The sequence below is a fragment of the Pristis pectinata genome, chromosome 8 (assembly GCF_009764475.1).
Source record: "Pristis pectinata isolate sPriPec2 chromosome 8, sPriPec2.1.pri, whole genome shotgun sequence".
In the NCBI taxonomy this organism is placed as follows: Eukaryota; Metazoa; Chordata; class Chondrichthyes; order Rhinopristiformes; family Pristidae; genus Pristis; species Pristis pectinata.
Window position 1 is genome coordinate 63951086 of NC_067412.1, and position 144179 is coordinate 64095264.

Genomic DNA, 144179 nt, shown 5'->3' on the forward strand with positions numbered 1-144179 from the left:
CTCTATGACTCTATAACTTTTTTTTAAATTGTTTGAATCTATTTGAATATTTTTAAGGGTATCTACCAGTTCACAAACCTTTGGCAGACAGCAAAGGTTGGTAGGGTATTCTGGGAGAGTGGCCTCAGGACGTGCTACCTCAGGCTTAGCCACCACTCAGAACCTGGTCGACCTTGCTGAGTACCTCTCAGGGACAGGCATCATTAACTTGATCAGCCCTCCACATCCAGAAAGAATAAGTGCAATTGGAGACTATGGGCAGTATGTCTGCGCACTGGACTGGGTCTAGGACAATCCAACTTTTTTGATGAATAAGTTAGTGCATTCTGACATCAGACAGACTATCAGAATCAGAATCAGGTTTATTATCACTGACATATGGCGTGAAATTTGTTGTTTTACGGCAACAGTACGGTGCAAGACATAAAGACATAAAAAATTACTATGTTCCAAAAAATAAATATTTCAAAAGAGGAATAATGAGGTAGTATTCATGGGTTCATGGACTGTTCAGAAATCTGATGTCAGAGGGGAAGAAGCTGTTCCTGAAATGTTGAGTGTGGGTCTTCAGGTTCCTGTACCTCCTCCCCAATGGTAGTAACGCGAAGAGAGCACGCCCCGGGTGGTGAGGGTCCATAATGATGGATGCCACTTTTATGAGGCACCGCCTCTTGAAGATGTCCTCTGTGGTGGGGAGGATTGTGTCTGTGATGGAGCTGGCTGAGTCTACAACCCTCTGCAGCCTATTTCAATCCTGTACATTGGAGCTTCCATACCAGGTGGTGATGCAACCAGTCAGAATGCTCTCCACTGTACATATTATGTGATTTCCCTTGGCAAGGTACATGCCTTTTGGGAAATGGCTATCAATCAGCCTTTCCTGGCTTTCCCATCTCACATGCATCAAAGGACAAAATTAAATTTGTCCGTGATAAAAGCAGAAATCATTGGAACATCCAGCAAGTTTCCAACGTGGACATAACAGGTTGGATTCTTTGATTCTTTTAACTAAACCTGAGCTTTTCACAGACTTGCTGAGTGTTTCCAGAATTTCCTGCTTCTGTTTCTGTTTCACCTCACCTGTAAGAGGATATACTTGCCACAGTGGAATGCAATTAAGATTCGTTAGAATTCCAGAGATGGCAGGTTTGGGAGATGAGTACAGTTCAAGTAGAATGGGATTGTATTTTCTGGAATTTGGAGGAGTGAGAGGAAATCTCATATAAAATTGTGTTTCCTCAACTAATTCTATGCTAAATAGGTCTGCCCCATATATCTAAAGGGACTACAATAAAATCCCTTTTATCTATGAACAACAATGTGGACATACAACTGAGCACAATGTAAAACATTGATTGCTTTCCATTGCCACACCCAGATACTGGGCATGCTGAGTCTTAAAGAGGAAATACGGTGCTCTTAAAAAAGATGTATGAGCAAAATCACAATAACATTACAATGCTATGTCCATCTCCATGTTAATTTAAAAAAGCACAGATTTTCTTAGTCTTTGTATCACTTGTTGAAATTTTTTTCAGATATAAAGGAGGTTTCTGTTCGTGCAGTGGAAAACATTAAATAATTTCTGGATGTGAAGATGTTGCTGTTGAATCAACTGGCATTGCTCAGTTTTTTTCTTCAATCTCAAGCCTTTTATGTTCACCCAGGGTGGATGGTGTTTTGAGTGCTTTGAGGAATGGCATGTTACTTGTCACCACGGATCTTGTCGTGGTGATCACTTCAAAAGGCTGCAAGTCATATGGATTTGTGTTACTTGGCTGTAAAGTTGTAGATCTGAATTTCACGAGTTTCCCTGCATTTGCTTTCATGCTTTCTTTCTTGGCTTTTCACCCTCCCATTGTTGTTGATCATCTATCTCACAAGATATTTCTTGAAGCTATGTGTGAATCCTTTGAGAGAAAAAAGCAATATACTTGATGTAGTGTCCAATAGGTGCAATCCTGAGTTCATTATGAACTTTGCCCAATCTTGCAGTGCAGATACAATATCAAGGCAAAAGCTTCCATAACATATTTTCATTTTTATGACTAAATTACTGTCATACACAGTGATAGACAGTGATAAGCTGTAGATTACAGTTTTCATTTTGCTCATCAATTACATCCTGTATTCATACTCACATTACTGGGAAGCTGTTCTGTGATCTTTCCTTCATGACTAGTGGGGTCGATTGCTGGCATGGGATGATGCAAAGGTTAATCTGCAGTACTCACCAGCTCTGCAGGCAGATCACCTAATACATGATAAGGAAAAACAATTTTAGGTAATCCTCCCCTCCGGTGGGTTCTTTCCCCTTTTCTGCACCCCCTTTCTGATCCTCCTCCGGTCCTCCCATTTTGTCCCCTTTCCCACAATGTCCCCCTCCCCTCCAGCCCCCCCTTATCCATCATCCCCCTCTCCCTCCTGGTTCCATCCACCCACTACACACACAGGTCTCCCCCATCTCCCCTATCTGGTTCTGGTACTATCTGCTATTCACCCCTCCCCTAATGGTTCCCATTATCACCTCCTTTATTTATCAGATTCCATCGCTGGTATCCCTTTGTGTTCCTGCTTATCTCCCTCCAGCCACTGTCTCCAACCTTCACACTCCCCTCCCCCCACCTTGTATCTGTCTCTTTTTTTTCTCTTTCTGCCTGCCTCCATCTTTCATTCACCTGCCACTGTCTCCCATGTCCGCCCCCTCCCCTCCTCTACCTGGCACAACCTGCCTGTCATCCTTTACCCCTCTTCAGTCCACCAACCACCTCTGACTCCTGTCTCACCACTCCCACTTTTTATGCTGGCCATTTCCCCCCTCGGTCCTGATGCAGGGTTTTGACCCGAAACGTCAACAATTCCTTTCCTCCCACAGATGCTGCTCGACCTGCTGAGTTCCTCCAGCAGATTGTTTGTACCTCGTAATACACGACATCTAATGTGCAAAAATATTAAAATAAAATGGAGCATAATTGTATCAATGCATATGAAAGCACTAAAGTGAAATACTGTGGATACTTGGAATCAAAAATACTAGTAGAAAATACATCAAGTGTTCATAAACCTGCTGAAAGGTAAACAACAGAAACATTAACTCTGTTTCTATCTTGATGTATACTGCTTGATGTGCCGAGCATTTGTGGCATTCACTTTTACAGAAAAGTTCAATGCCAGTTATGAGGGTATATATGACTGTCCAGAAGTTCAATTGTTGTTTCTTGCAGTGGTGTGCATTTGAAAATTAGTTGTATTTTTCCAAAGTGAAATGCAATAATGATTATTTCTGGGTTGTTTTGCATCAATCCTGTAATTGAAGCAGGAGTAAGTCAGCCTTGTACCCCTGACTAGGACACTGCAGGTAATTTGGGACTTCTTTGTCCTGGGGCAACCATGGTTGGGCACTTGCAGAAAAGCACAAGGACTGAGATATATGTCAGATAGCTCCATAACCAAAATTCTGATGCACAACCCTTAGCTGTGCTCCACAGTCTTTCCCCTCCCCTTCCCTTCCCTCTCCTTCCCCCCAACCCGCCCCCCCCCCCCACACTCCTTCCACCTCCCAAACCTGGTCTCACTCAGAATTGAGTAGTTATGGCACATCGGTTGCAAAGTCAAAATGGTTGCTACTGTTCCATCCATTACAGTGCACTAGATTTTCTAGACATATTTATGCTGATCTAGTAGTGCCTTATTATATAATCCTGCAAATTAATATCAATTTTTGGTGGTTTTCCCTGTTGCATCATCTAATAATTTAATGAGATTTGCAGTTACTGATTACTGAAGAATTTCTTTTCAATGGAGAGTGATAAAGAGAATACAGACTGTCTGCTCTAGCGATTGTTGTCTTCAATTTGGCAAAACAAATGTATAACTAAGTGTCTGAAGATTCATTCGCTGGGAATAATAAATCATTCCTGTAAAATTGATTGCATTTCCCATTCATCTTGCTTAGTTGGATATAACGTTGCTTGAAATAATCCTTACTTAATGTGGATTATGTTTGAATTGAAGTACCATATTCATCTTGAGTTATAGTGGCGTCAAAGCCATTGAATATAAATAACAGTGCAATTAACCTGTAAAATAGAGAATTGTTTTGAACAACATCAACAGAAATTGCACTTATATAGTGCTTTCAATCAAGGCAATTCACAGAAGCAGAAGGGACAATGATGGAACTTTTTAACAGTGGTGACTTCTAAAGTTTGTTGTCCTTGAAAGCTCCTGGGTAAAACACCTGGTCAAAGTGGTGAGTTATAAAAGGGCTTAATGGGAAGAGGAGGAGGATTTGGAAAGTGAAAATGTTGGAGACGGAATTTACAAGCTCAAGTTTGCTCCACGCTAGGCATGCTTGCGGAGGAGGGTTGGGAGACACAGTTCTTGTAGAGTTACTTGTGTGGACATGTTGTAATGTTCAAATAATGCAGTATCAAAAATCCATTTCACTGTTTGAGTGTTGTTGTCTTTCTTTCATTCAAGTGCAGTAATGTTGGCTGGATTTAGTTAAAATTTGTTTCTAAATATATTTCCTGAGGTCGAAGTGGTCTTTAAACACCAGAAGTATTATCATTCTTTCTTTAAATATGCATTCCTATACAAAAAATACTTTCATATATAAAAATCCTTTGATTTCAGTAGTCTAAGATCAGTCATGTAATTAGTTAAGAAAATGGACAGCTTTTTTCATGATGACCAATTTAATGGAGTAGCTGATGAAACCTTCAGTATTTACACCAGGGAGCAGATTCAGTGTGAATCTCAACTTTTATACCTTCCATTTAGTGGTAATCTATTACTTTGAAATAATGGATATTCATGAGTATTAGTATTTGCTGTTGATCTTAACAGTTTCTATTTTTTTTCTCAGGCAATAAATTTAAGGTGAGAGGGGAAATAATTAAAAGGGACCTGAGGGGCAACTTATTCCACACAGAAGGTGGTGGATTTATGGAACAAGTTGCCAGAAGAAGCTGTAGAGGTGGGTACAAGTACAATGTTCAGAAGACATTTGGATAGGTATATGGATAGAAAAGGTTTAGAGAGATATGGGCCAACTGTAGGCAAATGGACTAGCTTAGACAGACATCTTGGTCAGTATTGATGGGTCGGGCCGAAGGGCCAGTTTCTGTGCTGTATAACTCTATGAACTATGCGTTTCTTTTTTCCAGTTAATATGACTTCTGAGGTTTATAATTTCACTGATTTAAAGCCATTAATTTTAATTTATTACATAAGCCTCAGATTTGAATGCCCAGTAATGCAAAATTACTTTATTCTTACAGAGCAGAATGAAGATATTGCAACAATTATTACTTTACTGGCCTAACATCAAAAGCTAGTCTTCCACAATATTGGACAAGTTCTGGGTCATCAAGTACTGGATGACATTTCCATACTCAGGAGATTTCAAATACAATTAACTTCAGCTTGATTCGTCAACTACCGCTATGCTTTTTACCCCCACTCACCCACACCTCATTAAGTTAGCCTTCATCTACACTTAACATAAATTTGGGTTACCCTATATTTTGGATGGTAACCATATTTTACTCTAGAGCACACAGACACTAACTTCCCAGAAGTAGCTCATTTATAGGGTTTGTAATCATGGTAACCCTGATCTATGCATGCACGTATGTTCTGTTATCTCTCAATGACATTGAACTGTAATGTATACATCTCAAATGGGTCATCAGTATAAGATCTAGTGTTCTTATTGTTTTGCTAATTACTATCAGATCTACAGACTATGACATTGGCTCTGGAGTAATCATGATTTGGGATTGCCCCCAGGGTATTGTGCACTACTGCTAAGAACAAAAGAAATGTATAAGTCTTTTAAAAATACAAAAATGAAAGTAGGGTTAAAAATAATTAGGCAGAGAGAGATTCAATAATGAAACATCATTGCCCTGTATTGTTTCTCTCTCCACCCTTTCTGTCCAACCTACTAAGTATTTCCAGTACTTTCCGTTGTTATTTCAGGTTTCTGGCACCTGCAGTATTTTGCTTTTATAATATTGTTTCATTTAGAATCTCCTTTTTAAATCATAGCAAAGTAATTGAATAAAGATGTACTGTACCCTACAGCTTCCCTGCACCTAATTTTTTGGTGCAGAGTAGGGTGAGAGTACAATTTACAAAGAGACAGACTTCAAATTAGAGGTAAAATTAAAACCTTACCTAGGCTTTCACAGACATTAATACAGACAACCTATACTCATAATGTACAGCTTATTACCCTGCTTATCAATGGAGGGCAGCCCTACAACAATTCTTATTGGGACATGACTGCGAAGGTTTCAGAATCTTGGTGGAATGTTCATGTTGGTGGGATAGGGTGGAGGGTGGAGGAGAAGGCGTTTGATGATGGTTATGGTGAGGAATCTGCTTGAGCATCTGTGTGAGAACAAATAACTCTCAGAGTTATTTAGAAGCTCTACTTAAATATCTCATGGAGTATAGCTACAACATTAAAAAGCAGAATATAAAATGCAGCCATCTTGTATTGAATAAAATGACAGCATTAACATGCTTTTTCCCACAATACTGATACTTCTTTTGAAAAGTTGAAAGGCTCATATGGTTGTCATATTTCCACCAATGATGTTCTTTCATGATGTAATACAAACTGTCTATTAGTACTGATGTCTACCAATGTTATAAATGCCAGACACGGCTGTTGCATACCTACTGCCAAGGGACTACCACAGTACTGAGAGCTTTATTGCTCCTTTACTTGACCTGTTAATGGTCTAAACAAGAACATCTTCATTCACTGGAGGTATACAGAAAACTATCATGCCTCTCAATTTCCAGATGAAAATCTTAGAACTTTTCATCCTGGGTTATTCACATTTCTCTTTCAGATAGCGTGCAAGTAACTTTAACCCTCAAACATACTGAGGTTTGCTTGGGCTGGGCTGTCTAAATTATAAGGTATGAAAACATAACCCAGCTTGAACCTGCCTACTTCCAGCTACATGAGGTAGAAATAAGAGCAGGTGTCCAACCACTGTGAAGTTAAATCATGGCCATTATTATTTTTAAAGAGGCTGAATGATTCCATTTATCCAGGTGTTCTCTTCTTAACCCATATTGTATGGGTATAGATAAAAAAAGACATAAAGGCCTGAATCCATAAGGTAAAGGATTTTAAGAAGCTGTCTATGCCCAGAGAGAATTTTCCTTTATTTTTTCACTTTATTTGTTAATTTTTTGGGATTCAGGTGCTGTTGGAAATAAAAGAACAACAGTTATGCCCATCCCAAATTGCCCTTGGGAAGGTGATGATGAGCTCTCTACTTGAACGACTCCAGTGCTTCAGATGCAGGTTCTTCCACACTTCCTAGATTTTAACTCCAACAAAATTAAGCAATGGTGATAAGTTTTCAAATCAGGTGTGGAATTTTGAAGAAAATTTGCAGGTTGTTGTGTTTCCATGTGCCTTTGTCCTTCTTGGAGGTAAAAGGTCTGAGAAATGTTGTCAGAGTAGCCCAAGCAAGTAATGGAGTGAATTTTGTTGATGGAATACACTGCAGCCATAGTGTGCCAGAAGTAGAGTGAATGAACATTTAATGAGTTGGAGGAGGTGCCTAGCAAGTGGATTTGCCAATCAAATTGCTTCATCCTGGAGAGTGTCAAGCTTCTTGTGTGTCATCAGAACATCCAGGTAATTGGAGAGTGTTCCATCTCACACATGAATTGTGCCTTATAGATGGCAGAAAAAGCTTTGGGGTAACAAGAGATTCACTTGTTGCAGGATACCCAACCTCAGCCCTATTCTTACAGCCACAGTGTTTATGTCATTGATCCAGTCGATTTTCAGGTCAATGGTGACCCTTAGGACATTGATATGGGGGGGACACAGCAATGTTACTGCCATTGCATGCCAAGGGTAACTGGTTCCTATTAAAATATCTATCATTATGATCCCACCTTCATTTCATTATTTCAGCATCCAGAATATTAAAAAAAATCCATCAGAGAACAGCAGTTCTTTCTAGAATCACTTAATTTTCTGTTCCTTCTAGCTTGAAGATTAATATTAAGATCAATTTTAAAGTGTCAAAGCTCCAGTATGTTAAAGATACTAATTCAGTAAATTGCAGAAGAATTATTATTAGATTGATGGCCCTTCTAACCATACTGAACTGCTTCTGCTACATTGGCACATAACACCTAATGATTGATAACACAGCCAACTGTACATAAGTCCATTGTAGCCTGCAGGAATGTAAATGCAGCTAAATTGACAGGACTAGTAATTATACAAATTACCCGAACAGACATCACATTACCTATCACTATAGGGGAAAGAAACACCTCAAAGAACTGTCATTTGTTCAGAGTTCCAGTGCTGACAAAGGTTTGGAGGTTTGTCATTTATTTTAGGTTTTGCTGTATGAGAGATTTATTGTAGCCCATATTTAATGATGCAAGATCAGCTCTTTACAAGGGAGTCAGACATGTGCCATAAAATGTTAGTACATCGCAGTGGAACTATTGTACTCTAGATATTTCACAATGAGCTGCTCCAAAGAACAGCGGAAGAGCTTTGCTTCTCTTGATAGCTTAAAAACAGGCCTATTAAATAAGTCAAAGTGTGAAACCATGAAGGTGTAACTTTGCAGGGTCTCCAAAATACTTAGCTCTCAACAGGAGAAAGCACTGAGTTAGAAATTCAGACATTTGAACTAATAATCTAGTGCATTTGAGTTCAGATGATCTCAAAGCAGATGAGAATTTGAATTGTATTTTTCAAAAAATGTGTAAATAACAAAAATAACAAGCATCTGTAAAAGTGGCTATAATGCTAGTGAATTGTTATTAAAAACCCGAATGATTCACTGAACCTACACATTTCACAAGCATAACCTTAAAGTAGAGGCTAACTTATATCCTCATCCTTGTTCAGTTACCCCCTGCCATGTAACTGTCTTACCTAAAGGCTGTGCTTGGTTTAGCTCCCTGTGTAAAGACTGAATTGTAATCTATTATATAATAGTCTTGGGACATGGTGCACGTCTATCATCGTAAGTGCATTACTGATATTTCCAGCATGTGTTACTTGTGTACATGGTGACATAAAATGCCCTTACAGTGTTAAAGGTGTCACAGTGACATACAATAGATTCTATTTTATGGTTAGAGTATATTATATGCAATGTTACACCATCTGACCATTCTTTATGATTCACTTTTCTCACTGCATTTTTCTGTCAGATGTTGTCATTCTGCTGAAAGTAAAACTAACACAAATTAGCACCAAAAATATTTGGAACAAACAAATCAAAAGTGGCTAGAGAAGGACTAATGAGAACATATAAACACTTGTACATGGCAAAATTGTACAACGCTGGAAAATTTTACTGGGATCATGCTGTGAGACTGATTGCCTCTCAAAGATATGCACGCAGGGCACAAGCCAAATGTGTGCTCCTATCTTTCTCATTATTTCAGCATTCAGACAGTGCTGTGCTAGATATTGTCAGCAAAGCAATTAGGAAAGCAAATGACATACTGGTCTTTATTTCAAGGGTGTTGGAGTACAAGGGTAAAGAAGTCTTGCACTGAATGGTCATTCTTAATTGTTTTGGGTGGTGGGGAGCTGTCTTCTTTAACCATTGCATTGGATGTACATACTCTCACAGTACTTAGGGAGTTCCTGCATTTTGACAGAGCAACAATAGAAATATAAGCATACAGGAATAGTGGTAGACCATTCTCTTTCCCGTTCCATCAAACATGGCTGAACAACAACCAAACTCCACATCCATTTCCTTATTTCTATAAATACCTTAAATTAACAAACAAACTTGTCATTAATAGATAAAAAATTAACAATAGATCTAACATCATTTGCTGTTTGCAGGAGTCCAAAACCTCTACCACCTTTTGCATGTGGAAATGTTTTATAACTTTAGTCCAAAATAGCCCATCTATAGTTTTCAAATTCACCAGCCAGCAGATGCAGTTTCGCTCTATCCAGCATGAAATTTCCCTTTAATCTCTCTCAAACTTCAATTAAATCACCCCTTAATGTTCTAAATTCCAGGCAATGCAGCCATAATTTGTAACAATTTCTCCTTGTACTTAAACCTTTGGGCATCACATGCAGATATTTGACCTCAGTCCCTTGGGCAGGCAGACCATACATTGAGACCTGTTCATTGCACTCCACTTCTGAAATTTGGCCCATTGACTTTTAGCTCTTTTGCTGGGGACTGTTATTGACTAAAGTTTGTATGGTGCAAATGTTATTTCCTACTTAAAGCTGATGCCTGATTATTGACCAGGTCTTACGTCACATGACCATTGACTGCTCCTCTCTGAGTGTGTAAGTCAGCTGAGGATTGACATCACTTAAATTGTACGTGTATCAGTCACTGACTTCAGGAAGTTCACCTGTGCCAACTTCTCCCTTCTTTCTTCTCCTCATCCTCTTCCTCATCACCCTCCTCTCCTTCACCTTCCCACTTCTGCTCTCCACCTCATGCCTACGTAATCGCAGGAGCCTTCAGTGTGGAGATCCTCACACCCATGGTCGACTCAATAAAATTACAGGGAGTACTCTGTCTCAGATTATAAGAATGCTGCTCTTCTGAAGTCAGAACCTGGCACACAAAAGATAGCCAATATCCTCATAAAACTCTTTTGGTCTGGCCTGGTATGTAAAAGGTAGAAAGCACAAAGTCAAAGTCATAAGTTCCTTTATGTTTGATTGCAGACCAGTTGAAAAATGAGGTTTCAAACCTTCTTCTGGCTATGGTACATTTCTACATTTTGAGTTGAAGCCTTTAAGGCAGGGAAAGTGCAATCAATTGTACCTAACACAACTGGAAAGCCTGCAATGGTGGCAGACCTCTCTGGACATGCTGACCATGAAGGAGAAGGAGATGATTTCACCTCTTCTGATGTCACTTCCTTTTCTCTGCATAGAAAGACATGGAATTAGCATCATAACCATCACATTAGCTAAAGCATCACAACCAAATTTGGCAGGCCTGGAGTCAAGTCGATGTTGCATGAGATTGGCATCAACAACCACCTACCATGTACACATCAGTTGTAAACAATCATCACACTGACCAATCTTCAGCACAGCATCATCCAAACTTAAAATGCAAGTTTGTGAATTGTGAACACTCTTAGAGGCTTATCAGCACCAAGAAATTGTGTTAAACAGCCAATGTTGCCAAATATCCAGGATTATTGTGGAATCTCCAGGAAGGCAACATTATCTCCTGGCCAATGCTGCAAGTAATCTGGGGGAAAGACATTGACAGTGGCACTTGTGTAATCTGATCAAATGCTATTTCCCAACAATGTCTCTGTTTATTGCTCTAGATTGTCAAATATACATTTTATCACTTCATTCTTTGAAAGTACCTTCATTGTTTATGTTTTAAACTGACTTGAAAGGCACTTGGAGAATTCTTAAACACCAAATTCAAGTAATCATTCACATTTACACCATGAAAAGAGTTTGTTTTTTTCTCCCTGAGAGGCAGCATGTCAAAGATCTAGAGCAGAAAAAAAAGAGGTGGAAAGAAATAAAAAGTGAATGGTAGCTATTGAAATAATTCAGCACAGATTTCATCATGTCATTGCGATTTGTTAAAAGAAATGTTATCTTAGCAAGCTTATGACTGAGGGAATTTGTTTCTCAAGTAAATAAATTGAATCTTTCAAACTTTTCAGTTAAGTAGAATGGGTTCATTATTTCATTTCTGTACTCTTTACAGGAGCATGAAAGCTTTTGAATGTTAAGCACCACTACTGTATATGGCAGCCAACTATAAAGTCATAATTCAGACAGGTTACCAATTTCAATTTACATCTGTCAATTATCACTTCTGGGGTGGTGAAACTGTCACTCATTCCTATTGAATAAATATAGAATAATGATAGCTGCCAGTGAGTTGCAAAACTGTAATTTAATGCTGCGTTTATGATGACTTTAGCCCGCCAGATTGTCAGCAGGATACCATGATTGAATTATACCCTTAAACTCACTGTTGGTTATTTATTATGTGTAATATATACTGTACAGTTTATTAGAGAGAAAGGCACAATGTTCTGTTTATTGCAGGTTTTCTGATATTCTCAGCATGGGGTTGTGTGGAAGAGCCATTCCAACATATGAAAGGATAGCAAAGCCATTCTATAAATTTATAACTTTTTCTGTTCTGTTTCTTCTCCTTGCAACGTACCTTTCCATAGCCAAGAAGGGGCATGTGAACAACCTATTCACAATCTTTTCAACATTTCTATTGAGCGGGGTATTGGAGGCAGCCAAAAATGATTAATGTATCTAAATTTGCCCATCCCCTTGTGAACTGGCACTCATTTATTGGTTCGTACCTGCCCCTGCATCCATTCTGCCAGATGGAATTTCTTCATCAGTCACGCGCGCGTGCGCGCGCACACCCACACCCACACCCACACCCACACACACACACCCACCCACACCCACACCCACACACACCCCCACAAACACACACACACACACACACACACACACACACACACACACACACACACACACACACACAGATTCACTCCTTTGAGACACTGCAAGAGCCAGCACTCCAGAGGTCATCAGTGCTACATTAAAGGGATAATTTTAATTTTATAAATTTGTCCTTTGGGTAAGGAGCTGAATCTTTCATCAGTGCACATCAGATATCTGTGCACATGTCTACTGCTGTTTTCCAACCTTTAAATTTAAATCATGCAGAGTTTTAAATTTTTAAATTTTATTTACAGCATGGTAACAGGCCCTTCTGGCCCAATGAGTCCACGCTGCCCATTTTAAACCCATATTAACTTACCCCTACGTCTTTGGAATGTGGGAGGAAACCGGAGCACCTGGAGGAAATCCACGCAGACACGGGAGAACGTACAAACTCCTTACAGACAGTGACAGGAATCAAACCCCAATCACTGGCGCTGTAATAGCGTCACGCTAACCGCTACGCTACCGTACCGTTTGCTCTGAGTTAATTGGTTCCAGAGATGCACAGCATCCACTTGCTGATAATATCACACCTGATTAAGCAGATCAAGGCAAACCTACATTCATTATCACAGAAGCAGTATTTACAGATCATGTCTTTCCAGTTCTGTGCTTCTAAGAGTGGAAGATTTCTGCAGATCTGCAAAGGCAACCATTAAAAAGTAATGCTGCCACTTGAGCTTCTGTTTCAGATCTGTAGCTAATTTACATGTTTCTTCTTCTCGAACAACTGCACATCTTTGAAAATCAGTAATATCTTTCAGATCACTCTTCTTCACTCCCATGTATTGCATGCTGGGAGAAAATACATGAACTTCTCTGAACTGCTCTCCTGTCTTTTTGAGAGAATTCTCAAATAAATCTCCACTACTGCCCCAATATCCATCTTTTCATCTTCAGCTTACAGGCAGGAGTCAGGTTATGACAGGGTTCCATTCCTGACAACTGTTTGTAAGTCAGAAATGAACAAAAACAGTGTGTGGGACAGGACTGCAGAAACAGCTGTGATGGGAGAGTAAGCAAGAGCAAGAGGATCGGCCATCAGACGGCCTCGCTGACTCAGTGAGTGAGCGAGTGAGTCTGCTCAGAGCTCCCAGCTCTTCTTGGTTTGACCCAACCTCCAACTGTTGCAGCTCGGTAGGGAGGAAGAATATGCACGTGGAAGTCCCCCACTCCCACCTGCCAGAAGGTGCCTGCAGCCCCACAGCTGCTATATCCAACCCCATACATCCTGCTGGACTCCCAAATGCTCCTTCGAATGTATGAGTGTCCATAGGTTGGTCACTTGTAACCCAGGAAGGACCTAGAACACAGAACATAGAACACCACAGCACAGTACAGGTCCTTCGGCCCACAATGTTGTGCCCACATTTTATCCTGCTCTAAGATCCATCTAATCCTTCCCTCCCACATAGCCCTCCATTTCTCTATCATGCATGTGTCTATTTAAGAGTCTCTTAAATGTCCCCAGTGCACCTGCCCCCACAACCTCTGCTGGCAGTGCGTTCCACTCACCCACCACTCTCTGTGTAAAAAACTTACCCCGACATCCCCCTTATATCTTCCTCCAATCACCTTAAAATTATGCCCCCTCATGTTAGCCATTGTCACCCTGGGAAAAAATCTCTGACTGTCCACTTGATCTATGCCTCTTCTCATCTTGTACACCTCTATCAAGTCACCTCTCATCCTCCTTCTCCCCAAAGAGAAAAGCCCTAGCTCACTCAACCAATCCTCATAAGACATACTCTCCAATCCAGGCATCATCCTGGTAAATCTCCTCTGCACCCTCTCTAAAGCTTCCACATTCTTCCAATAATGAGACGACCAGAACTGAACATAATACTCCAAGTGTGGTCTAACCAGAGTTCTATAGAGCTGCAACACCACCTTGCGGTTCTTGGACTCAGTACCCCGACTAATGAAGCCAACACACCATACACCTTCTTAACAACCCTATCGACCTGCGTGGCAACCTTGAGGGATCTATGGACGTGGACCCCAAGATCCCTCTGTTCCTCCACACTGCTAAGAGTCCTGCCATTAACCTTGTATTCTGCCTTCAGATTCGATCTCCCGAAGTGTGTCACTTCACACTTTTCCAGGTTGACCTGTATTGGGAGATTTCTGCACAAACTCTAACAAGAGGACTGAACCCTTCCTCCACTCTGCATTCCAAATTGGACTGAATGAGACTTAACCACACTCTGGGTCTCCTGTGTATCCACATTCCTGCAAGTGTGTATTAGGTCCTGGAGTGTGGCTTTCCTTTAGAGTTTAGAAGAAGTACTGCAAATCTAAGTTTAAATGTGATGTTTAATTGATCATCTGTGACTTGTTTCTTCAAGGCCTCTTGCACAATATGAACTGACCTTCCCACTTCCCTTTCTGAAGCTGGGTGGGAAGATATAAAACTTGTGCTCAATTATTTCAATTACAGCACCAGCATGGATTCCTGCCAGATCTGTTTCCCATGCCACTCGTGCTCATGTGAGCTGGTCGAATGTTGAAGCTCCCAGTACCGTACCTGTCATTAGTAGTCCCTCTCCACCCACCTCCTGGGTCCATCTTCCTCTTTTTTTTGTCTGCCTCCATTTATCATGTTTCTCAACTCCACTCCTCTCCCTCCCTCCCCTGCCTGGCTTGATCTGCCTGTCATCCTTCTACACCCCCTGCCATCATCAGTCCACCTATCACCTCTAGCCTCTGTCACACCACTCTTTATACTGGCCATCTCCCCTCTCCAGTCTCAGTCCCGATGCAAGGTTTTGACCCTAAACATCAACAATTCCTTTCCCCCACAGATGCTGCTCAACCCACTGAATTCCTCCAGTGGATTGTTTGTTGAAGGAGAAATGGGGTCTACATTGTGACACCCTTGGACTCCACTGCTCATGCTCAGGAACCTGTGCATTGAACAGCAGAGACACAAAGGAACATAGAATGAAAATCTTAGACATCCAAAACCATGCCAAGTCCTCAAATTTACTTCACAATCTATTTTACAAAGAAAAAACATGGACTACTGTGATCTAATGTCTTCATTGTTTATGACATGTCAGCAGTGAGTTACCCCAACACCAGTATCAATTGATACCCTAGTACCAAAAGTGACTGATGCTGTTTTACTGACAATTGTTCATTTGGTTTCATTGAATCAAATGTAGAGACAAGTAAAGTGCAGATACACTATTGTGAACAATGTGAACAAAGTGAATTTCTCCCTCATGCAGTCCAAATGTAATTTAGTTAGTACTCTTCATATTTTCTGTGAATGAACTTAATTCTTTACCATTCTAACTCCATCCATCTTTGTGTTGAGAACAGACCAGACTCATTCTTAAATGAAAAGTGCTGCTGATCTTCACTGATTTTGATGAAACAAATGGATTTGACTGCTTTATTCGTAGTTGCTGCTAGAGCATAAAGTTTGCTTGGATTAAATGGTCAATTTGTCTGTATCATGAGCGTTTTGCAGAGTTTGATTGATGTTGATGTCATTGTTTATGATGTATTGGGCAACAGACTGACTTACTGAGTAATGATGATACCCACCAACCCAGCTCCAGTAGTTGCATGTTGGAAGCCTCAAACGACATAAATCTTGAAATGTAAACACTTAGGACACATGTTGTAACTTTGTGGAAAGACCTGACTGATGAGTTATGTCGCCAGCTTTGGTCCTAATAATAATATCAATCTTCTGGCACAAAGCAATCTATATACCAGCCCAGAATCTGCAGTCACTTGCTGTCGCCAATGACCTCTATAAAAAGGGAGGACTTGCATTGCGTGGTTTTCCCCTAGTGGAAACTTATGGTTGGGATATGGCTTGATTCCTCATGTTGAGGGTCTTTGCAGAAACAAGGCCTTATACATAATGATAGAATTACATTGGTGTGTGAGGGAAGGAATGGAGGAAGCCCTGCTACCAAACAGCAGAATTAATTTTAACTGCTAGTTGAATCAGGCTCTCTGGTTTCACTGACCAACAGAGTTATTCAATCGCTCTGGTACTCAGAAACATACAAAATGTTACAAGACTATTCAAATTATTAAGATTTTAAAATTATTTTAAACATTTTAAAATAATCAATAAGATATTTCACATAGACACAATCAAATTAAAATATTACAATTTTTAAAAAATAGGTTTAGTGAAGATGGTGGAGTGAACCAGAGTACTGGGATGAAATGATGGCTTTGGTACACTGAAAGGAGAGAGTAAGAAAATACATGTTGGATGGTGGTATGCAAGCAAAGTGTCAGAAATGATAGAGGATGATCCATCAAATACAGAGGCTGGTGGGGTGAAAAGGAAATCAAATTTCAATGTAATTTTGCTTTAGTTTTTGCTGATAATTTGTGTGAAATCTGAATTAATTGAATGAGTAACAAGATGGCAGTTTAATTATTTCTGATAATGTTATGACTACTGAATAGAGATTAAGAGTCTCATGGATACAATAAGCCATTAAAATAAATCAAATGGTTCGACATCCTGTTAGGTTTTCTTTTCAGTAACACATGTACATTGAACTGCTTTTAAAGATCTACAACTTTACAGTGATCTTCTTGGGAAGGCTGCTCTGGGACATGTTAGTGCAGGAGAAATTGTTATGACCTAATTACCACAGAATAATATTGTAGTTCAAAGTCATGGTAGAATTAGCACCTAAATACATGTGATGTTTCAAGACTGAATAGTTCTATCAGAGAATTTAATAGTTAAAAACAGAAGATGTCTTAACTACTATCAAAGTCCTTTCTCCACAATTATATGAATAAACTTCAATGCTGTGCTTTCCAAATGATTTTGAAGCATTATTACTTCAAGCAGAGTAATGCACAAGGAAACACCATTAGTTGCAACTTTTAGGATCACTGTTTGCTGTTTGTTTCATTTCCAGTCATTTAGCTGCCATTGTAGTAGACCTCAATCTTTAGTACCACATGCATCATTTATGGACCTCTCATTAATAATGAAACAATATAAAACATGATTTGTATAGCACTGCCCTTGCTATAAGATACTCATAGTAATACATCCAAAAATAAATTTTAAAATATGCCTTTGTGTTTACAGAATTTTATAGTTCCAGCAGAAAATTGCAGGTGAAATAACACTGACTTAGAATATGAATTGTTCATATTTTCAGTTTAATTTTTGATGTAGCTGTAGTAAGTCACCATAAAGGCAAATAGTAATCACTCAGCAAAAAATATTTTCATCTTCCTGAGCTTTTTGACTGTAATTTAACTGTTTAGAAAAAAATATTACGCTCCGTTCTCAAAACAAAAAAAACATTAGTGCATTCTGGTGCTGATGCACATTTTGTACGAGGATTACAGAACATCTTAATTTTATATTCAAATCCTCTCTCGTTGAAACCATTCTCAATGTCCATTTCAGAGATGCTTCTAATAGCATTGTGTTACGGTGTTTAAGAAACACCATAATGACAGGTTTTGTGAAATATTTTCCAGTATGTTTTTGTGTCCAAGTTTCAATAATATTTGTATTGCTGACACTTAAATAACTGTTTATCATCTCTAATTTTAAGTAATCACAGAAGAAAAAAAGACAACTATGACAGTGCTCCTGGTTTACTTCTTGAATCCTTGTTCTGGCACTCCTTCCCTTCTTTTCTCTATCTTTTGGTCTTAATGCAATGGTTTTGAATTTGCAAGAACTTACCGACTGTTGAGTTATCTATATTGAAATACAAGATTTTATTCCTATCGCTTCCATTTTTTAATGAATATTATTTGTAATGCATGAAAAGCATGAATAAAAATGTCAGTATAATGTGTTATATGAAATACAGCACTTATGTTGGTTTCTTTAATACTGTTTTGACAGTAAATATGGTGTTAATGTGTAAATTTTGCCATTTGGCAAAATACATATTTTCTTTGCAAGCCTTGTACAGGGATGCAATGACACAAATTTGGTTTTCAGTTGGGGCATTTTTACACATTGGCCACAAATGTTATTTAAGAGGGAACTGGAGAATCTTTCTGGTACAGGCTAAGAGCAAGAAATCAGAAAGTTTCACATGGGAGATAAATAAATCAGGAGAAGTCTGTGGTACAGAAAACAAAATGGAAAAACTATGAGGAATCAAAGGTAAGTAACAGAAAGCAAAGGACATCAACAGTAGCTGCAGCTTACACAGATAAAGAACATAAGAAAAAGGAAGAGGATAGAATGAGCCTGCTCTGTCATTCAAATAAGATCATGGCTGATCTGATCTTAGCCTCAGTGTCACTTTCCAGCCTGTTCTCCATAGGTCTCAACTCCCCCACAGATGAGATTAATTAATGGTTCAATTCCAAAGGTTCATAACCCTTTAAGGCAAAGAAAATCCTTGTCATCTCCATCTTAAGTGAGTGACCCTTTATTCTGAAACTATTCCCCCATGTTTTAAATTCCTTAAAAAGGGGAAAAGTCCTCTCCTCTCAGCATCTAGCCTATCAAGCCCACTCAGGATCTTATACGTTTCAATAAATATGCCCCAACCTACTCAACCTTATTTCATAAGTCAACACCTTCATCCCAGGAATGAACCTGGTGGGCCTTTTCTGAACATCCTCTAATTTAATTATATCCCTTCTTAAATAAGGAAAACAAAACTGTCTGCAATATTTCAAGGTGTGGTCTTACCAAGTGCAATTTTACAAAGCCGTCTCTACTCTAATACTCCATCCCCTTTGCCATAAAGTGACTAATTTCAGCTGAACCCCTCAGATGAACAGCAACATTTGAAGCAGTAAAAGTGATCAATGCTCAGTTACCCCGTTGATCAAGCCATAGAGCACCACAGCACAGAAACAGACCCTTTGGCCCACCTCGTCCATGCCGGCCTGGTTTTCTGCCTCGTCCCATCTACCTGCACCCGGATCATAGTCCCCTATACCTCTCTCATCCATGCACCTATTTAAACTCTTGAATTTTACAATTGAACCTGCATCTACCACTTCCGCAGGCAGCTTGTTCCACACTCGCACCACCCTCTGAGTGAAGTAGTTCCCCCTCAGGATCCCCTTAAATATTTCACCTTTCATCCTAAACTTATGACCTCTAGTCCTAGTCTCACCCAACCTGAGGGGAAAAAGCCTACATGCATTCATCCTATCTATACCCTTCATAATGTTGTATACTTCTATAAGATCTCCTCTCATTCTTCTGTGCTTCAGGGAATAAAGTCCTAACCTATTCAACCTTTCCCTATAACTCGTGTCCTCAAGTCCCGGCAAAATCTGTGTAAATTTTCTCTGCATTCTTTCAAGCTTATGATATGTTTCCTGTAGATAAGTGACCAGAATTGCACACAATACTCTAAATTTGGCCTCATCAATACAACTTCAACATAACATCCCAATTCCTGTACTCAATGCCCAGATTTATGAAGACCTATGTGCCAAAAGCTATCTTTACGACCCTATCTACCTGTGATGCCACTTTCAAGGAATTATAGATATGTATTCCCAGGTCCCTTTGTTCTACCACACACCTCAGTTCTCTACCATTCACTGTGTAAGTCTTATCCTGGTTTGTCCTCTCAAAGTGCGTCACCTCACACTTGTCTGCATTAAATTCCATCTGCATTTTTCAGCCCATTTTCCCAGCTGGTCCAGATCACTTTGCAAGCTTTGATAGCCTTCCTTCCTGTCCAGTACACTCCCAATCTTGATGTCATCTGCAAATTTGCTGATCCAGTTTACCACATTATCATATAAATCATTAATATAGATGATGAACAACAATGGGTCCAACACCAATCCCTGCGGCACACCACTCCAGTCAGAGAGACAACCATCAACTACCACTATGGCTTCTCCCGCTAAGCCAACGTTGAATCCAATTTACTACTTCATCCTGAATGCCAAGTGACTTAACGTTCTGGACCAGCCTCCTATGCGGGATTTTGTCAAAAGCCTTGCTAAACTCCACGTAGACAATGTCCACTGCCTTCCCTTCATCAACCGTCCTGGTAACCTCCTCGAAAAACTCTATTAGATTGGTTAGACGTGACTTGCCACACACAAAGCCAAGTTGACTATCCCTAATCAGGCCCTGTCTATCCAAATACTTATATATCCTGTCACTCAGAATACCTTCCAATAATTTACTCACGACTGACATCAGGCTCACGGGCCTATAATTTTCCCACTTATTCTTAGAGCCTTTCTTAAACAATGGAACAACATTAGCTATCCTCCAGTCCTCCGGTACCTCACCCATGGCTAAGGACTTTCTAAATTTCTCTGCCAGGACCCCTGCAATTCCTGCACTAGCCTCCCACAAGATCCAAGGGGACATCTCATCAGGCCCTGGTGATTTATCCACCCTAATTTACCTTAAGACAGTAAGCAACTCTTCTTCCGTAATCCAGATATGGTCTATGCCCTTACTATTCTTTCTCCTTAGTTCTATAGACTCTGTGCCTGTCTCTCAAGTAAATGCAGATGCAAAAAATTCACTTAAAATCTCCCCCATTTCTTTCAGCTCCACACATAGATGTCCATGCTGATCTTCAAGGGGACCAATTTTGTCCCTTGCTATCTATTTGTTCTTAATATAGCTAGAGAACCCATTGAGATGCTCTTTCACCTTGTCTGCCACAGTTATCTCATGTCCTCATTTAGCCCTCCTGATTTCTCTCTTGCATTTCTTATACTCCTCAAGTACCTCATTGATCCTAACTGCCCATACCTGATATGCACCTCTTTCTTTTTCTTTACCAGGGCCTCAATATCCCTCGATAACCAAGGTTCCCTAAACCTGTTAGCCTTGCCTTTAATTCTAACAAGAACATACAAATTCTGTACTCACAATATTTCACTTCTGAAGGCCTCCCACTTACCAAGCATCTCTTTGCTGGAAACCAACTTATCCCAATGTACGCCTGCCAGATCTCTTCTGATGCCATCAAAATTGGCCTTCTTCCAGTTTATAATTTTAACCTTAGGACTTGTCCTATCTTTCTCCATAATTATCTTGAAACTAAGGGAATTATGATCACTAGATCCAAAGTGTTCCCCTACACACACTTCTGTCACCTGCTCTGTCTCATTCCCTAATAGGAGATCCAGTATTGCGCTCTCTCTAGTTGGGACCTCTACATATTGATGAAAGAAACTTTCCTGACCACATTTGACAAACTCTATCCCATCAAGTCCTTTTACAGTATGGGAGTCCCAGTCAATATGTGGAAAGTTAAAATTACCTACTATCACAACTTTATATTTCCTACAACTGTCTGCAATCTGTCTACAAATTCACTCCTCCAAATCCCGCTGACTATTGGTAGGTCTATAATATAGTCCCATTAATGTGGTCATCCCTTTTTTATTCCTCAGTTCCACACAAATTGCCTCGGTAGTCGAGCCCTCCAGTATGTCCTCTCTGAGCACTGCTGTGACATTTTCCCTGATGAGTAATGCAGTGATGTTGCTTCTTTTTCAACAATTCCTCATGTTAACCTGTTCTTCTGAGAAGGCAAGCAGAATGCCCTCAGCAAAGGTGTTGAAAATACAGATCAAGTCCGATGATACCATCATGTTACCAATTTACAATATTGAGCAGTGGCCACCATGGAAGGGAGTCAAGAGGTAAAGTTGACACCACCATTAGGCAACATTTCTCAATAACGACATGGGCGAGCAGAAGTTGAACAGTTAAGTTTAAGAACTGGAAGAAAGAAAACCCCAACCAATCCTTTCTGCCTGGTTCACCATTCAAAAGATCAACATAGAGTTCCTGCTTCATAATATCTGCGTGGTCACAAGCCAAAACTTAAAACTCACCACAAAACAAACATTCCAAACCAAGTTTATAAATGAAATCATACAACAATGCATAAGGAAGACAACTAATATAGCAGGAAGTGTTTTAGGATCATGTTTTAATAATACTTACATTGCTGACATTCAAATCAGAATCTAATCATTTCTAAGATCAATATTAGTGACCACTCAGGAAAGGAAGGGCTAGTGTGAGTCTGTTCCCCATTACTCTCATTGTCCTGATTCTTTTTTCTTTCCCCTCTCCATCTTTTAGTTTTGATACAATAGCTTTGGATTAGTGATAGTTTGCTGATTTCACTTTCACTTCATGCCTGCCTTCCGTATGTTTTTGCTTGCCCTTCGCAATGCTCACCCTATGGCTTCAACCTGCTGAGTTTTTATGGAAGAGACTGTAGTTGGGTTTCAAGAAAAATATAAAGCAGCTGCTGGCTTCGAAAGCTGCAAAACTGGGCACCAGAGGATGAAGCACAGTTTTGTCCCAAATGTGCAAATAGGGCTGGTCTCAAATTCCATAATGAAAAGTATATGCTTGCAGCCAATCCTTGAACAGAGTTAGTGCTAGGCTCCAGGACACTGAACACTTGCCATTTGAATGGCGTTCCAATGGTACAGTCATCGTGCATTCATCAAAGTTGTCATCTGGGTGCCCTACAGCAGAGCTCATTTGCAAACCTGCCCTCTGATAAGCTGGCATCTGAATTCTCCTTACTCCCCATCCTGACTACAAGGTGATGCCACACCACATGAAGAATGTATCCTGATGCTAACACCTAAATTATGCACTGTCTCTGTGCTGGGCTGGTGACTGTGAGTGTGAAATTGAATGATGGTGTGTCTTTCTCATCAATGGCTGCCCACTAATTTGCAATTCTTGGATGTTCAAAAGGCACAGAGACAAGTTTGTGGTGAAGGGAGGAAAGGGAAGAAAAAGATACAACCAGAAGAATGTGTAGGCTGAAGTGGACAAGACATGTCAGATGGAGGATTAGATTTGAACACAGTATCCAGCATCCAGTCCTGCCACTGACTATTGTCTCAAAAAGATTATTCCAACAATGACCAAAGCTGGGGGAAGGGTGGACAAGGGTTTATGGCATCTAGCATGAATTAACCAGGAAGAGAGAGTAAACGCCATGCAATCTAGTTGGGTGAGATGCAAGATGTGGGGTTTGTAGCAGTCTCTGAGGATGAATGTTAGTTATGAATGTTAGATATGAGTGTTCATAGACATTCTTTGGAAATAAAGGCAGAGGTGCAGTGAAGTGAGTAATGTCTGAGTGTGGTAGTGTTGTTAGTAGGATATGACATTGGAGTATGCATTCACTGACCTTGATCATTGAGCTACCTGCAATACTGCATCCAGGTCTGATGAACCTTAATGCCTGATATTGAGCTCCATTGCTTTTGATCATAAGTCTTGAATCCTTCTGACTCCTGTAGATACAAGTTACCTCTTTCATATTGTACCTCCACCACCAAAGCCTTCAATATAATGTCTACAAAACATGGAACCCATTCTCCCCCTGTTGCCCATTCTTTCCAGATTACATTCTTTTCCAACATAACTGCCAGCATTTGTTCCAACCATAACACAACCCTTCAAGATGAACAGACAAGCTTTAAGCAGTGCAGGTCAGCTTTAACAGATATTAGCTACACATGTGGTCAGTGCTGACTAGATGAAGATATCATTAAAATAAGCTGGCTTCACAAAGTCGCTATGTTTCTGCATTGCAACAATGGATGTGTGTCAATCACATATCCCTAAGGTTATGTTCAAGGATGCTCTGCTTTTGATGGTAGATCCAGGAACTTTACCAGAACTGATGTTAAATTTACAAGTTTGCACTTTTCTTCTATGCATTTCACTGATTATTTTTAATTATGGAATTGACTTTTGCAATTTTACAATCTTCAAACATAGTTCTTGAATCTAGAGAATTTTGGAAAATTATGACCAAAGCTTCTGCATTTCACCCAATATTTATTTTAAAATCCTGGAGTGGAAAGCAAAGCAATTTTCTTGATGAAATTAGATCCACTATGTTCCTTGATTTACTTTTAGCTTGCTCATGCCAATAGTATTTTGTCCTCTTTCTCCACTGTGAAAATAGAAACAGGGTATTAATTGAAAAAAAATATACAATTTTCTTAATACAAAAGCAAAACACTGCAGATGCTAGGAAACTGAAATAAAAACAGTAAAAACGAAATGCTCAGCAACCAGACAGGATCCAGGGGAGAAAGAATAAAGAAAAAGAAGGTAATTGACCTGAAACATCAAGTCTATTTCTTTCCACAGATGCTACTGATCTGCTAAATGTTTGTAGCATTTTCTGCTCTTAATATCCTTATTGCCCAGCACACTTTTGCTTACATCTGCCTTTAAAATACAGAGTTTTCCTTGATATTTTTAACAGCTTTTGAGTTTTGCTTTGTTATCACTTTTTTTCATCTATTTTTTGGATTTCTTTAATGCTTTCTTAGCTCCCCATAACTTCTGGATTTACATTGTCTCTTTGACATGTGTAAATTCTTTAGCATGAAGGTCGGAATGCTATACCATTAGCAGAAAAGTTGGTATGGATTTGTGAGAACAATTCAGTAGAACGTCTAATAATGTTATAATGTATGCCTATGGATGAGAATACAAATTTGGAATAGGTTTATTATTGTCACATGTACCGAGATACAGTGAAAAACTTAGTTTTGCATGCCATCCATACTGAACATTTCAAAACCTAAATACATCAAGGCAGTACAAGGGAAAAGCAATATCAAAATGCAGAATATAGTGTTACAGTTACAGTTTCAGAGAAAATGCAGTGCGGGTAGACAATAAGGTGCAAGGGCCATGACAAGGTAGATTGTGAGGTCAAAACTTCATCTTTAATGTACAAGAGGTCTGTTCAAGAGTCTTATAACGGTGGGATAGAAGCTGTCCTTGAGCCTGGTGGGGTGTGTTTTCAAGCTTTTGTATCTTTTGCCCAACAGAAGGGGGGAGAAGAGGGAATGTCCGGGGTGGGAGGGGTCTTTATGTTGGCTGCTTTTCCAAGGCGGCGAGAAGTGCAGACAGAGTGCATGGAGGTGAAGCTCGTTTTCGTGATGGACTTTTAGATTTTAATTTAGATTTATTTAAATTTGATTTTAATTTAAATTTAGATTTTAATAAACAGTCGCAAAGAAAATCGGTTTGCAAAATTAATTAACATGCTATTAGCTCTGCTGTACTGATATAAGTTTCAGCTGGGCAATGCGAACAGAACCAGAATGAACCTTAGGGGTGAGGTTGGAGTTTTCATGAAAGATCTGGAAAAGACCATTTCTAAAATGCAGTTAAAAGTCAGTAACTTACCCACTCCAGCTCGAACTTTTCCTGTTGTTTCCAATGTTAACCTACTTGAGGCATCTCCCTGAAGAAAATGAGAGCCTTATGAATTTATATAAATTGAGGACTTATTACATCAATTGTACCAAACTGGCATTTTGCATGGCTTAAGGTGGGAAATCAGCAAGTCAAGAAAGGTTAGAAACTGGATGAAGGTAAGGAAAATACTTCCTTCTGGAGCGGGTGTGTTTCTCTGAGCCCCTCAAGTAATGTTAGTTTCCCTTCCACTGGAATTCACCCTCACCTTACCTCCTCCCATCCCCGATGTACTCAAAATACTTCCAGAACTTCTCTAGTCACCACTTACATGAACACTGCCAAACAGCCCGAAGATACACTTTTATCCCTTCCTGCATCATTCCTTTTAAGTCAGGCTGGACAGTTCAACATATGGGAAATTAACTCAGCTGAGCTGTTGCTCACTGAAATGCCAATCAAAGTGATAATCCACCTACTACCTTTCCCTACATGATCTTTAGGAAAACTTTATGCCTGCTCTTTGTAAGAATCCTTATGATTTTGCAATGCAAAGTACACAGATGATATTTTTCTCCTGCTGGTGTAGTTATTCGTGATTCAGAGACACAATTTTCAATCCTGTCACGATAACTGTAGAGTTCAAATTCTGTTAATTAAGCAAGTCTAGGCTGAAGTACTGCTGCCACTCTCAGTGATCATGAAACTGTTGGATTATTGTAAGAATCCATCAGGTTCACTCACATCCTTGAGGGAAGGAAATTTACTCTCCTGGTTTGACCTCTAAATGACTCCAAGCTTACGGCAATGTGGTTGACTCTGAACTGCATTCCCTCACTCTGGTAAACCACACAGTTCATGGATAATTAGGAGTAGACAATGAATGCTGGCCTTGTCAGCAACATTCACTTCCTATCAATGAATAAAGATACACAAAGAACTCAGGAGATATGGTATTTCAATACCTTTCAGTCACAATGCATTTAGGATTCATGTCTCAACCTGGATGGAAGTCATTTTAAAATACCTCTTTGAAAAAAGCCTACAACATTCCCAAGTAAGCTCAACAAGTGCAATTTCTCCTTAAAAGGATAAAATTAGGCACCAGGTAAGTGGAATTGTTGTCAGCGATAAGGTCTTGAGGGAAACAATGTGAAAAGCTATAATGGGACAAGTCACTTCCCCTCTTACCATTGACAATAGCAAAAGATGCAGCAGAATCTAAAATAGGAAAAGGGAATTGCATGATTAACATAAGTATTCTTCTTATTTTTCTGCACTCTCAAGTATGTACTGCTCCCAGACTACCTGAGACAAAATGTTTTTGACTTTTGGTATATATAAGATAGTTGTCCTCTGTGATCTGAAATGCCTCAGCAAACATAATAATATGCTGCTATTTTTAAATTTGAAATTAGATTTTTGTTTACCCAGTTAGTACCCTGTCACAGTAAAATAGTTAGACTAATTCTATATCACTGCTCTTGCGAAAAACTGAAACAAAACACTTCAGCAAATTCGTTCCCTGGGGTATAAAGGCTTTTGTAACTTCCCTCGAATGTTATAATTGATCCTGGCACATAAACTGTAACAAGTGACAAAAGATGATGGAAGGCTCAACCGATCTGTAAAGGAGATAAGCTGAATGTTAAAGAAAGTCAAGCATCAAAATCAAGAAGAGAGAGAATTGCAGCTTTGCAGCCATTCTTCAAAGAATATGTCAGAGGTTCCTGAAGCTCTGGCCATTTTTGGCTCTCCATTGGTCATTGTGGAGCCTCTATTTATCACAAACAAGTCCAGGGAGTGAAACAGGGACCACTACAGGCAGGGTTATGTAAGGGTTCCATTCCTGTCCATAAACCAATTTCCCAGCAAGTCAGAAACATCCATTTTCTGTAGCGACCCATATCATATTGCTCTACAAACACTTGCAATATCACTCTACAAACACTTTTCTATAGTTACTCCATATCACATTGCTCTATGAATACGAATTCTTTCATTTCATCAAATATTCACCCTAACACTACCCATTATGTATACTGTATCCAGTCATTAATGAACACCACAAAGAATTTTATTATTATTATCAATGCTTTATTTTTTTATTAATGCTTTAAAAATCTATCAGAGAATTTGCATAAAGTCAGTTTTATGTAAGTCAGTTCATCCATAATCTGGGGACCTCCTGTGATTTTTGGCCTAGAAGTTTCTGCCAACCTTCTCATAAAGGAGTCATGTAAAATACATACAATACCCTCATATTTCTCATATTTTCTCATAACACAGGAGGCCATTCAGTCCATTGAGGTTATGCCAGTTGTTGGAGTAATCCTATCCCCGCCAAATTATTTCCAGGTAGCCCATTCTCTCTCACATCCCCTTCATCTCCATCTCATCTTCCTACCACACATGTACATTCTATGTACTTTACAGCAGCCAATTAACTCAATAACCAGTATGTCTTTGAGATGTGGGAGGAAACTGCATCACCTGGGGCAAACTCAGGGAGAACGCCACACAGGTGGAACCACAGATCAGGATCAAACTCAGTTCAGTGGAGCTGTGAGACATCGGCACTTCCTGCTGAGACACTTGACCACCTTGTTTATCATCATAGGCTTAAAATGGCCCAGACCTGAGCCCTCACCAACACTATTCCCTAAACCATATCCTCCCACAACCTCCAGGGGAGCAGTAATAGAGATTTCTTGCTTGAAATTTCCAAGGCAGGGGCCAGAGATGCAAGCTCTCATGGCAAAGGTTTCTATCTCAGACAAACAACTGAAGAGAAATCCTGTAAAAGCACATACTCAGGTTTCATTTTGGGAACCACCACACAGAATTTTTGGTATTTGGGTATTTAATAATGGAACTATATTTGAACAATTTGCATCAACTGCACCTCTGTGGCATTACAACTTTAAAAATCATCTCATGTGCAGCTGTGGCCTGAAAATCAATAAATGTTGTATTGTTGAAAATTATAATTGCATAAATTAAGTATTTAGTTAAGACTGAGATAGACTCTATTAATCATATGTTAATATACCAGCCAAATTGATCAAATAAAATAAGCCAAAGTCTCAATGAGGAATGAGTCACCAACAAACAGCAAGCAAGTAAATGACCTCCAATTTCAAAAATGTGCAGCTATTTCTCAAGACTCCTACCAAATGTTCAGAAGGGTTTTTCCAGAATGCCTTGTGTTTACTCAGGCTTGTTTTGTGTCAGGTCCTGGTCATGAAGCAGAATTTTCTACATGGCCTTGTGGAAGCAAAATCTCCACCCACCTCTGAGAGGACAAAATGTTCAGGAGGTTCAAGTTCTGGTGGGTGAGTTGACATACTTCATGATTGAGCTTTGATGAGGTGAAAGGCATTTTTGTCCTTGACTAATGAAGAAATTAAGAAATATTGAACTCACTTTGAAAGAAAAAAATATTGAGGCATTGTGGGCCTCATTTGTAAGATCCATATACAAAGAATTAGGTCAGTACTGCTCCCCTGAACTTTCCTACACACACCTGGGTGACCTCCAGTATTTGTCAATTCCACCCTGGGGAAAAAAGATGTTGGCTGTCCACTCTGTCTATGCCTATCATAATCCTATATACCTCTATCAAGTCTCTTCTCATCCTCTGTCTCTCCAAGGAGAAAAGCTCTAACTTGCTCAGCCTCTCCTCATAAGAGATGCTCTCCAATCCAGGCAGCATTCTGGTAAATCTCCTCTGCACCCTCTCCAAAGCTTCCATATCCTTCCTATCATGTGGTGACCAGAACTGAACACAATATTCCAGATGTGGTCTAACCAGGGTCTTGTAGAGTTGCAACATTACCTCCCTGCTCTTGAACTCAATCCCCCGGCTAATGAAGGCCAGCACACCATACTATTTTTAACCACTCTATCAACTTGCATGGCAGCTTTAAGGAATCTATGTACTAGAACCCCAAGATCTCTCTTTTCCTCCACACTGCTAAGAATCCTGTCATTAACCATGTACTCTGCCTTCAAGTTAGATCTTCCAAAGTGTATCACTTCACACTTCTCGGGATTGAACTCCATCTGCCACTTCTCTGCCCAGCTCTGCATCCTGTCAATATCCTCTTGCAACCTATGACAACCTTCTGCACTACCTACTGCACCACCAACCTTTGTATCATCTGCAAACTTACCAACCTACCCTTCCACTTCTTCATCCAAGTCAGTTATAAAAATCACAAAGAGCAGTGGTCCCAGAACAGATCCCTGTGGAACACCACTAGTCACTGACCTCCAGGTCAATTACTCCCCTTCCATAACCACCCTCTGCCTTCTGTGGACATGCCATTTCTGAATCCAATCGGGTTATGTTAATTGGCCTACAGCAAGTCAAGCAACTATGGCTAAGTTATTTTGCACCATTGTGTCCGAGCTCAAAAAAGCCTGCAGATCAGACTGATGTTGTCACTACGCACATCAAACATGGTCACAGGCATATTTGATCGATCAATGGTTGGGATATTTGTGTAGTCAGGGAGTCAGCCCTCACAACAGTAGTATTGGGCGTCTGGGATCTCTGTCCTCAGAAGCTGTTCGACCATCCGTGTGAATTACTTTGTCCCAGCAAAGGTGTTTGAACATTCAGAGGTGTCTCCCATTGCAGATAAGTAACTCGGTGGAAGCATTGTCAGACTCAAAGTATTGAAGAAGGTGTCATTGTAACTATTGAAATTGTATTAAATCACCTGCAATTATCTTTGACCTTAAGGGTATAAAAATGTGAGGTGCTTTGAGTTTGGGAGACTCTACTGAGAGGGTCTCCAGGAGAATGCCTGCTTGTTGTGATGAATAAAGACCTTCATATCACCAGCTTCAGTGTCTCTCCAGTGACTAAGGTCTCAGTCACAACAAAAGTAACCTGCTACCTTTACATAATCTGCGAAGTACATGATTCTAGAGTGACTGGATATGGTTGATTTCTGATGTCCTCTGAAGCTACCCAGTTTGTAAACAATTTTTGTGATTGGTTTAAAACTGAGTGCCTTGTTTAACTGGATCAAATTATTGGCAATAGTTGACATATTGAACCACAACAAGATGAAGGCCATGTCTGCCTACTTGACCATTAGAATCTACCCTGATAAGAAATGGGGGCAAATACCTAACTGATAAAGCTATTCCATTCATCATCAAATATTCTCAGAGAGCAATATTTATTAATTAATATTCTGCATTCTTTCATCACTCAATGTGCCTTGTCCCATCAATAGGACAGGTCCACCAGAAATGAAGTGTTGCTCCTGCTGAGTTTGTTATCCAGACCCAGAAGGCATGATTCAGAAATTGTGACCTGAAGAATTTTGTGTCTACATACAGCATAAAATATTAAACAAAATGTATGTGTACGTTTTAGAGTGCCTTGAAATTTAGTCTCAGTGGACATTTATTTTGAAGCCACTGTGGGATGCCTGACAAAAGAAGTATTTCATTAACAGATTGTGTGAAACAATGAAAAGTTACTTCAAATGGCACTAATGTTCCATCAGAATGCCTTCCTATCCGCACAGTTTGAATGTGATGGATGATTATAAGGCATAACCGCCCTGCAGTTTTAATGATGAATGCACCAATAAGGCCCACAACATCTGAAAGCTTTTGGCACCAAAAAATCAATATCATCAGATGTTGTTTGTTGTAGCTCTGCATTCTTTTGAAATCCTTGTCACACCCTTTTCATCTGTTGTCTAATTGCTGTTTCATAAACATTTGAAAATTGCTGAATAAATATTGCCAGATGCTATTGTGCTTCCCTCTCTAGGCATTTCTGAACAGCTTTCCCCTACATTTTCCAGTGGAAATTTAAAAAAAGGCATTTTTACTGCATGACAATATTCCTGCTGCCAACCACAGTACTGTTTTCTTTAACCCTTGTGAAGCAACAAAGTATGCTTCGATCACTGGTGCCTAATAATTAGATTGGGAGCAGATAACAAAAAACAAAATAACTAATAATTGACCGATGGTTGTCAGAATCAATATCCTGAATTTACCTAATGTTAGAGAGAAATTAACCCATATTTCTTGCTCTGATGAGCTACAGTTTGGAGAAATATTTGTCTCAGTTTCTGTGTGTGTACTACTCCTGTATCTGGAGAGTTTTACTATAGAAATATGACAACGTCCCTATATCCAACATCCTTCCTACATCTACCCAAGTTAAGTGGTGGTTGATACTATCATTCAGATAAATAACCTGAATCCGGTTCTCAGTTGACTCAACTAAATTGTTCAACATTGATGAGATGGAAAGATTTTGCTGATATGGCTTATCCTAAGTAATGCACTCAAGGAGCAAACTGGCCTAGTCTGAAATGAACACCTAATCTCTGCAGGACTATTTTTTAGATGTACTGTATCTTGCCAATAACTTAAACAATGGTAAAATACTCCTGAGATAAGTTCTTTGATGTTCTGATCTTTATGTGCTCCCTGCCAATATAAAACCTTAAAAATATCCTTTCTACATTGCAATTGAGACCTTAAAATTTGGTCTGCTGGTGATACAGTTCGTGAGAGCAGAATGTGGCATCCACTGGAAGGCAAAGTCAGAAACTGCCTTTGGTCTCATAACGATACAAAACAATTCCAATCTGAATTTATTTCTCAGACTTCAAGCCTAATTGGCAGGACTTAACATCTGGAAATGACAGATGAATTGTAAAATTTGATTAATACTGTAACTGACAGATCAGATTCTCATCAATATTTTTATTGTCATCCATCATTTTTGTCCTCACCTTGATTTTCCATCCTTGTGCCTCTCTCTCATGTTCAAATGGAGCCCACTATGGTTGCCATAAAAATGGAGCAGATGTGGACATGCCAAAATACATTCAGCTTCATTGCTGAGCTAAATACCACACTGATGAGATCTACCAGTTTTTCTCATACAAACCATTTTTTTTTGTAAAGATTGACATTGTGCTCCTGGGAGAAGTGAACCATTGATTTCAGCTGATTTGGTCTTAACAATTGTAATGCTTGGTTTGCGTTGTGATTTCTTGAGATGCCTTACGCATGACCTCTTTTTTCTTTACAAGCTTCTGATGGGTTCTTAATTATTTGCTGCGGAATTTTATTTGTTTATATTTTTGTGCTCCGTGCAGTGTGAAAATAACAGGAACTGAGATGATCTAAACGGTGTACCTATGCAAAAATTTCAAACACTGTAAGCTCTCATGCAGATTTTTCATGCTGTGCACAGCGAGAAAAGTCAACATCTAACATTAAGCTTTCATTTAATGATACTGATTGTTGAGTTTTCTTTCTTGCATCTTTTCTCCAGTTTGCTTTTTTTCTGATACTTTTTCTGAAATGCTGTGCTTAAATTGATAGGCTCAATTTAAATTAGAATACCATGCAATTCAGAGCAGTAAAATGAGTTCATAAATGCTACCAGAACCAAATTACCGCTGAAAGCCTGCACCTGAATTTTCTTCTAAAAATAATCACTGGATTCTTTTAAGGTCTATTGAGAATCTAAGTCTGTGCCTATAAATAGCTTTAAGAGGCTGTGATTAAACCTTCTGATGTGTTTTCCCCAACTGCCCAGTAATGTATCCCGGAAGGAGAAACAACAATGAAGAGTCTGCCTGGTACTGATGAGACTTTGCACATTGATTGTCAGATGTGTGGCTATGAGCTTCACACACCTCTCCTCAAAATATGGTTGACTGTATGTATGGGTCCTTATTCCAAATGCATACTGTGCAAGGAATATAATAATGAATGTCTGTTAAAACACATTCACCTTGCTTTTCCATTCTCTCCAACTGCACTGTGCTTGAAAATCTTTCATACATATCATTCCTTTCCCCTTTCCCCTTTCTCCTTTCTGAAAAGATTCATTCACACATTCACAATGTCACAATTTTAACCACTCCACCAATTTGCTGACCCTGTTTAATTTTCTCAAAGGATTTTCATCATCGACATTGTGTTCACTCCTTGATCTGAGGAGGATGCCATTGCTTGACTGAAGTCGGTAGAATTTTGTGTCATTTCTTCCTCAGTTTCCACTTAATCAACTCCTACAATATACTCATGATCACAAAACTCTTCAATATTCTCTTGTATATTTCTTAAAGGAATCAAATGATTTATGTCTACACTTATGATCTTATCTTCTATTTTCACAAAGTATCTCTTTGTACTGCATACTTCAACTATCATTCTAATATCCCATTTCTAAATGTCAGATTTTTTAAGTGGTGTTTACACACTAACTCTTTCATGTTGTTTAAAATGTCTCTCGTTGACTTGAGTCAAGGTTTCATTTCTGTCTCAACTGCTCCTCCTCCACTGAGTTCACTGGAACTCCATTTCATTTTAAATCATTTTCCCATCTAGTTCCTCAATGCATATGACATAGTTGAGGCTTACAATATGTTGCTTTTGCACATTGCTGCATATGTATATGGGTATTATAATGTCTGATACTGGTTTATTTACCCTGGAATATTTCTGCATACTTTCTCAATAGTATGGTCAGTATTTAGTTTTGAAGCATGTATGCTGATCACTCCTTTCCAATCTAGCTTCAATTCTCTGAAATAATCATTGCCCCTCAAGATTTGTCAAGCTACTATTTGCTAACCATTGTGACTCACTAAGCATTTCATCTGGCCTAAAGTCTTCAATATTTTGTCTAAGTTATTTTCAAGTTTATCATGCTCTTCATTTGTGGAACTTGGCTGGATTTACTGAGGATTCACTTCCATGATTAGCCAATCTGCTGCTGTGTTGATGCACCTACCACTTAATATACCTTCACTTTTAAGTCATCCTGCTTTCCAACATTGTTACTAGTGATGTAACTGCTACAAAAATCCCAATTCTCCGTTGTTCTTTCTAGCTTCAGTATTACATATGCTTGCTCTCTGTGGTTTTTACGATGAAGACTTCCCTTTTGTGAAGAAATCACATCATTGGAATTCTTTTGGTTACCTTGGTGTTAGACAAAGTCAATGGGGATATGTGCCCTTTTTTGATATATTGAATTGATATAACTTATGATGGATGGCTCCTGTTACATCTATAATAACAATTTATGCCAGTCTCACCCATGTGCTTTGGACTTTGCTTTGAAACACTAGCTTTTGCTTTTGCATTTTTACTGAAAACTGCATTCATGTTTGTACCTTGCACTGGATGAAATCCTTTGTCAATCCATGATGCCATTTTCATGGATGTTGTAATTTTTATGCTAAATCAAATGTGAGATCCTGTGTGTAATTTCTTGTCAAGAAAACTGCAATCGAAACTTTTCATACAATACACAGTATAAAAAAGTGCCACGACTGCAGAGCACAGAGAGGAACTACAATGAAGCAATGTCCTCACAGACAGCCTCAGATGACTTTTGGTTCCTAGATCCAAATTTGTTGCTCTCCATAATTTCTCAAGGATTTTGACTAAAGTGATCCTATAACCTGTGCGCTACTTCACTAGAAAGACATTAACATAGTTTTTTCTGAACCTGAACTTGTTTCAGTAAACAAAATAACATTATTGTATACCCGTGAGGCACCATTGTCTGCGGATGCATTCTCATCATTACCATCAATTTTCACTATATTATTTGCTCTGAAACAGTTCTGTATTTTGATGTGTATGAGCTGAGAGTCTCAAGCACCCGATCACACACACACCAATGTTGCAATGTAACTATTTTTTGTCAGAGCAGCCATTTTGTCCTATTTTCTTCAGATGACGTCACACCCAGAGAGGATGAAATTTCCCAGCATTTCACAGAGTCACAGAGTCATGGAGTCAAACAACATGGAAATAGGCCCTTTGGTCTACTGAGTCTCTGCTGACCATCAAGCACACAGTTATACTAATCCTGCACTAACCCTGTTTGTTCTTCTCACAATCCCTTCAACTCTCAGAGTTAGTCCTGTACTGATTTAATTTTAAGGATGCACATCCTGATTTGTTAAATTAATTGCAATGCCCTTCTTAATGCAATTCATGCACTGTTGGATCTGTCAGTACCCACAAACACACACACACACTTAGAGACACACACATATTCACACCCACACATTCCTGAGTGTGCAGACATACACAAACATGCATGCATGTAGGCGCACACACACATGTAAGGTATTTTGACTGGTAATCCCCCTTTTGCCCACACTTGATGGCACTCACTAAGGATTAGCTGATATCGTGTTCAATAATGCTGTTAGTGTTGTGGTCACCGATGTAGTTGGCTTTCATGCAATTGTTCTTAATTGACACGAGTTTATTTTCTTTCTGTGAAAGTTCCTATATTTTTACTTCACCTATTCCATTCTTTCCATTCTCATTGCCAAAGTTTTAATGTGAGTTCTTGCTCTACCCAAATGCAGTGCCAGGAATACAATGAATTACAATGAGGCACAATGCTGTTTACTCTTTTTCTCTCATAAATCTTTGCTTTTATTGCCATGCTATCTCAAGCTTTAATTTTACCTTTTGAATCATCTTTAGACTCTCAGTTATTATTCTGACAATGTGGAGTTCAGCTTCATAGAGGTTATTTCTCTTCTATTTGTTGAACTTATATTTCGTTTAAAGGAAACAAAGAAGGATAGACCAGTTAGCCTGACATTTGCAGTAGGAATGAACAATTAGTGAGCTTCATTCTTCCTATCTGTCTCTCTGTGTGTATACAGTGAAAGCATAAAAAAGACTTAAGAGTATAAAGTAAATATTCTTTTAAGCTTTCTGTTCCTGAGTCACTTCAAATTGTCGGTGCTATTTTTTTAATATTTTATTTTCCATTGACATGTTTTATATTTTTCTAAATTTTAGATACCAGTATTTGCTTTTTTTCAAATGTACATACTGCTGGGGGAACAAGGGGGTATAACAATCCTATAAGGAGATTTTACTAAATGCTGGAACTTGAGAGGTTTAAAAGTCAGAAGCAGAGAGGTTGTCAAGGTAGTAGATAGAGACTAAAGTATACAAGAATGATGATTAGAGATAAGGAGCTCAGGAACTGCAAGTGCAAAGACAATTTACAATCACATAAAAAGGGGCACTTTATTGCAGATTATCCAAAAATATAGCACAACATTTTCATAAAAATTGATTCTCTAAGTCTATTTAATTATGGGAATTATATTTCTTCATATAATCTGAAATATTTTTGAAGTAAACAGCTTTTAAAAAATATCAACACAGGATTACTGACAATGGTTTAAATTTCCACCAGGACTGGGTGCAGATTCAATTGAATGACTCACCTTCAGACAATGATATGTTACGGAGACAGTAGGAGACATTGCAGATGGTAAATGTCAAAACAAAGGCAATATGAGCCAAATTTCAGAAAATAAGCAGAATGCACAATTGTATTTGAATCATAGAGTCATACAGCATGGAACCAGGGCATTCAGCCCATCACGTCCATGCTAACCAGTGAGGACCTATCTGTATTAATCCCATCTTCAAGCACTTTGCACATAGTCTTCTATGCCTAAGAAATTCAAGTGTTCATCTAAACACTTCTTAAACGCTGTCAGCAACCCTGCTTCCACCACTCTCTCAGGCAGTGTATTCCAGATACTCACCACTCTCACTTTCATATGTTTTATGCAAAATTAGACTCCTTCAATATTTACTCACCTTTGACCCATAATAAATACTTGAGTACCACTTATTTGGACACTTTCCATCACAAGCTGGCACCACTCAAGTTGTTTCCATTAAGATTTAACCTGATTTAATTTTGCTTCCTCAGTTTTACTTTCTTAAATTCAGCTTGATGGAAAAGGGCTGCCTTGAAATATTATTAATATTTCTCATTTAAAGTGAAGCATTTTGGATTGATTGCAGCCTAGTAAATTGGGCATTACCAGCCCTCAGGATTAAACTGACCTACCGAACTTAGAATGACTGAGAAACTGGGGTCCTTCGTGCTGTATTTTTTTCTCTGGATGGCAACAAATTCCAAATTAAAGTTCAAGTAAACAATTTTGTCATGACTCATGACATTTAGTACATTATATAGAAACATAGACAATGTGTTGAAGTAAATACTGGGCAGTTGGTAACATTAACCCTCATGGGATGGTGGTTTGTCATCGCCAGGTAGCCTTCACTCCCAACTAGCTAGCCCCAAGGCTGCTAAGGTCAAGGAAAAATAAATAGCCTGAAGAAGAAGAGGAGTAGAAGGTTTTGCAATAATTTCAGTATAAAGTCTTAGAGTCCTCTAAATCCACTACAGGTACATTCACTCAGTACCTCATCATGAGTCCAAAAACAAAAAAAAATCACATCAGACCAGCAGCTTTTGAGACTGTTTTAAACTTCTATCTGTCAAAACAAGAATCAAAAATCAGTGCAATGTCCTTGTGCTTTCCCCATGTGCTTGTTTTCTGGACACACTTGCTTCTCCTGGGGTTATTTGGTTGTCCTCCAGAGCCTAGAGTATGGTTGGTGATAGACTGATAACCTGGATTGATGGAAGCTGAAGTTGGTCATGAAGATGACCCCAAGCAGCTCAGTGACATGACTTCCCTCTTGCCATTAATGGCACCCATCAGTGCTGACTGACTGGCAGTCAAAACTAAGGATACTGACAGAATGATGAGACTAATAAGTGAATGCTCCCTTTTTGAGAGAGGACTGCAGTCTATGATCACTGAATCTGCTGCCAGTGCTGCAGGACAGCACATCAGAAATCTGTCTGAAGACAGATTTCCAGTCTGAAGTCAAATGCTCAAAGCTCTGTCAATGTTGGTGCTTGAATCCGTGACACTACCAGACTACGTTCTTTGCTAAACTCACGTTTTGGGTAAACAAGAAACTAAAAGCTGCAGATGCTGGAAATCTGAAATAAACACAGAAAATGCTAGAATTCCTTGAAATGTTAAGTCTCTTTTTCTCTCCAAAGATGCTGTCTGATCCATTGAGTATTTCCAATATTTCCTGTTTTAATTTCAGATATTAGGTGCACTAAAGAAAAGCAGGTCTCACTTTCACAGCCATTCTATTTCAAGTGGGTCAGTTTAACTGTGAGAGCTGGTATTGATTAGCTGGAGTGTTGAGCAGAGCAATGGCAGATGGAACTTAATCCTGACAAGGGTGAGGAGATTGGTTTTGGGAGGATAAACCAGGGTAGGATATACACAGCGGCCCTAGGGAGTGTTGATGAACAGAGGAACCACGGGGTACATGTCTATATATTTCTGAAATATCCCAAGCATCCCATATGCCTTCTTCACCACCCTCTCCACAGGGTGCTTGCCTTCATTGGCTGTGACAGAGAATATGAGAGCTGGGACATCATGTTACAACTTTGTTTAACATTGGTTAGGCCACACTAGGAATATTGTGAACACTTCTGGTCGTGACACTCCAGGAAGGATGTGGTTGCACTGGAAAAGCTAGAGAGGAGATTCACCAGGATATTGCCTGGATTGGAGCATTTTAGTTACAGGAGAGATTGGAAAGTCTGGGTAGTCTGATAGTCTTTTTTTCCTGGCATGGAGGAAACTGAAGGGTGCCCTATAGAACTATACAAACCTATGAGAGGGATAGATAGGCGAGATCGTAAGAATCTTTTTCCCATGGTGGGAGTACCTAAGACAAAAGTTTTAAGGTGAGACGTAAGAAGTTTAGAGGAAATTTGAGGGGGAATGTTTTCTCACGTTAGCTCTCCTGGTTACTGAGTTAAATGAAGTCTATTTGAGCCCTGTCAATTTAATGTTGTCCTGAAAGGGAGGAGAATGTGTGAAATTTAAGCAGCCATTCATTTCATGGATAGGAACGGCTGCAAGACAAAGAAATACACTTCAGGCAATATACATTTTCTTTGAGTTGGCTGATGCGTAGGTGGACAGTAAATTGCTCCAAGGATATTCTAGATCATTATTTTCTTTTGTAATGTAAATAATTTTACAGTCAGTTATCTGTTCCTTAGCTGATCCACAAATTAATCCAAATGTTTCTTAATGATCTGATGAATGAACATTGACCTGAAACCTTAATTATTTCTCTATTTAATGCTACTTTATTTACAGCATATGTCCAGCATATCTATTTTTATTTCAGATTTCTGGCAGCTGCAGCACTACATATTTTGCATTTCTGAATATTATTATTACTGTATAATTACTTGTCCAGAGTTCATGCATCATGAAAAATGATCCTATTTTAATAGAATTTCATAGAACTTTCATATAATTTATCAAAAGTGTGGAAACAAAATGCAATGAAGTGTTCTGTAGTTATACAACCTCAGACTTCACACAGTTTCATTTTTACCATCAAATGTCTTCTGTCTTGCAGGGCTTTGTCCCTTTCAATAAGATTCCTTTCATAATGTTTCCTGAAGTTGTCAACAGTTTCTGATTCTGATGCTTTTCAAGGTAAACTGAATTTCACATCAAATGACTTTCTTCTGAAACTTTTCTTAGTTAACTCAAATTCACATCTTGTCCTTGACTTCTCCTGTACGTTTCTCCCACATGGTCCTCTCCACTGTGGTTTTTCAGGAACAAACACTGATTCTTGCTAATGTTATCTTTTGCAACCCCTGTTACATTGCAGTAAGGAAATTCTCTTAACACAAAAACTGGATGTGCAAGTGAAGTCCAAAACTAGGTTCAAGTTTATTACATTATGATTAATTCCTGCCATATATATTTTTGTAAATTGCCCACTTATAAATTCATAGTGATCTCAGTTTTGCTCTTCGACATTAACCCTAATTTGTGAAAGGCAACCTATTTTTCATTTGGTGACATTTCCATTCCCTGCATTTGCAAACCACTTCCTTTGGAACTAAAAATAAGAGACAGTTTTTGCTAAGGACTAGACAGAGATGAATTAGATAATTTTCCACTAATGAGCCACCAGTGTTTGCGCCCAATGGAGCATATTTCTGCAAATATTTCTTTTGTCTATGAAATAAACTAGTCTAACTTCAACTTAAGGCTTGGAGACTCCATAAAGTTCATATTTCTTCTAATACAAATATAAATATTATTTTAATCTTGTCTCCTGATGACCTCGTCGGTACACTATCATAACATCAACAATACAACAGCAATATTTTGTCAGTGCTGAAAAGAAGAATGACCCACCTCCATTTTTCACTTGTGTTGTCAAACGACTATCAATAAAAAGATTTTTTTTTATCATTCATCTCTGTCTGACATGGATGTCAAGATCGTTTGATTGCAACTTCTGTAAGTGAACAGTAATGGACCCTATCCCTCCAAGTACGAGGTTCATGCAACAAAGGTGATATTTGCCTAACACAATTTACTGCTTCCATTATTGACCCACTCTTAAAATGACATTTTCAATACAAATATACTATGAACCCCCTTTGTAGAACTGTAGATCTATTTATAATATTTGCACTTTATTTATGATTGTTTTAATTCCCGGCACTGTCTGTAAGGAGTTTGTACGTTCTCCCGTGTCTGCATGGGATTCCGCCGGGTGCTCCAGTTTCCTCCCACATTCTAACAACGTACGGGTAGGTTAATTTGAGGTTTAAAATGGGCGGCGCAGACTCGTTGGGCCGGAAGGGCCTGTTACCACGCTGTAAATAAAATTTAAAAAATTTAAAAAAAATTTAAGTGCAGAACATAAGAAATGGTTGCAAGTCATATATTGCATGAAGCCTGTTGCACTACTCAGTTAGTTCTTACCAATCCTTTACCTCATCCATTTTTCTAACTAGTCTCCAAAACCATTGATTCCCTCAGTGTACACAGTATTATGATTGAATGTATTGGTGGGGCAATCATTATGGATAATCTCAATGATTAATAGGGTAATGGAAAGCTGTTTTTTGCACATTTTAGTTCATATATATATATATATATATATATATATATATATATATATATATATATATATATATATGTGTGTGTGTGTGTGTGTGTGTAAAATCTTTACCAAGTAATGGTAATTTCTAATGCTAAAAAACATATAAAGTGCTTTAAAAATACTTAAGTTATTACAGAGAGCAAAGATGTTCATACAGTAGCACCGATGATATTGATTTTTTGTCACCTATAATAACATCACTTATATTCTTTACGATAATCATTGGTGATCAGAACATATGCCAAGATACTTTCTTGCATGCTCTTTAGCTGATCACAATGAAGCATTTCTCTTCATCGTGAAACGTAAATAGAGCCAATATGATGGACTCTTAACTGTCTTCTCGGTTCAGGGGTAATTGAGGATGGATATTAAAGGCTTTGCCAGTGATGTTCATATCCTGCAAAGAAGTGAATTAGGTAAGCTCCTAAAACTAAAGCAATGGCAGGATATTCCTTCCTAAATATGGCACAATATGTCCCTGGCAACAATTCTTCCTGAGTATCCTGAGTAAGACTGTGCTTTAAAACTAATCTGCTTACTAACCTTTCTTGTTGTAGTTGCTACATTAATATAGAAATATATGTTACACTGATTACATGCTTGAAAATAACAAGCCCTCTGAGACCTTTTCATAACACCAATTAATCTTCTGCAAAACAGCATAGTTTGTTTCAGTACAAATTACTTGTGCTTATGTTGTGAAAGTTTTTTTTAAAATTAATCACTATTTCTAAACAATATAAAGATTTCTAATTCAATTTGCTTATCCACCAATTGTTCTTAAATTAACAAAACAATTTTGAAAAGTTCCAGTAAATTAATTTATGTGCTCTGATCATTTTCTACAGATTATTTTATCCACGATGCTTCCCTAGCCAGTTTAATCATTAAATATTTATTGAAAAGAAAATTAAATAACATTTATATTTGTTTATGAATTCCACTATCTAGAAAGTATGACATGATGAAGATGAGTACAAAATTAAAACTTCGCAGTTTTAACCCACTACTTTGCTCTTGCATAAGGCCAGAATGATCTTTAAGCTAGAAACTGCTGATCAGTATCAGGCAAGATAAAGCAGGAGACACAAGAGACTGCAAATGCTGGAAATCTACAGGAACACACAAAGGAGCTGAAGGAATGCATCAGATCAGGCATCATCTATGGAGGGAAATGAACAGTTGACGGTTTGGGTCAAGACCATTTGTCAGGTCCTGATGAAAGGTCTCGACCCGAAACGTTGACTGTCCATTACCTTCCATAGATGCTGCCTGATAAGATAAAACAGGAAATTATTTTGCCACTTTTAATCTTTGAAGACTTTTGGGAAAGCGTGATTGAAGACCTCTTCTCTTTGACTCTTCTCACAACTGATGTGGGTTCTACTGTCTTTGTTCCTAGTGGCAAACACAAAGTTACTGATAATGCAACTGATTTATCATGAATAACTCAAGACTTCTAATGAAAGCAGATATTATATTAAGTTGTGGTTAGACTATAAAAAGATCTAATGCAAGTCAAGGAACAACCATGAAATTTGTTCCATTCTTCCACACTTGCACATTGTGGGAGAAATTCACCTTCTGTTGTTAATATGTTATGTTTGAGAGAGCATCTTCTTCTAGTTGTATTGATTTCTATATATTCAATTCCTTTGAAATCAAGGGAACCAAATATCAACAGGTGAATATACCAGGTGACCAATAGACATGTTCAGCACTATCAACCATGAGAAATTTCTCCTCTAGTTATGTTGGCTCTCTGAACCAGCTTCAGTTTTCAACATAGAATTTTGGTCATCTATCTTTAATGGTATGTTATTTTTGTGGTGAGTTTCTGAACATGTGACATGCTCTATTTGTTTCCACTTGGGCCAGTCTTCACCTGTCATAAACTGTGAGGGAAGGAAAATGGGCAGCCATGAGGTCCCAGCATAATAGGGACAGAAGTGTATTTAGAGAAGGAGCACTGGAAATAAAGATGTGGGAGTTGGGAGCAGCCTTGGAACCTGTTGTGTAGAGCAACATTCCCAGTCCATTCTCAGGATTGAAAGTTAGTACAGAATGCATGCAAAAGAGTGCTCTGGAGTATTTTCAACATGTTCAAAGCACCTTGTAATAATTCAACTACATGTACACAGTGCTAAACAACCTGCAGTGTAGGTCAGGCTGCATTACACAGATAAGCTCTGACTGGGCTATAAAGACATTGGCTTGAAATTACAGTGGTTTCCTCCATTGATTCACGGCGTGAGTGAATAAACTGGATGGAAGCTTAATGCTATATTTCAAAGAACATATTTACATCAAACCATCTAATCCCAAGCAGATAACAGAATTTATGGAAAGAATGCTCATTAGTAAAGCACCAGAAGGGGATTAATGTTGTATCAGTCATCCTTTTCAAATGAAGCTGGAGAGATGACCCAGAAAGAGGGAAGTCTCAGGCAACCATTTCATTGGGGTACCAGCAACCCCAGAGCCATCTTTTGACTTATTCAAGGAAGCTCAGTGTTCTACCCTTTCTGAGAAGCACTGAGATGCAGTGCCAGCCACTTTCTTCTCCTACTAAGGTTTAACATTGCAGAAGGAGTCGATGAAGTATAAGATGCATCTCATTTTTTAGCACAGTCTAGCACAATTTAGCACAGTCTTAGCACAACACTGATGATGTTCTGAGGTAATTTATGATCAGCCAATAAAGGTACCAGAGAACTAATGCTTAAATTGATGTAGATAGTTCAATGCCAAGGATGTTGGCGGGCAATGTATTTGATGGGCCAATTGTTGGGCATACTTGATCAGTACTACTTACCCACAGACGTGTCATTAAATCAACTAATTTACATGATCCTTGATTCAACCTGGTATTAAAGTCTAAAATAACATAGTGAATTTTCATGAATCCTTTAAATATTCACAATTCCACTGCATGTCATATCTGCTCTCATTTCTGATGCTGTGTGACTGCCAAGAAGCCAGAAAAATAGCTTGATGGGATGCATCCTACTGCAGGCTCTGAAATGGAGGGAATCTGTTCACATTGATGCCCATGTGTGTTTGTTTGCGCCAATAAAATTCTGCATTGTGCCAGCAATAAAATCACATTGAATATTATTGAATAATATTACAAAAGTCAATGGTTATAATGGGAAATAATACCACGTATAAAAGTTTAGAGTTATTGAGAGCTGAATGGGGTGAGTTGCTCCACTTATTTTGAGAGAACAAGTACTGATTTGCTTCCAAGTTCAGTTTCAAAATGGGAGCAATTTATGTTTCTCATGACTTGCGCAACTTAGCAAACTGAGTAATATGTTACCACAAACATTTGCATGTATACCTGAGATATGCAGAATAAACAGTTGATGACATTCATACTCAGGGTTTGATTCCAGGCTTGCCAGATTGGGTAATGAACACTCAGTTTTTATCACGTGACATATAACTGCAATATCAACCAATCACCCACACGATCCACACTTTCACCTGAGCTCTATAAAGGGATCCTGATTGACTTCATAGTGTTTATTGGTGATTGTCTATGAGGTCAAGAGGTTTAACAGAACTGTGCTGATCGAAGAGCTTGAAGAGGTATTATTAGCTGTGTGACCACAAAGTACTGCAGCTGAGACTCATGTGGAATCTCCTTTCTTCCCACAGATGCTGCTCAACACACTGAGTTCCTCCAACAGATTGTTTGTTGATCTAGAATCTCCAACTGTCCAAAACAGGAAGCTTAGTGGTCTTTCTGCTGGACTTCCTGAATAACAGGAATCATCAAGAGAAAATCTGAAGATTAGGGAAAGGGGTGGGGCAGGAAAAGGAGAAAGAGGAGGAGATCTTATCCTGTCAGGGGAGTAGTTCATGCAGAGACTCCAGATCTGCAAGTAGTTAGTTTATGGGGGAGGGGAGAGGAGTGTACTGTGTTGTACAGGCAGAGATGAATGGGGACATTGTGTATGACATGAGAAGTCACAGTGGCCCTGTTTGTTTTGTTTATTTTCCCTCTTCCTGCAGCCAGACTGTAGCTGCTGGAGAGGCAAATTCATCTCCTTCTCAAAAGGAACCATATGAGCAGGTCTTCCCTGATATTGTAAGCTTCTCCATGGTCATTTGCAGTTATATTACATTGAGGGCCCCAGTATAAAATGTGGAATTCTGCCATCCTTCTGCTGGGATTCCATCTCACTCCTGTCTTGTGCCTTGTCGACGGTGGAAAAACTTTGCAGTGTCAGGAGGTGAATTACTTGTCACAGGATACCCAACTTGTGCCTTGCTTTTGGAGTCATGCTGCTTTGCAGGCTGATCTATTTGAGTTTCTATTCATGGTGACCCCCAGGATAGTAATGGTGGAAGTCTCGGGGATGGTATTGCCATTGAATATCAAAGACAGGTAGTTAAACTCTTTTGTTGAAGATGGTCATCACTTCACAATTGTTGCTTACCCATTCCTCAAAATCATTTAGGGTTTCTTGCATGCAGGCATGGACTGCTTCATTCAGTACTGCCTTGGAAAACGAATTAACTATTGTACAACCATCAACAAATATCCCCACTTCTAACCGTATGATGGAACAGAGGTCTTTGATGAAGCAGCCATAGTTGGTTGGGCCTTAAACCCTACCCTGAAGAGTCCCTGCTTGATGTCCTGGGATTGGGATGATTGACTTTTAATCAACCACAGCCATATTCCTTTGTATGAAGTACGACTCCAGTCAGTGTTTTCTTTTTGTTATCCATGGATTTACCAGGATGCCTTGATGCCACATTTGGTCCATTGCTTATGAGATCACTTAGTTCTGTGAATTGCACACTTCTTTTCTGGTTAGCATGCATGTTGTCCTTGTTACAGCTTCTTCAACTTTGCCAGTGTCATGCTGATCCCAAAATAGGAATAACTCAAAAAAAGGTTTATACAAGTGTTTATGCTCTACCTGGTCATGTTAACAGCACCACAATCAATAAGTGATGTAATTCTCCATTAACAAAGCTAATTTGTTGGTGACACTTATTGCTTTGGGTATTAAAGGTTGATTTCTAAAAGATCCAAATTAATTTTGTGATAACTTTAAAACTGAGACTTACCTTGTTTTCTGATTATGACTAATTTAATCATGAGGATTTCATTACTATTGCATAAATGTGAGGGAAGGGCAGTTTTTGGACAGAATTACAACATGGTATTATATATTATCTCTAATTTAGTAAAATGGCATGAAGTACTTCACTGGATTATAATGAAAAAACTTTGACATTGAGCCACTTAAAATAATCTTAGGACAGTTGCCCAAGTGCTCCTTCAAAAAGGGTTTTAAAAGGAATGTGTCAAGGTTCAGGGAGGGAATTCCAGCTCTTTCGACCAAAACAGCTGAAGGCACAGGAATCATTGACACAGTGAATAAAATTAGGGCTGCACAGAAGGCCAGAACTGAACATCTTAATGGAGCTAAAGGAGATTGGAAGGGGTGAGTTCATGAAGGAACTTTAAAACCTTAAAATTTAGTTCACAAATCAATGTTAGACAGCAAACACTGAGGTGAACTTGCAGTGATATAAAAAATAAATCTCTTAGTAAATCTGTCTTTATAATAAATTAGATTTTTGAGAGGCACGGTAGTGTAGCGGTTAGCGTAACGCTTTACAGCACCAGCGACCCAGGTTCAATTCCAGCCACTGTCTGTAAGGAGTTTTAATGTTCTCCCTGTGTCTGCATGGGTTTCCTCCGGGTGCTCCGGTTTCCTCCCACATTCCAAAGACGTACGGGTTAGGAAGTTGTGGGCATGCTATGTTGGTGCCGGAAGTGTGGTGACACTTGCAGGCTATCCCCAGAATACCCTACAAAAAAGATGCATTTCACTGTGTATTTCAATGTACATGTGACTAATAAAGATATCTTATCTTACTCCGAATGTTTTAAACACTTTTCAAAAGAATGTTTTATTTCTCTTTGTTTTTAACAACCAGTGTTTTGTCTGAAATAAAATGACTCTTTAATTGCAAGTTATGAGTTTTTTCGTACCACAATGTATCAGTATCAAATGCAATAATTTTAAGGAGCAGCCTGATAGGGCAAGTCATTAGAACTGTTGTGATGCAAAATGTAGGCATAAGAAGGAAGTGAAAGCCAGGCAAAATCTGAGATTTCCTCAGATCTGCTGGTAGATAAACCCAAATAGAGGCATTAGTGTAGCCTTCTCCTGTCAGAGCAGTGGAGTGAAACACCTATGCTGGCTGCATCACTGTATCTCCTATTGAACCCATCAGCACAATGCAAACATCTGCTCTGTGTGTGTGTGTGTGTGTGTGTGTGTGTGTGTGTGTGTGTGTGTGTGTGTGTGTGTGTGTGTGTGTTTTTGTGTGTGTGTGTGTGTGTGTGTGTGTGTGTGTGTGTGTGTGTGTGTGTGTGTGTGTGGGGCGTGCTTACATCAACAGAAGATAAAGGATGTAATGACGATTTTGGAGCAGTCAGTCAAAGGAGAGAGAGAGGAGAGAGAGAGAGACACCAGCTAGCTAGTCTCTATTGATAGATGGAAAACAGTAACTGTCCCTGTCGCTACAATCCATGTATGGATTTTTGGAGTAATCCAGTGAAGTTCGCTTTGTCGTTAACCTGTAGAGGGAAACAGGTATTTGTGTGGACGGCCACGTCTCGGATGCTTTTCGGGGTGGCAGATACTTCGGAATGAAGCAGTGAAGTTCACTTTGTTGCTAACCTATAGAAAGAAGCAGGTATTTGTGTGGATGGCCACGATTCGGGAGCCTTTCGGGGTGAGGCAGATGCGGTGGAGTGGTCACTGCTGAGTAAACACTGAGGTGTTTGTGTTCCATCGTGGGACATTTGGATTTCGTAATATCTCTATTTTCTCTCTACATCTACGTCTTATCTTCAGTCAATGGTGGTTGTTGAAGAAGCCTGTGTTCATGTTTCACCTTACGGCTTGCTGAACTGAACTTTAAGAACCATTCCTGGACTTGGAGTTTGGGAATTTGCCACACACACACTACGAGTTTAGTTTTGGGGTTAATGTTTAAGGTTTAACATTTTTACTTCTAACATTCTAACATTTTTACTTTTATTTTTCTTATTATCATAAGTAGTTATTAATAAAGTAGTTTTTAACACTTAATCATGACTCGTTGTGTTTCTTTTGTTGCTGGTTCGTAACAAATGTCTTTGAAGTGTTTTCTCTTTTGTCCTGGAAATCTCTTGGTGCAAAGGAGCTCAGAGTAGTGTGCTTGCTTTGGGAGGCTGATGTAAACTGTGCGGACAACGTGGCCATGTATTGGAGATTGCTGGTGTCAACTTCCCACCTTGGTTCAGGAAAGGGGATGGATATGGTGCAACTTATTTGGAGAACTCTGCAGAGGCAGCATGATGCATTGCCTACTGCAGGTGGTTCATGTCTGCAAAGCAAATTGGAGAAAGGAATGAATTATAACGTTTAAGGAGGTCAAGGACAGTGAGAGGTGATAGAGAGGAGTTATAGGCAGGTGGTCACACCGGGACCATCGGAATCAGGCAATTGGGTCACAGTCAGGAGGGGGAAGGGGAAAGGGAAGAGTCAGATACTAGAGAGTACCCCTGTGGTTTTACCCCTTGACAATAAGTACTCCTGTTTGAGTAATGTTGGGGGAGACAGCCTACATGGGGGAAGCAACAGTGGCAGTGTCTCTGGCACAGAGCCCGGCCCTGTGGCTCAGATAGGTAGGGAAGGAGTGAGGAGGGCACTAGTGATAGGGGACTCTTTAGTTAGGTGGGCAGACGAGTGATTCTGTGGACACAGGAAAGAAACTCGGAAGGCAGTTTGCCTCCCAGGTGCCAGGGTCCAGGATGTTTCAGATCACGTCTAAGATATCCTGAAGAGGGAGGGAGAACAGCCAGAGGTCGTGGTACATATTGGTACCAACGACATAGGTAGGGAGAGGAATGAGGTCCTGAAAAGAGACTACAGGGAATTAGGAAGGAAGTTGAGAAGCAGGACCTCAAAGGTAGTAATTTCCTGATTACTGCCTGTGCTAAGCGACAGTGGGTATAGGAACAGATTGAGGAGGAGGTTAAATGCGTGGTTGAGGGATTGGAGTAAGGAGCAGGGATTCAGTTTTCTGGCTCACTGGGGCCTCTTTTGGAGCAGGTATGACCTGTTCAAAGAGGACAGGTTGCACTTGAATCCCAGGGAGACCAACATACGGGGGGGGGGGGGGGGGGGGAGATTTGCTAAGGCTACTGGGGAGAGTTTAAACTAGAATTGTTGGGCGGTGGGATCCGTACTGGAGAGACTGGGGAAGAGGTGTTTGGCTCTCAAATAGAGGAAGCTAGGAGTAAGTACCATAGGCAGGTGATAGAGAAGGGAAGTGTTCAGACAGGCTTGAGATGTGTCTATTTTAACACAAGGAGTATTGTGAACAAGGCAGATGAGCTTAGATCTTGGATCGATACCTGGAGCTATGATGTGGTGGCCATTACGGAAACTTGGGTGGATCCGGGGCTGGAATGGTTGATTCAAGTGCCGGGTTTTAGATGTTTCAGGAAGGACAGGGAGGGAGGCAAGAGAGGTGGGGGAGTGGCACTGTTGATCAGAGATAGTGTCACGGCTGTGGAAAAGGTGGATGTTGTGGAGGGATTGTCTACGGAGTCTCTGTGGGTGGACGTTAGGAACAGGAAGGGGTCAATAACTTTATTGGGTGTTTTTTATAGGCCGCCCAATAGTGACAGGATTATTGAGGAGCAGATAGGGAAGCAGATCCTAGAAAGGTGTGAGAATAACAAAGTTGTTGTGATGGGGGATTTTAATTTCCCAAACATCGATTGGCATCTCCATACAGTGAGGGGTTCAGATGGGGTGGAGTTTGTTAAGTGTGTTCAGGAAGGGTTCTTGACACAGTATGTAGAGAGACCTACAAGAGGAGAGACTGTGCTTGATTTGATATTGGGAAATGAACCTGGTCAGGTGTCAGATCTCTCAGTGGGTGAACATTTTGGTGATAGTGATCATAATTCTATCTCCTTTACGTTAGCACTGGAGAGAGATAGGAACAGACAGACTAGAAAGGCATTTACTTGGATTAAAGGGAATTATGAGGCTCTCAGGCAGGAAATTGGAAGATTAAATTGAGAACAGATGTTCTCTGGGAAAAGTACGGAAGATATGTGGCAAATATTCAGGGGGTATTTGCGTGGAGTTCTGCATAGACATGTTCCGATGAGACAGGGGAGTCATGAGAGGATACAGGAACTGTGGTGTACGAAGGCTATAATAAATCTAGTCAAAGGGAAAAGAAAAGCATACAAAAGGTACAAAGAGCCAGGTAATGTTAGAGATCTGGAGGAGTACAAGGCTAAAAGGAAGGAACTTAAGAAAGGGATTAGGAGAGCCAGAAGGGGACATGAGAAGGCCTTGGCAGGCAGGATTAAGGAAAACCCCAAGACGTTCTACAGGTATGTGAAGGGTAAGAAGATTAGGTGCGAAAGGATAGGGCCTATCAAGTGCAGCAGTGGGAAAGTGTGTATGGATCCGGAAGAAATAGCGGAGGTAATTAATGAATACTTTACATCAGTATTCACTACGGAAAAGGATCTAGGGGATTGTAGTGGGGACATGCAGCGGCCTGAAAAGCTTGAGCATGTAGATATTAGAAAAGAGCTGGTGCTGAAACTTCTGGAAAGCATCAAGTTAGATAAGTCACCGCGACCAGATGAGATGTACCCCAGGCTGCTGTGGGAGGCGAAGGAGGAGATTGCGGAGCCTCTGACGATGAGCTTTGCATCGCCGATGGAGATGGGAGAGGTTCCGGAAGATTGGAAGGTTGCGGATGTTGTTCCCTTATTCAAGAAGGGGTATAGGGATAGCACAGGAAATTATAGACCGGTGAGTCTTACCTCAGTGGTTGGTAAGCTGATGGAAAAGATCCTGAGAGGCAGGATTTATGAACATTTGGAGAAGTATAATATGATTAGGAATAGTCAGCATGGCTTTGTCAAGGGCAGGTCCTGCCTTACGAGCCTGATTGAAGTTTTTGAGGATGTGACTAAGCACATTGATGAAGGGAGAGTAGTAGATGTAGTGTATATGGATTTCAGCAAAGTGTTTGATAAGGTACCCCATGCAAGGCTTATGGAGAAGGTGAGGAGACATGGGTTCCAAGGGGACATTGCAGTGTGGATCCAGAACTGGCTGGCCCACAGAAGGCAAAGAGTGGTTGTTGAAGGGTCGTATTCTGAGTGGAGGTCGGTGACCAGTGGTGTACCTCAGGGGTCTGTACTAGGACCCTTGCTCTTTGTGATTTTTATAAACAACCTGGATAACGAAGTGGAGGGGTGGGTTAGTAAGTTTGCGGATGACACTAAGGTTGGGGGTGTAGTGGATAGTTTGGACGGCTGTCAGAGGTTACAGAGGGACATAGATAAGATGCAAAGTTGGGCTGAGAAGTGGCAGATGCAGCTCAACCCAGATAAGTGTGAAGTGGTTCATTTTGGTAGGTCAAATATGTTGGCGGAATACAGTATTAATGGTAGGACTCTTGGCAGTGTGGAGGATCAGAGGGATCTTGGGGTCCGAGTCCATAGGACGCTCAAAGTGGCTGTGCAGGTTGACTCTGTGGTTAAGAAGGCATATGGTGTATTGTCCTTCATCAATCGTGGAATTGAATTTAGGAGCCGAGAGGTATTGTTGCAGCTATATAGGTCCCTGGTCAGACCCCACTTGGAGTATTGTGCTCAGTTCTGGTCGCCTCACCACAGGAAAGATGTGGAAGCTATAGAAAGGGTACAGAGGAGATTTACAAGGATGCTGCCTGGAATGCGGAGCATGCCTTATGAAAGCAGGCTGAGGGAACTCGGCCTTTTCTCCTTGGAGAGACAGAGGATGAGGGGGACCTGATAGAGGTGTATAAGATGATGAGAGGTATTGATCAGGTAGATAGTCGGAGGCTTTTCCCCAGGGCTGAAATGGTGGCCACAAAAGGACATAGGTTTAAGGTGCTGGGGAGTAGATATAGAGGAGATGTCAGGGGTAAGTTTTTTAATCAAAGAGTGATGAGTGTGTGGAATGGGCTGCCAGAAACGGTGGTGGAGGCTGATATGATAAGGTCTCTCAAGAGACTGTTAGATAGGTACATGGAGCTGAATGAAATAGAGGGCTATGGGTAAGCCTAATAATTTCTAGGATAGAGACATGTTCGGCACAGCTTTGTGGGCCGAAGCACCTGAATTGTGCTGTAGTTTTTCTATGTTTTCTATGTTTTTTTTCAGAGTAATTCCATTTATTTGTTTTCTTTGCATTTAATTGAAAGCCTGTTTGTTTCCATGTTCTGACAATTTTTTTTCACTTGGAAATAAAGGGAGTGAAAGATTTGCCAAAAATACTTTCAATTCCCTTGTCAAACTTGCAAATTACGACATGAGTGAGAACATATTGGATGGATCTGGGAGTCAATCAGAATACCATGAAAATAACAATGGGTAACCTCGCAAGGCCTGGGTAGATTTGCAAAAGCCAGAGATATAACATGCAAGTGAATAGTGCTGAGATACAGTATCTGGATCACCACAAAAATAACAATAAGGGCTTCTAGAAGATTGATAGATTAACACCAAATGTACTCAACTTAATCAGGAAGTTAAGTAAAATGTGCTGTTTCCGGCTCACGAACAATAGATTTGAAAATCCAGCCAACGATGGTCCAAAGATTTTGAAATATACAGTCAATTGCCTAAATTGTTGCAGATTTAGGCACCATCGTTACTGATGTTGAAAAGAGGTTTCTTTTAATCTTTGATGAAGTTTTATTGAACAATCTCCCTCATGCAATGGACATAAGGCATGAGGACAATGCTCAAGGTAAAACCAATATAATATTTCCAGTGCATTTTTGGTACAATAATGTCTTTTCTATACAAATTTCTCCTTTGTTTCTCTGGAAATACCTCCAAAGTTTTCAAAACTACATGTGACTGAAAACAAACCATTTAGATTAATTGATTTTCCCCTACACTGATTGTTTATCCCTTCCAAGCAGAATTTGCTATTTATCCATATTAAATTTAATTCTGCAGCTTTCTGGCTCCACACCAGATTCACATCAACCAGATATAAGGCTACAATTGTCTTTCCTATCCCACAAAAGTTATCACTATTCACTTATTTGCATTAAGTAACATCTGCCTTCGGATCTGAGTTTGTTAATGCAAATTGCACAATAGAAATCATTGTACCAATCTCTGGGACACTTTTTTTAGCTCTTCATCCACTTTGATATTATACACTGCTTTCCTCTTGGCAGGAAATGTCTTGCTCATTCCCACATTTTATTTTGTAACACCTCTAAGTATATTAAACTCACATAGAAAATTTTGTCCTGAACATTTTTCCCCTGCATCTGTGGAGTCTGCACACAGTGAGCTACTCACAGTAAACATAGATGTCATCTCCACAAAAATTTTAGAGAGCTTAGTGCCCAAAATCTATCATTGAATTGCTGATGACTGCTATTTCCCAGGTTATTTTCATATTGGTTATTCCTAAATTTATTGTTTTAAAACTGAAGTTGCTATTTTATTTAATATTGAGATGTAATTGATTTGTCTATTTTATCTTGGCTTGTTTCAATACTTTAAAAGAATAAGGATAACTATTTCTGATGCATGATCATTGACTTGAAACATCAGCTCTGGTTCTCTCTCCACTGTTGCTGCCTAACCTGCTGAATATTTCCAGCACTGTTATGCTTTTAGTTTAGATTTCCAGCATCTACAGGATGTTTTGATTTTCAGGAATAACTAATTGATATGGTTCCCCATAAGGATTTTCTAAATGTTTACTGAATCTTTTATAACAACTATGCCTTCCCAAAAATATTATTCATTGTTCACCCTGCATCCTGGAACAAATACCATTCATCTCTAGTGTTGCACTGTATATTGCAAAGAACCTTATATTTCAATGTTAAGAAATTGCCCTGGAGCTTACTCAGTAACAGGACAAGATGCACAACATTGGAACAATTATCTAAAAGGGACAATTATCCTGCATTGGATATTCTGAACACAAGCAAAATCATCAGCAAAAATTCTGGCAAATAACAAAACTTAATATATTTTCACCATTATACTTTGATTGTGATGTGCCAATAGACTGCTTGATTATTAAATGGTGACAGAAATGAAAAACATATTAACAGAGCTTTCCAAGCCGATTTTGTTTGAGAACCCAGGTTTTGTTTAGTTATGTGAATGCCTTTGTTACATTAGTTGCAAGCTAAATTGCCCATTTGTCTGTTAATACAATGCCACAAGGCAAAATTGAGATCCATTATCAATTCACAAGATCATTTTATTATGGCAAATACATGCTTCAATAAATAGATACTGAATTGGATGAAATATCAAAACAGGATCATATCAAATCCTAACACAAGTATGCAGCATAAACAGTGATATTTTTATGTATTACAGTAGACGCTATACTGGTCCTGATCTTTAGAGGAGGTGAGAACACCGCAGAGAGACCATTTGTGACAATAAGGGAAGATACCCAAAATGTAATCTTCATTGACAACTGACCAAATAGGAAGGTTCAGGTTTTGCAATATGCCCCTGTCTAATATTCTCTGATCAATCTCAGATCTACTAATGGGTGTGGGTGGGTTAGAATTCATCCTAGTTAATGAATCTGAACTGAACATGGTTATCAGAAGGTCACAGCATCGTAGAGTTAAACAGCATGGAAAACAGGCCCTTCAGCCGAACGCATCCATGCCCACCAAGATGTCTATCCAAGCTAGTCCCATTTGCCTGCTTTTGGTCCATAATTCTCTAAAACCTTTTATCCACAGAACTATCTAAATGTCATTTAAACTTTGTAATTGTAACCGCCTCAACTATTTCATCTGGCAGCTCGTTCCATATACCCACCACCCCTCTGTGTGAAAAAGTTTCTTCTCGGGTGCCTGTTAACTCTTTCTCCTCACCCTCTAGTTTTAGACTACCCTGCTGTGTAGGGTTTATTGATACATGAATGTTGCACATTTGCGATGTCAAATCTGTAAGGAAAGTTATCTCAGATATTAGGTTGGCCGGAACCGATGTCACAGCAGAGATTTTGAAGAGAAACTCTGACTGTCTGCAGTGTGTACTCAGGGTGTTCTGGATTTCGGTCTGTATACTGCAGCACGGATGTCCAGAAAGCGCTGGAGTGCGGACACAACACATAGCTGGCCTTTTCCAATTACCCCTGGATTCACCATTCAATCAAGAGGTGCATTGCTGAGCAGAGGGACTCATCACTCTACATCAACCCTATAGAAGTAAACATGGGTATGCTTTTATGTTTACTTTTTGTAATCTCATTGTACTTTTGTATTAATTGACATCAGTTTATTATAGTTTTAATTAAATTTATTACTTTTTAACATGTTTTTAATTTGTTTTAACAATTCATGATTTTTTAAATGTTGAACTGTTTTGAAGTGTCTCTGATCAACATGAACAGTGAAAAAGTCTTCTGACAGCAGTTTCTGAAACTGGGTTGTAGAAGCAGAGGTGGATAAACATGTAGATGTGGGTTGTATCACTGACTCTGTAATTAAGGTAGTTAGCCCATGTAATATTGCATTGGATCGAGTAAGATGATACTTGTCTGTATTTGTCAATGGCAGGGCCTATAACCTAGAAAATAAAAAGTGATGAAGAGGTTTGAGAAGGGGAAAGAGTAAAAGAGACCAGGAAAAAACAATTATTCATTTTGGGCAAAAATTCTGGAAAATAAAAAAGTGAACTTTTTTATGGAAATAATGAAGCATAGGCTGTCTATTGACTGACACCAGTTTGTTAACCACTTCTGATCATTAGAAGGGAATCATTGAAAAAAGTTTCAAAACCACAAATTTTCAAGCTTTTATGTGGAATTTCAGTTCCAACAGTTGTTTGACTCTGTGAAAGGATCATCAGTCACTGTATAATGAAAAGGCTCCTGGTGGACTTGCACCTCAGGCAGAAGTTGCAGAATCACAAATGGTTGTGAAAGGCAATATACAACATTGTTTTGTTTCATCTATTTGGTGTTGAGGTTCAGATGGAAATGTTCCTCCAGTTCCACAACTCAGTTTTAGAATCTTAAGAGCAAAAATAAATGAAGAAATTTGTAATGTAAATGAAATAGCCTATTCGTCTCACCTTAAGAGATCATTAGATTTCTTGCAGGACTTTCCATGGTGGGTCTATTCTCACACCTAACAGTTACACCTCATGGTGATCCAGTTGGTTTCCTGCACCCCAGCACACACAACCTCCCTCCTGGGGAGATACCTCTTGCACAATGTGTTTAATGTGTCTTTAAGCAAATCATGATCATGATGGTCTCCCTTAAAGCCTCCTGTTCTCCACAGCAGCCATTATGAGGGTTATTAATGTCTGGTTACCAGGGGGACTGATCTTTAAGAACAGTGATTGCTGTGCAGTAAATTGTCAGCAGCTGTTTTAATTGTCTTGAACAATTATTGGCAACTTAAATCACCTGGAGAATATCACCTGGAGAATACCACCTCCATTACTGGGCCCATGCTATTGTTCTTGGTATTCTGCAGTAAATGTACTTTCTAACCAGCATTAACCTTGGTAAGTCATGACCAGAAACTGTCCTGGATTTGTGCAGAAGGAGATTCAGGGTGTGTGCAGGTGCTGCCTTACTGCCTGGTTAAAGTGCTTGTATTGAGGATGTTCCAGCACTGCAGTTGTGGTGACTGCAGGATTGATTCAATTCAGTGAAAAAAGCCCAGCAGTGGCTTTAGCCCCTCTGGAGACTCAGAAAGGCAGGCCTCCCTATTCCATACCTCATCACTTTTTACAGGGGCATCATTGAAAGCATCCTGACCTACTGCCTTACCTCCTGGTTTGGTGGCTGCAAGGCCTATGAACAACAGCAGTTCAATAGGATGGTGAAGACAGCTAGCAGGATCATTGGTGCCCCTCTCCCCTTTTTGATGGAGATCTATCAGCAACGCTGCGTTCGCAGAGCTACGGCCATCATTAAGGACTTTCATCACCCTTCTCACGACCTGTTTTCCTTCCTGCCGTTGGGGAAGAGATATAGGAGCATCTGTTCTAGATCTAGTAGGATGCTGAACAGCTTTTTCCCCACAAGCAGTCAGGATCACGAATGGACTGTGTCCCCTTCCACTTCCACTGACAAGCTCTCCCTCCACACACACGTACATACTCACATCAATACAGAAACAGTTTGATAGTTAATTACCTGATACGTTGAATTCCATCTTGAGCTGAATAAGCACTTATTAATACATAAATGCACTTTAACAGATATGAATATGGTGTTGATATGTTTCTAGTTTTGTTTTAGAGATGTTTTTATAGACTAGTTTAGATATTTATCACTGTTCTTTTTGTTGCACTGATATGAGCTGGTGAGAAACAGTATTTTGTTTTTTTTGTGTATGTAAATACTCAGAGAAATGACAATAAAGCAAATCTTTAATCTTGATGCTCACAGAGCCCATGACAACAGTCTGTACTTGCATGGTAGCAAGCTGAGCTTAAAGAGCAAGTCAGAGCCGAACCTACACCACTCATTCAGTGGATGGGTTCTGCCTGTGCTGTAACTGTCATCAGATAATCTCCTGTGTTCAAGTCCTTGAAAGTTGTTTTGGAGCTGACCACTGTTTCCATACTAAGGTCTATGCAATCTCATGGGTGAAACTAGAGCTAGACTCTGCCCACACCCTCCATTGTGTGTGGACATGTTGCAAACTTTCAGGCCAACTAGTTGTAACTCCTGAGTGTGTGTAACTGCTGGATGTGTCCTGTAGCTCATTTACAGGATCTCTGCAGGAGATTTTTTGAGTATCTGAAATAAGAAAGGAACAAAAGTAACGTCATTTAGGGTTGTACATTGTGGCTGTGTGGGTTTCTTCTGGGTGCTCTGTTTTTTATTACTGCATCTCAAGAAAGTTCACTGTTTCTCATCTGTAGCAGATCTTTGAATGAGGAAAAACAAGTGCTGTTGTGACTGACTAAACTGAGCCACATGAAACTTGCAACTAGGAGATATAGAAGTCTTTATTCACACAGCAAATCTTCTGGAGAGGAGTCTAAGAATCTCACTCAATTGACACAATGTGTTATACTATTTAAACACAAAGATAACTAAACAATTAACTACAGTTTCAATGGCTATAATCTACTTTAACATTTTGAATATAGTCAGGTAGCTTTGCAGAATTATGTATTTACAATGGGAACACATCTCAACTAGCAGAATTCCTTTGAATATTCAATACTAGTGTCTGTTCTGAAAGCCTCTGAGCACAAATTCCAGACACCAAAATATACCCCTTCTGATGCAGTGTTGAGGGATGGCTCCCTGAATATACAACTAGCCAAAGCATCAAGTGATAAAACGGACTTGTCCTGAACTGTGCAGTAAGTGGCAGGGATGCATCTTTAACAGTATACTAACATAGGAGATGGCCATTTAATGCCTTCCCTGATCTCATCCTGAAGTTTTCAGTGACCATTAATTACATGAACATTCACCCATTGTCCTCCTCTGTATTGTTTCAATGGTACAGTATCAGAATGTCCCACACCCATTACAAAAAAAATTGCTTTCAATGACCCCAAAGCATCAGTTAAAGTTGCATTGTGAACAGATTTTATTTCCTGAAGACTGGTTCTCATTTTAATTGATCCATTATTATGCTATCCATAATTTCATAACTCCAGAATAATCCCCAACAAGTGCCTTTAGGCTTTGATGTTTTGGCTTCCTCCAAAGTACCTCACCACCCTATTTTCCCCCAAATCCCATCACACCTACAAGATTAGAAACAATCAGCACTCTTTCATATAAATGGAAAATGCATTTTTCAGTATTTTGACACCGGTAGTTATACCTTGAGCAGATTCAGAAGGTGAAGCTGATCCTCTGAGTTGTCACAGACTCCTAAACTTTACAAATGGGGAATAATTCAGTGTACTTATAGCAGTCTTAATTTTCCCCAAATTTTAAACACCAGAGCTGCTGCTCAGCCCAAATCTTCCAAGCCTCATTTTTATCAAGGATGGCCATCATTTCATGATGGGCGGAAGCTGGAGTGATGCTTGTTGATGTACATGATATGTGGGCTGTGTAGGGAGGAGGGATTCTTTGCACAATACCTTTTTTACTCTGAATGTCACTGTGTAAAATAGCCTCCTTTATTTTATTTGTGCATGCACCAAGGAATTGGTCTTTAGGCACATTTTTCACACCAAATAGGTGCTGTGTATGATACTAATGTCAAATCTGAAGCCATGTAAATAATCTCAAAATTGGGGTGTCCTTTCTTTAAGATATCATTATTGAAGTTTGCTTCCTTTTAAGAGTGTTGAAGCCCAACATTTCAGACAACAGCTGTGTGCTAGACAGGCAGCTGCTCCACCATTCATGTGCTGACCTATGGATCTCTTCATTCTGGAAAGGGAAATTGGGGAATTATAGATGCAAGGAATGTCTGATGAATCCTGGGAGGAGATTTTCCTAGGTAGTTTGATCATTCCCTGCTCTGGGCCACCATGATAAGTGGCAGCATTAGAACGTCACATCAAGTGGTCAGGAAACTCTAGCTTCCTCTCTACCTAGAGGCTGCTGGCATTGATTTTTTTAAAATAAGTTTTGGGTTTTTTTTACATCTGAAGACAATGTACCCCGAGGTGTAATATTAATTTGCACAAAAGTCACTTCTTTCAGGGTAAAGTATTTCATTGAAGTTTTATTGTGAGTAAGTTGCAAAGGTAATTTGTCATGATTTTTAGATTTGGTTTCTGTCACTGAGTAATTGAAATGATCCGCACAGTAGTGTAGCAGTTAGCGTCATGCTATTACAACACTAGCGACTCGGGTTCAATTCCCGCCGCTGCCTGTAAGGAGTTTGTATGTTCTCCCCGTGTGTCTGCGTGAGTTTCTTCCGGGTGCTCCAGTTTCTTCCCATGTTTTAAAGACGTACAGTTTAGGAAGTTGTGGGCATGCTATGTTGGCGCCGGAAGTGTGGCGACACTTGCCGGCTGCCCCCAGAGCATTCTACACAAAAGGTACATTTCACTGTGTTTCAATGTACATGTGACTAATAAAAAATCTTATCTGATGTTCGTGACATCAGTATATGCAGGAAATACAATAGTGTGTGTCCTAAGCTCTCTATCCAGTATTCCAATAAGTGGGACTTCAAATACTACAACAAAGATGCAAAACACCTTCTCAATGCATAAATAACACAAAAGTGCAAATGTTTCTAGCCATCAATGTCTACTGCTGTTCTTCAGAAATTGATGGCGCAGCATTGAAAGTTTATTTATTATGACAAAGACATCAACCATTTTAATGGGTAAATCCTCTATTAAAATTGTGGAGAGGAATTTCATATGACAATGCTGTACTATTGTGCTTTGTAAATTCACTCAGGAATTTCAAGGTCAGAGATTTAAATGAATGGGGCTGTCCTGGTGGAATCATTCCTGTGTTCCATTCCTGTGGTATCTGATGAAGCCAGCAGAGTGAAACCCCACAACTTCACCAGAGGGAGAATTCTACACTTGTAGTCTACACATTGTCACGAGCAGAAACTAGTCAAGGTGTTGAAAGCCGCATTCCTACTTGGATCAATCTGGAAATATTTGTGTAAAACAACAGTACGAATGTGTTCAAATGTAATTGTTTAATTCAGACAGTTTAAATCAGGTATTTTATGTCAATTTCTGTAATTCTTAAATGTCCATTTTATTTAAAGTTGGTCAGATGAATTGTAACTGGATAGTGGAGGTAGTTACACTCTCAACATTTAAATATCTGATTGAAAACTTGAATTGCCAAGGCATAGAAAGCTGTGGCCAAGGGCTGGAAAATGAATTAGTAGGGATGGGTACTTAATAGTACACATGGATATGGTGAGTTGAGGGGCATGGTTCTGTGCTATGTGCTTCTAAATCTATGGAGTTGTGTGATTGATGCACTTTGAGTTGTTATGGAATTGCTACCTCATTCCTAAGGAAGATGATATAAATAGTTTGTTTCCATATTTTACAGTTCAGTGTGGCTCCTCTGTTACTGTAAGATAATGGTACAACATTACCAAGTAAATAACTTGTGACAACATCTCCCACTTTGAATGTGCTGTGACTGCAATGCTGGCTAGTTTCATAAAGTATGATGTATGCACATTAAGGAATCATCTTGAATGCAATGAAATTCTGCTCAAGGAAAAATATTCAGATTTAGAAAGAAGATCAACAATGTGCATTAATCTAAATTCTACAATGACAATGAACATTCTAAGGTACTTTCTAGAAGTGTAACTGAACAAAAAATGGACACCCAACAGAAAACAATATGAATTTTGGAAGCTGAAATAAAAGCTGCAAATAAGAAATCATAGCATATTCCATTAACAGATGAAAGAGGTTAATGCTTCTGATGGAGATTCTTCACTAGACATATAAGTAAGTGCATTAAACTTTAAAGAATCTTTCCCTTGAATGCTGATTGGCCTCTGAGTATTTCCGTTTATCTATTTTTTAAAAAAATCTCCCAGAAATGAAGTGCTTATTATACATATGGCATCCAATGTATTGTGAGACATAGCTAAAACTTTCAGAATAGTTACTCTTGTATATTGGCAAGTATCAGTTCTCCAAGACATTCCTTCTACTTGGTGAGACTTCTTAAATGAAATAAACAAGTTACCTACAGATATTCCTGATTGTCTTTTTGCTCCTGTTGATGTTTAGATGGAGGTATATATGTGTACCAAGCAAAAAGGTTCCCAATATTTATCACCTGGAGTAGCAGGTCATTTATACTTTAAAATGCACTTCTTGTAGGAGATATTGGATCCTTCCATCATGTTCCTCTCTAGCTTGCCACCAAGTTTAGATGAAGTGTCAGAAGCAATAGAATAAAACAATAATAAGCTATATCACAGGCAGACAGGTTCATTATTATAGCAGCAATATAATCATGAAACTTGCTTTCATTTACTATATTTGACAGTAAAACATCCCAAAGTGTTCCATCTAAACAATGACACAAAGGAAATATTAAGGCAGTTGACCAAAAACTTCTTCAGAGGTAGGTTTCAAGGGTGGAGAGAAGGCAAAAATGGTGAGCTTTCAGTAAGGTTGTAGTGGTAAAACCTTACAATAATTAATTTGCCTTCTGTGTTTTATATGTATATTTTTTTAAAAAAAAATCATCTGGCACAGATGATGAAAAGATCCATAGGATAAATCCACAGGAAGAAATGCTGAAATGGAAACCTAATCAATGGCCTGTCTCAATTTTAATTGAAGAATAAATTGAAATTACAACTGTAAACAAAAAGACGAGAGATTTTACTGCAGTTGAGAGAGACGGAAAGATGTACTGACCAAAATAAGGAGTATATTATCAGGTCTGATTCTAACTTTTGCCAAGTGGCTTGAGAAGAAAGCATAATAAATTTTCCATCAGGCTATGGATTTGTTCCAGGAAAGATCCAGGAAGTGTCCTCTTCATGTTTGAGGTCCTCCTAGATTAATTTGGCATACATGGACTTGGCAGTCAGCTTCTGAGTTGAGAGATTCTTCATCACCAATCACCCACCAGCAGTGAAAAGATGAAGCCTGGCATTTTAAACTACTTCAAGCACCTTTTTGTTTTGATGAATGAGTTTTAAATTAATGCTGTGACTCAAATGTCATTTACTGGACCAAATTTTAAATTCATTCTTGTAGTTCTCCAGTTACTGCCAGACCAAGAGTTAATACTTTGGTCTCTGCCATTCCATTTGCAATTACATGTTTGATCAATTCCCGAAGAATTAATGATGGTTCGTTTGAATTTTGGAAAACACCACCTTGCAATCTCTGTTAACCTTTGCAAGAACTTGAGATTTACAATAGTCAAGATACTTTCCATACATTTATAAGCAAACTTCCCTCACAACCACATTGTGAGGCAGAAAATATGCTGATTTAAAAAAAAATGCAGCTTGTATGAATGTATCGTTCCAACTTCTTATGCCATTTAATGTTTTAGTCGGGGGGGGGGGGCGCGGGAGGAGGGAGGTGTCATGCAGTCAGGCAGCATCTGCAGAAGGAAATGGACAATTGCCATTACCACTGAAACATTGACTACACATTTCCCTCAGCAGATTGCCTGACAGCATCTCCCTTCCAATTTCTTCAAGAAGTTTTTTTTTGCTTCCTTTAGCAAATGATTGTCATTGGATGTTGGGAGAATGTTCAGACACCCTAATTTTTCTAGACCATAGACAATTTGCAGGCACAATGCTTTCAAGAATTAAATTTGAAAAGACACAATTCTCCAAAGAGCCTGGTTTATAAATAAAAATGTTTTGGAAGTGATTAGACTGAAGCATGCAGCCATTATCTCAATGTTTGTCAATGACATCAAGTTCAAAAGTAGTGAATAATGATACATTTTAGGAAGGCAGAGATAAACTGGTGTTTATATGCAGCAGATAACATTTAGAATAATGAAATACTCACTGCTTTACTTGGTAGGACAGCTGAGGAGAAACAAAAATGAGCTAAAAGATGCAGGAACAGGAAAACCTGCAAGTCCTTGAAGGGGGAAGAATGTTGAAAAGTGTTATGGGCCATTTGTGACGTTATAAGTAGAAATCCAATGTCTAAATTCAAACAAATTCAACCTTTTATAAAAGACTGACTAGACCCCAGCTGGAATGTTGCAGCTTATTCTTGGAGCACAAAGGCCTCTGAGAATGTACTGACTTGATTTAATAGAATGTTATCTTGGATGAAGACATCAGTTGATTTCATTGTATGCAAAATTGCTCTCCTTAGAGCAGAGAAGCTTAAGGGCAGAATTTAACAGAAATATTTAAATTTGTGGATGGTTTTGAAAGAGTAAATAAGAAGTTGTTTCTAGTGGCAGTGAGATTGGTAATTGGAGCAAGCAAATTTGAGATGATTAGCAAAGAACCAGGGGACAACATGAGGTAAAATAACACCAGATCTTTCAAAGTAATCCTTGGCATAAAATAAAATATCTTAAAGGACAGATGCATCATTCCATATCAAGGAGGTCAACACAAACTTTTCATTTCAATAACTAAACCATGATGTATTCTGCATCTACAGTTCTTCTACTTACGGAAAAACAAAGTTTTTTTGTATATATAATTAACCATGCCTCTTTATCCAATTAGTGCTGAATAAGACTTGGGTCAAAATATTCTGAATAATTAATCATCCCATGTCAGGCCAAATTCTATGAATACTAACCAACTCTATTAAAGTCCATGAATGACATTCAATTATAAAAGAACATCAAAATGGAAGCGGGCAGAATCATTTTTACTGTAAGCTTACAACCAATCAATATAGAATTTTTAAAAAATAATGCAGAATAACAGGCCAGTGATATTTAATGGGTGAGGTGAGAAAATCTGATTTTTTTAAAGTCAACAGTTTTGGTGGCCGCTAAACTAGTATCCATATTCCTGATGAATTGGAAAGAGATTTTAAAAACTGTCAGACCATTTTCTGCCCAGTTCTGTACATAAATTGAGTAATATTCCAAGCCTTGAAATCATAAAGAGCTAGAGGTGTGATCTCTATCTGCAAACAACAATGTGATGTGATTACATAGAAGAAACCTTAGCAATGTAGCCTTGAAGATGATCAACAAAGAGGATATATAATAGAGCTATATGTAACAGAAGAGAATCCATCTTAATATAAAAACATTTGTTAGTATTAGTTCTGGTGAAAGGTCATCAACCTGAAATGTTAATTGTTTCTCTCTGCACAAACCTGAATATTTCCAATATTTCTGACATTTTTAACAGTAGTCCTGAATGATTTTTTTCTTGTATATTCAAGCAGATAAGTATGTTATAGCTTCAGAAAAATAATTACGCTATTGTTTTCTACAATGTAATGTAATTATACATATAATGCCTTTTTCAAAGATGAAATGTGACAGGGAGTTGCTTGAAAAGGAGGTTGGGAAGGCAGAGGAGTTCCGAAATAACACTGGCAGATGGGATTAAGGTAAATCTGAAGGACAAAAGAATAACCAGGGAAAGGGTAGAGACAACAGGGGCAACCTGTGGGTAGAGCCAAAAGGTAGAGATGAGGTCCTAAACAAATACTTTTAATTGGTATTCATAAAATAAATGGACTTTATAATTGGAGAACACTGCAAAGAGGAAGGTGAAATTCTAATGCAGGTCTCCATGAATAGAGGTACCTGATACCTTTAGTGAGCTTAAAGGTAGGTAAATCTCCAGAGCCGGATGGGATTGATCCCAGGCTGCTATGGTAATCAAAAGAAGAGATTGCTGCAACTCTGGCTAAGATATTTAAACCTTTGCTGGCCGCAAGTGAGGTACCAGATGACTGGAGAATGATAAATGCGGTCCCTTGTTCACAAAAGGCAGAAGGGGAAAAGTCAGGCAATGACAGACCTGTGAGCCTAACATCAGTAGTGGAGGGGGTGGGGAAAAGAGAGTTCTGAGGGACAGGATTATCATGTACCTCTTGGATCATTTGGAAAGACTAGAACTGTTCAGAGATAACCAGCATAGCTTTGTCAAAGGCAGATCTTATCTGACCAATCTGATTGTTATCTCCTCAAAAAAAATCGTGTATTGATGAGGACAGTGTAGTAGATGTGGTTTACAGGAACATCAGTAAGGCCTTTGTTGAAGTCCCCCTTGGGAGACTGGTCCAAAAGATTGCAGCCAATAAGATTTGGGGCAAGATTTATGGCGGTATGGTAGTGTAGTGGTTAGCGTAACGCTATTACAGCGCCAGTGATCCATGTTCAATTCCCGCTGCTGTCTGTAAGGAGTTTGTATGTTCTCCCCGTGTGTCTGCGTGGGTTTTCTCTGGGTGCTCCGGTTTCCTTCCACATTCCAAAGACGTACGGGTTAGGAAGTTGTGCGCATGCTATGTTGGTGCTGGAAGAGTGGCAACATTTGCGGGCTGCCCCCAACACATTCTCAGTAATGCAAAAAGATGCATTTCACTGCGTTTCGATGTACATGTGACTAATAACTAAATAAAATAAATTGGCAAATTGGATCCAAAATTGGCTTGGCAATAGGAGACAGTGGGCGATAGAGGCTTTTCGTGTGTGTGATTGGATGTCTGTGACTAGTATTGGTCCACAGATCAGTGCTGGGACCCTTGCCATTTTTAATTTATGTGAATGATTTGGATGTGGATGAAGAGGGCGTGATCAGTCAGTTTGTAGATGACATGAAGATTGCTGGAGTTGTTGATTTGAGGAAGAGATGCTGAGGGGGATCTTTTCCACTTGGAGAGTGGTGAGGAGCTGAAATGTACTGTTGGAGAGTGGTAAAAGCAGAGATGCTGACAACATTTAACTTGTCTAGACGAGCACTTGAATCACCTAGGGATTGATGGTTACAGGCCAAATGCTGGAAGATGGGATGATTACCAATAGGTGCCCACTGGTCAATGTGGACATGGTGGGCCAAACGGCCTATTTCCATGCTGTATGACTCGAGCTGAGATTGCAGATACTGGAATCTGGAGCAAGAAGCAATCTGCTGGAGGGCCTCAACAGATCGAACAGTATCTGTGAGGGTGGGAAAGGAATTGTTGATATTATTTCTCTTCCCCACCCCCACCACAGATGTTGCTCGATCTGGTGAGCTCCTTCAGCAGAATGTTTGATGCAACTCCATACCACTTCATTTACCATTTTATATTCTTGTGTCCAATTAGTAGCTGCAGAGAAAGATTGATTGTTTATTTGTTTGCTGCCTGTTCAATATTCTTGCAAACAAAATGACAATTGTTTCTGGTTACATAACAGCTTTAGCATTTCAGCTATCAATTCCATGTGAACTGTTTCGCAATGTTACTAAGGAGTATTGTGAAGCAGCGTGCCAATAATTCTTGAATTGTACCTCTCCAAATTGCTTTTTCCAACAAATGAACACTTGTGGACTAATGTCATTGTGTAATGATTTGTTTAGGTAATGATGCAGGCTGAGAGCCTTGGGATAGAGAGGATAAATAATCATAGGCACTCCTTTTTGACCTCCCTAATGAAAACAAGTCAATCTGCAAATACACTCGATAATACCTTTAAACTATCAAATTGTGCAGGTTTGTTTATTCAAGTTCCAGTAATAAACATTGAGTTAAGACATGAAGTACTTGCATTCTTTTTGAATAATGCTCCTTTCATATTTGCAATAGTCTCATGGTCATTAAGTTAGCGCGGAAATGGGCCCTTCAGCTCAATTTGTGCACACTGACCAAGTTGTGTAACTGAACTAGTCCCACTTGCCTTTGTTTGGCCCATATCCCTCTAGTTTTTTTCTATGCACGTACCTGTACAAATGTCTTTGAAACATTTTAATTGTACCTGCCTGTACATATTCCTCTGGGAGCTCTTTCCATATACTCACCATCTTCTGTGGAAGAAAATGTTTCCCCTCTGGTCCATTTTAAAAAAAATTTCCCCTATTACCTTCAAACTGTGCCCTCTAGTTTTAAACTCTTCCTACCCTGGAGCCAAAGAACTGTGACTGTCTACTCCCCTCATGATTTTGTATACCTCCATAAAGTCACCCCTCAGCCTCTGCTCCCAGGAGAAAAAGGTCTATCAAGCCTTTCCTTTTTATTCAAGCCCTCCAGTCCTGGTAATTTTCTCGTTAATCCTTTCTGCACTGTTTCCAGCTTTATGACATCTTATAGCTAGGTAACCAGAACTACACACAATGCTCCAAGTGTGGTCTCACCAACAACTTTTACAGTTGTAAATGATGTCCCAACTCCTGTACTCAATGGCCTGACCACTGAAGATAAGTGTGCCAAATGCTGCCTACCTGTATCACCACTTTCAGGGATCTATGTACCTGTTCTACAACACTATTCAGAGCCCTACCATTTACTGTGCATGCCCTGCCCTGGCTTAACTGAACAAAATGTAATGCCTAGCACTTGTCCAAGTTAAATTCCATCTGCCATTCCTTGGCCTATTTCCCCAGTTGATCTAGATCCGGTTGTAATCTAATATGATCAGCTTCCCTGTCCATTACACCAGCAATTTTGGTGTCATCCACAAAATTATTAACCACGTTAACAACATTGTCATCCAAGTCATTAATATAGATAACAAACAACATGGACCCAGCACCGATCCCTGCACCACACCACTGGTCACAAGCCTTCAATCTGAGTAACAACCCTTCACTACCACTCAATGTTGTCTTCCACCAAGCCAATTTTGTATTCAGTTGGCTAGCTCACCCTAGATCCTAAGTGACCTCCTTCGAGAATAGCCTGCCATGCAGGACCTTGTCAAGAGCTTTGCTAAAGTCCATGTAGAGGAAATACAGTGATTTTAGTTACCCTTTTGATCATAGAAATGTGCATTACAGTATTACATGATCAACTACATTACTGACATGGATCTGAATATGGCTGTACCATTTATTTTCAAGCAAAGGACGAGAAGTTGGGTAACGGAAGAAACAAAGTAGCATTCTGGATTGGACCTGTACCAATTTCCTGTAGGACTATGTGTTGTGTGCATAGGGATCAAGCCCAGATATTTGAGGTGGTTATACTGTACATGATACCCATACACAATATCAGGTGGCACAAGAAATGAAATTTGCATATGTGATCTCTGATTAATGCAGATGCTTTAAAACTGGCAGTTCTCACAGGAAGTGCTGCTTCAAGCAGTGGGTCTCTGCTTGAATAATTGGTCCAGGAGTGGTAGGTTAAAAATGGGAGCAGGCACCCAGATTCCAATTTGGGATTATGCAATGTCACAACCTTTCCAAAAGTGGATCAGGCACTTTAATTTGTATGTGGGCAAATCTTCATCCTCCTTTTAAGGCCCAGTTCTAGTATTGGAGATCCAAGTGGCTTCTTCATTTTGTAACGAAGCTTGTAATTCACAGTGACACTGCCAAACAAGAATTGCACACTGACTGATGTCTTTGTTGTGCACCCTGTGGTCTTCATGCATGGATGTGTCAGGCACCCAGAGACCAGTGATTCAATTTCACAGTGTTGTTCATGTGTGGCACTGCTGAGCCCATTTTGCTACTGATATTGGTTTATTATTGTCACTTATACTGAGGTGCAGTGAAAAACTTGTCTTGCATACCGATCATACAAGTCAATTCATTACACAGTGCAGTTACATGGAGTTTTTACAGAGTGCATTGAGGTAGTACAGGTAAAAACAATAACAGTAAAGTGTCACGGATACAGGGAAGTGCATTGCAGGAAGACGATAAGGTGCAAGGGCATAACAAGGTAGATTGTGAGGTCAAGAGTCCATCTCATCATATAAGGGAATCATTCAATAGTCTTATCACAGTGGGATAGAAGCTGTCTTTGAGCCTGGTGGTATGTGCCCTCAGGCTCCTGTATCTTCTGCCTGATGGGAGAGGAGTGAAGAGAGAGTGACCCGGGTGGGTGGGGTCTTTGATTATGCCGGCTGCTTCACTAAGACAACGAGAGGTAAAGACAGAGTCCAAGGAGGGGAAGCTGGTGTCCATGATGCGCTGGGCTGTGTCCACAACTCTCTGCAGTTTCTTGCAGTCTTGGGCAGAGCAGTTACCGTACCAAGCCATGATGCATCCAGATAGGATGTTTTCTGTAGTTCATCGATAAAAGTTGGTGAGTGTCAAAGGGGACATACTGAATTCCTTTAGCCTCCTGAAGAAGTAGAGGCGCTGGTGAGCTTTCTTGGCTGTGGCATCTATGTGATTTGACCAGGACAGGCTATTGGTGATGGTCTTGCAGGAAATATTTCTCGTAATGGAGAAAAGAGAATACAGATACATTGTTGAATTTCTAGATCATTGTCTTTGAGGTAGAAATTCTGCATAGGTACACCATGAGCTAAATACAGGATAATATATATAATGACAACGGAATTGATTTTCAGAAACAGCTAAATCCACAAATGCTACATTGCATATATGAACACGTGCTAGAGGATACATTTCTTTCAATCAACACAGGTGCACCCCAAGGATACATGGTGCACCTCAAATGCCAACTATAAATTTGCTGATGACACCATTGTTGTTGGCAGAATCTCAGATGGTGATGAGGAGGCATAGAGGAGTGAGATAATTCAGCTAGTTGAGTAATGTTGCAACAACAACCTCACATTGAATGTCAGCAAGACCAAGGAACTGATTGTGGACTTCAGGAAGTGGAAGCCAGGAGAACACATACCAGTCCTCATTGAGGGGTCAGCTATGGAAAGGGTGAGCAGTTTCAAGTTCCTGGGCACAACACATTAATGTAATCACAAAGGAGGCATGCTGGTGACTTGACTTCACTTGGAGTGTGAGGAGATTTAGATGTCACCAAAGACTCTTGAAAAATTTCTACATTTGTATGTGGAAAGTATTCTGACTGGTTGCATCACTGCCTGGTATGGAGGTTCCAATGTGAAGGATTGAAAGAGGCCTCAGAGGGTTGTAAACTCTGCCAGATCCAACATGGGAACCACCCTTCCCACCAACGAGGACATCTTCAAGAGGTGGTGCCTCAAGAAGGTAGCATCCATCATAAAGACTCTCACCATCCAGGACATGCCCTCTTCTCATTAGTACCATCAGGAATGAGGTACAGGAGCCTGAAGACACCTCAACATTTTAGGAATAGCTTCTGCCCCTCTGCCATCAGATTTCTGAATGGTCCATGAACACTACCTCGCTATTTCTCTTTTGCATTACTTTTTGTAACTTGTAATGATTTTTATGTCTTGCACTGTACTGCTGCTGCAAAACAACAAATTTCACAACATATGTCAGTGATAATAAACCTGATTCTGATGAGTGCTTTTACTTCCTTTAAATTTGTTTATTATATATATATAAAAAATTCTACCATCAAGTAAAATTCACCTGAGTTTTGTTTGCTTGTGATGGTGGAAAGCAACTGTAGCTGGGTGTCCTCTTGAATATAGAGCAGATACTTTGCACGTTCTTGCAGGCCTCCTTTGGAGTTGCAAGTCAGCAACAGGGAAAATCTTCTCCAGGACTTCACCCAAGGGTACATAATAATTGGAATCTTATTTAAATTTGCCACACAAGCTAGATGCAATTGTTACTGAAATGAAACGTGAAGCAGGTCTTTTGTATTGAAACACTGTCCTGTAATGGTTCAACGATCCTTGATTCACATCATCACCATATCAAAAACTTTTAATCAATAGTTGGACTGTTTGAGAATCATCATAACAAAAGCATCGTAATAAAATTATGGATATATTTTCAAGTCACTGGTGAGGCTGTTGGAGCCATTGGGTTACACCACTGGTGTGCATTAGCCATACTTAAAATTCAGTTCATAAACAACTTTTTCCCAGTGTAACTTGTCCATTATCATCTTGCATCTTTAACTGCTACATTTAAAAAAACTCTTCTGCAACCACAGTTACTGGAGGAAAGCAGACACAAATTCTGGTACATGTACACAAATTTCCTTGTGAAGGCACACATTGCTAAAATAGGTGTACTGCTATTCTAGTTATGAGAGTTCTACGGATCACAAGCCATCTGCACGTTCATGATGATAACCATTATGCTTGATGGACATCAGCAGATTGACTCTCCAGTGCCAATATCTCCAGTTGATCACACATAATGGCAAGTAGCAAAAGTTATTTGACTCTCGTACAATATTTTGTTTTTACACCTTTGTTGGAATTGTGGGCACAATGCTTTGATTGAATGATTGGAATAATCAAGCAGCAATTGTAAACACAATAGCTATTATGTTACACAGCCACAAGAGGAATGATAGATCATGGAAAACACTATTTGTTTATTTTTTGTTTGATTGAGAACATAAAGTTGGCAAGCCCAACTAATGTGATAGATCAGAAACTGTCCTGATTAATGCAGTATAAGTTGTGAAGGTGTAATACAGTGGAATGTATTCCTTTTTATTAGATTTAGATTCTGTATTGCAGAGGTTTAAAAAAAAATAGAAAGTATGGTCTATAGAATGGGTATTCTCATAGATGAGAATTCTTGCTGAAAATTTGATTGTGCTAGAAATTCATCTGTACAAACTCTAAAATGCAAGTGAAGTACAGACAAAAATCAAGGTGATGGGTTATTACCTTTTTTTGTTTGCCCACTTCTCACGGTTAACACCAGTCATTCACAAAGATTTCTTTTTCGTTTGAGGAATGTGTGCTATTTCTCTGGTGTCAAACCTGCCTAAATGGTGTCAAGAGTCGTAGAACACCCAAAGTTTTTACTGGCAAGATTTTCAACCATGCCTGTCTGATTCTCAATGGACATTTCTCTTGGTTAAAAACAAAACGTCTTTTCCTAATCCTGAAGACTCAACTGAATGTTAGTTATAGATCCATGCACAGCATACCCGCAGTTAAAGACAGAGTGCGGCACAATTCTTTGACAAACAAACCTTGTATTTTGGCTCAAACTGGGATCACAGTCATCATGTGGCCATGCAGTCAGTGCTGCTGTCTCACAGTTTCTGGGATGCAGGTGAGATCCTGACTCAGGCTACTATTTGTGTGGAGCTTGCATGTTCTTCCTGTAACAAAATGTGTCTACGCTAGGTGCTTTGGATTCCTCCCACATCTGAGGTTCTCGTAGGTTTGTTGTCTACTGTAACAACCCATGGTGTAGGTAAGTGGCCAAAGAATCTAAAGGGGATTGATGGCATGTGGGAGAAAATACATTGCTGGGTTATAGGGAATTAAAAGAAGAGAAAGGAATTGGGAACTGGAAGGACTTGATGGACTAAATAGCCTCCTTCTGTGCATAGTAAATGAGCAACTTCCAAACAGTTCGAGTAGTTTCTCCCCTACCCCCTCTTTTTTATTTAAAAAAAATATAGGTGACCAGAAATGTCTGCCAAAAAAAAGTTCCATATTCATCAGATCAGAAATAAATGGAAAAACTGGAGAAAGAAATCTTGCAGAAGAAATGACACTCGTAGTGGGTAGCTGCCCGAGAGGTGTCTATAAGGGCATAAGTGCTCTCTGTAAAACAAGTACTGTTGGGAGTGCTGAAATGCAGTCAAATGTCCCTTAGTGCATAAACCCAGAAGTTACATTTATCAAAATATGCAAGGCCCTACACTGTACCAACAGAGTTTTTCTTATACTTCCACAGTTCAGTGATGAGCAGTAATTGTCACATGTGGCATATCCCAGCAGAAGCAGCCAGCAGATCCTGATGATTTCTGAGATTAAGGGTGACCCTGAATTTTATTTTGAGAGCAGAGCATCCATTTTGTGTTTGCTTGCTGCCAAAGATTTATCCAGGAAACAAATATAAACCATACAGAGGTCATTTCTTCCAATACTCTTCCAGGTACATTGGTGAGGCAAAGGCAAGGAAGCTTTCCTTTGTTTCATTTTCTGATGACTGTATCTTTCAGGATTTGGCCTGTACAATCAGTGGTGATGACACCAGGCAACTGGTGGTGAAGGATATTGACATTCTTCAACCCAGTTTATCCTTTATTATTCTTCACTCTTCTAAGTGATGGTAAACATGGCAAAAATATTGACATCAGCTGAGGGAGAGGGACATATATTCAGCAATTTTACAGTATCTGAAGTCAACGTCAAGGACTTCCTGCCACGGTCACCTATTGTTTGCTCCGCCCCGTTGTGTGGCTGGAACCCACCCATTAATGTTGACATGAGTCTACCTGTTGTTTGAAATAATTCATTGAGTTTGAATATATCACTCTATTGATTAGCCAGTCTGTTGGACAAACCTCAAAATTTTAGGGCATCTCCGGATGTTACCAAAGAGTCCTTCGCATTGCCTACTAGACCTATTGTCTTGTCCAAGTTCAGTTTGATTGGTTTGTCTGGTTTTGTTCATAATATGCTTTGTTGTTGAGGTTTAATACAATCAGAGGCTTGCTAGGCCATTACAGAGGGTAAGTAAGAGTTTTCTATATACTTGTGGTTGTGAAGTATGTATTTCTCCCATTAGGGAGACTAAGCCAGGTTTATGTTTCAACAACCCAGGAATTTCATGATAATTACTGATGCTAAGATAAGATTTCTGTATTAGTCACATGTACATCAAAACACAAGGTGAAATGCATCTCTTGCGTAGAGTGTTCTGGGGGCAGTCCGCAAGTGTCGCCATGCTTCTGGTGCCAACATAGATGCCCAAAACTTCCTAATTTGTATATCTTTGGAATTCTGGAGGAAAGCCACGCAGTCCCGGGAGAATGTATAAAGTCCTTACAGACAGCAGCCAGAATTGAACCCAGGTCGCTGGCACTGTAATAGCATTACACTAACTGCTGCACTATTTGTGCCTGTTTACTTTGTTAATTACTACATTATTAAGTTTTAAATTTATTTTTAACTGAACTTAATTTCTCCAACACCCAAGGATGGATTTGAACGAATATCTCATAATCATTAGTCAAGCCTCTCGGTTACTAGTCCAGTAACCAGTATGCTAATGTACCATTATTCCATTTCACACCTAGTGCTGCAATGAAAGCTGAGAGATCAACCATCAATAATGCATTGTGTGTGAATGGATTTGACCACCACTTGCATGGTGGAAAAATGGGTAAAGCAAAATCTTTGTCAAGTCCTGTGCTGCGTTAGTATTGGATTCCTTCATGAACTTAAAAACAATTCTTGTACACTGATGCATTCATTGCATGAGTTGTCTCTTCAGATGGCAAAGCATTAATGGCATTGCTTGTTACAGATGGATACTTTTCATCTGAAAAGAAATCAGTCATCTTCTTGTAACACCATGAATGCCCCTTGTTTCATTAATAATTGTTTACAAAAATCATTTTACTGAAATTTTGACTGGTGATATTTAAGTATATTGGTGTAATTAAATATCTAGTATTTATTTTAAGCTGTCTTCTGCCATTCAACTCTAATATTCATTGTACTGTATATTTAATTAATCAAGGTAGAATTTATTAAGCAACTAAATATTACTGGCTGATTTGCTTTGGAAAGGTCAACAAATGCTACTTTATTACTGATCCATCTGAGCTTGTTCCTTTAGAATTTAGTGTAATTTTAGCACATAACTGTAGCTTGATTATCCCTGGCATTTTGCTTCTGCAATTCTGCTTCACTGCTTTTATCAGGTATTTATTGCTCACTGATCTATTTAAATATTTTTCACAAATTTGAATCTGTCCATTAATTCTACATATTGGCTCTGAAGAAGTCGTATTCCAGTTGTGTCAAACTAGCAGAAATGTCTCTAAAATGACACAATCCTCCTGACCAACGAGGTACAAGATTGAGGCAAATCCAAGGGGCAGGCAAAAGTGCCAATCATGGCACAGAATTTGTTCATTTGAATTCCTAGTCCAAGAAACATTATAACTGTAGCAAGTCTCAGTAAGAACATGGTCAAAGAGCAGTAGAAACTGCAGATGGGGAGCAGTGAGAGAGGGACACAACTCCTATTGAAGAGAGAAGGAAAACTTTTTCAAAGTGGGTATACCTTGAAGAGACTTTGCAGTGGAGGAGCAAACATTGTAACTGACGATTATGGTATGAAATCTCTCTGTATGGGTAAAGTGTTGGTAGATTCACAGGGAATAACTAATACATGCTTCTCATTTTGGAGAAGATCAGGGCATCATTGGTATTGGTTTATTATTGTCACTTGTACCGAGGTACACTGAAAAACTTGTCTTGCATGCCATTCATACAGACCAATTCATTACACAGTGCAGATACATTGAGTTAGTACAGTGCATTGAGGTAGTACAGGTTTTAAAAAAAACAATAACAGGGTACAGAGCAAAGTGTCACAGCTGCAGGGAAGTGCATTGCAGGTAGACAATAAGGTGCAAGGTCCTACTTCTTCATAATCCACTTTTGTTTATGGTATCAGTAAATTATTTGGATTTGACATGGGAATGCTGGAAATTGGTCAGCAGTTTTGGGAATTATTTGGAACCTCTTCAGGAACTGTCATGGCAGAACAGCTAGTTAATTCAAACAAGAACCAGTCTTCAAAAAAGCTGTTCACGTGTAACCTCCCTGCAGTAATCAAACAGACACCATATTTTGTTAAGAATGCAGGCTGCTGGTTTCCTTGCAGGAACCAGCTTAAGAGATTTGCTCTGGAAACTCACATGACAATTTCTTCTATTGACACTTGTATAATGATAATTTATCAAATAATGTAACATCCACTGATTCTTTGAGGCCATCAACACCATTCATTACACATAGGACATTTTGATTCTGCACCATTGGACCTACACAAGGGAAGATAATAAATGTTAATGTTAATCAGCCCTCATTGAAACCACCATGATGAGATCAAGGGAAGGCATGAGTGGAAATCTACTGTATTAACACATTGTTAAAGATATATCCCTGCCACTTAATACATGATTCAGGCCAGGTCTGTTTTGTCAATTGATATCCTGGATGTTTGTATATCCAGCAAGCCATTCCTCAACAATGTAACAAAAGTAATATATCTTGGGTGTCAGGTGACTTGTGGTCAGAACTTCTTTGACCAGCCATCTGTAGTTGAACATTCAAGGGGGGTCTGTCAGTTGAGATGTACTCCCATTGTAAGTACATAATTATTGCAAAATTTCCTGTCTATATGCAATATGTTAAAGTAGGTACTTATAGCCATTGATGCTGTAATTAATTACTTTTTGTTATCTTTGTGTTTTTAAAAAGTATAAAACATTGCTGTACTGATGACTCTCCAAGAGAATGCCTGCTTGTCTCACTGAATAAAGATCCTTTACATCTACAGTTCAAGTCCCTGTGTGACTCGTTCATGGTCACAACAATCAGATCACTTAACTGAAGATGTGTTTAGACCCTCCACAGCAGGCCAACGAGTAGACTTGCTGTGGGTTCCTATCTATGAATATCAGTAGCACAGGTTGGACCATGCACAATAAATAAGGCTGCCTTGTTAACTCGAGTCCTTTTTTGTATGCTCTGCAATGGTGGAGTATGTCAAGGAAAGAAGTTAAATCTTGGGGTCAAGGAAGAGTAGACTGGTGGCCACTTGGAGGTGGGTGACAGGTGCAGGTTGTGAGGTTTGTGGCATATTGGGTTATCCTTGGACTTGCTCAGGAAGGTCCCATTTTACTCAAACAAAATCCGGTCCCAAGGCCACTGTGAAAGCTGGCTTTTGTCTAATAAAGGGCAGATAGTGCATATTATACATATGCAATTAACAGTTGAATAAGTGGTGCCCAAAGGAGAATTGAACACTATTGAGCACTAATGCTTACTGTTGGGATCCTCTGAGCTTTGGTGTATTAGATCCATGGAGGGCCCAGAGTGAAAATCACATGCTTTGTGCAGTGAAAGTGGACCCCATAATGCAAACAATCATGGCACTGGGTAATCTGATGTCTAAGTCTCAATAATGAAATTTCATGGTGAAATATTAGCAAGGGGGGTCATTAATAAACAAAGTTGGGAAGACAAATACTGGTTAGTGCCTGGGTACCCCCAACTCTGATAACTGATCTAGCCATGCCTTCAATCATCTTCCATCTCCTCAGTGAGATACTGAGGCAGATATCTATGTGGAATTTCCTAGTTATGCACTACAACTTCAACATAGGAGCTACTAAAACATAAGAGTATAAATGCCATTTGTGTTACTTTCCCCAAAGTTTTTGTGGCCTTTCCACTAAAAATTCTCATGGATAATTGAGTAAACATTGCTGATATTCCCATTGTATGTTAAGCGCTCTAATTTTAATTTGAGCAGCAAAAAATCAGCCTGCCAGAATTTGATGGAAAAATAAATATTTGATTAGAATTTCAAAAGCACAAAGAACAATCTATAATAACTGCAACTCTATTTAAGGCAGGATAAATATCACCAAAAGAGAGCCTAAGTTTCAGCTGTTGACCTTCTCCAGCTCCCATCTGAAATTGGAGTACCAGACAAAAAGAATAAAGTCATTGAAGGCCAGAAAATTATATAGATGTTTAATAGCATTTTTTGTCATACCTCCAGTATTTTAATGAGACTAAAGAAAACTGGGACAAGCTATATGCAGAGGAAGGCTAAACTACAGCCCCACAAGGGAATAAGTACAACTTGCTCAATTGATCTGCCACTGCAAATCATAGTTAAGGAGCTTAACTGGGAGTGGAGTTTTTGTTTAAAAGCAAAATGGCTCTTTGGAGTTGATTGTTTACCCGGAAGAACTCGGCCACTGTAATCTTAACATACAGTTTCACATTTAGCAGCTATTGGACTATTTATTGTCCAATATGAGTATAAATGAAGATGCTGATCAGCTGCTAACAGCTGAGCCAGTGTCCTTCAACTGAACTGAGAGAGAGAGAATTTCATGTAGAAGGAATGGGATGATGTCTGGGATTAGGGCAGGTCAGTATTTTCTGGAAGGGGGACTCCTGCTTTTCCTGGTCCCATTAAGGGAAATGTTTAGACCTGACATCTTGTTTTCTAGCCCTAAGCTTATTGAAAACTGGTTATTTCTGGATGGAAACACAATTACTGCAGTGATGGATGTGCACTATGTCATTTCAATCCCTGGATAGTAACTGTTCCATAAACACTGTCACCAATTTCAGGTTTTGGTGACAAAGTTTAAGAAAGAGTCAATTTGGGGGGTGTGGGGGAAGCAAAAATAAGGATGTTTGCTAGCTCTGTTAACTACTTCATGAATAAAGTACCTTTTATTGAAAATGTAAATTGTCAATTATTTCATGAAGCTAAATAAGCAGTACTGAAATCTGGCATCAGCAACAATAGTTGATTAAAGTTACGAATCTTGGGCACTGTATTCTGAAGACTGAGTGTACTCCTTCCCAATTGAGATGTATCGTGGAGGTACAGGAGCCTGAAGACCCACCTCCTTCCCTTTTATTCCATGGGCTACTGTTCTCTCCGATCGGATTCCTTCTTCAGCCCTTTTTGCCTCCTCCACCTATCACCTCCTAGCTTCTCACATCTTTCCCTTTCATCCACCGTCCCTCACCCCATCTACTTTCTCCCTCTCACCTGAACTTGCCTATCACCTGCCAGCTTGTGCTCCTTCCCCTCCCCTCACCTATTTATTCTGGCTTCTGCCCTCTTCCTTTCCAGTCCTAATGAAGGATCTCAACCTGAAATATCAACTGTTTATTTCCCTCCATTGATGCTGCCTGACCTGATTGTCCTCCAGCATTTTGTGTTGCTCCAGTTTCCAGCATCTGCAGAATCTCTTGTGTCAATGATTCAAGAACAGCTTCTTCCCTTCCATCAGATTTCTGAGTGGTCCATGAATCTGAATGGCCCATGAATCCTATCTTATTTTTTTTGCACTATTATTTTATTTTTGTAATTGATGATAATTTTATCTTTGCACTGTACTGCTGCTGCAAATCAACAAATTTCATGTCATTATAAGTCAGTGATAGTAATCCTGATTCTGAAAGACAATGACTTGTGAGATGCCAATCACCAATCTAAACAATGGAGAGAGAAGGAAGAGGTACAGATTTTTTTTCCCTTTTTTTTGTTTCCGTTCTCCGGGATTGGAGGACACATCCAGCCTGATGTGCTGGTCATCTTTGTTTACAGCTTCTCCCCATGGTCACTCTGGTTTTACCCTATCAGAGACATGCCCCTCCCCAACTCACCCTGCAGCTCCATGAGCTGCTTTTGTCTCCTCAACATGAAACATTAACTCTTTTTCTCTTCCCATATATGTGACCTAACCTTCTGAGTATATCCAGAATTTTTTTGTTCTTTTACATTTCCTGTATCTGCAGTTTTGTTTTTGATTTTGGTATTTTAGTAGTTCATTGGTCATGTAGGGAGAAGTAATGTACCATACCAAAAAGCCATCAAATTAGACCCAAGAGAATGTATTAAATGCATGACAAGTATATTGCAACTTACCCAGAAATGGAGTTGACCAGTGCCAGTTTTTTTTGAGCACAATCAGGAGCCAGGAGAATTCTTTGGCATATGCTTAACAGAGCCTGTGTTATTAGCAGATAATTGCAATCTTGCACATTTGAAGGATTAACTCATCAGAGATCAAATTATTTATGGAAACAAAGAATCCAGCTGAATGGAACTGCTGCTCTACAAGACAACTCTCCTAGTAAAATGCTTAAAGACAAATTTAAGGATTAATCCACAGCCAGGATAGAAATGTAAGATTTCCAACAGCAGCAAGTGAAGTGTGAGGCAAAAAGTATTGAAGGGAAAGGGCAGCAGAAATTGCTTAGCTGTTGCAAACATTGTGGACAGCAGAATGGGTACAAAAAAAATCCTTGCACATAGGAAGAAGTGTGCACAATGTGAATTGGAAATTATTTTCTGCTAATAGTGATGCTGAAGAGAATGTTGTAAATCCACACAGTAGACGAGATGCAATAAATCATTTATTGGAGGAGTTCGGTATGTTGAGCATCAACAGTGGGGAGGGGGACAAGAATTCTTGGCATTTTTTGGGTCAAAATCCAGCCTCAGGACTAACTGATGCTTGTTGCTCCAGATTCCAGCATCTGTAATCTCTTGTGTCACCAGTAGATGAGCTGGGCAAGTATAGAGACAGGGTGAGATTAAGAGTACCAGTTGAACACATTACATCTAGTATCAAACAGGATCAATTGTGTGAATCATCGGATGTATCTATGCCTCGATGCTGATGCAAGAGCAACTGGTGGCATTTCATCTTGACTGGAGCAACATGTCATGTTCTCCTAAAGCAAACCATCAATCTTGATGTTGTGACTGTGAACCAAGTTACTGGAGACACTGAAGGTGGTAGATATAAAGGTCTTTATTCATAATAGCAAGCAGACATTATCTTGGAGACACTCTCAGTGGAATATTTCTGAACCCGAAGTACTTTGAGGTTTTATGCTCTTAAGAACAGAAATAACAGGTGAGTCATTACAGCTTCAATGACATTGTTGGCTTTGATATTTTGAGCCTGACACAAAGTTCCATTGAATTACATATTTACAATGAGAGTACACAGTGACTGACAAGACACCTGAATGTTCAAACACCTTTGGGACAAAGTAATTTATATGGATGGTCCAAAAACTTCTGAGGATAGAGAACCCAGATGCCCAAAATTAGTGTTGTGAGAGCAGACTTTCTGGGTACGCAAATATCCCAATTATTGATAGACAGAGAAAATGTCTATGACCATGTTTGATGTGCTAAGTGATAGTTTGATGTTGGTCAGTTAATATAGCCCAATTACCTTGTTTGGCTGATATATACAAGAACATCTCATGGTTACATCAATTTACAAACCTGAACAGTCTCCAGCTCTGGGCCTGTGCTCCGTAGACAGTACTGTTTGTTCACAAAGCTGTCCTTTTAATTTCAAACTGATCACTGCTTACGATTTACATTAGAACAGGGTTTCCTGAGACTGGTTCTCTTTTGAACTAATGCCAGCTATAACCACATAATTCCATAACTCCTGAATCCCTAACACTTGAGGCAATGTAGCTAAAACTAATGTGATATGTGCTGTCAGTGTACAATAAGATTACAATGAGGACAGCTAGGAGATGCTCTCTGAAGGTGGTGATACCAAATAATCAAGAGAGCTCTTCTGTGAATTTCATCACTGTGTGCTAGCAAAATGACACATCAATATTTGAAAGTAGCAGAGAACTTGGAAATAGCTTTGTTGCACAGACAGGACTGCCAATTGGACAATATGATTCACCATAACATTTTTTTCATTGTAAACTATCACTTCAGCTGCATAACTCATCAATGAATGTGATGTTCATCATGGAACTGGGAAGCTGGAGGACAAATACCATATATCCTGGACAAAAGGGACCGGTCTAATAAAGGCACCAAGAATGTGAACCATTCGGTCTCAAGGAAAACCTAAAAGCAGATTTGAAGAACCAGAGACGGTAGGTACCCCTACTGGAATTACTTAAGACAATTCACTGAACACTACATCAAGGCACTGGGTGAAAATAAAAGCAAAGCTACTGAGTGAAGTGCAAGGGTCATTCAGCAGTTCCCAATAAATTGGATCTCTGGCTTTGCTGCGATAGGTATTGGTTTATTATTGTCACTTGTACTGAGGTACAGTGGAAAAATTTGTCTTGCATACTGTTCGTACAGATCAATTCATTACAGTGCAGATACATTGAGTTAGTACAGAGTGCATTCAGGTAGTACAGGGTAAAAACAATAAGAGTACAAAGTGTCACGGATACAGGGAAGTGCATTGCAGGAAGACAATAAAGTGCAAAGGCATAACAAGGTAGATCGTGAGGTCAAGAGTCCATCTCATCGTATAAGGGAATTGTTCAATAGTCTTATCACTATGGGATAGAAGCTGTCCTTGAGCCTGGTGGTATGTGCCCTCAGGCTCCTGTATCTTCTGCCTGATGGAGAGGGGTGAAGAGAGAATGACCTGGGTGGGTGGGGACTTTGATTATGCCGGCTGTTTCACCAAGGCAGCAAGAGGTATAGACAGAGTCCATGGAGGGGAGGCTGGTTTCCTTGACGTGCTGGGCTGTGTCCACAACTCTTTGCAGTTTCTTGCAGTCCCAGGCAGAGCAGTTGCCATACCAAGCTGTGATAGGATTCTTTCTCTGGTGCATCGATAAAAGTTGGTGTGTGTCAAAGGGGACATGCCAAATTTCTTTAGCCTCCTGAGGAAGTAGAGATGCTGGTGAGCTTTCTTGGCCGTGGCATCTATGTGGTTGGAGAAGGACAGGGTATTGGTGATGTTTGCTCCTAGGAACTTGAAGCTCTCAACCCTCTTGACCTCAGCACCGTTGATGTAGACAGGTGCATGTACACTGCCCCCTTTCCTGAAGTCAATGACCAGCTCTTTTGTTTTGCTGATATTGAGGGAAAGGTTGTTGTCATGACACCATGTCACTAAGCTCTCTATCTCCTTCCTGTACTCCGACTCATTATTATTTGAGATGCAGCCTACTACAGTGGTATCATCTGCAAACTTGTAGATGGACTTGGAGCAGAATCTGGCCATGCAGTCATGAGTGTATAGGGAGCAGCATAGGGGCTGAGGATGCAGCCTTGTGGGGCACCAGTGTTGAGAATAATTGTGCTGGAGGTGTTGCTGCCTATCCTCACTGATTGCAGTCTGTTGGTCAGAAAGTCAAGGATCCAGTTACAGAGGGGGCTGTTGAGTCCTAGGTCTCAGTTTGGTGATGAGTTTACTTGGAATTATAGCATTGAAGGCGTAGCTGTAGTCAATAAACCATAGTCTAATGTAGGTGTCTTAACTGTCCAGATGCTCCAGAGATGAATGTAAGGCCAGGGAGATGGCGTCCACTATAGACCAGTTTTAGTGGTAGGTGAATTGCAGTGGGCCGAGGATGTCTGGAAGGCTGGAATTAACGTGTGCCATGACCAGTCTCTCGAAGCACTTTATGATGGTGGATGTCAGAGCCACTGATTGGTGGTCATTAAGGCATGTTACCTTGTTGTTCTCAGGTACTGGGATGATAGTGACCTTCTTAAAACAGGTGGAAACCTCCGATTGAAGCAGGGAGAGGTTAAATATGTCTGCAAATATCCCTGCCAGCTGATCAGCGCAAGATCTGAACATACAACCAGGGACACCATCTAAGCCAGATGCTTTCCTCGGGTTCACTCTCCAGAAGACTGATCTTACGTCCTCGATGCTGACCATGGGTTCAGTTGCATTGGAGGCTGTCAGGGTGGGTGGTGACAATCCATTCCCCTTCTGTTCAAAATGCACATGGAATGAGTTAAGCTCATCAGGAAGGGATACACTGTTGTTAACTATGCTGCCTGACTTTGACTCATAATCCGTTATAGCGTGTAACCCCTGCCACAACCCACAGCTGGTCTGGAACTCTATTTTGAACCAGTATTGTCTCTTGGTATCCCTGATAGCTTTCTAGAGGTCAAATTTCGATTTCTTGTAAAGGTCAGGGTCACCTGATTTAAATGCAGCAGTCCTCAACTTCAGTAGGGAGTGGATCTCCCAGTTCATCCATGGTTTCCTGTTTAGGAACACCTGTATTGTCCTCTTTAGTACACAGTCCTCAACACACTTGCTGATAAAGTCTGTGATGGTGGTGACATACTCATCTAGACTGGCAGCTGTGACTTTGAACATGGACCAGTCCACTGACTCAAAATAGTCGTGTAGAAGCTCATCTATTTCCTCAGACCAGCACTGCATGACTCTGTGTACTGGGTCCTCCTGTTTCAGTTTGTAGGCAGGGAGGAGGAGCACAGCCTGGTGGTCCGATTTCCCAAAGTGAGGGTGAGGGGTGGCTCAGAAGGCATCTTTGATAGTTGTATATCAATGGTCAAGGATGTTAGGGCCCCTGGTGGGACAGAGACGAGCTGGTAGTACTTTGGTAACACACTCTTGAGTTTGGCCTGGTTGAAGTCACCTGCAGTGATGAAGAGGGCCTCAGGGTATCCTGTCTCAAGGTTGTTGACCACAGAGAATAGCTCATTGAGTGCAGGCTTCATGTCCGTCTGGGGTGGGATATAGACTGCCATCAGGATAGCCTAAGTGAACTCCCTTGGTAGGTGGTATGGTCGACACCGTTAGATATTCCAGGCTGGGTGAGCAGAGGCTTGCCAGGACCGTCATGTTTGAACACCACAATGAACACCACTGAATACATGACCAAAATGGTCATTGGTATGCCACACAATGACCCTTTAGCGCAGCTCCCCAGAACCAATGAATTCCTTGGTGCATGATTCTCCATACAACTTTCTGAGTGTACAAGAGGTTGAGCAGCATATCACTGAAATAACAGTTAGATTTTCATGTTTGTCTACACATGGAATGATGCCAGAAGTTACTATGAGTCTTAATGAGGCAACTTCTGACATTTTCACTATCATTACATCTAAAAATTCCAGGCTATAACCTTTCTCAGCTCTTGACATTAGGGGAGTAAATTTATGTTACATTTTCAGAGTTTGCATGAATTTTCCACTTGATGTTTATCTGGATGATCAGCAGAATAAATGAAATTCTCCATTTCAAGACAATGTCAAAAATGCTATAAATTTAGAAGAGATAGATAATTATGACTGAGATCTTCTCTGGAGATCAAGTACACACTGTTAGAAAACTCTTCAACATTAGTTGACTAATTCACGGTAAGACTTGCAGAAGATTATAGGTTCATGAGATGTCCAAAACCTGTACTAAAATAATAGATGTGTATTTCAGAATAGATCATTAATATTTATTGAGACAAATGTACATTTTCCCAATATTTTAATTATTTGGCAACAAATACTAAGTGATGCACAATGCCTTATAATGAGTGGCTGATGTTTTGACAGTCATAAAAGCTTTTATCTTTTTTCAGCAATTATGCTTTAGCAATTTCATTTCTCGAAGTACATAGGGGTTAAATAAATGCTATCTTGTTATGTTGTGACATAAATATATAATTTACACATTGTCTCTGCTTTACTGTAGGATATTTTGAAAGAATCAAGTCACTGTTTTAAAACTGGGAGACTGATATTTCTGTGTTCCAGAGCAATGAGTCACGGAATGATATCTGGATGTGTGAGTGTAATGAAGCAGTAGAATGGGTTCCATTAAGCAGCAAATGAAAGATTTTTTAATCTCAAATGTTAACCAAAGATAATAGTGTACAAATGTTTTCTTTGGCATACCAGAGAGTGCAAAATTCATCAGATTTACAGGAACTTTGTGTAATGGTTTATGCTGCCCACACTTTTTGTGAATTTCACGCAATTAAATTGTGAACCTTGTCCACTCAAAAAAAAATATTTGTAGAGTTCCTTCCCTCATTGCAGGTTCTAGTTTTAATTTGTTCTTTTGAACAGGCAGGAAGGACTCCCATATGGCATCACTAGGGACCTTTACAAACCCCGGGCAGATCTGACGACCTCATTAGAGGGCTATAATGGGAAAGCCAGTGTGGTTCCACCACTGTTGCTACCAAACTGGGAAAGGTCAGGACTAGAAGCTGGGCAAAAAGGTTAGTGTTTATAATTTTCTTCAAACTTTATAGATCAAGAAGGAGAAAGGATATTCTTCTGGGTCTCAGAATGACTTCTTTCACTATCCAGCTCACAAGCCCTCTGAATCCACTTCCAGGCTGCTTACCTGCATCTGTGATGGTTCTTCTCATCTCAGCACCATCCAGTATTGTGCTTTCTTCAGTCATTCGGTCATTACTTCCCTCTGGTTTCTGATAGAAGACTGGCTGTACAGGTGAGGCCAGGGAATTGAGTCCCATGTTGATGAGGTCAGGATAGTTTCTTATCAGCATTGAACTCACAACACAGCCTATAACAGGCATAAAACTGGTCCTACATTAACTGGATTAATATAAGATAGTTTCATAGAAGTGAAAACACTTCCTGAAATTAATATAAGGTGTTTGATATCACAAAAAGTTTTTCAGTAGATTTTTAATGGATGCTACCTCTAATGGTAAAGTCATTGAGATGCAGCATGGAAAGGGGCCCTTCTGCTACCGACTACACACTGACCACTGTATCCATTACTTTACATTAATTTAACCCTAACCCATTTTATCCTCCCTATATTCCCATTAATTCCTCATGTCTCCCCAAAGATTCTATCACACTGAGCAAATTTATAGTGGCCATTTAAACCACCAACTCACACACATCTTTGTGAAGTGGAATGAAACCAGAGAACCCAGAGGAAACTTGCATGGTCAAAGGGAGAGTATGCAAACTCCACACAGACAACACCTGAGGTCAGGATTGAACCCAGTTCACTGGAGCTGCATCACTGTGTCACACCCAAAAATTTTGAATTGTTTTGAAAAGTAATCAGAGGGATATAGTTCTCTCAAATTTGTGTTTGATAGGTTTTTTTTTCACTGAGTTAAACTGCTTTGCACTGAAGTTACTTAGTGTTGGGGATATTAAGCAGCACATGATACCTTTTGCAGCTATTTCACAACACCATTTCTGAGCTCATAATCCAGTGTTAGGGTAGCAGCAAGATGTTCAGCAAGAATTTGCTAAAATGCATGCTGTGCACTGAAAGTGAAGCTGCTCACATATTGAAGGGGATTCTCTGTAAGCCTGCTGTTCTTGAGCATTAAATGGAAGAATGTCACATGACCTCCTTGTCTTCAGCCACATTGTATTGAGTTTATCAATATGAAGGGAAAGCAGATTTATATTTAATTAGAATAAATGACACTTGATTTAAGGTAACTCTGACAGTGTATACATATCATAATTTCAATCAATTTAACAGAACAGTGATTGCTTAATTGGGCAGAAAGAGGTACTAAATTGAATGGGCAGCAGCGGGGATTCCAATGAGAGGTTAGTGGCAATTTTGGGGTGAAATGGCATAAGTAAAAGCAACAGCATTGAACAACAGCAACATTTTAACAATAGTAATGAGTTGTGTAGAAACAGAAACTAGCATTCCTTATGATGGAAGCAATTGTTTGTTTTGGCAGGGAACAATAATAGTCAATGTTATATGAAGTCGCAAAACGGTAGTATAGCATTTAGCATAATGTTATTACAATGCCAGCGACCCCAATTCAATTCCGGCCGCTGTCTGTAAGGAGTTTGTACGTTCTCCCTGTGTCTGCGTGGGTTTCCTCCAGGTGCTCTGGTTTCCTCCCACATTCCAAAGACGTATGGGTTAGGAAGTTGTGGGTATGCTATGTTGGCACTGGAAGCATGGCAATATTTGCAGACCACCCCCCAAAACACTCTACACAAAGATGCACTTACATCGAAACACACAGTGAAATACATCTTCTGCGTGGAATGTTCTCTGTATTTCGATGTTCATGTGACTAATAAAGATATCTGATTTTTAAAAAAACCTTTTGTGGAGTGAAATTGGACTATTCGGTGCTAAATAGTCCAAAACACTAATTTGTGGTGTTGATCATGTACAGGCAAAAGACACAGGATGTGTCAGTTAACCTTTTGGTCATCGCAAAAGTCCATCTGCACAATAGTGTTTTGTCCGACTGTAGCACACCTTTTTCTTGTGTACTGAAGCAATTAAATAAATACTCATCAAAGATACAGCCAGGGAAACCAAAGTGCAAAACCAAAATACACCGTATGATGGGTTCAAAATAGAAAAAGAAAATGCTGGAAATATTCAGCAGGTTAGACAGAAACTGTGGAGAGAGAAAAATGGAGTTAATTTTTCAGGTTGATGTAAAGTCATTGTCCTGAAGTATCAATAGCTTCTCCTTCTACAGATGAAGCCTGACCAACAAAAATGTTTTATTGTCTTGAATCAGGATCCAGGAAGTGTGACATGCTTGATTCCAGTATTTAAATTGTACGACACATCCAACCGCCACTAACATCATCTTCCCAACTTGGAGTCATACTGTACCGAAACAGGCCCATTAACCCACTGCACCTGTGCTGACCATGAACCACTCATTCACACTAATTTTAAAAATTATTATTCTCCACATTTTCTCATCAACTCCTCACTCCAATTCTGCATACTAGGAGCAACTTACAGTGGCCAATTTTCCTACCAATCCTGCACATCTTTGAGAACACTTGAAGAAAACCCACACGGTCACAAGGAAAATGTGTAAACTCCACACAGACAGCACCCAAGATTAGGACTGAACCCACATCTCTGGTGCTGTGAGGCAGTGGCTCTACTAGCTGCACCATTGCTCTAATGCTCTGCCAGGGATTGATTGTATCCTGATGATCAATTTCATCTGGTTCATTTCTGCAACAGTTTTCAGAGTGGTGATGTTTACTTTCTTTGGATCTGTGTCCAGTTTCAGCTGAAATTTTGCAGATAAATGACTATTGTTAGACTAGCAGCACAGAGTTCAGATCCTGTTGTTGCAAACAGTAACATTTAATGGAATGGAACTGAGCACCGGGTTATTTCTATAACTAAGCGCAACTGCAGGTTAACACCCTCATAGAAAGTTTAAAAAAAATATTATCCCATAAATCTGGTAAACTACAGACACTGGAGAGGCAAAAATGACCAGAGAATCTGCCAGATTGTTGCACAACCTGACCAATTGAGTCACTTTCAGGGAAGCTTTGACAGGTTTGCCAGGTTGGTTGAATCGATCTCAGTGGTATATCGGAATGGAAGATGAAATGAGAATGAAGTGCTCCAATGTGTCTACATTAAAGTCAAGAGTCTCTGAAACAAGCTGCTGTTGTGAACATTGTTTTTAATGAAGGAGCTCAAAAAATGAATGGTGGCGAACAGAATTCAGGTGCTCTTGAGGATCAAGTGAGCTTAAAGGGTTCAGAGCTGAAAAATGCTTGATACTGAATCCTGCAGAAGGAGCTGAGTGCAAACTCGCAGAGGAAGCTCAGAGTAAATGGCTCATCCTTAAAGAATTTTCAGAAATAACAGCCAATTGATGTAATAACACATTCAGCCTGAGCTCATAGGTTTGTGATATGGTGGCAGCAAACATTGATGATGACTTCAATACAGGTCCATTGGTAGGTAAATATAGAACATGGAAAGGTACAGCAAATGACAAGCCCTTTGGCCCACAATGTCTACACCAAACACGATGCTGAATTGAATAAAATCTCTTCTGCCTGTACGTGATCCATACCCCTGCACTCCTTGCATATTCATGTCTAGTTAACAGCCTCTACAATGCCACTATTGTATCTGCTTCCATCATTACCCCGGCAGCCCATTCCAGACATCTACCACTCGCCATGTTTAAATATAAAATAAACCTTGCCCTGCATGTCTCCTTTAAACTTTACCCCTCTCACCTTAAATGCATGTCTTCTGGGAACTTGAACTTGACATTTCTACCCTGGGAAAAAGATCCTGACTATCTACCCTACCTATGCCATTCATCATTTTAGAAACTTCTATCAGGTCTCTTCTCTGAAGCATCAGAGGCTGAGGCAATAACCCAAGTTTGTCCAACCTCTCCTTGTAGCTCACACCCTCTACTCCAGGCAACATCCTGGTAAACTTCTTCTGTACCCTTTGTGTGCATCAAAAGTTTGAAGCACCTGGGTAAAACACACTTAAAGGGATATTGGATGAAGTGCTCAGAAAGTGTAGGAGTAAAAGTATGGGTTTCAATAGGCATCCAAACATTATTCCTAGGTAACTGACTACTTTGTTAAAATATTAGCATTTGAGCTTTAATACCAGGTGTTCTTCCATGGGACATGTAATCAGATGAGTCTCAGACAAATAAACCTTGACATTGTTTTTAGTCGCTTCCTTCTGAATCTTTGTAGTTGGCTTCTAAATCCTCTTCAGCAGGCTTATTATTTGATCTCACCTTCCAGTGAGTTTGTACCACTATCCTTATCATATCCCTGGCCTAGCTTCTGTGCACCCAATCAGATTTGTCACATCTAGAATTCTCCCTTGGTCTACCATTTAATACGTGTGTGGTGTCAGTTGCTAGGATCAGATGCTACAAGTCCTGGACAGCTTGCTTCTTATTTCATTGGTAGAGATGCATCCACATTTTCAAAAACTGAAACGAAAGAGAAATAGATTTTAGCGTGAAAGGGGAGGAGACAGAAATGAGTTTCGTTATCAAACCAGCAAAAATAAGTCATATGTTGTTAATAACATGAAATAAAAGTAAGAAAATCAATAAAGGAACACCGATATTCTCAAAAACAACGTCTCTTCCTAACCATTGTTATTTTTGTTTTGCACAAAGCCAGTTGTGTGCCTAATGATGAGTTTATTATGCAGAAGGAACTTGGCTCCTAGGACTGATATACTTCAAATACCTCACCAGAGTTGTCAAGATAAGAACCTTGCCTTTACCTAAACTACTTTGCCCTTCCACTTCCAACATCTGCAGATTCACAATACTCAGAACCTCTGCTTTCCCTGTTTTCCTCCACAGGGAGAGAATACACAGACAATTTAATCTGTTAGCTATAGTCTTTTGCCACTAGTTGAATACAAACTTCTCCAGCAAAAGACATGTTAATGCTTGTACTTGATCAATGTGTAAAATATTCCTGTCAGAGCTGAACAATTTCCATTTTTGTGCAAGATGTGAGGAGAAAGTAAATGAGAATTGAAATACTGATGAGAATAGAATGTGCAGTGTTGTGGGTATGTAAAATACGTGGAATATAGTATTTAGCAATGATTGTAGAGGAATAAATTTGTGGACACAGCCCAGCGCATCACGGACACCAGTCTCCCCTCCTTGGACTCTGTCTTTACCTCTCGTTGTCTTGGTGAAGCAGCTAGCATAATCAAAGACCCCACCCACGTGGGACATTCTCTCTTCTTCACTCTTCCATCAGGTAGAAGATACAGGTGCCTGAGGGCACGTACCACCAGACTTAAGGACAGCTTCTACCCCACTGTGATAAGACTATTGAACAGTTCCCTTATACAATGAGATGGACTATGACCTATGACCTCACGATCTACCTTGTTGTGACCTTGCACCTTATTGCACTGCACTTTCTCTGTAGCTGTGACACTTTACTCTGTACTGTTATTTATTTTTACCTGTACTACATCAATGCACTCTGTACTAACTTGATGTAACTGCACTGTGTAATGAATTGACCTGTAAGATCGATTTGTAAGACAAGTTTTTCACTGTACCTCGGTACAAGTGACAATAATAAACCAATACCAATACCAATAAAGGAAGTAGAAGTTCTGAGTATTGTGAATAATGAATCTCAATGCGCACTATGTAATAGTGTATGTTTGAGAAGAGTATGGTTCAAGTACAAACAAGATTCTTATTTTGACTCTTGAGAGGGCATTGAACTTTTTCATCCCTTACAATTGCCCTAAGTACATAAGTATGGTACATTGAAATAAACTCTTTCTGTGCAAAAGCTGAAAAAAATCTAAACTCAATTTTTCCATGCAAAAATGATAATTCTGACATTGTTCAAACAAAACCAAATTAGCTGGCTTCTATATTTTTATTTGTTTTGTATAAATATAAAATTAAAACTTTTATAACATGTTCAAACAGTTTGAAATGACCATCCAAATCCAGAATGATAAGAATTTTATTTTGTCCTTGGCTTTCAAGCTGTAGCATTTGCTATAGCCTAAAGGATGTAGAAGAAGCTATTTAAACACAAGTCTTTCTTTCCTTTGTTAGAATGAAGTTTTTTTAAAGTATAGTCAGTGTTGTTACGTAGAAATCTTGGCAGCAAATCCACACACAAGTTCCAACAAACAACAATATGACAATAACCGCATCATCTGTTTTAAACATCTCAACATCTGAACAAAGACTATCGTTAATAGGTGTGAACATTTCCCTCAAGATTGCTCAATTTAATTATCCTGTGCTAATTTCAGCCCAACTGGAAATTGCTGAGAAGTTGATGTGAACAGATTGTATTCAATTCTGGTCACTCCATTATAGGGAGGATGTGGAGGCTTTTGAGAGGGTGCAGAAGAGGTTTACCAGAATGCTGCCTGGATAAGAAGGCATCTTCTTTAAGGAAAGGTTGGACAAACGAGGGTTGTTTTCTCTGGAGCGGCAGAGGCTGAGGAGAGACTTGTCAAGTTTACAAAATTGAGAGGCGTAGAGACAGCCAATATCTTTTTCACAGGGTCGAAATGTCTAATACTAGAGGGCATGCGTTTAAGGTTAGAGGGGGAATGTTCAAAGGAAATGTGTGGGACAAATTTTTTTTTACAAAGAGCTTGTAAGTGCCTGGAATGCACTGCCGGGGTGGTGATGGAGGCTGATCTGATCGAAGTGTTCAAGAGGTTCTTGGATAGGGGCTCTTAGATCAACATGCAAAAAATGGACAGATATAGACTGCTGGCAGTAGGGATTAGTCTAATTAAGCATCATTAGCTTAATTAGTACAGCACAATATCATGGGCCAAAGGGACTGTTCTTGTGCTGTGCTGTTCCATGTTTTGTAATAAGTTCAGTGCTCTGTTGCAGAGAAAGGCCAACATTCCAGGTGAAAGCGGATTGTAATTTAGTCTGGATTATGTTGTGGATTATTGGTGATGAAATTATAACTATAATCATTACACCAATAATAGAATATTGTTTTACAAGAATAGATGTTCACTTCTGGTGTCATTATATGCTTTTGTTGCTTCATACTTAATTGCTTAATTTCTGAAAAATAAATTCTTCAATCAGTTCATAACCTGAGCCTGGCTAGAATGTGTAGTGAGTGTGCTCATTGATGTCCTCTGCAGTGGCTTGGTGAGTAATCAAGTGCATAGAACATTAGTATTGAATATCATAATGCAAGGTCTCTGTAAGGGCACAAAATCATAGGACTACTGTTTCTGGTTCAGAAGAAGATAAGATCCAATTTCCATTGGCTGAAGTATTGCAAGAAGAAATTAACTAATTTAATTCCAGTTGATATGTTTATTGAAGAATGATTTATAGTCAACAAACAAACTAAACGTTTTTTCAAATATTTACTACTCAAATGGAATAATTGTCTTATCACACCCAACTGGTATTAATGTTTTGTAATCAAATTTTACCACACTGATGGGATTACAATAGTTTCAATGACTGAAGTACTCATTAACTTTATTTAAATGAGTCACATTTTGCTTCTTCTAATGCTTCTGTTAACTTTAAAGCTGCTAACATTATAGATTTCCATCACTTTCAACATTGCTAATCTCTGTGTGGGTCATGATGTGATCATTTACCTTGGATTTATCTTCATCAGCTACACTGATGTGTTGGTACAATTAGATACTGTTGATTGGATGAGCTTAATTGTTTTTTATAGTGAATAAACTTTATAGAAAATAGCTTAATAATACATGGTTGGTTAGTGGCACAAAGGGAGAGTTGTGGTGATAGTATACAAATAGTTTTTATGTTTTATTTCCAAAACATCCCAAATCAATTTTGAAGCAGTCACAGTTTAAACAATCCTGTTGATTTAATCATTTTAACTTCTTCAAAACCAATTAATCGGAAAGCTGCAAGTTTTTAGCCTTTGCAGCAGTCCTATTTCAAGCCATACCAAATTAATTGATGATAAAATTATTCAAGTAACTATAGCTGCAGCAAATTAGATTTTTATTTTCTGGCAAAAGATATTTGTTTGGATAAGTAAGAAAGAAAGGACAACTCTAGATTATGTGTGTGGTTTATTGCTGCAAAAACTGCAACCTCTTTTTCCTTGAATGCCAGAATTTCATTGGTTTGACACTTGTTCCATCAATGTTGATGCTAATTCAAAGTTGAGACCATAACAGTATTGGAGCCTTTCAACCCTGGCAGTCAGTGGTACAAAAAGAGAAGAAAATGTGTACGGAGAGATGAAAGGACTGGTAGCTCTGGAGTAAAGCAATTGGTTCAGAAATAGGAGGGATCACACAGGAGGAAAATTGTGAGGCAGTCTAAGTTGGGTTTGAAGTGCATTCAGGCAAACTAATGTGTGATATATAAGGTTGGTGAACTGCAATGACGTGCTCCTTTCTGGGATGCTGATATGGTGCCAATAAGAGATCATGTCCAAAGGTGACATGATAATAGCAAATCTAATTTTCTTTCTCATCTTTGTCTTACCCTTCATCCAATAGTCATTACTTATCAACAAGCTGGAAGTGCTATTAACACTAATACCTCTCCTTTCCACAATGCTACCCTTGAGCCTTTCTCCTTCCTGAAAACTCAGAACTGTGGGGAATCTGCATGAGGTTAATGAAGAAGGCAGCCCATTAAGGGTGCATGAATTTGAAATGGAGCCAGGTGATGAGCACTTTTCCCCCAAGTAAGTTCTGTTGTATTGCTGTAGCGGTTCAAGAGTAGAAAAAAAACAAAATATGTTAAGATGTTGGAGTCAGAAATGCTCCTCACTTCTGAGGCATTGACCACTGTGATGATAGATAAGATATCTTTATTAGTCACATGTACATCGAAACACTCAGTGAAATGCATCTTTTGTGTAGAGTGTTCTGTGGGCAGCCTGCAAGTGTCGCTACACTTCCAGTGCCAACGTAGCATGCCCACAGCTTCCTAACCAGTAAGTCTTTGGAGTGTGGGAGGAAACCGGAGCACCCAGAGGAAACCCATGTAGTCATGGGGAGAACATACAAACTCCTCACAGACAGCAGCTGGAATTGAACCCGGGTTGCTGGCGCTGTAATAACATTTTGCTAACTGCTACACTGCCATGCTGATGACCTGCACTTAGTCATTGCCAGGCTGGAGATTCAGGAAAAAATCAGATTCAGATTTGGATTAATTATCACTGACATATGATGTGAAATTTGTTGTTTTGCGGCAGCAGTACAGCGCAAGGCATAAAAATCTATAAATTACGAAAATAAATAATTAGTGCAGAAAAAAAATAATGAGGTAGTGTTCATGGATCATTCAAAAATATGATGGTGGATGGAAAGAAGTTGTTCCTGAATCATTGATTGTGCATCTTCAGGCTCCTGTACCTCCTCCCTGATGGTAGTAACAAGGAGAGGGCAAGTCCTGGATGGTGAGATTCCTTAATGATGGATGCCACCTTCTTGAGGCACCACCTCTTGAAGACGTCCTCAGTGGTGGGGAGGGTTGAGCCCGTGATGGAGCTGGCTGAGTCTATAACATTCTGCAGCCTCTTGCAATCCTATGCATAGGAGGATCCATACCAGGCTGTGATGCAACCAGTCAGAATGCTCTCCACACCTCTATAGACATTTGTAAGAGTCCTTGGTGACATACTCTTTGGTGATTAAAAATCCTTTGCAGTTTTTGGACATCCTGGAATTTTCATCTAACCCCTCAAAGTGATGTAGGTGGCTCTTTGCAAATCAGATAGTCTACAATCTGGGTGAATCAACATGTACAAACCACCTCATGTTCATTTTCAAAGGAGAAGGACATGACTTTGGGTCTTCCAGAGCTTGCACAACTATCTAATGCAGGTATGTGCAAATGGTTGTGAGGTTTGCTGACATCACGAGCAAAAAAGCTGAAATGGACAGAGGTGCATAACGTTATATCCATTGTCACCTTCAGTTGTCACTGAGTGCATTTTTTTTCTCTGTTCTGCACTGAAGCAAAGAGAACATGGACAAAGATCCATCTTGAACCGATGCTGCCTTACAGATAATATGATCTGTACTTGGTGCTTTACTCAGATGGATCTCGAAATGTTATCTTTAGTTATTGCATCTTCCTTTGGAGTTCTGTGAACACTTTGAAAAAACTTTCCATGTCCACATATGTTGAATAAGCAATTGACATTGGCTTCTGGCATGCATGTTGTTGTTGTTGTGTAGATAGTTCACCTCAAAAATCAGAGTAATGTTACATTCAACACCACCTGCTTGACACTAGGCCATTGTTGTTGAATAACAACTCACACTTGTTTGTGAACCGGAACATTTGGAGCTGCATGATTAAACTGTTCCCAACATTTATCTCCAACTGGAAGTATTTCACAGTGATCAACTTCCTACTGCCCATGTGTAAAATCACAGCTACTAACTTCTAGCAGATATGCTCTGCTCAGTATATCTGCCAAAATAATCTTTTCTGCATCTTGTTTTCAAAGAAAACTTCTTTTTAATCTCTGTAGTATTCTCTGAGGTGCATGATTTAGTGATTTGGAAACAAATGTCCAAATCATAGATATATATTTCAAATTGGTTGTAAGCAAACTCTGTTGCCTAGAGCTTCTTCTCAACTTGGACCTCAATTCTCCTTCTGCTAATGCCCTTGATGCGTAGAAAATCGATTGCCCATTCTGCCTCATTGTTGCTCCAAATCCAGATTGAGATGCTTCATATTGTAAAATTACCTCTTTCTTAAGGTGATAGTACCTAAAATTAGATGTGCCTCTGGATAGAATGTCTAGAACCAGGAAGCACAGACTTAAAATGAAGGGTCTGGCATTCAGGACAGAAATGAGAAGACATTTCTTAACCTAACATGGCTGTGGAGGCCTAGTTGCTGAACATATTTAAGATAGGGATCATTAGATTTTTAAATATTAAAGGAATCAAAGGACATAGGGTTATTGCAAGAAAGTGGCACTGAGGTAAAATATCTTATTGAATGGTAGAATAGGCATGAGGGCTCAAATAGCCTATGCCTGCTATTTCTTATGATCTATGTGCTTTGTGTTGGCCCACCTCTTGGGATTCTCCCCTAAACCACTTTGTGTCCTTTAGCATTAAGTTTCTGAGTAGCTCCGCCCTGACTAACAGATAAGGGAGATGCTTACTTGGATACACAAGAGACTACAGATGCTGGAATCTGAACTAACAAAAAGACAGGGATAGCTGGGGCCAATGTGGATGCCCATGGATACACCTTTGATTTGTACAAAGTGAGAGGAGTCAAAAGAGAAGTTGTTTAAAGTAAGAACAAGTTCAGCCAGGCGGATGGAGTGTTGGTGGAGGGGAACTGCTTGGATCTTGTAGAAAGAAGCAGAGAGCTTTTAGATCTTCCTGATGGGGGATGGAGGTGTATAAAGACCGGACATCCAGAGAGAAGATGAGGCATTGAGGGCTGAGAAGTCAAAGTTGTCCAAATGGTGAAGGGCATGTGAGGTAAGTGGGAAGGAACTGGACAAGGGGAGCTGAAATGGAGTCGGGGTATGAGGAGACCAGTTCAGTGGGGCAAGAAAAGGCAGAAACAATGGGCCTACCAGGACAGTCCTCCTCCTGTTTGTGGATCTGGGGCAAGAGATAGAAGTGGGAAGTGTGGGGTTGAGGGACTATCAGGTTAGAGGCTGTGGAGGGGAGATCTCCTGATGTAATGAGATCTGTAACAGTGCAGGAGATGATGGCCTGGTGTTTGTCAGTGGTGTCATCGTCCAGGGGTTAGTAAGAGGAGGAATCCGAGAGCTGTCGTCTGGCCTCTGCAGTCTGGCAGACTAACCTCTACCTTGCAAAGGCACCTTTGTCATTTCTGCCCGCTGCAATGTGATCCCATCACCAGCCGTATCTTCTCTTCCTCACCCCTTTCCACCTTGATGCAGCCCACCGCAAACTGGAGGATCAGCGCCTTATATTCCGCCTGGGTAGTCTATAACCCACTGGTATGAATGTTGAGTTTCCAGTTTTAGGTTCTCGCTCTCCCGCTCTCTCGTTCCCCTTCTGATCCTCTCGCCCATTTTTGTGCCCCTCCCCCTTCACCCATCTTTGTCCCCTTCCCCGTCCTGGCTCGATCCACCCACTTCACACACGGGTTCCCCCCCCCCCCCCCATCTGCTTCCAACTGCTGTTCACCTCTCCCTTCTCTAATGGTTCCCATTCTTACCACCTTTACTTCTCCAAATCCAGCTCTGGTAGCACTTTGTGTTCTTCCAGCAGCCGTCTCCCATCTTTACACTCCCCTCCTCCCACCTTGCTCCATCTGTTTTTTTCCCCTTTCGCTTTGTCTGCCTCCATCTATCATTCACCTGCCGCTGTCTTCCAACTCCACCCTGCTCACCTCCCCAACCTGCCTGTTATCTTACACCCTTCCTCAGTCCACCAATCGCCATGGAATCCTTTCTTGCCACTCCCCTTTCCTCTCACGCTCTCTCGTGCTCTCTCGGTCATCTTGCCTCTCCATTCTCAGACCTGATGCAGGGTTTCGCCGCCAAAACGTCGACAATTTTTTCCTCTCATAGATGCTGCTTGACCTGCTGAGTTCCTCCAGCACATTGGTTGTTGCTCCATGCTTACTTCGATATTGATCAAGTCCCAAAAAACATTAGACCCCAGTCACAACTGTCAGTCTTGGCAACTCCAGCATTTCTTTCATCTTTGGACCTATACAAAGTCCACGGTCTGTCACAATATGTCCAATAACAACAACTTCTTGCTTACAAAGTTTCAGTTTAGAACTATTTTACTGTCACTGCACCTTTAAATAAATCCATCTCAATTACACTCCAATGAAGGGTTTTTGACCTGAAACATTAACTCTGTCTTTCAATGCATGCTGCTTGACCTGCTAAGTGTTACCAGCATTTTCTGGGTCTTTTTTTGTTTCAGTACTTGCAGGTTAATTTTTTAAATGTTTTCAGGTTGTATCTTCTTTGTCCCAGGATATCCAAATGGCATAAATTGCAAACTTCTACCCCTATCACAATAAGAAATGCTGCCAACTTAAGTCATTCCTCCTCCTGTTCCAGATCCATTGCTACAGCATAATTCTACTGAGCTAATTCAAATATTCCACTACTTTTCTGCAACATTTCCATCACCTACACAGAGCTTCTGGTGGTGGTGGAGCCTTCCTGAATCCATATTCATGATAAGGTTTTGAATAACTTTCAAACAACACAACTGGTTCCAAGGTACTCAAAGTGAGTTACTTTTTAAAAATAAATCCTCTTCCCTCGAGCTGCCATCATGTATTAATTCCCATCTAATTATAAATGTAGTTGAGATTTTTTTACAAAGAGAGATCAAGTCTTATTCAAAATAAAGTCAGGTAACTACATTAATTTCAAGGAGACAAGCATTTTGCCAGCTGTGTTGTTTGCCACTCTCTTAGGAACACAGCCAGGAATAACACGTGAAAGATCTAATTTAAAACAAAAACTTTCTTGTGGTTTCACTGACCATGGCAAAAGCACTTATTTGGTGAGGTCATCAATGTCTTTACTACTTCTAATTTTGTGCTCATCGTTCCATCAATTCCATGATTGAGTCAAAATTATTTTTTATTGTCAGCAATCCTGTTTAAACATTTTGGATTTCTTAGCAACATTAATGGCTCTGAATAAATACACAAAGTTGTTGTGGATATGCTCCATATTTTACAAATCCACAATGGCTCTTCTTGTGACTGACTCAACTGAACCATATGGAAGCTGTAACTGGGAGATATAAAAGTCTTTAATCAACACAGTAGATCTTCTGGAGAGAACCTAGTTCTTCTCTCCTCACATAATGGTTTATACTTTTTATATAAACAAAGACAATAATAAACGATTAACAGCAGTTTCAATAGCTATAATTACCATTTTGAACATAGACAGGTAACTTTGCAGAATTACATATTGACAATGGTAGCACATTTCCAACTATCAGAACCCCTTTGAATATTCAATACTGGTAGTTGGTCCAAAAGCTTCTGAGCACTAACTCCAGACACCCAAAATATACCTCTTTTGTTACAGTGTTGAGGGATGACTCCTTGAATATACAACCAGCCAGAATATTACGTAACAAAACAGACTTGTTCTGAACTGTGCATTAACTGGCAGGGATATGCCTTTAATAATGTGCTAATACAGGAGATGGCCACTTAATCCTTTCCCTGATCTAATCCTGAAGTTTTCAATGACCACCAATTAACGTGAACATTCATCTGTGTAGTTTCAGTAGGACAGAATCAGAAATGTCCCACACCCAATGATTGGTTTCAGTAGCCTTACGGTATTAGTTGAAGTTAAATTGTGGACAGACTTTATTTCCTGAAGACTGGTTCTCATTTTAATTAATATCTGCTATCCATAACTTCATAACTCCAGAATGATCCCCAACAACTCTCTAAATGACTCAGGTTTTTCTATCTGCTTAATCACTCATTGATTCCAAATTCTACAAGATCTCCCGTTTAGAGTCATAAAACAATACAGGATGGATACAGGCCCTTCGGTCCAGCAAGTCGATGCTGATCACAGTGCCCACCCAGCTGGTCTGAATTTTCTGCATTCGGCACATATCCCTCCACGTACCTATCCAAGTACTTCTTAAATGACTGTTTCTTGGGTTCCTTCTCTCCTTTCACAAATAACGGAGGTAGGTTCGTAATTCTCCAACCAAAATGCAGAATTCACGAATTGAGAAGTGTAGGAAAAGTTCTGGGTAAAGCATTTGCAATTTTGTTATCTTTTTCCTTTAAAAGTTGGTGATGTTACAGGTCTATAAAACTCTGGTTAGACCACACCTATGGTATTGTGTTCAGTTCTGATCGCCTCATTATAGGAAGGATGTGGAAGCTTTAGAGAGGGTGCAGAGGAGATTTACCAGGCTGCTGCCTGGATTGGAAAACATGTCTTTTGAGAAAAGGTTGAGAGAACTTGGGCTTTTCTCTTTGGAGCGATGCAGGATGAGAGGAGACTTAATAGAGGTGTATAAGATTATGAGGGGCATAGATAGAGTGGACAGCCAGCATCTTTACCCCAGGGTGGCAATAGCCAATACCAGAGGACATCCATTTAAGGTCAGAGGAGGAATGTTCAGGGGAGATGTCAGAGGTAGGTTCTCCACATAAAGAGTGGTGGGTGCTTGGAACGCACTGCCTGGGGCGATTGTAGAGGCTGATAGAATGAGGGGATTTTAAAGGCTCTTAGATAGGCACATGGATGTAAGAAAAATGGAGGGTTATGGGCTATGCAGGAGGGAAGGGTGAGATTGATCATGGAGGAGGTGTTCATATAGTTCAGCACAACATCGTGCTGTATTGTTCTATGTCCTGTGTTCTAAAATATTGGTGTAGAAACCTAGGGGTTTGCCATTTTTTAGTGCCAGTCTTTTTCTTCTTGATTGTGTTGGTTTAGTAAATTTCAGCCCTTCATTGTTAATTGCCTTGGAATATCAAGTTTATTATCCTGCTTCTCCACTGTGAAGATTAACACAAATCAGCACATCTGCCAATTCCTTATTTTCACTTGCAAGAATAGTCCATCTGATGTAGTGAAGCAAAATACCTCCAAAAAAACTATCCTCATCATAATACAATTGGGAACAACATTGAATTGAGTTTAATATCCATCACCAGTGCATGTTCATATTCTCTATTGCAGTTCTTATTATCTTTTTTCCTTTTCCATTCTTTGGATAGTTTTAATTTCTCTGGCAATATATAATTTCTTACCTTTTATTTGCTATGTCCTCTTTCCTCATCTTATATCTCACAATCCTATATTAAGCTCACTTATTTTTTTTAACATCTATAATTTTATTGAACGGCAATTTTGATTGGTTTGTAGTCATCAGTTTCTGTGCACTGCAGTGTTAGCGTAACACTTTACAGCGTCAGCGACCCGGGTTCAATTCCAGCCATTGTCTGTAAGGAGTTTGTATGTTCTCCCTGTGTCTGCATGTGTTTCTTCCGGGTGCTCCGGTTTCCTCCCATGTTCCAAAGATGTACAGGTTAGGAAGTTGTGGGCATGTTATGTTGGCGCCGGAAATGTGGTGACACTTGCGGGCTGCCCCCAGAACACTACGCAAAAGATGCATTTCACTGTATTTTGATGTACGTGTGACTAATAAAGATATCTTAGATTGATTCCTGGGATGGCAGGGTTCTTGTATGAAGAGAGATTAAGCATACTGGGCCCATGCTGTCTAGAAATTGGAAGAATGAGAGGAGATCTCTTTGAAATAGACAAAATTATTTCAGGGCTGGCTAGATAGATACAGAGTTACTGTTTCACCTGGCTGGAATGTCTAGATCCAGATATCACAATCTCAAAAATAAGGTGTCAGTCATTTGGGATAGAGTTGAAAAGAAACATCTTTACTTAGAGGGTTCACTACACAAGGCGAAAGCGGAGGTACAGCTGTTTATGGATTCAAAGAGATATGGGGTTCATTCAGGAAAGTAACACTGAGGTCACAATCTTGTGGAATGTTGGAGCAGGCATGAAGGGCTTCTATTTCTTATGTTCTTGCCAGAATCTATTGCCTTTGGGAGCCATATTACATTTCCCAATTTGAAAGTTAACATTAAACTTGGTATTATGATCATTCTTACATGTATATCTTTGGATATATATGTGAGATTATTAACAAGATGCATTACTCATCTCTAAATTTGTTCCCTTTGTTGGTAGTAGAATGTCATGCTCCAGAAAACTATTTAGAATATCATCAATACATTTCTTACTTGAACTCTTAAGGTTGTTTCCAATCAACAAGAAAATCAATATCTCATATGGAAAATACTTGCTTGAGTTGCATGCCTCTTTAACCATTGAATTAATGTTTTGTTATTTCATGCTGCTATCAATAGGCCTTAAGTGAATCCCTTTACGGTTTTAAGTATTCTCAGAGTACATGTTTATAACCAAAGGAACCATGATTATTCTTCTGTATCTATATTCTCCCTTAGCAATGCTGTTATAGTTTCTTTCATCAATAGGCCCCTACCTTTTCTTCCAGTTCTAAAGACGATAGAATATGGAATATTCAGTTCCGAATTTGGATCATCTTGCATCCATTTCTCTGTGAAGGCTGCCATCTTATTTCCTCTTGTATAAATGTGTAACATATGCTAATTTACCCTGATATTTACTCTCCCACTGTTTAACATAACATTTATCAAGAGTTATCTTTACTTTCATAATTTTAGTATTCCCTTTACCTGGATTACCAATCTCATTTATGACCTAACTCTGCTGTTATCCCTTCTACAGTGTTTTACTATTGTTTCTGATTGAGTATGCTACATTATTTATTACTTTCACCTTTTCTATCACTCTATAGGTTTTGGTTGCCAGGGTTTTGGTCCAAGCCCTGTTTAGCTGCAGCCATTCCAACATGCTGTTCCCTTCTGTTTTGTTATAGTGCCAGTCCCCATGAAATTGGAAATGCTCTCACCCACTCCACTCCCTTAGTCAGATGATCACACAGAAAACCCATTACAGAGATAAAATTGCATTTCCTTGTTTGTTGGGGGACATAACCAGAGATTGTAAATGCAAAATATTCACTAGTGAATCCAATTAAGAATGTGGGGAAGAAAATGTCTTTATGTTGAGTGATTAGAATGTGAAACTTGCTACCACCTGAAGAAGGTGCTGAGTTTTACATATATATGCCTTGTTAATTGAATTTCCATGTTATTCCAGACTGCAATGCTTCATAATTCCCACTTTGTTCAAAAGACAGACATTGAGTAGCAAATCAATGCAAGTAAATGACTTTTGAATGCTGTTGTAAGGAAGCAATCAAGTTTTTTTTTCCCTTTGGGAGATTGCCATATTTTCTAATGGTTCTCTTTTTTTTCATCCTGTTTCAACACGTGGGAGCTTTTTTTAAATTATAATTGCCATGTTCCGATTATACAAAAAAGTGGGAGTGAGATGTTTCTTGGGCAGTAGCACAAAACAGCTAATGGTGAATTGTCAACTTACTGTACACTTCTCTCAGTTGCTTCTTCACTATCTCTGTTAAATAATGATTACTGCTGACTGTCATAGGACGCCAAGTTACTAGCTTTGATGCAGTGTTAATATATGTTTATTAAATCAACTCCTTTCCTATACATAAAATAATTAACTATGGCCTGAGGTTCCACTGATAAGATTAAATTCTTTGGAACTCAGCCAACATGAAAAGGGTGAAGTTTGTTCTTTTTGCTGCTGACCGTCATCTCATGGAAGAGTGAAGTCATTCTGATCGCTGTTTCACTGGCACATGTAATAAGTCATTGTAAGCTAGCTGATGTGTAGTTATCTCGAGCCATCTTGCATGTGAACATATGGAAAAAGATCCACTGTGTCATGTAGTGGTATTTGGGGTAATGGTGACATTCACCACTGGAGCCCGTTCAGAATCAGGTCTAGTATCACTGAGATACATCGTGAAATTTGTTGTTTTGTGGCAGCAGTACAGTGCAAGACATAAAGACAAAAAAATTACTAAGTTACAAAAATAAATAAATAGTGCAAAAGAGGAATCACTAGGTAGTGTTCATGGACCATTCAGAAATTTGATGACAGAGGGGAAGAAGCTGTCCCTGAAACGTTGAGTGTGGATCTTCAGGCTCTGTACCTCCTCCCCAATGGTAATAACATGAAGAGGGTATGTCCTGGGTGGTGAGGGTCCTTAATGATAGGTGCCGCATTTTTGAGGCATTGCCTCTTGAAGATGTCCTTGATGGCGGGGAGGGTTGTGTCCATAATGGAGTTGGCTGAGTCTGCAACCCTCTGCAGCTTCTTTTATTCCTGCGCATGGAGCCTCCATAACAGGTGGTGATGCAACCAGTCAGAATGTTGTCCACCGTACATCTGTAGAAATTTGCATGTGTCTTTGGTGACATACCAACTCTCCTCAAACTCTTAATGAAGTAGAGCCACTGGCATGCCTTCTTCATGATTACATCAATGTGTTAGGCCCAAGATAGATTCTCTGAGATGTTGACACCCAGGAACTTGAAGCTACTTGCCCTTTCTACTGCTGATCCCTGAATGAAGACTAGTGTGCGTTCTCCTGACTTTCCCTTCCTGAAGTCCACAATCAATTCCTTGGTCTTGCTGACATCGAATGCAAGGTTGTTGTGGCACCACTCAACCAGCCGATCTATCTCCTGTACGCCTCCTCGTCGCCATCTCAGATTCTACCAACAACAGTAGCGTCATCAGCAAATTTATAGATAGCATTTTAGCTGTGCTCAGCCACACAGTCATGAGTGTAGAGAGAGTAGAGCAGTGGGTGAAGCACACATCCTTGAGGTTGCCTGTGTTGATTGCCAGTGAGGAAGAGATGTTATTACCGATCTGCATTGACTGTGATCTCCCGATAAGGAAGTCGAGGATTCAGTTGCAGAGGGAGGTACAGAGGCCCAGGTTTTGAAGTTTGTTGATTAATACTGAAGGGATGATGGTGTTGAATGCTGATCTCTAATCGATAAAAGGCAGTTGACATATGTTTTGCTGTTGTCTAGATGCTGCTGCTGAGGTATCCTGCTGCTAGGATTCCTGGGAGATTCTGACACTTTTGTAATGGTTGCACATGGACACAGAGTCTTAATCTCACTTGCTAGAGGCATCGGGTTGTTCTCAGGTTTTAGTATAGAACGTTTCATGATCTTTGCTGGAGTCAAAAATTGCACAGAATGTATAACAAGCATTGCATTTCCTGAAGAATGCAGCATTCAGGCAGTGTAGATGTGTTACAATCGAGCTTGCAGCCACAATCCCAGAAATTGAACAAAAGTATTGTATCCTAGTGTGCTTTGAGAGAATCAAGGACTCTGTGAAATGTAGAAGTAGTGAAGCTACGTGATAGAGAGAATGACAGGGAAAGACATGGATCATTGTGTCTAGGTTTTGTTTTAAGAAGCTATAGAAAACTGACTTGCAGGAGTTGGCATTGGTTTAACTTGTTTCAACAGCAGAAAGTGGGTGTTCGGAAGATTTTAAATATTTAAATTCCTTACATATAATCTAGTCACTGTGGATTTATCATCTTTTGGAACCATTTTCACACCTGAAAAATTTATTGAATTAAAGTAACCAATTGTAGCTGCTGAAATTGTATTTAATCACCTGGAATTTTATAACTTTGTAATGTTAAAAATTGTACAAAACAGCTGACACAAAGCATACAGGAGAGTGAAAAGGAACTAAACTACTGTTTGCTCAGGTCAAGAGGAGAGGGGCAGTGTGAAGCTTGTGTAAGATAAAAGGGAAATCTGCAGTTTCTATTGTTTATGATGATGAAGTTTTACCTTAAAAGTGGGACCTCCCAGCCACAAAGTTATTGCAGTTAGGAAAAGGGTAAACTGGACATTCACCAGCAGATGTTGGGTAGAGAGGGACTAGTCATTTACTGGGGTCCTTTTTTTTGGGTTTATTGGTGGATTGACCAATGGGATGATCATGAAGTAGACACAAGGAGGGGTAGACAGAAAGGGAAGAATATCCTTGTGTCAGCTGCTACACCAAGATCACTGTAACCTTTGAAACTTAAGTAAAAGCATTTCACTGCAGAATAAGGATTTTATTTGTCACTTGCTAAAAGTCCCACTTTGGGACTTCTGCCCATTTGTTGTTAATTCAATTACTGGCCTGTTGTAATTGTAAAATGCAGGGGAGTTTCCTATCCAACCAGATCCTATTCTGAATAAAGTTTCATTATTATATTCCCAAGACCTACACTTTCTCATCATCGAGAGTCATGAGAAACATTACAGTTACTCATACAGAAATCATAGTGAATTATTCTCAATCCTGTTGAGAAATATAATAGATAAGATGGAAGTTTTTTTCTTGTTAAGAAAATATGCACAGTAGATCAGTGACTATAAAGGCAGTTGCTGGTGGACCGACACATGCTTATGGGCTCATTGCTGGGAAATTCAGAGGGATGTCAATCTCAAAGCAAAGGTAAGGCACAGGCTGGATCTAGGTTGGTGGCAGGTGATGGTCTGGAGTTGGTGATGGAGAGGATGAGTAGTAGGTGCACAATAGGCAATGGAAATATCATCAGGCATAACTGCATACCATTGGACACCATTACCCATGCCTGAGGTCCTACATGAATCAATGCTTCAGTTGCATGGAGGAGCCAGACTGAAAATCACAGACCATTGCAATCTGCATTGTCCCTGATTTTCAGTTCCATTGAACTCTTCATTGAAAATGAATTGTATAATTCACAAATATGTGATGTCATCTGAACCAATTTTGTGTCAGCAGTGTCCCAAAGATAGAAAAGTTCCAAAGCCAGTCATGCAACTGACCCGTTTAGTGAGAAGGAAACTTGAGCTTCCACTCATCTTCCTGATACTGAGTTTGCCTTGTGTGCCTCTGGATTTTCACTGACAAATAAATAGCTCTTAAATTTTAGTTCATGATTGTGGTGACTGAAAGAACATAATTAAAATTGCTATAATTAAGGAGAATTAGCAGCTATCATCAGCAGAAAATACAGTTAAGGGAGTTTAAATATCTCAATATTTAGGGGAATATTCAGTTGAAGCCGACATTTAACTTCATGTTGTGAGTTTTTTTTTCTCTCCCACTCTTTTGTGTAATAACTTTAATGTTATTCATGCAAAGAATTGCTTATGCCCGCAGCTATAAGGAACATCCCTAAAGTGAGATTTGGAAAGCACTTGAGCAATGAAGTAAAGAAATTTTAGCGACCTTTGACCTGCTACAATTTTGAAAAGGAGAGTAAACAAAAATATGGATTACAGTTTTTGTTTTTCCATCCTTTCCCCAAATTGAAAGTTAGATTCAGAAACTGTATTTCCTCAGTACAAGTTAGCTCGGAGAGAATACGAGCATAGTTGTGGAATGGAGCATTCTCTGTAAACCCATTCTGGTTAGAAGATGTACTAGCTGAGATTTTTTTCAAGCAGGAGTTGTCTTTTGACTAAAGACTCCCAGTTTACTTGAACATGTTGCTGTACTCATTTTTTTCTACTGCAATTTTCACATCTTTTTTTCTTTTCCACTCTCATCAATTCTAGAACTAAAAATGTAAGTTACAAAAAAAAAGGCTATACCCACATATTCACAGGAAGAATCTTCCACTATGAGCTCTACTGTGGCAGTGCAAGCAGAGGAAATCACAATGGCTACAGATTGAGAAAAGGAAGAAGCAATTGATAGAGGTCTTGGAGAAGGGGTAGGGAGTGAAGGAACAGTGATTGGGACATGAAGGGACAAGACAGGAGTGGAGACACTGGAGGAAGAGGTGCTGGAAGACTTGATTTGGTAGTTAGACTTGTGGGTATGTGGTTCTGTGATGGTGAGATGTTGTTGGAGATGCAGTTTGGCAAATATTTGGAAGCAATGCATTAGACACACAGTGAGGGAGCCCGAGTGACAAAAGCTTTGGGGAAAGTGAGAGGAATGAAGTGAATACCAAGAGAAATTCTTTTAAAAAAAAACACCTACTTAACTGTCAGAAGCTTGACACCTGTGTCTCTCTGTCCACAGACAAGGTAAGGCACATGTCATCAAAATATCTGTTACATGCCACTTGACATTAGTGCGAATGTCAAGCAGGTTCATATGTACGCAGATCATGCATATAAATAGAGGACTGCAAACAAATTTTTAAAACTGTGACTTATGAACAGCCCATCCTCCTTTGGCAGTTGCACTTGAATTAAATTTCTTTGTGTTGTTTACAAAAACATTGTGCCTAATGAAATAATTTTTCAGCATTTTTATTGTGCAAAATGTGCTTTTTCACAATTGAATAGTATACAAAGATCTACTTCTGTTCAGCTGTGAAATTTAAGTATAAGCCTTCTTTAGATATATGGAAATATCAGTTGTCCAACTAATTCTTCCATTTCTTTTTATGAGACACTTCACAGTCTTCAGGTCCTTGTGGTGAGCTTGACATATTTTAATCATAAACTTTGCTTCTATTTTCATTTGGATATTATCTAATGTTTAACATCACTTGTGGAAACTTCGTTTATTTCTTGTTTCATTTGGCCCTGTACAGTCATTTTTTTTTTGTCATTTAATGGCTACTGCCCACTGGCATACCAAAGAACCATTCTGTTTCATTCTACCTTTTGATGTGTCCACATCAATCGCCAGCTAATCCCTAGTCTTTTTCCTGCTGTTGTTTTAATTATATATTGCTTTAAGTATATGCACAAGTTATCACGTTGGGCACCGAGAATCAACGTTGAGCATCCTTTATCTGCAGTCCTTGCTGTTGCACATTGGCAGGGTGGGAGATTTGACCTGTTGTTGCCTTCACTCCTGTGCCTTGCAAATTATGTAAACTATTGAGGCAGCTGGGGGTATTTACGTCCAGTACCCAAGGTACAATGCCAGGCCAAGTGTAGTTTCATCCAAGAGAATATTTTAAAAATTGCGGTGTGAATCATTTACTAATGTTAGTCATTAGCCCTAATCCTTTGCCAGCAGCCATTCTTGTCAACTTGCTCTGCCAGCACACCACTTCTGTTGTGGCCTAGATGGACTGCAGGCATATTGTGTCAGACATATGGAGGCCTAAGGCCCACAGAGCTGGGAAAAAAAGACAAGTAGTCTAATTTGCCAAGGAAAGATAACCATCGCATTCAGTTTACAGTACAGTACTTTCTGTATTCAGCTTGCATATATTCAGCTTCCATGGATTCTGCCAAAGATCTGTGGACAAACTACTTGAATTTGACTGACAAGCAGTACATGCAATGCCTACTATTATCCTGAGAGATGAGTACCACATCACTGCAGGATAGAAAATCTGCACAGAAAAGCTACCGAATGGCCCTTAGTCTTACCATAGTTATGAATTTTTAGACTCCAGATTAATTCCACCTTGTCATGGTGGAATTGATCAGTTGATCCTCAGCACAATACAACCATGACATTGGTAATACATTGCTAAGGTGTTGAACCACAGTAACATATTAAGACAGCAAGATATTTTTGAGACTGACAGTTTTCCAAGGATGCAAGGCATTCGCTGTGCACATAGCACAATGCAAGTTCCATTCTGTGAAGCACTGTGCTAAAAACTAAAGGCCCTAGTTTCCCAGGATGACAATGGCTAACATGAGGGGACATAATTTTAAGGTGATTGGAGGAAGGTATAAGAGGGATGTCAAAGGTAAGTTTTTCTACACAGAGTGGTGGGTGTGTGGAATGTACTGCCCACAGAGATTGTGGGGGCAGATACATTAGGGACATTTAATAGACTCTTAGATAACTCCCCATTTCTCTGTCATTCATGTGTCTGTGGGAGGAAAGGGTTAGATAGATCTTAGAGCAGGATAAAATGTCGGCACAACATTGTGGGCCAAAGGGCCTGTCCTATGTTGTAGTGTTCTGTGTCCTATGTAAGAGCATCACTCAGCCAGTCTGCTGATTTTGCACAATGTCGTTCTGAGCACCATCCATGTTAATACCAAGTAACCTGAAAGTTGTTATACTTTCATCCTGTAGCAGCCCAATGTTCAAGATTTATTCCACGCAGCTGGCAAGTTAGCTGAATATATCCTCTGGGAATCCCTTTTTATCTTTCTCAATGACCTTAGCAATCATTCCAAAGTTAAGGAGTGCCATAAAGGGACTCATTTAATGTGAGTGAGGGAACAGTATTCAGAAGTCTTAAAACAACTGTTCTCTTGCTTCTCTCATGGAGAAGGTGTCCTTCATTGTGATGGTATTGTGCATTCTGTAAGGGTATGGACAATGAAAGTAGGGAAGTTTTGATGCAACTTTATAGGACACTGGTGGGACCACAACTTGGACCAATGTATAAAGTTTAGCTTTATGCTTGAAGAAGGATAAACTTGCATTGGAGGCAAAGCAGAGAAAGTTAACTGGGTTATTCATGTGGTGAAGGGATTGATACATGAAGAAAATTTGAGCAGGTTGGGCCTGGCCTCATCGAATTAGAAGAATGAGAGGTGCTCTGACTGAAACTTCTAAGATTTTGAGGGAGATTGATAGGGTGGATACCGAAAGGATATTTTCCCTAGTTTCAGAATAAGGAGGTCAACCATTTTAGGATGAAGATGAGGAGGAATTTTCTTCACCACAGAGAGCAGTGGAGGTGGAATAGTTTCAAGGAAGAGGTTAACAGAAATTAGAACTATGAAGGAGTCAAGGTGGTGGGGAGAAAATGGTGTTGAGGCCAAGACTGGGAACAGCAATGATCTTGATAAATGGAGGGGCAGGCTCTAGGGCTTGACGAGGAATGGGGAGGTGTCTATGCTTCAGTGAGAGCATTCTCACCCAAGTCTGCCACATGGCAGTTCTCATTGTTACCTCAGTTCTAAGTCTCTTCTATCTGGTCTAGTGCAATGAGCTAAGTGAGTTTCTGTGTTCCTTGCTCAACAAACCACAATGGAATTTAACTGAAATAAATAAGTTCTGTTCTTACTCAATTTTAATTTGATCAAAAATGAATAATTGTCCTAAACAGCTAATGTCCTAACATTAATGTGATACTTTCCTCAAATTCATTCTTAACAACTTTCACATAAATTTGCTGCAGTTAAAAGATATTCAAGGAAGCCGCACTTTTTAAGCAATGAGTGGGAAATCAGTCTGATTAATATGAGAATAGGAATCCTCTTTTGCTGTATTGTTAGAGTGTGAGTTTAGTGCAGAGCTTGGCATTTGCTCACCTTGCTGTTGGCCAAATAGTGACTGGAAAAATCGTCCTCAATGCTCCAGGTATGTTAACTTGCATTATTTAATTGGTTTGAAAGATAGCAAAATCAGCTCACACGGGAACAGTTTAATCTCCCTTCAAGTGGGGAATCGCCTTCTGTGATTTGGGATTTTTATGTGGAATCGTGTCATAAAATGCAAGACCATTGAATTAGTTAATGACCCAGCACAAAATTAAATTTCCAAATTAAGACATTGCCCCATTACCTTACTGTCAAATACCCCAATCAGAGTTTCTGCAGTTTGTCAGCATTTCAACATTTTTCATCTTATTTGAAATAATATACATATCTATCCTAATCTTTAATTTTATCACTCCAGATAGAAGCATTTGCTGTTGGTTTGATTTTCTTTTAATGTCCTTATTAATGTGTATCAATACTTTAGGTATTTTGTGTACTTATGCTCCCAGATCACTTTACTCCTCCACCCTACGTTTGTTCTTTTATTTTCTGAGTAATACATGTCCCTTACTTGTTTTTAACTGAATTGCGGTACCTCATCATTATGCATGTTGAAATAAATTTGTCAAATATTGGCCATTCTGCACATTTTTGTTTACTGTCTTCCAGTAATTTGTTGCTGCCTACCTCAGTTTCAACATTTTGCTCCAGGTTCCAGTATCTGCAGTCTCTTGTGTCTTCAACATTTGCCTTTTCAAGTCCACCCACATCATCACTCATCCCAGTACAATCTTCATGCCATTCACAATTTAGAAGCTATTCTAACTTCTAAGGTATATTGTGGCCTCGAGGTTGTTGGTTGATTTCACTGTACTTATCATTGCAATAGAGGATTGTTAGTCAAGTGATATGATTTGGAAACTTTTTTTTGTATTAACAATCTTTAGTTCATCAACTGACACCTGACTTTTATTTTATATTAAACAATCACCCACAATTATCTCCGTGAACATTTTCCCTTACTCTAGATCATTCTGAAGAAATGCCTCTCTGATTGTCTTTCTAACTGATGCCACCCCATTGATCATTTCCAAAACAAAGACTACTCTATCTATCATCTCCACAGGGTGATCTTCTCCCCACCTCCCAATATATATCCACCTATTCACCACAAACCCACAACGTGGCCTTAAGTATGCCTTATCAACAATCTCCATTTGTCAGTAGCATAGGGCTTATTCTATCTCACAAGTAATAAGACACTGTTCACAATTGATTATTTAATTCTGGCTGTCTCTCACGGTATGAGTATCAACCCACCATACCCACTGCAAATCTAGTTTAATGCACATTACAATATTTAGTTCACTATGTCTCTGAGAGTATTCAAAATTTGAGAAATAGTAAAAGCAGGAAGGCATATCAGAGATATTAATGAGTAAAGACATTTAGAGTCTTAGGGATGAACAGCACAGAAATAGGCCCTTTGGCCCACTGCATCTATGTCAACCATCATGCCCATCCACACTAATCCCACTTGCCTGCATTAATTCCATATTCCTCTATGCCTTGCTCATTCAATTACCTGTTCAGATGCCTCTTAAGAGTTGTTACTGTTCCTGCCTCCACCAATTTCTCTGGCAGCTCATTCCAGATACCAACTACTCTTTGTGTGAAAGTGTTACCCCTCAGATTCCCTTTCAACCTCCTCCCTTTCACCTTGCAATTACTTAAATAAGTCTTTCTTTGCCATTAGATTATTTGTGAACAGTGTTTGTAATATGATCAAATTCAATGCTGGACATGTAAAAGAGAAAACAATGCAGCATCCAAGATTGCAGATTTTGATAAATTCAACTTGACAAGGATGAAACAAAGTCTTAATTCAGAAAACTTATCGAGCAAAGATAAAGGTGAAAGCAGGAAGTTGTCAAAAAATAAAACTACTGCTGTACCAAACACTGTATAATCGTGCAAGGAAAGAGCTCTACTTATTAAATGAAATAGACTCAATTGATGAAAGGAATGAGGGAAATGAAGAAAATGAGTATGAAAGTGCAAAGAATAAAGTGTATTGGGGACTGGGAAATAGGTAAAGGAGAAAAGTGAGAACTTCAAAAACAAAACAAAGGAAGAAATTTGCATATTAATACAAAGTTACACAATTAAATTAGAAGTGAAATGGTACTCAAGGGTAATTTGGGACCTTTGTAAAACAGATGGGATAATATTGCAAATGAACATAAGGAAATGACAAACTTATTGAATAATTACTTTGTGGGAGTCTTCACAGCGGAGGAGGCGAATGATATATCTGACATTTTGATATGAAAATAAGGTGAGTATTCTGGGGAAAGTAATAATGAATCAAGGTCTGGAATCCAATAAAGTCAGGGGATGCAGCAAAACAAAATCAATTTCGCAAATACCCAATACTTGATAGTTTCTACCCCAGGATTTTAAAGGAGGACATTCAGGAAATTGGAGATGCTTTAGCCATAAATATCCAAGGAGTTGGGAATTGGTTCTGGACATTGCAGATACATCTTCATTATTTTAATAAGGTTTGAGAAAGGAACATGAATTATATTTCTTTCAATCCAATGTCTGTTGTGAGGAAGTTAATCAAATTTATAATTAAAGTCAGGGAAGTTGAGTGTTTAGAGAAGTCTGATATTATTAGGCAGCACCAACATGGATTTATAATAGGTTGGTTACGTGGAATGATACTAATTGAATTTTTTTGAGAAAATAACTGGTCAGAAGGGGAATGTGAATGGATATAGTTTATATGGGTTTCTAGAAGGTTCCACAGAAGACACTAACAGCTAAGTTTACAGATCATCGAATCTATCTGTAATTATCGAGCTGCTTTGAAAATGGGGTCAGCAGTATTTGGAATAAAGGACTTGAGGAGGAAGAAAGCAACTCTTGGTGATATAAATGGATCAGTATGGACCCTAAGCTATTTCCCATCTTTAATAATAACTGATAATCATACATCAATTCAGAGTCCTTTTTTAAATTTCAGAACAGAAAAAGGATGTCAGTCTCTGATTGCACCAGAATTAAAGCATTTCTGAAATGTATCAGCATTGAGATCAATTTGCATTGAACATTTTCTGTTGGAAGAAAATATTACTGGAGTTTGGGACTGCTTTATTATTTAAAATGCTTGTTATTTCAGCTCTTTGTCATCTATTTTGAGTGAAAGTCTGTTTGGAATGCTTTCCTCACATATAATATAAAAGAGGTGGCATCCTGATGGTTTCTCAATGCCTGTAGCAATATGTTTTCTCCTACAAATTGATTTTATTCTTCCCTGTTCACTTGTCTCGATCTATCTCAGCTGCTCTACTTCAATTGTATGGTACTGAGCACAGCCTATTAAAAACAAAACTAATTTCTCCCTATCGTCAGATCCTTTGGTGCAATGCAGGATGAAAAGGTTTTTGAGTCGCAGTTAGTTGCCAACTTTGCTGTGAATTCCATCACACTATCCACACACTGTGTACACTGAGCATTGAATTCCACAGCCCACATGTTTAACAGACGTTGTGGCGATTGGGTCACTACCTATGCAGCAAAAGGAACCATCGATCTTCATGACTTCTGATGCACACAACTGCATCTCTGCTGCCTTAAGTAGAACATGTGAGCTGATTGAATAATCATTGGGATTACCCTAGAGGAATATAAATCCCCTGATGCAGGCAGTCAGCAGAGAGGCTGACTAGTTCAAAAGCAGTGAAACAGGGTCTTCAGTGTGTAGCTGTGCTCCAAGCAGAATAGCTACAGGGAAGGCAACTGAAAGAGAAAACTGTAGGAGTTTCTTTAAGAAATATCTGGGCATTCAAATCTATAAATAAAAATATTAAAAGCAGCTAGATATTTGTGCGAAATGGCATTTTACCTGAATAGCTAATTCCAGAAGAATAGTAATGCATTTTACAAATCTGTAATCAGAAGTAGTTGAATTTCTTCCGAGATTTAATTGCAGTAGATTTTAGTTTTAAACATAGAATAATTCTTTATCAGTTGGATTAAGAGAGAAATTTAATCAGAACAAGAATTGTTCATAACTTTTATAAGAGAAATTCTTATAATTTTCATCTGTACCTGGTTTTCAATCAGTTATGTTATGGGCATATCTCATATCCAGTATGCTATATGGCAGCCAGTCTTTCATCGGTCTGTTCTGACAACAATCATTGGCTCCTAAGGTCTGATGGTTATGTTACACTGCATATCCTGTGAAGTTGTTTCATTACCCAGGCCATCAACTTTAGTTTTAACCTTTCAGGGTATTTTGATGCATGTTTGGGAGAAAGAAGCAAACAGAGACAGGTACATGATTTGGGGGGAAAAGCAGCTTTCACCTGTATTTGTTTTAAAATGGAAAAATCATTAAGTATTGACATGTTGACATCTGTACTGGATCTTTTTGGTGTCAATTTCACAATGCAGTTAATCTATTTGATCTTTAAAGACCAAATCTTGCTGTCAAATACACTGTGCTGAATATTATCTTTAGCAATTAATAGCAAGTTTGGAAAATTAACTTTAAAATTTCATGGCTACAGGTTTTCCTAATATCATCAATGAGGAAGTATAAATGTTGCAATGGGAACAACATAACCTTAATATTAGAAGGAAATGAGGAGCAAGCCAGAAGGCAGCTTCACTGAACTGCCTCAATGGCAAGTACATATTTTTCTTTAGGTTAGGAGACTAAAAGTGTACAGAATTCTTTAGGTACAGTCACATTGAGGCCCTAGAAAGTTGCACCAGCTCCTGAGTCCAGTTACATCTCAGGCCCTGTTCCTGGTCCCCATTTGCACCCAACCAATTGTGTGCAGCCAAAGCCACAGCTCTGGCTGAACACCTGACCCACATCCCTGACCTTTGGCTCTGGCTGCATCCTGGCTCACATTTGTCTACACTTGTGCATCTGCTGTCGGTGCCCTGAACCCCTGGGTTGTACATTTCCCATGGGAGTGGAGCTCAATCTTCAAAACTAATGGGAAACTGTTCAACCGACAGAAGAAAGGTCACCCAAACCTCAGTGATCATGGCAATATGCAAATGATGTGTTTGCATACACTTGAAGGCCAAGCACCAACCAATACACTGAAGAATATGAAAGAATAGACCTTAAGCTGAACACCCACAAGATCAACCTGTCCCTGGTACTATCCCCATCCTCTGACAACAGAGGTTCATGGCCAAAATCCTGAAAACATGGACCACTTCCCATATCTTGGGAGACAGCTCCAGACAAAAGTGGACATTGGCGATGAACTTCACTACTGCCTTCAATGAGCCAGTGGAGCCTTTGGTTGATTGAGTGAAAGGGTATTTGAATACGGAGAACTCATACCTGGCACTAAACTCATGGTTAAGTGGGCAGCAATGATCTCTTCCCTCCTCTATGCTTCTGTGGACACCTGTAGCAGGCATCTAAGACATTGGAAACATAACATTGACACTGCATCAGCAAAATCCTCCAAATTCAGTGTCAGCACCACCTGCCAGTGCGATATGCCCAGTATTATTGAGGCCCCACTTACTCTCTCACCTATATTGGGCTGATCACATCACTCACATGATGAATGCCAAGCTCCCCAAACAGACACTGTTCTGTTATGGGAGAAGATTACTCGGCAGGCAGAGAATAAGATTCAAGGATGTGCCCAAAGCTTCCTTGTGGAAATGAGACATCCCCACTGATTCCTGGAAACCTCTGGCCCATGACCACTCAAAATGGAGAGGGGGCATTCAGGATAGTATTGAGAACTAGAACACACAGCCCTCCGTAAGAAGTAGAAGAAGTGTACCAGTTCATAAGCCATCATCTGCCTGCCCCATCAACCACCTCATGCCCCATCTGTGATTCTCACAATGGCCTAATCTTTCACCTCAGAACCCACAAAACTAGAGTGGAAGCAAGTCATCCTTACTTCCAAGGGAATCACTAAGCTGAAGAGGACATAATTTTATAAGATATCTTTATTAGTCATGTGTACATCGAAACACACAGTGAAATGCATCTTTTGCGTAGTGTGTTCTGGGGGCAGCCCACATTGCAGTAAGACATCTATATTACTGTATGCAGTTCCTCTCATGATGACTGCCAACGTGTCATTTTTTTCTTCCTAATTGTTTGCTGCACCTTCATGTGGCTTTCAATGACTTGTGAATCAGGACACCAGGACTCTTTAACCATCAACAGTACCCATCATCTTATCATGTGAAAAATACTCTGCTTTTCTGTTTTGTGCACCAAAGTGGATAACTTTACATTTTTTCAGTCTGTACTGTGATCACACAATCTCACTTTCTCCACAGATGGACTCTCCCCTTGACCCAGCCATGGACCTCAGTTTAATATGAAGGACAGCATATCTATTGGTGTAATAGTGCTGCACTGCAGACACAACCCAGATCTCATGCTCCAATCTCTGGAGTGGAATTTGAAATACAGAGAACAAAATTTAGCAGCACTGCTGAGCCCAGAACCATCAACTTGGAACAAGGCTCTCCATCCCAGAAAGTATTCATAGACCCAAATACCTTTTCTCTTGGTGCAAACCTGTGATCTGTGCCCAGAAATAGGATCGGTTAGCATTTGATTTTCAAGCACAAATTGTTTTCTTAAAAAAATAATTTTTACTCGTGCATCTCCAGTAGAAGTAGACCACATACTTTTTGTATGCCTTAGTGCAGTTGATGTTTTACCACCTTGAGATGATGTCACTATTTGCACAATGCCCATTTGTATACCTACCAGCTTAAAATGGAGCTTCTTTGTGCAATTTTCATTGAATGGTCACAATACAACTAGCAGCACATTGTGCTACTTTGTTGCATTTATTGTTTAAAGGAATGGTCAACTGACATTGGGAAACCTGACTGGCCACTTTAAGAATCAATTACAGACTGCTCAGACAACTTTCAAAGTTCAGTCTATTCTACTACTAATAGCGAGTGCTTTCTCCAGCATCCAGCTGCTGAGATACTCGTTCAATGAATGCTTTAGTCGAGATACTGCTGGCGGGCCTCCTTCACTGGAGGCGTCCATATGGCCGTGATTGATCTTGTGAGGTGGATCATGGATTTTGGAATAGGAGGCAAAGACATGCCCATCAGCAAGGAGATTGCTCTCACACATTCTTTAGGGATGCACATCTTACCTGGAACTCCTTGATAAGCAATGTGTTCATAGGTGCAGGTTTTTGTCAGAGATATGTGACATTCGGTTGGAAAACTCAACTGTATCCTTGTGTCTGGGCTGTACTTTCTGTGGGGATGAATGAAAATTTTGACTTCCAACTTCCTCACTACAGAATTTTTCCAAGCAGCCACAGCAGATCTGTGCAGTGTGTCATTGCAGCATCAGAGAGATCACCCAGGCACTATATTTGTAAAGTGTAATGATATTGAGTGTTACTGTTCTAGAATCCTAAACTTAAGCCAAGATCTTAAGTCTTATTAGTTACAGGAGTCTATCAGTATTCTCACTTGAGGGAGATTATACTACATCAAGCTATAATGGAACGACTAACTTAATTAATTACTTTAGTCTCTTTTCTGAAGGGGTTTAGCTGTCAATAATCACTATTTTGAGCGGTGGGTCCCCCTCCTAAACAAGGAGATACTTCCACCCAACAAAGCAGATTAAACACAATTATTTTATTTAAATGAGCACATTTATACTGAGGCGTAATTCTAACAGAGACTATAATTTCCAAACACAAGTAAAATTCTTACAAAGTAGATAAGCAGACCAATGAGTTGCAGATGAACATGTCATCCACGGCAGAAAGAAGTCTCTGGGAAGAGATCCTCCTCAGGTTGAGGCTGAGCGTAGAGAAACGAAGGACTGCAGATACTGGAATCTTGATTGATAAAACAACAAGATGCTGGAGGAGATCAACAGGGCAGGCAGCAGCTGTGGAGAAAAGCAGACCATCAATGTTTCGGGTCAGGACCCTTCTTCAGGACTGAAGATAGGAAAAAGGGAAGTCCAATATGTAGGGCAGCGGGGGGAAACAGGGCAGTGATAGGTGGACAAAAGAGGGGAGGCGGGGTGTGCACAAGGTGGTGATAAGTAGATGCAGGTAAGAGAGAGGGAGGGAGGCAGATGCAGGGGAGGAGGGGAGAGCAGATCCACTGAGGGATGGGTCAAAGGTATGGAGGCAGGCACCCCATGGGGGGGAGGGGAGGAGAGAAAAAAAATAGGCGAGAAGAAAAAAAAGAGAGCTCTTCTAAGTCCCTTCTTTAAGCTCCTTCCTGGCTACCTTATAATTCTCAAGAGCCCTGTCTGATTTTTGCTTCCTAAACCTTAAGTATGCTTCCTCTTTCCTCTTGACTAAATGTTTCACCTCTCTTGTCAACCATGGTTCCTTTACCCTGCCATCCATTCCCTGTCTCAGGGGGACAAATCAATCCAGAACCCCAAGCAAGTACTCCCTAAACAGCCTCCACATTTCTATTGTGCATTTCCCTGAGAACATCCGTTCCCAATTTGTGCTTCCAAGTTCCTGCTTAATAGCTTCATAATTAGCCCTCCCTCAATTAAATATTTTCCCATATTGTCTGCTCCTATCCTTTCTCATAGCCATGCTGAAGGTCAGGGAGTCGTTCTCATGCTCTCCGAAATGCTTGCCCACCAAGAGGTCTGTCACCTGACCAGGTTCATTGTCTAGTGCTAAATCCAGTATGGCCCCTCCTCTAGTCAGCCTGTCCGCATGCTGTATCAGGAATCCTTCCTGGACACACCTAACAAATTCTGTGCCATCTAAACCTTTTGCTCTCAGGAGGTGCCAATCAATATTAGGAAAGTTGAAGTCACTCACAACAACAACCCTGTTATGAAAAGTGCAAACACCCAAGTGTTTGCACTTTTCCAAAATCTGCCTACTTATCTGCTCCTCAGTGTCCTGGTTGCTATAGAATACTCCCAATAGAGTGATTGGTCCCTTCCTGTTTCTGCCTTCCACCCACACTGACTCCATAGACGATCCCTCCACAACGTACTCTCTGCAGCTGTGATACTATCCCTGATTAGCAATGCCACTCCCTCCCCACTTTTACCTCCTTCCCTATTCCTTTTGAAATATCTAAATCCCAGAACATCAGGCAGCCAATCCTACCCTTGCAACAGCCAAGATTCTGTAATGGCCACAACATCGTAATTCCACATACTGATCCATGCTCTAAGTTCGTCACCCTTATTCTTAATACTTCTTGCATTAAAATAAACACTTTTCAACCTATCCAACTGACTGTGTTTATGCCCTATCCACTGCCTATCCTTCCTCACAGTCTCTCTGCACATTGCATCTACCTTTACACCAACAGCTCTAACCATCTTACCTAACACTCTGGTTCCCATCCTCCTGCCAACCTAGTTTAAACCCTCCCCAACAGCTCCAATAAACCTGCCTGCAAGGATATTTGTCCCCCTCCAGTTCAGGTGTATCCTGTCCCTTTTGTACAGGTCAAACCTTCCCCAGAAGAGATCCCAGTGATCCACTAATCTGAAACCCTGCCCCCTGCGCCAACTACTCAGCCACTTCAGCTGAGGAGTGAACTCTGTCTTCATCTCTGTAATTCCTCCCCATCCTTGCTTCTTATATTTATATCTTTTTTTTCAGTCATCTCGTGATGACCTCATCTGCATGTGACATTCTCATAACTTCATTGATCAGGTCTGATGGCAGGAGCCTTGGGTTAACAAAGACAATGTTGTTTTCTTCTGACTAGGTTGCAGTCTCAGTTAAGTCAACAATTGGCTTCCTGAGCCTGGACAGTGTAGTTTCTCAATGGGTTGGGGAAATAGTACTAGTTAAAGATTAACAATAAACATCTTGAACCTTAGACAGTTTCTTCTACTGTGCTAAAAAGCTGAGTTGAGCAAAAAAACCTCCTGACCCTGGATAGTGAATATCCATCACAAAAGAAGCAATTTTATCTCCCTTGATTTCAGTGATGATGAGATGAAATCTTGGCCATTGGATTTGCCAGTATTGCAGGCTTCTTACAAGTGCAGACAGTCCTTGACTACCCTCAAGTTCTCATTAATAACCCTGACCATTTCATCCACTCCTTTAATATTCAGGTGGTTCTGAACCATCAGAGAAAAACTTCCTGATGATCACTGGCATACTTCCAGGAAGTACACATGATGACTTAATCCTTGGGGGAAACCAAGCATCTGGATGTTTTCTGGTCAGCAATGCCCCGACAGAGGAATCCTTGGGAGGTTCGCACCAGTGCCATCTCCAACTGTAGCAGCTGAGCACAGATAGAGTGAGAGTCGCTCAAGTTCCAGTAGTACCGCAAGTAGTTGCAGAGAATCCCATTGATTGTTTCAAAGTGAGATTCCATTGCCTGCATCATACGCTAGAGATGTGCAAACTTAATCGTGGGATGGTGCAATATGCAGGGCCAAGCCAGCAGCTGGAGTCAGAGGAAGAGATGCTGTGAGACCCATTGTCTGAGGGACAGGGGCTTCAGGCTCAAGAACAGGAGGAGGACTAGGAGGGCAATCCAGGGAAGTCTCAGAAGAACACTGACAGCCTCTTTTTCCAGAGGCTTTGAATGAGTTACCTTTTAGGGAATCCCTCGTAGTGAGATGCTTTTCACAAGGAGCTTGCTAAATCATAGTCTCCACAGACAATTCTCCCAGATAACATAGTTTGATAATATTCAGCCAAAAGAGCCCAAATGACACACGATAATCTCTTACATTCTCCTTTGCAGGGCCACCTGCACTAATCATAACACATCAGTGAGCAAATCCCTGATCTAATTACTGAATTGCTTCGCCACAGCTGTTTTCAGTGGTGTGCAGCTCATCCTGACATACCTTGAGAGGACACAAAATTTATTTCTGCATTGCTTGAATGAGTGGGGATTTTCACACCTGGAGGAGCCAGCTGGAACCCTTCTCAAATTGGTGGGCAGCAACTTTTCAGCAGTTGCATTCAGTTCAGTTGAGTGCGATTCCGTCACGTGGAAATGAAGCACCTGAAGGTCAAGGCTCAACCTGTGACCTGTAGGATAAATGCTGGTTGGAAAAAGTGCAGAAAATTCAGTAACTTGCTGATTGGTTTGACGTGCTCAGTTCTTTAAGCTATTATGGTGGTCTACAACCCAAACATCCAAAGGCCCGTTCTGCTGAGGGTCAAGAATGGAGGAAAGCTTATCAACAATGGAGACAGTCAGTGCCCAAAAGAGGGAGCATTTCAAGAAACCTCCTAACCATGACTCTGATCATAAGTTTCCTTGACTCTGTTCCACAGCACACTATTCAGCCCAGCCATGCCATTGTATCAGACCGACAAGATTGCAAGAAGGTTGTAAATCAACTGAAATAAAAAAAAGTGGTCTTACAAGCAGATGGTACCCATGCTGAAGTTTCTAAAACTTAGCAGAGAGGATCTTCAATCTCAAATTTGTAGCTTTATTTCCCTTAACTGGAAAAAGGGAGACAAGTCAGGGGATCTCACTTCCATGGTTGTGGTCATCCTTGAGAGGAAAGAAGTTTGGTGGCAATAGATACAGTGGGGTCTTCTTGCTGCCTGACACAGAGAAAGTCACTGTCAGGGCTTTCCTCATCTGTGCACTCTCAGTGGCTGAAGAACTGCTCCTGGAATCACTGAGTGGAAAGACATAATATTCATTCCACAACAACTCCATGGGAAATACAGGGAGTAGTATTATCATGGCCTTTGACAACATCACAGAACCCGTTGACTTTGCTGACCATAAGGATCTGTGGAACATCCACCTCTAACTTGCCTGTCTTCAGAAGTCCATCTCCTTCCTATGTCTGCTGCATGAAGACAAGTAATCCATGATCTTAACCAATGGGTGTACATCAGACAAATCTCAATATAGATGAGTGTTAAGTTAGGCTGTACCATCACCTCAACGCATTTCTCAAATCTTCCTCAATGCAACACTACACATCACCTTCCACAAGTTTCTCACTGAATTGGAGCTAATCTACAGTACTAGTGGAAAGCTGTTCATGGACCTTACATTACACATATGCAAAACAAAGATCACCTATCAGCCTTTGACAATAAAGATCTGCCATGTAGATGATTTCCCATATTTTTGGTGCCATTTGTCAGCAGCGAGAGATATTGATGATGAAATTCATATTAAATTCTCCAACATCTTCAATGTGCCAGCACAGACTGGCTATCTGAGGAAAAGAGTGTTTGAAGATCAGGACTTCAAAACCAGCACAAAACTTGCACTCCACCGGGCAGTAATAACTCCTGCTCTCCTGTAAGGTTCAGAGGCGTGGACTGCTTATTGAGCAGCTCAAAGCACAGAAGGGATCGCATTAAGTTTGTGTCTGCTAAATCATCCAAATCCATTTGAAAACAAGGGGATAAATGTCATCACCTTCTCATAGAATCCACAGAATTGGAGTCATCCTCAGTTCTGAAGAAGGAGTAGTCTTTTTGAGAACTATGCCATTCTCCATTTTAGCATTTTTCTTATTATCAACCAACTAAGGCCATTGAAAATGTCTTTTTCCACAAATGCATATTTGTGGATCATATTAGGCACCTGTTTATCACATTAAGAAAGGAAGAAATCTAATTTCCAGGCAATAATCTGCAGCAGCCTGTAATAGCAGTAATTTAGCTGATTTGTACCTCAACCCCTTTCAACTATATCATTTCATGCCATGTCAAATAAAGATCTATTAACCTCCCACAGGTGCCAGATTAGGAGCTTCCTATGTTGAAGTGTCACTGCTGCCTGTCCTGCTGGTACCCTTTGCCAAGTAAACCAGGGTTTAATTGGAGGGTTTGAGCTGTAAGGAGAGGCTGGATAGACTAAGACTTTTCTCCTTGGAGCATAGGAGGATGAGGGTTGACCTGATAGAGGCTCATAAAATCATGAGTGGCATAGATAGGTTGAATAGCCACAGTCTTTTCTCCAGGCTAGGTGTGTCCAAAACCAGATGGCATATGTTTTAAGTGAGAGGGGAAAGAATTAAAAGGGGCCTGAGGGGCAAGTTTTTCCACACAGTGAGTGGTATGTATATGGAATGAGCTGTCAGAGGAAGTGGTCGAGGCAAGAACAATTACAACATTTAAAAGTCATTTGGACAGGTACATGTATAGGAAAGGTTCAGAATGATATGGGCTAAATGCAGGTATATGGGATAAGCTCAGTTAAGCAACTTGGATGGCCTGATGAGTTGGGCCGAAGGGCCTATTTTCTGTGCTGTATAGCTCTTTGACTCTAATACCAATGGAAAAGTCTGTAATTTTATTGAATGGACATGAGACAAAGAACTTGCCATAAATGTCTTATGTGGCCCAGTTTTCACAACTTTTGAGTCAGTTTATGGTGATAATTTTGGTCAAAGGAAATGGAGTTTCTCACTGTTGTAATAATGGGCTGGATCACAGTCAACATGACTCATGCCTCATACTCATGCCTTTCCTAGCCCAGTGGCCTCTTTGATCTTTAAGTGGCTGTGCAACTCCTAAAGTCTCACCAGTGTCAGGGTATTGATTATTTTTCCAGTCAGAGTGGAGCATGTATGGCAACTTAATCACATGCAGTAGAAGATGATGTACTGCCCACAAATTATCCTGAAAACCTTCTGATTTTATTAGAAGGCTTTTTCACTCTGCAAATGTTTAGTAACAGTTCTGACCTCTTGTGTGTCCCATGATTCAGTGCTGCACAATTACCAAAATCTGGAGTGCACTGAAGTGCTCACAACAGCTAGCCAGCAGCTCTGTGTAGAATGGTCAATTAACGGCACGGCTCTATGGATGACTTGATTTAGTAAATAATTGTGGTCCAGCTGGGTGATGGGTGTGCGTCACTTCTGAATTAGAAGATGCTGAGTTCAAATCCCACCACATAGCGATGAGCAGAAGCGTATAAGCTGAGAATCTAGAGTGATTTCTAGGAGGTATGACACTGGAAGGTGTGGCTTTCAAATGAGGAAAGCGATGAGGATAAGGCCCTGTCTGCTCTTACAGGTTGATGATAGGGACCCTTTGGCGCTATTTTGAAGAAGAACTGAAGAGCTATCACCATTGATCAAGTCAATATCTGCTCATTTATCAGTGTTACCCTAAAAGTTTGAAAATCCAAAATTGTAAATGATGAAATCTGAAATAAAAACTCAAAATCTGAGGCAGCAGCTGTGAAAAGAGCAACTGCATGAATCCTGGCCACAGATAATCCTTCAGTCCTTTCCATCCATCCCTCTCCCACCCTCTCTACAATTTAAAACTAACTTGTTTTTCTCAGTTCAGATGAAGAGTCTTCAATTGGAAACATGACTTTGTTTCTCTTTCTACAGATATTGATTTACATGCTGAGTGTTTCCAGCATTTTCTGTTTTGATTACCAAAGTAGTTTATTAGATTATTATCATGGCTGTCAGAGTATATCTTAGATGTTGAAAGAAATATTAGTTACCTTACTGGAAATTTAAAAAATATATTATTCTTTGAATTAATAAATCATCTCAATAGCCTGAAATATTTATTCCAAGTAACAAGTATTATTTTAACATTTTTTTTATCATAATGGCACCACTGAGAGAACTGGAAGGTGATATAAAGTGGTCAGTCACAATGGTGGAGTCTGAAAGGCAGTGGCTGAGTAATTTTGCAATGCTTTAAGACACAAGCGAAAATGGTGTTGTGCTGGGAATCCACATCAGTCTTGTGTGAGGCTGTGAAGTAGCAAATTAATAGCACACTCAGAATGTAGTCTGTTTTGTGTGAATCTCTAACACTCTGTGGAAACCACAATAATCAACTTCCAAAAATTAGTCATAGACTTGTAGGTTGTAGTTTTATACGCGCCTAGTTTTATATCCGCTTACAGAATCGGCCCAGAGAGAAGTTGGAGCAGCGGGTCCCTCACAGGTACGGTAAATCTATTTAAAAAGCTGTGTGTTTTCACGGGCGTTCTCTTATAGAATCAGCCCGGAGAGACAGTGGAGCAGTGGGTCCCTCACAGGTACGGGAAAACTATTTAAAAAGCTCGTGTGTTTCCATGGGCTTTTTTGTTCTTGCAGAATTGAGAAGGGCCAATAAAAGGGAGGTTGTGCCAAGCGGAGTGGCCATTTTGAAGCGGACATTGTTGGAGTGGATAGAGAAGGAGTGAGTGGATTTGGCACAACAGTCTTCGGCATCAAGAGCCAGAGGCCATCTGCAACAACACTGGTGAGTAGCTGGTAAGTAAAGGTCAGGTTTACTGTTATTGTTATAACTTATAAGTAGACGACAGCTAGGTAAGAAAAAAAATGGTTCAGATGGAGGGCAAAGCAATGTGCTGCAGCTGCATGATGTGGGAGCTAGTGGACCCTGCTGTGGTGCACGGTGACCACATCTGCAGTAAGTGCTTGAGGCTGGAGGAACTTCGGCTCAGAATTGATGAGCTGGAGTCACAGCTTCAAACACTGCGAAGCGTCAGGGAGGGAGAGAGTTATGTAGATACTGTGCATTAGGAGGCAGTCACACCGCCCCCCCCCCCCCCCCCCCATCCACTTAGAGCAGGTACTTCTAGGGTCCAGGAGGCAGACAGATGGGTGACTGTCAGGGTAGAGAAAGAGAAGGGGAACAGGCAGACAGTGCAGAGGACCCCGGAGGCTGTTCCCCTCAAAAACAGGTATTCCACTTTGAATGCTGTTGAGGGGGATGACCTACAGGGATCAAGCGGCAGTAGCCAGGTCTCTGGCACTGGGACTGGTCCTGCTGCTCAGAAGGGAAGAGAGGAGAAGAGGAGGGCTATAGCGATAGGAGACTCAATAGTTGGGGAACAGACAGGAGGTTCTGCGGGCATGAGTGAGAATCCCGGATGGTATGTTGCCTCCCAGGTATCAGGGTCCAGGATGTCTCTGGTCAGGTCCACAGCATTCTTGTGCAGGAGGGAAAGCAGCCAGAAGTTGTGGTACATGTTGGTACCAATGACATAGGTAGAAAGAGGGATGAGGTCCTGAAAAGTGAGTTTAGGGAGCTAGGCAGAAGGCTGAAGAACAGGACCTCAAGGGTAGCAATCACAGGATTGCTGCCAGTGCCACGTGATAGTGAAGGTAAGAATAGGAGGGGATAGCAGATGAATGCATGGCTGAGGAATTGGTGCAGGGGGCAAGGTTTTAGATTTTTGGATCATTGAGATCTCTTCTGGGGAATGTGGGACCTGTACAGATTGGATGGATTACACCTGAAGTTAAGGGGGACCAATATCCTTGCAGGCAGGTTTGCTAGTGTGGGTCAGGAGGATTTAAACTAGTTTGCAAGGGGGATGGGAACCGGAGGGATAGGTCAGTGGAAGAAGTGCATGGAGTAAAGCCAGATCTAACATATAGAGAGGCTTTGAGGAAGGAGAAGCAGAGTCTAGAGTATAAAAATAGTAAGGTGGATGGGCTAAAGTGCATTTACTTAAATGCAAGAAGCATCAGGAATAAGGGTGATGAACTGAGAGCTTGGATAAATACATGGGATTATGAAATTGTGGCTCTTGCAGAGACTTGGCTGTCACCAGGGCAGGAATGGATATTGAATATTCCTGGATTTCAGTGTTTTAAAAGGGACAGGGAGGAGGGGTGGCATTACTGGTCAGGGATACTATTACAGCTGCAGAAAGGGTGGATAATGTAGCAGGCTCATCTCTAGAGTCAGTATGGGTGAAAGTTAGGAACAAGAAAGGAGCATTTACTCTACTGGGAGTATTCCATAGGCCTCCTGGAAGCAGCAAGGATACTGAGGAGCAGATCATGAGGCAGATTTTGGAAAGGTGCAAGAGTAACAGGGTTGTTATCGTGGGAGACCTCAACTTCCCAAATATTGATTGGCACTTGCTTAGTACCAAAGGGCAGAGTTTGTTAAGTGTGCCCAGGATGGATTCCTGTCACAGTATGTTGACAGGTTGACGAGAGGGAATGCCGTATTAGATCTAATATTAGGTAATGAACCAAGTCAGGTGACAGATCTCTCAGTGGGTGAGCATTTGGGGGACAGTGACCACTGCTCCCTAACCTTTAGCATTGTCATGGACAAGGATAGGAGCAAAGAGGACAGGAAAATATTTAATTGGGGAAGGGCAAATAATGAGGCTATAAGGCTAGAACTTGCGAGTGTGAATTAGGATGACATTTTTGAAGGGAAATGTACTATGGAGATGTGGTCATTGTTCAGGGATCTCTTGCAGGATGCTAGGGATAAATTTGTACTGGTGAGGCAGAGAAAGAATGGCAGGGTGAAGGAACCATGGGTGACAAGAGAGGTGGAACATCTAGTTAGGAGGAAGAAGGAAGCATACATAGGGTTTAGGCAGCAAGGATCAGATAGGTCTCTTGAGGAATATAGGGTAGCAGGGAAGGAACTTAAGAAGGGGCTGAGGAGAGCAAGACGGGGACGTGAAAAGGCCTTGGCAAGTACGGTTAAGGAAAACCCCAAGGCATTTTTCACTTATGTGAAGAGCAGAAGGATGACGAGAGTGAAGGAAGGACCAATTAGGGAGAAAGGTGGGAAGATGTGCCTGGTAGGTGTGGAAGTAGGTGAGGTCCTCAATGAGTACTTCTCTTCAGTATTCACCAAGGAGAGGGGACTTGATGACGCTGAGGACAGTGTTGGTAAGGTTAATGTTCTAGAGCATGTTGATATCAAGAGAGAGGATGTGTTAGAGCTGGTAAAAAATATTAGGACAGATAAGTCCCCGGACCTGATGTGATATTCCCCAGGCTGCCCCGCAAAGCAAGGGAGGAGATTGCTGAACCTTTGGCTGGGATCTTTGAGTCCTCATTGTCTACAGGAATGGTACTGGAGGATTGGAGGGCGGCAAATGTTGTCCCCTTATTCAAAAAATGTAGTAGGGATAGTCCAGGGAATTATAGACCAGTGAGCCTTACGTCTGTGGCAGGCAAGCTGTAAGATAGGATTCTTAGAGAGAGGATCTATGGGTATTTGCAGAATCATGGTCTGATCAGGGACAGCCAGCATGGCTTTGTGAAGGGCAGATCATGTCTCACAAGCCTGACAGTGTTCTTTGAAGAGGTGACCAGACAGATTGATGAGGGTATTGCAATAGATGTGGTCTACATGGATTTTAGTAAGGCATTTGACAAGGTTCCACATAGTAGGCTTCTTCAGCAGGTCAGAGGGTATGGGATCCAGGGACGTTTGGCCATGTGGATTCAGAATTGGCTTGCCTGTAGAAAGCAAGGATTGTGGTGGAGGGAGTGCATTCAGATTGCAGGGCTATGACTAGAGGTGTCCCACAAGGATCGGTTCTGGGACCTCTGCTTTTTGTGATTTTTTTTTTAATGACTTGGATGAGGGTGTAGAAGGGTGGGTTGGCAAGTTTGCAATGATGCAAAGGTTGGTAGTGTTGTGGATAGTGTAGAGGATTGTTGGAGATTGCAGAGGGACATTGATAGGTTGCAGAGCTGGGCTGAGAAGTGGCAGATGGAGTTCAATCTGGAGAAGTGTGAGGTATTACACTTTGGAAGGACAAACTCCAAAGCAGAGGACAAAGTTAATGGCAGGATACTGGGTAGTGAGGAGGAGTAGTGGGATCTAGGGGTCCATATCCACAGATCCCTGAAAGTTGCTTCACAGGTGGATAGGGTAGTTAAGAAATCTTATGGATGTTAGCTTTCATAAGTCGAGGGTTTGAGTTTGAGAGCTGTGAGGTAATGAGGCAGCTCTATAAAACTCTGTTAGACCACACTTAGAGTACTGTGCACAGTTCTGGTTACCTCATTATAGGAAGGATGTGGAAGCATTGGAAAGGGTACAGAGGAGATTTACTAGGATGCTGTCTGGTTTAGCGAGTGTGCATTTTGAGGGGAAACTAAGGGAGCTAGGGCTTTACTCTTTGGAGAGAAGGAGGATGAGAGGAGACATGATAGAGGTGTACAAAATATTAAGAGGAATAGATAGAGTGGACAGCCAGCACCTCTTTCCTAGGGCACCACTGCTCAATAAAAGAGGGCATGGCTTTAAGGTAATGGGTGGGAAGTTCAAGGGAGATATCAGAGGAAGTTTTTTTTAACCAGAGAGTGATTGGTGCATGGAATGTGCTGCCTGGGGCAGTGGTGGAGGCAGGTACATTGGTGAAATTCAAGAGAATACTAGATAAGCATATGGAGGAATTTGAAATAGAGGGATATGTAGGAGGAAGGGGTTAGATAGTCTTAGGCGAGGTTTAAAGTTCAGCACAACATTGTGGGTTGAAGGGCCTGTATTGTGCTGTATTGTTCGATGTTCTTCTATGTTCTAACATTATGTACCAACAGAATAACATATTCACATATGGAGATACAAGGGATTCTGCAGATGCTGGAATCTGGAGCAACACACACAAAAAGTGCTCAAGGAACTCAGCAGGTCAGGCAGCATCCAAGGAAGAAAATAAACAGTCGACATTTCGGGTCGAGACCCTTCAACAGGACTCCACCAGTCCTGACGAAGGGTTTCCACCCAAAACATCAACCGTTTATTTCCCTCCATAGATGCAAACATATTTATATCCAGTGTTTTCAAAGGAATTTTTACATTTGAAGGCACAGTCTTTGAAGAAGAAACTGAAATTCTATTGTAGAATGTAATGTTTTTGTCAGCTGCTGTTCAAGAATTTGTATCTTAAAAAAAAATTGATAACTGGAAGTGACCAACAATGCTGATTGTGAAAAGCTATATCATTGTTTTCCATGCATATGATTCAGGTATTCATGGTGACCTTCGGGTGTGCAACTGTGACCTCAACCAATATATAATATACAATTTCCATCAGGCACAAGCACTTAAGAAATATCATGGACCTGGAATGTTGGGCACATCTTCCTCGAGGATGAAAGCCTGCTCCAGTGTGAGTTAAAGGGCTGGAACCAATCTAAACTGCTGCCAGAAAGCCCAGCAAAGAAGAAAGCGAATGTGTGAAGCGCCGACTATAATGGTTGATCTCTTGGCATGGTAAGTTCCCAATGAGAACCTGTGCTTCCTGCAATAGACTGATTTGGGGCAGATTTGTCCCTTTGAGGTTTGTGAAGGGAATGGCCACACTGAGAATGAAACAACTGAGGGAAATTAGTGCCATCTGAGATGGCCACCCAGGGCTAGTGCCACAGGAATCGCTATGCTCACCCCTTTCCACACATAAAAAAGGATTTACCCATCAGATTGAAATCAAGGAACCAGAGATGATTAAATGTCAGTCAGCCCAGGCAGGGATGTGCACTTCAGCCTTCCCTGGAGCAAGATTTACCCCTTCAGTTGAAGTTTCAAGGCCTTCACCTTTTCTTTAAGTGCAATGAATACTACAATATAACAACTGTGGTATTATATTCCACATCTCATTTCAAGTCATTGCTGCGTGCTCGGAAGACTTTATGTGTAAGTGCATCATGTACTGTACCTGGAGGACTCTGATCTAATTTCCCACAATGGGCCATGCACATACTGAGTTTCTGATTACTTTCAACAGTCAGTTTACAGATAAAAGAAAACTATCACACAGCAGATAAAGACGTTGCATTACAAAATAGAATTTTTAATCCAATTTCTTAGAACTTCTTCAAAGGCAGTCACTTTAATGTGAAAACGTGGTTGTGAAAATGTTACTCTATTGATGAATATGGTCAGTCAGTCGGATTTAAATTCATGTGACTATAACAGATTGGCCAAAAAAAACTCTAATGTATTGTGTAATGTTTCGACATTGTTTGTGATAGAACTTTAACATTAACCTGATCACTAAATGAGAATGAGCACTTAGTTTACCATTAGTACACTTTTCAGTTTCCATCCTGGCTCTGACTGAGACTATTCCCAATGGTAGAATAGGAATAATTGTTGAGTATGGTAATTATTATTTTGAGGATATCACTTCTTTAAGGAATGGGTCACATAGTTAACTGCTCGCTGGTTGCAACAGTACTTATAGGCAGTTCCAGAGGCATTCTTGAATAAATTACAAATATGCAGAGCAGTCATGTCAATGTCAATAGCCTGTCTTGGTCCAACCACATAGACGCCACTGCCAGAAAAGCTCACCAGTGCCTCTACTTCCTCAGGAGACTAAAGAAATTTGGCATGTCCCCTTTGACACTCACCAACTTTGAAAACACCATAGAAAGCATACTATCTGGATGCATCATGGCTTGGTACGGCAACTGCTCTGCCCAGGACTGCAAGAAACTGCAGAGAGTTGTGGACACAGCCCTGCAAGTCACAAAAACCAGCCTCTCCTCCATGGACTCGATCTATATCTCTCACTGCCTTAGTGAAGCAGCCAGCATAATCAAAGACCCTACCCATCAGGATCATTCTCTCTTCTCTCCTCTTCCATCAGGCAGAAGATACAGGAGCCTGAGGGCATGTACCACCAGGCTCAAGAACAGCTTCTATCCCACTGTGATAAGACTATTGAACTGTTCCCTGCAACGATGAGATGGCCTCTTAGCCTCACAACCTACCTTATTATGCCCTTGCACCTTGTTGTCTACCTGCAATGCACTGTGTAATGAATGTAGTGTAATGAACCTGTAGTTATGACACTTTACTCTGTATTCTGTTATTGTTGTTACCCTGTACTACCTCAATGTACTCTGTACTACCTCAAGGCACTGTGTAATGAATTGATCTGTATAAACAGTATGCAAGATAAGTTTTTCACTGTACCTCAGTACAATTGACAATAATAAACCAATATCAATGCCCCATTTGGTGGGTCATGTCTAAAAAGGAAATTGACTATCACATAGACAGTAATATGTGATGTTCAAGAAGCTTTAGGAACAATCTGAAAAAAAAATGTAATGATGCACATACAACTGTTAAAAGCCACCAAGCAAAGCAAGTTCCAAGCCTTGAACCATAACTCATTCACTAAAACTCAGGTGGAAAGAGAGCTAAACAGCTGCCATGATGCTGGCCATTGATGAAAGTGTCTCATAATCATACAGAACAGAAGCAGGCACTTCAGCCCACTGACTCCATGTCGATTATCATCCATCCATTTACACTAATCCTACATTAATCCCAATGTTTATTCTCCCAACATTCCCATCAACTCCCCCAGATCCTACCACTCACCTACCCACCAGGGCCAAGTTACAATGGCCAATTAACCAACCAATCTACATGTTTTGGGATGTGGGAGAAAACCAAAGCACCCAGAGGAAAACTACATGATTACAGGAAGATCTCCATGTGTCTCATGTACTGTATACCAATCGCCCATTATCTCCCTGTCCAGAATCTTCCTAACCAAGTCTGCCCCTAAATCCTCTCCTTGATCAGTTCCCCAACCACACCCTCTTCCTCTTTTCCTTCTCAATCAGCTCACTGCATCAACCCAAACATCTACTCCAAAGTTTTCACATTATTCCCTATGACTTTTCCCCTGCCATCCTCAGATTGATTATCCTTCTGATTTTCTCAGTGAGTTCCAATCTCTGCAAAAGCAGAAGCTTGGGGTCAAAAGATCTTTGTGCAAGAATTGTAAGGGAAGTTCTGTTTTATCATGCATAGTTGTCTTAAGCTTTATATCCAGTGGACTAAAACTACAGGAGACCTTGGGCAAAAGTGGTTATGGGCCCATCCATGCAGTGGCTCAGATCTTCCCCCATTAACTGGTTATCTTATTATTTGTACACCTTTACTATGTATAAATTCACTGTCATGATTTCTCACATTCCAAAATTGATAACATTTCATAAGCACATAATTATCTGTGAAACAACTGCATTATTCTACATTTGATTCTCCCATAACAGTATATTAGCAGCAAATATAGCTGCACATTCTTCTCAGTCATCTACAATTTCCCCATCACCAACCCTGCCTCAACCATCAGCAAAACAAGATTTTGGTCACCACCAACAGAATACGACGGATTGAATAACACCCTCAATAGCACCAGGAATCTTCAAAACAAAACATCCATGCTGCAAGTATTTTCATTGGTTTAGTTGACTTGACAGATAGTAGTTTTTGACCAAGTACTCATCATAACAGCAGGAAACAAACAGGGAGATACTTCAAATGATCAAATGCATGCACAGTACCATTAAATTCAAACGATGCCAACCAGACATTAGATGAGTTGATGTACATCTAGCCAAGTAATTATTTTTGGGGAATAATTACTGTTATTTTGTTGGTAAACAGAAGCTATTTTGTGCACAAATGGCATTGTGATGAATGAATAATTAATCAAATAATTAATCTGCTTTTGATTGCAATGGTTGAGAGAAGAAGTATGACACCAGGAGAACTCTAGACTTGTGATCTTTTCTTGTATACGAATAGTCTATGTGGACTTTTCTGAACATCTTTCCTGTAAAGTGTCTTGGAATATTTTAGAATGTTGTTATTGCATATTATACATCAACCATCAGTGCAAAGAAAGACATTCCTCTTTTGCACATGTATTCATAATAGATTTTTGGACTATAAGGAAGGGAAATATTATGGGATGTGGCCAAAGTTGAGATCTGCCAAGGTCTTATTGAAGGGCAGAGCAGGCTCATGGCTCTGTCTAGTCCACTCTGTTCTTTGCAATGGAATATACTGATAAAATACAAAGAAAGGGTGCTGAGTTAAAGAGAGACTTAGAAAATACAAAAGAGTAATAATCATGCCATGATTTGGATTTTTATGTAGAAATATTATTGTATCTACCTGAAGTAACTAGGGTCCTCATAGTATTTGGTTGATTGGCACAAAGCAGTGGTTATCAATTGAACATTATGCAGTGTTAATGACAGATAAAGTACCTTTAATCATAGCTCCTCCATATTATTATAATAAAATAGGAATGCAGTTCTTATATTCTCATGTTCTTCACCTATGCATCAGTTAACCGTCTAGTTCTGAAATAAAATATGATATTTTGACATGTTTGGAAATGATATAAACACTAATTTTAATTTATATTGATATATATTCATATCAGAGAGCAATACTGTGAAACCATCTTTGAGATTGAAGTCAGTGATTAAATGTGGATTATCTTACAAGAATGCAGAAAGTACTGAAGACATCAATGTCTTTCAACTGATTAATCAGAAACACTTCATCTTGTGCTAGTTCTCTTGACTTTGCAGAACACAGAGGCGCAGGCTCAAGCTATATCTTTGATATTAATCATCTCCACATTCTTGTCAGATAATACATTTTTGTTCCATGCATGTTTTTTTTATCTTTTGAAAGTTTGTATCTGATCCTGAGAGCTTGTGGGAAAAAAAGTTGTTATCTGGTTGTCAGCCAAGTAAAATTGGTGATGTTCACTGCAACAAACCTACTGTGTTGTATATTACACCAGACAACAAACAACTAATTCTCATCAGATCAGAATGTAATATCTTCACACTAACGGTAGATAGCATTCAGATGAAGAGAGCCATTATATCACCACAATCTGCCCCTCTCCATCAATTTGCTGCAAAAGATGACCAATGTTAAATCAAAAGGCAGATGAAGATGCTGAATAGCTGAACTAATGACAGAAAATGCTGGACAAGCACATCTATGGAGAGAGAAAAACAAGGTCTTCCCTCCATCATGCATTTCTCTCCATCAAAACTGATAGAGCTCACCATTGCATTCATTCTATTTCCTGTAGTTCTGCTCTTACCCTTTCTCCTCTCACCAATATCACTCCCTTTCTCAAGACAATTTCTTATGCAACAGCAGGAGGTGTAGCAACTGTCCTTTTCCCTCATCCCTTCCTAATTCTTTCAGTTTAGTATATCAAGTGCTCACAATATGCTCTCCTCTGCATTGGAAAAACCAAAGGCAGATTATGTGACTCTTTGCAGATTACATCTACTCATTCTACAAGTATGCCCCTGAACCTCCATTTTAGCTCTTCATCCCATTCCCACTCTGACCTCTGTTTCTTTGCCCTCTTAGATTGTTCCAATAAAGCCCAACACGAGATCAAGGAATGGCATCTCATCTTCCGACTAGGCATATTACAATCCTCAGGACTCAACGGTAAATTCAATAGTTTCAGATAGCCAGCCTTTACAGTTTTTATTGGAATGCTGAATGGTGTCAGATTTCTCTTGTATTTCAGATTTCTAGCAACATTTTTATCTCACAGTTCCAGCATTATTTGTTCTATGTTTCTCTCACCTCTTCCTTAATTTGCTTAATCTCATCTTGATGAATCAGCTGAAGTTTACTAGTCTTTTATCACCCTCTCACAATACCATCATCACTTGTGTTGTTCAATCTTTCTTGGTCTTCACCCAATCACAGATACTTACCCCTTCTCTGCAACTCAAAACATGTTTGATTTCTTGGCATTCCTTGCCCTTTTGGAATGCTACCGACCTGCTGAGTATTTCCAGCATTTTCTGTTTTTATTTTAAATTAGAAGATAACCTGTCAGTATTGGAAAGTCCCAAATCCGCAACAATACTCGGGTGTTTGATTATGTTATCTGGGTGTTTTGAATGCCACTAATTCTATGGCAACCACAGCTCTTAACCAGATTGCTGTATATACTGTAACATGTAAAGTAGCTCTTTATTCTGCCTTTAAATTCTTGTGTTTGCTTATTCAAACTGCACCAGGTATAGTATGCCCTGGCTTGAAGGTGAATTATACAGAACCTACGACAGCAATTCCTGCACTTACTTTAATGTCTAGTTTTAAATCAACATTGCATCATGGCTAGTACAGGCTCTTTTGACATTTGCTCTTCAACATGTGCCTGTACTATTAACAGGATGAGCTCTCACTTTCACATTAGTAATATATTCACATTATTCTTGCCAGAACTTTTGATTGCTATCGGAATTTTTCACCAGTATCAATGTATTTATCTCAAAAGTAGATTACAGTTCTTCATTTTACCTGTATTTAAATTTCTCATATATCATGCACCACATACCTTTGTAAATCACACCCTTAGATTTACATTGATTGAAGTGTGGGCATATTTCAAATAATTAGAAGTGTCATTCTGACCATATTATACACAGCAAAAGCAGGAAGGATTGGCAATCCTTAATTTGATTCATTTCTTTCAACTAATCTAATAAACCAAGCTGATGCACATCAGTCATTGTGATATTGGGCACTCTGGTTAAAAGAGAAATTAAACAGAGAAAAGATATATTCAAATCTCTAATCTGATTCATTACTGACACTGGAAAATATATTGTACCTTTTTGTAAACTGTTTTGTGAATGGGCATGTCAACATTATATCTAATCTCTGTTGCTTTATCCTGTGCTCATTTACCGTGTTTCAGTCAGGGAAATGGAATCCAAGTAGAAGTAGTGAGCAAATGTAATGCTGGCTTTTATGACTGGAGAACTAGAAAAATAATGGATGAAAGCTATGCTACAGCCACACACACACAAACCCAAGGAACTATGGACAGTTCTGAGCATCACACGTTTGAAAGGAAGTGCAGTAGGGGTTATACTGTGAGACAAGAATTTACAAATCACTGCTGCTGATTTTTTCTTGAATGGTATGTTCAGACACTTTCTTTCCTTTTTGCTATACTAGGTGTTAAATTGTTAAATGAATTACCTGCAAACTTTTTGAGAGTGAATATTGGCTGTAACTTTCTTGAGCAGACAGATAATCAATGACACTTAATTACACAGTCCAAAAATCTATCGATAGCCTTGACCTTACTCCAAGACAGAGCATACACAGCTCTAAAGAATTGCATAGAATATCGAAGTGAAGACATTTCTTTTCACTTCAGTCCCAAAGTGGCCAATATCTTGTTATCTTTCTCTAGTAAGACTGACAGAAGGTGTTTATCCAAATCCTGAACACATCTTTCTCTGTCTGTTGTTGTCTAACTTTTTGTATATTTCCCATTTCCTTTCCCACAAACCTTTGTGTAAGAGTTGTTTCAAATGTAAACTTGTTTAAGTTATGATTTGTGTTAAAAATGTTGTTAGATTAAATGATTGATCCTGACTGGAATTTAACTTCTGGTCATGCTCGCAGTTGGATGGGGTTGGCAGTCGGCAGGAGATTCAAGATATTCCATGGCACATTTTGGAGGCAGCTTGCCCGATCAGAGGAGACAATCTTTGACCATCTACTTTCACAATCCTATGCATAACAATGAGATCACTCCTTATTCTTCTGAACAGTGAATAAGGCCGGCTTTGCTCAATATCGTCACATAAAACGAGACCCATAATCCCAGAAATCAATTGAGTGACACATTACTGAGGTGCATATAAAGCAAATATGTTTTCCCCTTCCTATGAAGATCAGAACTGCATACATACTCTGGGTGTGGTCTCACCACAACCTTATACAATCTGTACAATTGCAACAAGACTTTGTTACTTAAATATTCTAATCCTCTTGCAATAAAGGTTGACATATATAATTTGTCTTCCCTAATTGCTGGCTGTACCTGCATGTATATTTCCTGCATTTCATGAACCAGCATTTCCAGGTCCCCTGTGTACCATTTACTCATTTGTCAGCATTTGAAAATGTTCATTTCTTATTTTTAATATAAATAATCACATAGTTTCCCACATTATTTGTCTTCTTGCACAGTCTCTTAACCTGTCAGTATATCTTTGCAAACACTTTGGTTCATTTTCCTGTCTTGCTTTGTATTAGAAGAAACCTTGGATACAGTATAGTACATACTGCCATTTTATCTAAGTCATTAATGTAGATTGCAGACAGCTGAATCCCAAAACATATTGTTTTGTTATCTCGGCTGTGAAGCCTTTCAATATGAAAATGAAATAACGAGTGAGGTTTCTTGGGCTGCTGATATGAAACTAAATGGGAAGTTATTTGGTTTTTGATGATTTTACCTTATTTCCATGTATTGGATTATTCTATATGTCCTTAGATTTTTTTAGTTGAATTCATTTTTTTGAAGTCTGTAGAAAAGGTAATAATTATTTTAATATTAGAGTGGACTTGTGGGTTCCAGTATTGTAATATTCCATTCAACCAAGTCAGTTATGCATCTGGTTCCGAGGAGAGCATAATGCTCAACTATTGACAAAACAGGTCCTCACTCCAAACTATCTCAGAACGACTCTATGGTATCCTTCAAAGACCATCTAAATAAGGCAATTAATGAGACAAAGATGAGGATCAACTTGATCCAGAAGCCAGAGAGCATCTTTGGACATTAACAATGGCCCTGTATGCTCAATGGTTCAGTACTGCGGAATGATATAAACCCCTTATATGTTACCCCTTCTCATTCTCCCAGTCATGCTGCATACTCCAAGGGGATTGCCCAATGGTGCAACCATGCCTGGAACTAATAGGTTGTGCAAAAACCAGAAGTCAGCAAACTCTCCTTCAGCACCAGCAACAATGTTCTCTGCAGAATTTAGCAACTTAAAAGTATTCTAGAAAACATTAAATACTTGTACAATCATAGCAACAAAAGTGGAAATCAGTCAACAACTCAGCTGAAAGTAGTTGATGATCCTTCTAAAATCTGCCAGTGAGGAGTCCTCACTTCTTCTGAATGCATATTGAGCCCTATTTGATTTAGAAAGTGAATTAGCTGATACCTGGGCTACAAATAGCAGCACTGACATTGAGTTACCATAGTGTACTGATTAACTTACAATTTGCTTGCTCTGCACACACTTACAATATACCCAAATGCCATCTGACACAACTCACCCCAAAAATTTGTGCACCTGTGCAATGTGCACACTTGTATCTGATGCTGTTTTGGGACTGAACTGGCATCTGTACCACTTACGGAGACATGCTGTAGATCAGAATCTTGTGTCCTGTATCTCTTTCTGGTGCTAACCAGTCATCCAGAACTGTAATGTATACCATGGGATATACTTCTTGCAATCAATATTTCCTCAGTATAAATAAATGGGTAGAATTTGACAATCCCATACCTTGTGAGGTGATGTGTGAACGCCAAGAAGCTTGCTGCTTCCTCAATATGTTCCTATTAATGGTTTAGCACTCAGATAAATTACAATAATCTCTCCATGGTCTATCCATCCATAAACATTATTATTTTAAATAAACTGTTCTAGTCACCAAGCAACTGTTTATCAGTAATTTGTTTCTGAGCAAAGGCACTGAAACAAACAAAAAAAATTGCATTTAGGACAGATGTTACCCATTAAGTACACTGCCATAATCTATTTGTGTGCAGCTAATTAAGTGGATTGGTCAGTATTGCCACAGAACCAGAGAAGCAAGGTTAAACAGCACAAGAAAAAGTTAATTAACACATCATTCCTGTGTTAGCACATTTATAATGCTCTAGGAGAGGAGAGTAACTCTCTCAGAGACTCAGCTGGTTAAATCTAATGTTAATATCAAAATTACTTTAACACATTGTCATTATATAAAGAAAGCTGTCATAATAAAAACTTACACTGTTCATGACCTCATGAGAACCTAAAACATTTTCCAGTTGATGAAGCATTTTTTGAGATGTGATTGCTTTGCTAATGTTGGAAATGTGGCAGCCATTTTGCACTCAACAAATTTCCACTAGCAGCAATGTTATACTGAGAAGATAATTTGTTCTGGCGATGTTGATTTAGGAACAAACGCAGTCTAGGAAAATTTCTAAAGTATCTTTTATGTTTGATTGGAAGGAAAGTCTCAGTTAATGAGTAATCTCACAATGCAGCATTCCCTGCTGTAAACTGATGTGTTCAAAACTCTGGAGTGCTGTTTAAATCTACTATTTTCTAATCGGAGTCAAAATTGAAATATAAAAGATCCTTCAGGCTGTTGTGTGGAGGACGTTTCCTCTTATAGGAGAAAGCTAGAAACAGGGCTGCTATTTAAAAACAGACATGGGGCAAAATATTTTCTTTCAGAGGGTCAAGTTTTTTTGGACTGTCTTTGTTCAAAGGCTCGTGGAAGTGGAAACTTTAAGTATGTTTAAGGCAGAAGGAGATAGATAAGCAAAAGGGTCAAAGCATAGTAGGTAAGCAGGAACACAGAGCTGAAACTATTATCAAATCAGTCATGATCTTATGGAACAGTAGAGCAGGCACAGGAAGCTGAGTGGCCTGCTTCTCCTAGTTTGTATGTGTGCATGTGAGTGACATGAAGAAAACAATTTCGAATATGAAGTGCACACTTGTGCAATTTTGTGCAAAGAATATTTTGGTCTGAAATCATGCTAAAAGCTTATTTTATGTAAAATAAATTCTATTTCTATATTGTTTTGTGAATCAGGCCAAATAGACCTTTAGTTGCATATTCAAATTCAGACAATGAGTCAGAGTCTAGAATTGTAGAGCACAGAAACTTTGCTTATCACATCAATACCAACTGTTTTGCCCATCTACACTTTATCCCAATTGCCTGCAAAAGGTCTGTATCCTTCTATGCCTTGCCTATTTAAGTGCCTGCCTTAAATGTTGTGATTGTATCTGGCTCCATCACTTCGTCTGGCAGTGAGTTCCAGATATCAACCACCCTCTGTATAAAAATATTATCCCTCAGATCCAATTTAAAAACTCCTTCCTATCACCTTATACCTATGCCCTCTTCTTTTCAATACCCAACCAAGGGAAAAAAGATTCTGACTAGCTAACCTATCTATGCCACTAATAATTTTATAAACCTCCAATAAGGCCACCATTCAGCCTCCTCCAACGAGAACAAGCCTAGTCTATCCAATCTCTCCCCAGAACTAAAGTCCTCCAATCCAGGCAACAACCTGGTGAATCTCCTCTGCATTCCTTCCAGTACAGCCACATCCTTCCTATAGTGTGGTGACAAGAACTGCACACAATGCTCCAAGTGCAGGTGAACGTGTGTTTTGTAAAGTTGCAGCATCATGTCCAAATTAGTACATTCTATACCCCAACCTATAAAGGCAGATATACCATTGTCTTCTTCACCAGCCTATCTACCTGTCTTGCCACTTTCAGGGAACTATAGTCTTGAACCCCTAGCTCTCTCCATTCATCGACATTCCTTGGGGCAATACCATTTACTCTCTGTGTCCTACCTTGACTTAACTTCCCAAAATGCATCACCACACGTGTCAGGATTAAATTCCATCTGCCAATGCTCTGCCCAACTTGCCATCTGATCTTTCTCCTGCTGTAGGCTGAGACAATCTTCTTTGCTATCCATAACACCAGCAATTTTCATGTTATCCGCAAACTTAGTCATCGTACCTCCCAGGTTCACATCCAATCTCAGTAATTTTCAGTATCATGCTCTTAATATTTGGTTCATAGTTCCTTGTGTTCATAGCTACACCATTACCCTGCTACACCATTACTCATTTATAGGCACAAGCCAGCCAATCCACTTCTGCATATACCTTTGTGGACTTGTAATGCAAGATTCAGACTTGTATTCTTGTAAAAGACGAAGTGCAGTGAATACAGGAAATCATGGGAAAAATAACTTGCTGAGAAAAGAAGAACCTGAACATTACAAAAATAATAGTTTCATGATGAAAAATGGCAGGATTTTATTTTAGACAAAATATAACAACTTACAGGCCGGTATTGGTAACAAACATGGAAATTTAGAAAAAGAGTGCAAAATGTACTATATTATTGCAGTCTGGAAATTCATTCCAATGTTCATGTTAGCCAATGATTCCATAGAGAGCTAGCTGCAGTGCAGTGTTTGGATCTTTCTGTACTTCTGCCCCTGCGCATTGCAGTTGGATATCATGAACGAGATGGAAGTCTGATAATAGTGGACCTGATTTTGTGTTTCACCTTTGGTCTTAGTACTGAGTCCGGGGCAGAGTCTAGACAGGTTGAGCTGAGGGCCAGTCTGGCTTATGGGATAAGTCCCCATTCCTACAAATGGGTGGCTGACCTTGCAGTAAGAATATGTTTTTATTA